The sequence below is a fragment of the Salmo salar genome, chromosome ssa26 (assembly GCF_905237065.1).
Source record: "Salmo salar chromosome ssa26, Ssal_v3.1, whole genome shotgun sequence".
NCBI lineage: Eukaryota > Metazoa > Chordata > Actinopteri > Salmoniformes > Salmonidae > Salmo > Salmo salar.
Window position 1 is genome coordinate 240,749 of NC_059467.1, and position 144,179 is coordinate 384,927.

At 40.8% G+C, this 144,179-nt stretch overlaps 1 protein-coding gene across 2 annotated transcripts; it reads left to right on the top strand.

The window, feature by feature from the left end:
• Positions 1-9,601: 9,601 nt before the first annotated feature.
• Positions 9,602-107,689, top strand: LOC106603686 (HIC ZBTB transcriptional repressor 2). 2 transcript variants are annotated; one of them, XM_045708259.1, is made up of 2 exons: positions 9,602-9,891; positions 99,558-107,689. In XM_045708259.1, exon 2 carries the CDS (start codon positions 99,598-99,600, stop codon positions 101,332-101,334), a length of 1,737 nt encoding a protein of 578 aa, XP_045564215.1. In that variant the 5' UTR covers positions 9,602-9,891; positions 99,558-99,597; the 3' UTR covers positions 101,335-107,689. The 2 variants fall into 2 exon arrangements, with proteins under 2 accessions (XP_045564215.1, XP_045564216.1); XM_045708260.1 differs by lacking the exon at positions 9,602-9,891 and adding an exon at positions 78,982-80,900.
• Positions 107,690-144,179: the final 36,490 nt, after the last annotated feature.

Below are 144,179 nucleotides of genomic sequence, written 5' to 3' on the forward strand. Positions count from 1 at the left end.
TTGTGCGTCTTGCATCTGTTTATTGAAAAGTAAGGATCTTAGCTGTAACGTGACAATTCCCAGGGCTCCAATAGGCTCTCAGGACGCGGGAAAATCATGAAGGTTGACGAGGCAGCCTCAGGCTGAAACAGATTATCATCTTATTCAAGTGTCCCATTAGGTGACAATGGAGTGAGGCGCGTGCGCGATTAGCCCCCGTGGAGTATTTTAATTCGGCTGTTTAGTTTATTGCAGATTCCCGGTCGGAATATTATCGCTTTTCTAAAAATCATTGTCATCCACTGGATGGAACTGGCCATGACCTGACTGCCTTGACCTTTCATACAAGAAGGGAACTCACGTGCGTAAGCCATATGGTCAGTGAGAAAGTCCATATTGCAAATGTACGCTCCCTTACTAGACGTCCGACTACGTCCGATAAATCTGCGGACGGCGTCGGGCCGCTCACAGGGGCCGGATCTTCCAGGAAGTCATCGAACGGAGTCTCTCGGTTTCCGTTTAATAAAATTTTCAAATTTTGGTCATTTCTTTGCAGTTCCGGATAATTCCACGGGAGGGCGAACGGAATGATATTGCAAACGTAACGTATATCACCGACCACGACACGGCTTTTTCTCCTAAACGGAAAAGAATTCGAAGACGAAACTCGGTCAGCGTGGGTTTGGCATAATGGGCAGTTGGCCCCGAACAGGATGGAGTCGAGGCCTTGACGCTTTTCGAGTTAAGGCTATTTTTCTGGGATTGAAAGTCAAACAGGAAAATAGAGTGCTGATTTGACCGCTTCACATCAAACTACATGAGCCTACGGTGTCAGGAGAAAAGGAACCATGCATTTACCAATGTTCATTTCAGAGAAATTGTACAATGGCACATTGGTGATATTCAACAATAGGAGTTATTTTTTCTCAAAAAAGTCACAGATTCAGTTGCAGCGTGTTCAGATGAGTCCGTTAAGGCGGGTTTCGGAGCTCTGTGAGATTTCTGTGATTTTCTGAAACAACACACACTTGTTCAACCCTCTGTAAATAAGTCAGTTCTTAACAGAAAGACCTAAAACTCAATATTCTATAAGAGCCTAACGTTCAGCTTCCTGTGTCAACCAGAAGTGCCTTAACCTCTCTGGGCTAGGCGGGACGAATTCGTCCCACCTACTCAACAGCCAGTTGAATCCTGTGGCGCGTTATTCAAATACCTTAGAAATGCTATTACTTCAATTTCTCAAACATATGACTATTTTACACCATTTTAGAGCAGAGATCCTTAGTAAAAGATAGAGATGGAAAAGAAGTTCAAGAAATGGTCAGACAGGCCACTTCCTGTAAAGGAATCTCTCAGGTTTTGACCTGCTATTTGAGTTCTGTTATACTCACAGACACCATTCAAACAGTTTTAGAAACTTTAGGGTGTTTTCTATCCATATGTAATAAGTATATGCATATTCTAGTTACTGGGTAGGAGTGGTAACCAGATTAAATCGGGTATGTTTTTTATCCAGCCGTGTCAATACTGCCCCCTAGCCCTAACAGGTTTTTAAAGACAAGACTCTCGTTAATCTAACCACACTGTCCGATTTCAAAAAGGCTTTACAGCGAAAGCAAAACATTAGATTATGTCAGCAGAGTACCCAGCCAGAAATAATCAGACACCCATTTTTCAAGCTAGCATATAATGTCACAAAAACCCAGAAGACAGCTAAATGCAGCACTAACCTTTGATGATCTTCATCAGATGACACACCTAGGACATTATGTTATACAATACATGCATGTTTTGTTCAATCAAGTTCATATTTATATTAAAAACAGCTTTTTACATTAGCATGTGACGTTCAGAACTAGCATACCCCCGCAAACTTCCGGGGAATTTACTAACAATTTACTAAATTACTCACGATAAATGTTCACAAAAAGCATAACAATTATTTAAAGAATTATAGATACAGAACTCCTCTATGCACTCGATATGTTCGATTTTAAAATAGCTTTTTGGTGAAAGCACATTTTGCAATATTCTAAATACATAGCCCAGCCATCACGGGCTAGCTATTTAGACACCCGGCAAGTTTAGCCTTCACCAAAATCAGATTTACTATAAGAAAAATGTTATTACCTTTCCTGTTCTTAGTCAGAATGCACTCCCAGGACTTCTACTTCAATAACAAATGTTGGTTTGGTCCAAAATAATCCATCGTTATATCCAAATAGCGGCGTTTTGTTCGTGCGTTCTAGACACTATCCGAAATGGTAAATCAGGGTCGCGCGCATGGCGCATTTCGTGACAAAAAATGTCTAAATATTCCATTACCGTACAATCTTCATCAGATGACACTCCTAGGACATCATGTTACACAATACATGCATTTTTTGTTCGATAAAGTTCATATTTATATATAAAAACAGCAATTTACATCGGCGCGTGACTTTCAGAAAATATTTTCCCTCAAATGCTTCCGGTGAATCAGCGCCACAATTTACAAAATTACTATTCGAAAACATTTTTAAAATGTAATATTGTCATTCAAAGAATTATAGATTAACAACCTCTCCCTCAACGTGATCAAGACAACGGAGATACACTGGGGCCAAGTTTCATGCCTGCAAGGACCTCTAACCAGGTGGTGTCAGAGGAAGGCCCTAACAATTGACAAAGACTCCCTAGGAATAGACTTTTCTTTCTGCTACCACACGGCAAGCGGTACCAGAGTGCAAAGTCTAGGTCCAAAAGGCTTCTTCACAGCTTCTACCCCCAAACCATGACTCCTGACCCCACTCACATTGTTACACTGCTGCTTCTCTCTGTTTATTTCCTATACATAGTCACTTTACCTCTACCTACATGTACATATTACCTCAATTATCTCTGCTTAACCTGTGCCCCAGCACATTGACTCTGTACCGGTAGCCTCGTTACTGTAATTTTATTGTTATTATTTGTTATTTTTCTACTTTCTTATTTTTTTTCAATTTTCATTTGTATTTATTCATTATTTACTTCAGTTTATTTAGTAAATACTTTCTTAACACTTATTTTTTCTTAAAACTGCATTGTTGGTTAAGGGCTTGTAAGTAAGCATTTCACTGTAAGGTTGTATTCGGCGCATGTGAAAAATAACATTTGATTTGATTTGAACTACTGCTCTAGAGTACATATCAGAATATACATTGTTTTAAAAAGGAAATCCTGATACATTTTTAACTTTGTTTGACCAGTGGTTCTGAAAAGTCAAAAAATATTCATAATATAACCAACTTTGAAAGCATTAGTTACAACTACTGTTCAAAAATCACGCATACTGTGCCATTGCCATTAGAATTTTAGAAGCTTACCATGCAATGGGGCAGCTATGTTTTTGGATTCAGAATTTGGTTAGATAGAGGCACCACATTTCACTCACACCACATTTCACTCACAGCTAGAACAGGATTTTAAAAGGATGTGTATATACAGGGACATCACAGAACTCAAGCATCAACCCCACAGAAGCCTTTATCCAATATGGCCGCCAAACAACTCAATGGGTCTTATTGGACAATTTCACATGATCATACCTGTATGAAATATAATTGTATTATTCTCAAAAATATCTTAAAATAGTGATGTAGAATACACAACCAAATGAGCCAGGTGTGCCAGATATATAGAGATGTTAAATTATTCACAGAATTGTGGTACGAATGTGCCCAAAAAGCTGTCCGAATCACTAATTTGTGAAGTTGATATGATTTGCTATATTTCATCTTCAAACATGTACAATGGATGTGAGCTGATTTAACATGATATTAACAGTTAATAGGATAACACTGTATAAAACAGAGAACTAGAAATGTACAATGTAAAATTCCATAAGAATGGCAATACGTTTTGACCTAATGATGAGAGTAGCAAACCATTACACATAGGCCTATAAGGACACAAGGCAAGACCCAAATGTAGACACAGGAGGCAGATGGTAGCGCTCCAATATTTATTATAACAAAGAGAGTAGGCAAAGGCAGGTCAGTGACAGGCCAGAGTTCATAAACCAGGCCAGAGTCCAAACAGTACCAGACGAAAGTCTCGAGGTCAGGCCAGGCAGGGGTCAGAAACCAGATCCGAGTCCAAAAACAGTAGAAGGGGATAGGCAGGCTGGTAGTCAGAACAGGCAGAGTGGTCAGGCAGGCGGGTTCGGAGTAAGGACAGGCAGGGTCGAAAACAGGAGGACTAGAAACAAACAGAGACTGGGAAAAATAGGAGCAAGGAAAACCGCTGGTTGACTTGGAAAACAAGACGAACCTGCACAGAGAGACAGGAAACACAGGGATATATACACCGGGGATAATAACTGACACCTGGAGGGGGTGGAGGCAATCACAAGGACAGGTGAACCAGATGAGGGTGTGATAAGGCCTAGTTAATCTAAATGAAGATCTATTCTTACTATGGGGCCATAGCAGATTGGTCTGTTACTAGAATACTAAAAGTAATATAATTGGCCTCAAACGGCCCAACATTTGTTTTTACTACATTGTAATTGGGCAGGTTTATCGTTCCCATAATGACAACGGCTACAAGGATAACATTGTATATCATTTTAATCAGCCCACTTATATAACTATTTTCATGTGCATATCTATTTTACATGATTGAAGATGAAATATTGCAATTATTGAACATATAATTCCTCTTATCATAGTCTATAAGTGAAATGGGTTTAGCATAGGCTATCTAAAAATGAAGATAGGCCAATTGATAATATTGAGACTGTGATTTTGCAATCCTCTTTGTGTCTGCATGTTTTAGGCCTATCAGCTTCTCAGAGTAGGAGTGCTGATCTCCCCTTTACAATTTTTTAAATTGTGATCTAAAAGGCTAATCTGATCGTGGATCAGCACTCTTAGTTAGGGACCTCAATTGAGAATGGCGCTCAAGACCAAAAATGTAAAAGTAGGCTATAAAAAAGTAGACTAAAAACATTCCAATCCCGATTAAAATGCAACAGCTATTTAGGGTATTGGTTGAATGGCTTGCTGTAGGACCATGTGGAGCATCGCTCTGAGAGGAGCTGCCAGCCTGCCTGCCTTTCTCTCACTTTAAGAAAGCAGAGAGCAGAGACAGTGCCAGGCAGTTTGCTTTGCAGGTCAGTCGTTTAGGCAGTGCGCCGATTGCTTTGAATTTGATGTCTGGATTTGAACTCGGCCTTGTAAGCCTCACAGCTAGCAGTTTTATGCACCGGTTACTTTCACATTGATGTCGGCATAGGCGGCGCGTCCAATAGGCTAAAGGAAGATAAGCTTCCCCTAAAGTAAATGTAATTAAATTTGCCAAAATGAACTATTTGATTACTTGTGCCTATGCATAAATAAATACAATCATTCAAAATACTACACCAGAGAACATGATTTGGCCACAGAGGACATTAGCTTCTTTTAAAAAATGAGCAGTGGATTGTTTTAAACATGCAATTTGAGACGTGCTTGCGGCAAATAACCTACCCAGTGGTGTAAGGTACTTAAGTAAAAATTGTTTAAAGTACCACATAAGTAGGTTTTTTTGGGTATCTGTATTTTACTTTACTATTTATATTTTTGACAACTTTTACTTTTACTTCACTACATTCCTAAGTAAAATAGTGTACTTTTTAATCCATACATGTCACTCAAAAGTACTCGTTAGATTTGAATGCTTAGCAGGACAGGAAAATGGTCCAATTCACACACTTATCAAGAGAACATTCCTGGTCATCCCTACTGCCTCTGATCTAATGTCTGTGTGTTGCCCCTGGCTATCCATAAGTAAATAATATATATATATATATATATATATTGTGCCTTCTGGTATGCTTAATATAAGGAATTTGAAATGAATAATAATTTTACTTTTGATACTTTGATACTTACGTATATTTAAAAACAAATACCTTTAGACTTATACTCAAGTAGTATTTTACTGAGTGACTTTCACTTTTACTTGAGTCATTTCTACTAAGGTATCTTTACTTTTACTCAAGTATGACAATTTGGTAGTTTTTCGACTACTGAGCCCCAGGGGCGAAAATCTGATATCAACTTTGGAGGGGACAATTACATTAAATTTTCTCAAGAGCAATTCCTGAGGGGGACACCAAAAGTAGTGCTGTAACACATAGCCTACATTGTAATATGGTAAATGTATATTGAGGAACCAAAGAAATAAGGTGTTTGCCGTACTCCTAACTACCGGTACCAAAAACTACACAACTAATCACAACAGCAATACCATTGCCTTTAACAAATCTTAGTTCAGTCACCAGTTTAAGTTGAGAGTGGGGGTATCCATGGCATCTTCCAATTATGTTCCTATTTTAAAAGTAAAAAAAATGGAGAACCTTTCATAATGTTGCCAAACAAAGACTCAACAAACTTACCTGAGACTCCCTGTCTCTGCCAGTCTGTCCCTGCATATCTGTCCCCAACTCTGCTGTCTGTGTGCCATCTGTTGCCTGCTCTGCCTAATGACATCATTGTGAAACATTTCCATTAGAATTTCATTTCTTTCTTATGAACATTTTATCAACTAGTCTTTGAGATATTAGGCTACTAGGGTTCTTACTATGCGTTTTGGTGTATTGAAAAATACTCTGATGTCCGTCTTTTATTTTTCTGCCATTTTTCTACCTGGCTGGCTACACACACTGTGTGTAGGTTATTTACAGTAGGAGATGGGCTTCTATCATCTTCAATCATTCTATTTGGGCTTCGATCTAAAAGGTAGCTAGCAAATGTGAAACGGTTAAAATGACAAGAGTTGACAGCTGTATGAGTTCCCCATTTACACAACATATGCTGCAACCTTTTGTAATTTTAATAGTTTGTTTCATATTGGCTGGCTTCCAACAATAGCTGAATTTGCAAAGCTAGCGAGCACCAATTCAGTTTCAGTGGTGTTTGCTATAATCTTTGCTACCCGGGTTAAATAAAGGTGAAATAAAATAAATAAATAAAAGTTCACTTGCGACAATTTAGCTTTTGCAACGAGACCATTAAATATATTTAAGACAATGGTAGAAGAGAGTGTAGTTCTGTTCAGTTTGGATTTCAGTTTATCGTTAACCTTATCACAGGGACTTTCAAGCACTAACTTACATCAGCTGCATGCTGATTCCATCTTTGACGACACCACATAAATGGAATAGGTACTAGCTAGCTTAATAGTTAATATTTGCGTGATAGCGCTGCATATTCAGCTAGTGTGTGTGCGCGATTGACTGGATTAACCTCACGTCAGTTACGTGCATTGAGTGCCTTTCAGACAGTAGATATGACCTCTCTGTTACCTAGCAAGCTAAGGAACTGGCAGTGGATCAAACCATTGTGAGGCAAAGGGTGGGGGGGTTGCAATCTTTTGAAACTTAAAAACACGCTATTAAGTGTCTATAATCAGCACAATTGCTTTCATTGCGTATTATTAATATTATTTAAATTACATAGTTATGTTTCAGTGATATATTGGGGGGGACAAATCATATTTTTCCCAGGATGGGGGGGTCGTGCCCCCCCCGTCCCCCCCGGGATTTCCGCCCCTGCTGAGCCCACCAAGTAGCTAATTATTGCATTGCAGTGGTCAGTGAAAAACAGTTAAATACTGTAGGTCTAGGTCTATCGCAATATTTCAAAATACAATCGTAGGAAAAACAGTTTAGAAAGCAAATGGCTATTGATAAAAAGAGAAGACAAAGAAAACACTCTAAACTGTTTCTAGTTATCAGAATTCTCAACTCCCAGTTGAGAAAACAGTAGCCTATCATATTGGCACCAGAGGAGTCCATCCACCGTATCCCGGTGAATGCAATCATATTCACGGTATTTATCATCATTATCTTCCTCAGTTGTTTTAGGAAACTACTCCGACAGGAGGTCGTGTCCTGTCATCAGTGCTTCGTTCGTGGGACTATATAGTTGGATGCAGTTTTAATGGCAACCGTAGAGTGTCAGGAGAGCTTATTGCCTCCGAGCCATAAAATGGGCTAGGCCTGCATGAAAGGCCCTGTTCACTAGGCTACTCCCAAAATGACATTATTGCGGCACCTTCCAAACTTAAAGTCCTTTAAAGTAGCCAATTTTTTCTTTAGGCTACAATACCTATACAGGTCATAAACCAGGACTAAAATTATGAAATGTCTGCAGCTATTCTAAGCAATCACTTATTTCAAACAGCAATGCCACTTTTGGTTTCAGTGTGGCGCAAGACATGTTTTTTCAGGGTGCTTCAGTAATCTGAAGTGGCCATTTGATGTTTTATTTTTCTTTATTTAAAAAAAAAAAACACTTTCAAATTACAATACAATAACAAACAAAAAACATAGGACATCACTACACATATATATTTCTCTAAAGAAACATAAAATAACATTAAAATAAACAAAATCAAGAAATGTTTAAAGTTTCAAAAGTTAAAGTACCTAAAATAATATAAAATCAGGTCAAGGGTTGCAATTGTATAAAACTATGATAGAGTTGTAGTTATTTTTTTGTTATTGACTAATTCTAGAGATTATATATATATTTTACATATATTGCATTTGGGGACAGATTAAAAATATTTGTTTTTGTGTATGTAAACTTTACCAGAGAGAAATTAACGACTAATTCAGTAGTTTTGTTTTCATTTGAATAATAACATATTACATATACATGGGTCTTATTAACGAAAAAAAAAGATTAAGTCACAGTCATTTGATGGCCATTTGATGTGTGCTATGAGGTGAGGCCAATAGATTACCTCACTTCCGTTCAGAACATCTGGTGTCAGGGATTTCCATTGTTGGCTAAAATATTATGTAAGGGACCCTTTACAGACTAAATACTCAATGCGCACGCTATTAAAAAAAACATGCAAAATCAAGGCAAAGTGTCACAATGTTAGAGTAGGCGTAAACTTTGCCTATTGCAATGGCCATTACTATTATATTGGATTATAGGCCTATTTCGGCCATAGTTATGTTATTCTTGGTTTTGTATAATTGCAGGCTATTCTCTGGGTGCTGAAATTTGTGAGCAGTTTGTGATAAAACATAATTTCATGTGACGTTGGAGCTCCAGTCCGCCCACACTAGTGACGCTCAACTCCATTTTAAATCGTGGAGTTGAGTTTAGTCGGCTATCGTTATGTTGGCCTACTATACGAGCTGATATTATTATTGTCTGCAGGCCTACAATATCTCAATAGTGATAAAGAAATTAAACCACACACTCACCAGAGCGGTCTCCTAATCCCAAGCATTCATTCGCTTTTGTCTTGCTGTGTGAAATTGCCCACAAAGCCTGCCACGTTTCCCCTGAAATTGAAAATAACCTAATTTAAACCAACCATGATGACAATATGCATTGATCTATTGGAGACGTTATAGGCCACTAGTCATGCCCTGTCAATATAACACTATTAACGTCTTAATACACATGTACGTTAATTTGCAATTAGGCCTACAAACTATTGCAAAACACAAAAGTATGAAATTGCTTAATGTAAATTGTCTACGGCCTTAGTGTGAGAAATAGAAGACTTGTATTGCTAATCAAGGTGACTACAAGTCGACAGATGTGATACAAAGAAGCGCTGCACCATGGTGGGTGATATGCCTAGACCAGGTTCACAGTATCTTATCGCATGCATATCGGAAACAATTATTAGGCTACGCCGAGCTGCACTGCGAAGGGGCTTCGTGTTGAAAAATCCGACACTCCGCAAACCGCCATGTAACACCGAAGAGGAAAGAGCCCGATGTTGTCTCCTTTCCTCCGCTCTTATTTGGCTTCTATTCAAATTTGGGTCAGGGGTGAGAAAGCCCAACGTCACAAGCTTGCAACATGGCGTCCCGAAGGCTGTGAGATGAGCAAGAGGATGGTAAATTGAGAACGATTCTACCGATGTAAAAAGGTATCTAAGCGTTATTTATCTTATTATCCGATGCGTGGGATAGCATGCTAGTGCAGGTTTATTTTCTGTTGTGAACGGATTGATTGATTGCGCACAGGGGGATGAATCACAAATGATCTTCGCTGTGGTGGTGGCTTTCTATCGCGTGCCAACAAAAAGGGCTTCGCTTATGGTGCCTATACTGGCTCTACCAGCTTGGCAAGATGTCAGCTCCCTTTTTGTCTGCATGAACATCTTTGAAAACCCGCTGTCGATCACAGCATGCATTTTATAACGTTTTTGGTTTTGTAGATACGATAACATTGTTTATATTTATGTTATTTCGCAATGTTGGTTGCACCCGATGATAGCCTGCCACTGTTTAATGCTTGGGTAAACTAGCTGGCAACCTGAAAGAAAGGAGCGATCTCAATGCAATTAGTTTAGCTTGCGCACTACGATTCTCCCTCATTTTAAAAAACATTTGTCTTTATTTAATAATTAAAGGATTTCGATTGTACATGCCATTTAATAGGCATTGGGTTTCTCATGGGAATGCCTTTTTCATATTTGGACTTCGAGTCTATGTTGATCACAACACATTTTATGGTTGCAATTATTTGATTAAGGTAGGCTTCAGTATACATTCATGGTCACGTTCATTTCCTAAATCTTACAATATCGAATTTGGCCAAAATCGAATTGGGGGCAGATTTTTATTTTGACGAGCTTTCTCATTCCTGTTTACATTGTACATTTTATGTAGGCGCATGCCTTACATGATGCTAAACACAGCATTGTTTACCGTATCTATCTTATAGCGCATTTATAGATACAACATTGCACTTTAATTGATGAACGAGAACACATAGTACTCGCAGTGTTGTCTATATAAATAGGCTACACTAGTGAAGCTTTTATGATGATGTGACGGCTCTACAGCTGCATACATCGACTAGCTTTGTGGCAGTCCGCGAATGTATATCGTTACATTGTAGCCAAGCAGGTTCAGTCGTTTTACCGTAGCCAGGCTTATGTTGCATAATGTGTAACCACCCTTTCAGTCAATTAAGTCATTTGAAAAAATGTAAAAAATAAGTAAACAAAACGGGTTGTTTACTTTTTAAATGTTGTTTAATCATAGCCAATGTATCTAGGCTATGTTACCAGTTCTTCTGAGCTGTTTTTGAGGTGAGTAGGCTAATACGTGTACACCGTGAGCCCTGCCTGCTCAGGTGACTTGTGTTGTTAAAGTACCAAGGGGCACAGAGATAATCAATAGCTGGAATGTCAGCTATTGAGTTCTGGTAGCTGTTTTCATTTTAAGCAAACTAAGATTTTGCCTGTCCCAGGTAGACTATACATGGTGTATAGTTGCAACGAGGTATACATGATGTGATCATCTAAAGCTGCATTTTCTGAACAAGAAAATACAATGTAGCTGATGATGCATCTATTCTACAGGCTTACATGCTGATTCTTCATTGATAGTGAGTGGACAGGAAGTTAGGTCATCTCTCCTGAGTAACATAGGGTTATTACTGTGTAGTTATACAGAGGCCCATGAAGTGGCTTTGGTGGGTGGGTGTTGCGTGCGCAAACTCTTCTTGACCTGCTACTGCTGCTAGTACTTTCTGTTTTACCTTACCTTACCTTACCTTACCTTACCTTACCTTACCTTACCTTACCTTACCACAGACAGACAGACAGACAGACAGACAGACAGACAGACAGACAGACAGACAGACAGACAGACAGACAGACAGACAGACAGACAGACAGACAGACAGAGTGTTCGGTGTACATTGTGGTCATGGTTTACAGTGTGGGGGCTATAAGAAGGGGACTTAGGCTATATGTTCTGCTGACATGTTGGCCTGGGACTTATGGATTGTGCTTAGCTGGTGCGTGCAGCACTGTATTTGTTCCTGGCTGGGTCGTGTGGTTTGTTCAGTGGCTAAACCTCCTCAGGGAAGGGTTGTTGTTTAAGGAGAGGAAACAGTCCTTGGAATGTTGTGCTGATTGCCTGCAGGGTGTGCAGTCTTTGAATGCAGGTGAAGGGGAGAGGAATCTGTTAGTGGGACCATAAGAATCTTTACCCTAACATGCCCTCTGTCCCTTACTGTGGATATATCGCAGCGCTGGTCATGCGGGTCAATACACACACACACACGCACACACACACACACACACACACACACACACACACACACACACACACACACACACACACACACACACACACACACACACACACACACACACACACACACACACACACACACACACACACACACATACACAGGCATTAATGTGTAGCGAATACACTGTAGGTATAACGTATGTGAGTAGGTGATCATCCTTTGTCAACTGATTGCAACACTGCATGGATACGCATCAGCTGTCCATTAAATGCATCTCTACTACCTGAATTATTTCTGACAAACTTAAAGGAATACTACACAAAAAGTATATGTTATACAATTCCTAAGAATTGTGTATGTCAGCAGTCAAGTTTTCAAGATAGAGTGAAAACCACCTCAATTATGTGTTTTGCATCATGTGCTATTTACTGTTCTGTGCTTTGTAATAAGTGCGATAGGGCTGAATCTGGCATTATGGTTTTCAGTCTGAGGGATGGCATTCTGCTGAAGACTGGATTCTGAAGCATCAATGTTTTAACTAAGGATTCAGACACACAGAAATCTGACTGCCGACAAGTACTTAGCACCTCTGCCCAGTGTCAGCAGTTAATTGTTGTTGTTCACAATGGTTTTACATCCGATTTGCTTCATTTAAATCAGAGATGTGCAACTGGCACAAAGTTGGAACCCAGACTGAGTTCCTAAAAAAATATTTAAAAAAAATATTTTTTAAAGATGTAAAAAGTGGCGATGTTAAGCGTTTAACCTGTTAGGGCTAGGGGGCAGTATTTACACGTCCGGATAAAAAACGTACCCGATTTAATCTGGTTATTACTACTGCCCAGAAACTAGAATATGCATATAATTATTGGCTTTGGATAGAAAACACCCTAAAGTTTCTAAAACTGTTTGAATGGTGTCTGTGAGTATAACAGAACTCATATGGCAGGCAAAAACCTGAGAAGATTCTGTACAGGAAGTACCCTCTCTGACCATTCCTTGGGCTTCTTGGCTCTGTTTATTGAAAATTTAGGATCTTTGCTGTAACGTGACACTTCCTACGGCTCCCATAGGCTCTCAGAACCCGGGAAAAAGCTGAATGATGTAATTCCAGCCGCTGGCTGAAAAACTTTAGTGCCTTTGGTAAGTGGTCTGTCAGAGGACAATCAGACTGAGGCTCGTGCACGAGGGGATCCCATGTTTTTATTTTCTCTCTCTTTGAACGTAAACACGCTTTCCCGGTCGGAATATTATCGCTTTTTTATGAGAAAAATGGCATAAAAATTGAAAAAAAAAAAAATGTCTGCTGACATAATCTAATGTTTTGCTTTCGTTGTAAAGCCTTTTTGAAATCGGACAGTGTGGTTAGATTAACGAGAGTCTTGTCTTTAAAATGGTGTAAAATAGTCATATGTTTGAGAAATTGAAGTAATAGCATTTCTAAGGTATTTGAAAAACGCGCCACAGTATTCCCCTGGCTGTTACATAGGTGGGACGAAATCGTCCCACTGGCCTTAGAGAAGTTAACTAACTGGCCCTGGCAGTATGGGCTAATGGAGAGTTAATTCAATTATTTCTTCATCTTGCTAGATAGCTAGCTTGGTAAAGCAATTAGTGTTGTGTGCATTGTGCTGCACTTAACACTCCAGTCGTTTCATATGAAGTGTGTGTGACTATCTGGCTCAGTTAGCAAGTTAACATTAACTAGCTAGAAAACTAAAGAGTAGGTGCACATGATCAAAGTGAACCTAACAAAAAAATCCTTCTTCATGAACAAAACTCCTTAGTGCCTTCAGAAAGTCCTCTTGACTTTTTCCAAATGTTGTGTTACAGCCTGAATTTAAAATTGATTAAATTGAGATGTTGTGTCACTGGCCTACACACAATATCCCACAATGTCAAAGTGGAATTATGTTTTTAGAAATGTTTTACAAATTAATTAAAAATGAAATGTCTTGAGTCAATAAGTATTCAAACAATTTGTTATGGTAAGCCTAAATATATTCAGAGGTAGAAATTAGCTTAACATGTCACATAATAAGTTGCATAGACTCACTCTGTGTTGACTAATAGTGTTTAACATGATTTTTTAATGACTACCTCATCTCTGTGCCCCACTTATAAAAATATCTGTAAGGCCCCTCAGTCGAGTAGTGAATTTCAAACCACGAAGACCAGGGAGGTTTAATGCCTCACAAAGAAGGGAACCTATTGGTAGATACCCCAGTATCTCTACTTGCACATTCATCTTCTGCACATCTACCATTCCAGTGTTTAATTGCTATATTGTAATTACTTCGCCACCATGGCCTATTTATTGCCTTAACTCCCTTATCTTACCTTATTTGCACTCACTGTATATAGACTTTTTGTGTTATTTATTTTCTACTGTATTATTATTATTATTATTGACTGTATGTTTTGTTTATTCCATGTGTAACTCTGTGTTGTTGTATGTGTCGAATTGCTATGCTTTATCTTGGCTAGGTCGCAGTTGCAAATGAGAACTTGTTCTCAACTAGCCTACCTGGTTAACCTGTCTGGGCTAGGGGGCAGTATTTTCATGGCCGGATGAAAATTGAAACAGGTTACTACTCTGGCCCAGAAACTAGAATATGCATAGTATTAGTAGATGTGGATAGAAAACACTCTGAAGTTTCTAAAACTGTTTGAATGGTGTCTGTGAGTATAACAGAACTCATATGGCAGGCAAAAACCTGAGAAAAATCCAAGCAGGAAGTGGAAAGTCTGAGAATTGTAGTTCTTCTTTTGATTCTCTATCGAAGCTACAGTGTCTGTGGGGTGACGTTGCACTTCCTAAGGCTTCCATTGGCTGTCAACAGCCTTCAGAAAGTGGTTTGAGCATTCTCCTGTTAATGGGCAGATAATAGGAGCTCAGTTACTGAGTGGTCTGCCTGGCAACAAAGGGATTGGATATGCGCGGTCACAAGAGTGCGCCGTTCCTTCTTTTTCTTCTTGAATGACTATGCTATTGTCCGGTTGGAATATTATCGCAAATTTATGTTAAAAATACCATAAAGATTGATTTTAAACAGCGTTTGACATGCTTCTAAGTACGGTAATGGAACATTTTGACTTTTCGTGTCTGGTTCCGCGCTCGCTCGGTATGCCTTTGGATAAGTGATCTGTACGCACGAACAAAACGGAGGTATTTGGACATAAATATGGATTATTTCGAACAAAAACAACATTTCTTGTGGAAGTAGCAGTCCTGGGAGTGCATTCTGACGAAGATCAGCAAAGGTAAGAGAATATTTCTAATACTAATTCTGAGTTTAGGTTGCCCCGAACTTGGCGGGTGTCTGAATAGCTCACCATGATGGCTGAGCTATGTACTTAGAATATTGAAAAATGTGCTTTCTCCGTAAAGCTATTTTAAAATCTGACACAGCGGTTGCATCCAGGAGGAGTCTATCTATATTTTTTTTAATAATTGTTATATATTTTGTCAACGTTTATGATATACATTTTCTGAACATCACGCGCCAATGTAAAATGCTGTTTTTGGATATAAATATGAACTTTATCGAACAAAACATACATGTATTGTGTAACTTAATGTCCTAGGAGGGTCATCTGATGAAGATCGTCAAAGGTTAGTGCTTCATTTAGCTGTGTTTTGGATTTTATTGACACATGTCCTTGCTTGGAAAATGGCAGTGTGATTATTTTTGTCTATGTACTCTCCTAACATAATCTAATGTTTTGCTTTCGCTGTAAAGCCTTTTTGAAATCGGACAATGTGGTTACATCAAGGAGAAGTGTATCTTTAAAATGATGTAAAATAGTTGTATGTTTGAGAAAGTTGAATTATGACATTTTGTTGTTTTGGAATTTGCCGCGCTGATATTTCACTGGCTGTGTCCCACAGGTGGGACGCTAGCGTCCCACGTAGCCCATAGAAGTTAAATATAGGTGAAATAAATAAAATTTAAAAAAGTAGATGGGTAAAATAAAAAAAGCAGACATTGAATATCCCTTTGAGCATGATGAAGTTATTCATTACACTTCGGATGGTGTATCAATACACCCAGTCACATCAAAGATACAGGCGTCGTTCCTAACTCAGTTTCCGGAGAGGAAGGAAACTGCTCAGGGATTTCACCATGAGGCCAATGGTGACTTTAAAACAGTTACAGAGTTGAATGGCTGTGATAGGAGAAAACTGAGGATGGATCAACAACATTGTAGTTACTCCACAATACTAACCTAATGTACAGAATAAAAATATTCCAAAATATGCATCCTGTTTGCAACAAGGCACTAAAGCAGGGTTTCCCAAACTCTGACCTCGGGACCCCAAGGGGTGCACATTTTGGTTTTTGCCCTAGCACTACATAGCTAATTCAAATAACCAGCTAATCATCAAGCTTTGATTATTTGAATCAGCTGTGGAGTCCTAGGGCAAAAACCCCTTGGGATCCCGGGGACCGAGTTTGGGAAAAACTGCACTAATGTAATACTGCAAAAAATGTGGGAAAGCAATTCACTTTTTGTCCTGAATACATGTTATGTTTGGAGCAAATCCAATAAAACACATTACTGAGTACCACTCTCCATATTTTCAAGCATAGTGGTGGCTGCATCATGTTATGGGTATGTTTGTAATCGTTGAGGACTGGGGAGTTCATCAGGATAAAAAACAAGCTGAATGGAGCTAAGCACAGGCATAATCCTAGAGGAAAATCTGGTTCAGTCTGCTGGGAGATAGGAGATGAATTCACCTTTCAACCGGACAATAACCTAAAACACAACGCAAAATCTACACTGGAGTTGTTTACCAGGAAGACTGGTAAACTGTTCCTGATTGGCCGAGTTAGATGTAGGCACATGCCTTTTTGAGGCATGAACATTTCTTCCAAACTGATTTTGGGGTCAATCAAACAGTCACATACCCCCACATCTCAGATCTGGGTCACCCCTCTGTGTGTGTGAGATAAAAATGGGAGGGGACACACATATTCTTTATTTTCTCGCTGAACCACGTGGCACATCTGTCTGGGGTTACTGATAAGCGGTGATGAAATGGATGGGGCTCTTTTCTTTGCCTGCTCCACCCCGGGCAAGGCTCTGTTTGTGGTGGGCTTCTCTCTATTTGTGTTCATCGTGGCTGACCATATTGAAAACGGGGGCTTAATTGGAGGGGTGTCACCCGGACCAGCGCAGGGGCACTGTAAATGAAGTGATCCCCCCCAGGAGTAAAACACTGAGGTCACTGCACCTGTTCACTAGTATTTATTCTCCCAAATTCTATACAATTCCTCTTAAGGATTTGGATTTTATGAGGGATTTTATAGCCCGTTTACAATAGCCCTCAAATCAAATCAGATTTCATTGGTCACATACACATATTTAGCAGATGTTATTGTAGGTGTAGCAAAATGCTTGTGTTTCTAGCTCCAACAGTGCAGTAGTATCTAACAATTCACAACAATACACACAAATCTAAAAGTAAAAGAATGGAATTAAGAAATATATAAATATTAGGATGAGCAATGTCAGAGTGGCATTGACTAGAATACAGTTGAATACAGTATATACATATGAAATGAGTAAAACAGTATGTAAACATTATTAAAGTGACCAGTATTCCATTATTAAAGTGACCAGGGGTTCTTCTGAACTGAGGTTCAGGACAAGAAGGAAACTGCTCAGGGATGTCACCATGTGGCCATTGGTGATTTTTAAAACAACTACAGAGTTTAATGGCTGTGATAGGAGAAAACTGAGGATGGATCAACAACATTGTAGTGATTCCACAATAATGACCTAAATGAAAAGAACAACACAATTTGGAATAAGTCAAGGGGAATGAATGCTTTCTGAAAGCACTGTATGTACAGTGCTGTGAAAAAGTATTTGCCCCCTTTCAAATTTTACATATTCTATAATAATAGTGAAGACATCAAAACTATGCAATAACACATATGGAATCATGTAGTAACCAAAAAAGTGTAAAACAAATCAAAATCTATTTTATATTTGAGATTCATCAAATAGCCAACCTTTCCCCGATGACATCTTTCTCTCAACCAGCTTCACCTGGAATGCTTTCCAACCATCTTGAAGGAGTTCCCACACAGAGTTGCACATTTTGGGGAATATTCAGAGGTGGAAACTTTCCGTGGGAATTAACAGGAATATATGGGAATTAACAGAAATATATGCTAATTAATATTAATACCATTTACATGCAGATGTTTTTTGCATTGGATATATTTACCATATCATATGGAGACAGAAACATAAACCTTTTACCTTATCATAAGTAGACATAATTGCAAATGATTAAATCCTTCAAATAGAAAAAAAATGTAGTAATGCATTTAACTTTAATTAAATGAGTTGACTCTTCACATGGGATGATTTCACTGAACAACAAAAGAAAGGGAAAATTAAATGATCCCCAATTATCCATCGCATCTCCCAAAAACTTTTTCTACATACATCTGTAAAATGATAGTCCAGAAACAAAAGCTTTGGTTGTCTTCCTCTCAGGCTTCCATGTCTTCTCCCTGGACCTCCTCAATGGCCACCTCTTGAACATCAGACTCTGAGGCCTCATCTTCACTGTCACTTTCCAACCTTGTTGAAGATTTAATTTTTTTATTTGTTATTTTTTTAACCTTTATTTAACAAGGTAGGCTAGTTGAGAACAAGTTCTCATTTGCAACTGCGACCTGGCCAAGGTAAAGCATAGCAATTCGACACATACAACAACACAGAGTTACACATGGAATAAACAAAACATACAGTAAATAATACAGTAGAAGAAAATAAAATAAAAAGTCTATATACAGTGAGTGCAAATGAGGTAAGTTAAGGCAATAAATAGGCCATGGTGGCAAAGTAATTACAATATAGCAATTAAACACAGGAATGGTAGATGTGCAGAAGATGAATGTGCAAGTAGAGATACTGGGGTGCAAAGGAGCAACATAAATAAATAAATAAATACAGTATGGGGATGAGGTAGGTAGATAGATGGGCTGTTTACAGATAGGCTATGTACAGGTGCAGTGATCTGTGAGCTGCTCTGACAGCTGGTGCTTAAAGCTAGTGAGGGAGATATGAGTCTCCAGCTTCAGTGATTTTTGCAGTTCGTTCCAGTCATTGGCAGCAGAGAACTGGAAGGAAAGACGACCAAAGGAGAAATTGGCTTTGGGGGTGACCAGCGAGATATACCTGCTGGAGCGCGTGCTACGAGTGGGTGCTGCTATGGTGACCAGTGAGCTGAGATAAGGAGGGGCTTTACCTAGCAGAGACTTCTAGATAACCTGTAGCCAGTGGGTTTGGCGACGAGTATGAAGTGAGGGCCAACCAACGAGAGCGTACAGGTTGCAATGGTGGGTAGTGTATGGGGCTTTGGTGACAAAATGGATGGCACTGTGATAGACTGCATGCGGTTTGTTGAGTAGAGTGTTGGAGGCTATTTTATAGATGACATCACCGAAGTCGAGGATTGGTAGGATGGTCAGTTTTACGAGGGTATGTTTGGCAGCATGAGTGAAGGATGCTTTGTTTTGCGATATAGGAAGCCGATTCTAGATTTAATTTTGGATTGGAGATACTTAATGTGAGTCTGGAAGGAGAGTTTACAGTCTAACCAGGCACCCAGGTATTTGTAGTTGTCCACGTATTCTAAGTCAGAGCCGTCCAGAGTAGTGATGCTGGACGGGCGAGCAGATGCGGGCAGTGATCGATTGAATAGCATGCATTTAGTTTTACTTGCGTTTAAGAGCAGTTGGAGGCCACGGAAGTAGAGTTGTATGGCATTGAAGCTCGTCTGGAGGTTAGTTAACACAGTGTCCAAAGAGGGGCCAGAAGTATACAGAATGGTGTCGTCTGCGTAGAGGTGGATCAGAGAATCACCAGCAGCAAGAGCAACATCATTGATGTATACAGAGAAGAGAATCGGTCCGAGAATTGAACCCTGTGGCTCACCCATAGAGACTGCCAGAGTTTGGACAACAGTCCCCTCCGATTTGACACACTGGACTCTATCAGAGAATTAGTTGGTGAACCAGGCGAGGCAATCATTTGAGAAACCAAGGCTGTCAGGTCTGCCAATAAGAATGTGGTGATTGACAGAGTCGAAAGCCTTGGCCAGGTCGATGAATACGGCTGCACAGTAATGTCTGTTATCGATGGCGGTTATGATGTCGTTTAGGACCTTGAGCGTGGCTGAGGTGCACCCATGACCAGCTCTGAAACCAGATTGCATAGCGGAGAAGGTACGGTGGGATTCGAAATGGTCGGTAATCTGTTTGTTAACTTGGCTTTCGATAACCTTAGAAAGACAGGGTATGTTTTTGTGCTGGTCAAGGGCAGACAGGTCTGGAGTGAACCAAGGACTATATCTATTCATAGTTCCAAATTTTTTGAGTGGGGCATGCTTATTTAAGATGGGGAGGAAGGCACTTTTAAAGAATAGCCAGGCATCATCTACTGACGGGATGAGGTCAATGTCATTCCAGGATACCTCGGCCAGGTCGATTAGAAAGGCCTGCTCGCAGAACTGTTTTAGGGAGCGTTTGACAGTGATGAGGGGTGGTCGTTTGGTCGCAGACCCATTACGGACGCAGGCAATGAGGCAGTGATCGCTGAGATCTTGATTGAAAACAGCAGAGGTGTATTTGGAGGGCGAGTTAGTTAGAATGACATCTATGAGGGTGCCCGTGTTTACAGATTTGGTGTTGTACCTGGTAGGTTCATTGATAATTTGTGTGAGATTGAGAGCATCAAGGTTAGATTGAAGGATGGCCGGGGTGTTAAGCATGTCCCAGTTTAGGTCACCTAGTAGCACGAGCTCAGAAGATAGATGGGGGGCAATCAATTCACATATGGTATCGAGGGCACAGCTGGGGGAAGAGGGTGGTCTATAGCAAGTGGCAACAGTTAGAGACTTGTTTCTGGAAAGGTGAGTTTTTAGAAGTAGAAGCTCAAATTGTTTGGGTACAGACTTGGATAGTAATACAGAACTCTGCAGGCTATCTTTGCAGTAGATTGCAACACCGCCCCCTTTGGCAGTTCTATCTTGGCGGAAAATGTTTTAGTTAGCAATGGAGATTTCAGGGTTTTTGGTGGTTTTCCTAAGCCAGGATTCAGACATGGCTAAGACATCCGGGTTGGCAGAGTGTGCTAAAGCAGTGAATAAAACAAACTTAGGGAGTAGGCTTCTAATGTTAACATGCATGAAACCAAGGTTTTTATGGTTACAGAAGTCAACAAATGAGAGCACCTGGGGAGTGGGAGTGGAGCTAGGCACTGCAGGACCTGGATTAAACTCCGCATCACCAGAGGAACAGAGGAGAAGTAGGATAAGGGTACGGCTAAAGGCTATAATACCTGGCCCCGTCTAGCACTTTCGGAACAGAGAGTAAAAGGAGCAGGTTTCTGGGCACGATAGCATAGATTCAAGGCATAGTGTACAGACAAAGGTAAGGCAGGATGTGAGTACATTGGAGGTAAACCTAGGCATTGAGTAATGATGAGAGAGATATAGTCTCTAGAGACGTTTAAACCAGGTGATATCATCGCATATGTAGGAGGTGGAACAACATTGTTGGTTAAGGCATATTGAGCAGGGCTAGAGGCTCTACAGTGAAATAAGACAGTAATCACTAACCAGGACAGTAATGGACGAGGCATATTGATATTAGAGAGAGGCATGCGTAGCCAAGTGAACATATGGGGATGGCTTGTTGTCAGGCTCAAAAAGCCTCAAATTTGCCCGGACGTCCACCAATTTTTCAACTCTTGTTCTGGTCAGGCTGTTGAGTGGTTTGGTGTGTGTTCCCAAACAAGGACCAGTTGCGCTCTGAGGCGGCTGGTATTGGTGAGATTTGGAGGATGATGGAGGCAACAGGGGAAAGAGCCTCAGATCCACAAAGTCCCTTCCAGATATGTTGGCACGACTGCCATATTGCATCTCCATCCCAAAGCTCTTGCTTGGAAGTGTACTTCCCTAGACTACCAAGAACCTTGCCCTCATCCAAGCCAAGGTGGCGAGACACAGTGGTGATGACACCATAGGCCTTGTTGATCTCTGCACCAGACAGGATGCTCTTGCCAGCATACTTGGAGTCCAACATGTACGCTGCGGCGTGTATGGGCTTCAGGCAGAAGTCTTCACGCTTTTTGATGTATTTCGGAACTGCAGTTTCCTCTGCTTGGAGCAACAGTGAAGTGGGCAGGGCAGTACAGATTTCTTCTCTTACATCTGTAAGCAGAGTCTGAACATCTGACAGGATTGCATTGTCTCCCTCAATCCGTGCAATGGCTGCTGCTATAGGTTTCAGGAATTTCATGCTGCTTACCACTCTCTCCCAAAATACATAATCCAGGAGGATCCTCTTGATGGGGCTGTTCATATCGGCAGACTGTGATATGGCCATTTCTTGGCGAGACTCCTTCCTCTCCAGGAGACTGTCAAACATGATGACAACGCCACCCCAATGGGTGTTGATGGGCAGCTTCAATGTTGTGCTCTTATTCTTCTCACCTTGCTTGGTGAGGTAGATTGCTGCTATAACTTGATGACCCTTCACATACCTAAACATTTCCTTGTCTCTCTTGTAGAGTGTATCCATTGTTTTCAGTGCCATGATGTCCTTGAGGAGCAGATTGAATGCATGAGCAGCACAGCCAATGGGTGTGATGTGAGGGTAGGACTCCTCCACTTTAGACCAAGCAGCCTTCATGTTCGCAGCATTGTCTGTCACCAGTGAAAATACCTTCTGTGGTCCAAGGTCATTGATGACTGCCTTCAGCTCATCTGCAGTGTAGAGACAGGTGTGTCTGTTGTCTCTTGTGTCTGTGCTCTTTTAGAATACTGGTTGAGATGTGGAGATGATGTAGTTAATTATTCCTTGCCCACGAACATTCGACCACCCATCAGAGATGTTTCCAATACAGTCTGCTTTCTCTATGATTTGCTTGACCTTCACTTGAACTCTGTTGAACTCTGCATCCAGCAAATTAGTAGATAAAGCAAGTCTGGTTGGAGGGGTGTATGCTGGGTGAAGAACATTCAGAAATCTCTTCCAATTAAGGGCTGGGCGATATAAAGAGGTTTTACGATAACGAGTTTGTGTTTTAAAATGCCTGTATCGCAGGAATCAAGGTTCTGTTATAATGTTGTAATGTTTTACATATGCAGCGTCTCACTGTCTCTTCTCTCTTAGCCAAATGTCGAATCATGTCCCAATTGCGTGCCAACACGTGCACAGAGGTTATCCACCAATCACAACCCTAGACAGCCTTTCACAAATTGTAACCATGGCAGAGAAGTGTAGCGGCGGTAAGAGTTTCACCAAAATGGAAAGTGAGGAAGCCAGCTCAAATCAAATCAAATTGTATTGGTCACATACACATGGTTAGCAGATGTTAATGCGAGTGTAGCGAAATGCTTGCAGCTCAGCCTCTCTTGAGGATGAAATCACCCACAAAAAGGGCAGCAATGTTTTTTCAGTAATATGGAAGTGGTTCGGGTTTAAGAGGTATGATGTTCAGCAAACGAATGTCATGTGCAAAATGTGTCGAAAGACAATTGCTATGAAAAGCAGCAGCACAACCAACCTCTTCCATCACCTGCAACTGAAACATGCGGTGGAAAGAGAGGAATGCATGAGACTGCCCGATTCCCAAAACGTCTGCTAAAAGATAAACTACCATAGCCGCGTCCTTTTCAAATGTAATCCCTTATGACAAGAAAAGTTTGAGGTGGAAGGAGCTAACGGATGCAGTGACCTATTACATAGCGAAAGGTATGGTCCCAATCTTTACAGTAGAAAAGCCAGGCTTTAAAGAGCTGCTAGGTACAGTTGACCACAAATATCAGCTGCCAAGCCGCAAGTATTTCACGGAGGAAGCCCTGCCGCGATTATACACTGCTACCCACAAAACAGTCCCAGAGAAGCTGGCAAGTGTTTCTTATTTTTCCACCACAGCCGATCTATGGTCTAGCAGAACGGCAGAGCCATACCTAAGTTTGACAGTCTACTACATAAATGAAGACTGGGAATTGCAAAATGTGTGCCTCCAGACGTCTTACTTCCCCGATGATCATACGGGTGAAGTAATAGCCCAGGGTCTCAATGACTCTCTGGCATCGTGGAAGATGAGGTGTGCATGACTACTGACAGCGGGAGCAACATGATAAAAGCATTGCACTTGAACAACTGGACCCGCCTGCAGTGCTTTGGGTACAGGCTTCACCTCGCCATCGGTAAGTGTGACATTGGATGAATAAAGTGCCTTCAAAAAAGTTATGTTCAGGCCAGCTGTAGACTAATGTGTTAGTAGTTGTGTCATTCTGCCAATCCAATAGCAAATAACCACAGGCAGTTTTAGTTATAATAACAAATTAACTAAATTAATACATTTTCAATCAAAATGATTACATATTCAAACAGCTAGTGGTCAAACATTCCTAAATAATAGAATAGACGTGTGGGTATGTGGTGTTCATTTGTGTTGTTCATATGTTTTGCACAAATAGGCCTCGAGGCCTTGTATATTTTTTTATTTAATAAAGAACATTCAATTAAGAATGACGTCCTAGCCTTTTTTTAATTTGTTTAGAGTAAAACAAGAAATTGAGATATATATATATATTGTGAATCGTCCAAACCCCTAACAATACACATTCCAATACACATTGCCCGAGGTGAACCAGTTGCATACACAGCTCGAGCAAGACATTAATCAGCATTTCTCTGACTACGTTCCTCCAAGAAAACTACTGATTCCAGGAGGACCAATACTTTATGCACTTGGCCAGATGATTCTGCATCGTTGCTATCGATAAGGTGTCTGATTCATCATTTTCACCTCAAATAGAAGTAGAGGGACTTTTGTCAGAGGTTGCTTGTTGTGAGCACTGAGGGAACTTTATGCACTTGGCCAGATGATTCTGCATCTTTGTTGAAATCTTCACATATGATTTGGCACAGTATTTTCAAATGTACACAGCTTTTCCTCCTACATTAGCTGCAGTGAAATATCTCCACACATCAGATAGTGCCCGTGGCATTATCCTGTAAAGATTAGATTTTTTTATTTTTTATAAACCAAATACAATTCCATGTACAGATAAATAGTTAAGCAGTTAGATTAAACACCTCCTTTGTAATATAGAATGTTTTAAAATGAAACATTTATGGAAACAGGTGAATTAACACTCCTCAGTTAGCAGGCTCAAGCAAGGTAAAACCCACATGGTAGCAAAAACTAACTAGTAGAAATTGTTAACAAGTTAGAGATGATTTATACACACTTTGCTGTAGGCTACTATTTACTAGTTAACCTGTTAGGGCTAGGGGGCAGTATTGACACAGCCGGATAAAAAACGTACCCGATTTAATCTGGTTACTACTCCTGCCCAGTAACTAGAATATGCATATAATTATTGGCTTTGGATAGAAAACACCCTAAAGTTTCTAAAACTGTTTGAATGGTGTCTGTGAGTATAACAGAACTCATATGGCAGGCCAAAACCTGAGAAGATTCCATGCAGGAAGTGGCCTGTCTGAGAAGTAGTGTTTCATCTTGGCTCTTTTTATTGAAAACTGAGGATCTGTGCAATAACGTGACACTTCCTACGGCTTCCATAGGCTCTCAGAGCCCGGGAAAAAGCTGAACGATATCGAGGCAGGCTCTGGCTGAAACACTTTATCGCTTTTGGCAAGTGGCCACTCAGAGTACTATGGGCTTAGGCGCGTGCCCGCGTCGACCGAATGCTTTCTTTTCTTTTGTCTGTTTACCTAAACGCAGATTCCTCTGTCGGAATATTATCGCTTTTTTATGAGAAAAATGGCATAAAAATTGATTTTAAACAGCGGTTGACATGCTTCGAAGTACGGTAATGGAATATTTCGAATTTTTTTGTCACGAATTGCGCCATGCTCGCCACCCTTATTTACCCTTTAGGATAGTGTCTTGAACGCACGAACAAACGCCGCTATTTAGATATAACGATGGATTATTTTGGACCAAACCAACATTTGTTATTGAAGTAGAAGTCCTGGGAGTGCATTCTGACGAAGACAACAAAGGTAATAACATTTTTCTTATAGTAAATCTGACTTTGATGAGTGCTAAACTTGCTGGGTGTCTAAATAGCTAGCCCTGTGATGCCGGGCTATCTACTGAGAATATTGCAAAATGTGCTTTCACCGAAAAGCTATTTTAAAATCGGACATATCGAGTGCATAGAGGAGTTCTGTATCTATAATTCTTAAAATAATTGTTATGCTTTTTGTGAACGTTTATCGTGAGTAATTTAGTAAATTCACCGGCAGTGTTCGGTGGGAATGCTAGTCACATGCTAGTCACATGCTAATGTAAAAAGCTGTTTTTTGATATAAATATGAACTTGATTGAACAAAACATGCATGTATTGTATAACATAATGTCCTAGGGTTGTCATCTGATGAAGATCATCAAAGGTTAGTGCTACATTTAGCTGTGGTTTGGGTTTATGTGACATTATATGCTAGCTTGAAAAATGGGTGTCTGATTATTTCTGGCTGGGTACTCTGCTGACATAATCTAATGTTTTGCTTTCGTTGTAAAGCCTTTTTGAAATCGGACAGTGTGGTTAGGTTAACGAGAGTCTTATCTTTAAAATGGTGTAAAATAGTCATATTTTTGAAAAATTGAAGTAATAGCATTTCTAAAGTATTTGAATAACGCGCCACAGGATTCAACTGGCTGTTGAGTAGGTGGGACGCAAGCGTCCCACCTAGCCCATAGAGGTTAACAAAAAATCATGTATGTCATATAAAATATATTCACCCCACCCAGTATTGTAATCAGAACTTACCAGGATGCATGTAGTCCTTGGCTAGTAGTAGTCCAGTGTAGTAGTGTGGGCTCAATAGCGTCTCATTAGTGTGCAAGATATTGAGAATCAGCTGTACATGTGATGGAAGAGTGCAATGCACATGTGATGGAAGAGTGCACTGCACATGTGATGGAAGAATGCACTGTGCATGCAGAGAGAGGGTTGCAATTCCATTGAATTGGGGATAGTTTAACCAAAATATGCCACAAGACCTAGAATTGCCTTATGTGTATCCCACAAAAAAAGTTTCACTGTTATAAGCTAACTTTTTTGATGAATTTAAGCCAAATTCCCCAAATTCCCGAGCTTAACTTCCCATGGAAAATTTCCGGAAAGTTTACGACCCTTTGCAGCCCTATTCCCACATATGCGGAGCACTTGTTGGCTGCTTTTCCTTCACTCTGCGGTCCAACTCATCCCAAACAATGTCAATTCGGTTGAGGTCGGCTGATTGTGGAGGCCAGGTCATCTGATGCAACACTCCATCACTCTCCTTCTTGCTCAAATAGCCCTTACACAGCCTGGATGTGTGTTGGGCCATTGTCCTGTTGAAAAACAAATAATATTCCCACTAATCGCAAACCAGATGGGATGGTGTATCACTGCAGAATGCAGTGGTAGCCATGCTGGTTACAGACAGTGTCACCAGCAAAGCACCCCCACATCATCACACCTCCTCCTCCATGCTTCACGGTGGGAACCACACATGCGAAGATCATCCGTTCACCTACTCTGCATCTCACAAAGGCACTGTGGTTGGAACCAAAAATCTGAAATTTGGACTCATCAGACCAAAGGACAGATTTCCACCGGTCTAATGTCCATTTCTTGTTTTTCTTGGCCCGAGAAAGTCTCTTCTTCTTATTGGTGTCCTTTATTCGTTTTTTGTTGTTGCAGCAATTTGACCATGAAGGCCTGATTCACGCAGTCTCCTCTGAACAGTTGATGTTGAGATGTGTCTTTTTCTTGAAGTCTGTGAAGCATTTATTTGAGTTGCAATTTTTGAGGCTGGTAACTTATCAACTTATCCTCTACAGCAGAGGTAACTATGGGTCTTCCTTTCCTCTGGCGATCCTCATGAGAGCCAGTTTCATCATAGCGCTTGATGGTTTTTGTGACTGGACTTGAAGAAACTTTAAAATGTCTTGAAACTTTCCGCATTGACTGACCTTTATGTCTTAAAGTAATGATGGACTGTCATTTCTCTTTGCTTATTTGAGCTGTTCTTTCCATAAAATGGACTTGGTCTTTTACCAAATAGGGCTATCTTCTGTATACCAACCCTACCTTGTCAAAACACAACTGATTGGCTTAAACGCATTAAGAAGGAAAGAAATTCCACAAATGAACTTTTAAGAAGGCACACCTGTTAATTGAAAAGCATTCCAGGTGACTGCCTCATGAAACTGGTTGATCATGTGTTTTTATGTATATGTTTATTTATTATTTTTTATTAACCCCTCCACCACCCCTCGTTGGAGAACAAAAATATATATTTTTTTACAGCTTTTCTGCTACATATAACATATATTTTACATATACATTTTACATATACATTTTGCATACACATTTTACATACATGGTACTTTTATAGAAAGCAGTCACATAACAATAATTCATTACAAAACATAAGCTCTTTAATTCCAACCCTTAGCCACTCACAGCCCATCCCACCTATCACCATAGACCACCCTTGTGTGGTTTCCATGTTCCATATACTTTTCAATTGTGCTGTTAAGTTTTACATAATTGTTTAACCTTTCTAATCATATAGCATCCACAGATTGTGAGCTAAAGATGAAAACCTTTCCTACGTGTATTATTATGTTATTTATTGACTGACTATGGCTTTCCAAATCGCCCAACACTGCTATTTGTAAGGTTAATTTGAAGTGCATGTTATGATTTTTTAATCCATTCCTGAACCTGTGACCAGAAACAAGCTACGTAGGGGCAATACCAGAATAAATGATCTATTGATTCTGTCTCTTCGCAGCAAAATCTACAGAGCTGAGATTGTTGTACGCCCCATATATATAGCATTCTGTTATTGGCAAGAATTTTATATAATAATTTAAATTTAAAACTGTAAGTGTTGAATTAAGTGTAGTTTTTTTGTACCAGTTCATAAACCTTGTGCCATGGAATTGTAGTGCTGCAATCAGTTGGTTGTAAGTTTGGATTGAGCAGATATTCCCATATATTTTCGATAGCTGCATATGTGACATAACTCCAAGGTTTCTATTCATAATATCATTAATAAATATAATACATTTTTTGTAAAATAAAAATTAGATAAATGTTTTTTTAAATTAATTAGTATATTTGAGTTGAACCATAACATTTGTTGTAATATTTGTTCTATCTTTTCTGAAATGAGAAGTTGTAATCTGTATAAAGACAAAAATGCATTTTTTTAACAAAGGATGAGCCTTTCTTAATAATCTACTGGAGAACCATTTTGGGTTTAAGTATAACTTATGTATGAGTGAAGGGAGAGGTTTAAAGCTTTAATATTTAATAATTTTAGCCCCCCCAATCTCATATTCATTATATAAATATGAGATTGGCTTAGCATTCCAAATAAAATGATTTGCTCATATGATTTAAAAAACGACTCATCTGGAGTAGGCAGTGCCATTAGTAAGTAAGTATACTGTGATTTTTCCCCATAAATAGACAAGTATTTATCTCTCCATGGTTGCAGAATCTTATCTATTTTTGCTAACTTTCTATTGAAATTGATTGTGGTTAGTTCATTTACATTTTTTGAGATGTGAATACCAAGTATGTCTACTTCACCATCCGCCCATTTTATTGGTAAACTACAAGGTAGTGTAAACACTATATTTTTTTACGATCCAATACGTAATATGGTACACTTTTCATAGTTAGGTTTAAGTCCAAGATCTTCAATGAGACTCTGCAGGGATCCAGATTGTGGACTTAAGAAAAAACTACAGTCATCGGCATACATTGACACTTTTGTTTTTATCCCCTGGATTTCTAACCCCTTGATGTTCTTGTTGGATCTATTTTTAATAGCTAACATTTCAATGGCCATATTAAGTAGATATAGAGACAACGGACAGCCTTGTTTTACTCCTCTTAATAGCTCAATACTTTCTGTGAAGTAACCCATTTTTACTATTTTACATCTGGGGTTGCTGTACATAACTTTGACCCATTGCATAAGAGATTCACCAAAATTAAATTAATCCAGGCATTTATATATAAATTCCAGTCGTACTTTATCAAACGCCTATTCAAAATCTGCTATGACGACCAGGCCTGGTATCTTTGATGTTTCATAACGTTCAATTGTTTCAAGTAATTGTCGTATATTATCTTCAATATATCGTCCATGTAAAAAACCTGTCTGATCAGGATGAACAATTTTGTGTATTTTTCACAATTTTACGTCCAATTCGCTTTATTTTTGTAATACATTACACTTCCGAGTCTCAATCTTGCTGGCATCAATAGTAAAAAAAGTATTAATAGGAGACAGAATGCGATTGGACCACCATCTAATTTAAAAAAAAAAAAAAAATATTTAACCTTTATTTAAACTGGGAGTCACACTGAGATTAAAAATCTATTTTACAAGAGAGTCCTGTACACATTACAATAACCTGTTGGGGATCTTATCCCGATATCGGGATTCATTGTCAAGAGACCACGGCGGGAAATTCAAAAACTGCAAGAATCTAATAATTTCAATTTCTCAAACAATCAACTATTTCTCACAATTTGAAAGATAAACATCTCCTAAATCCAACCACATTGTCCGATTTCAAAGAGGCTTTACGGCGAAAGCATAAAGTTAGGTTATGTTAGGAGAGTACATTGAAAATAGCTGTGTGTAATGTTTTGTCAATTCAAACACAGGCGTCACCATAAGCGGATAACCAGCTAGAATTATACACCAACCTTTGACAATCTTCCTCAGATGACACTCCTAAGACATTATGTTACACAATACATGCATTTTTTGTTCCATCAAGTTGATATTTATATCCAAAAACAGCATTTTACCGAAGCGGTGAAAATCAGATTTTTTTTCTCTCAAATGCTTCCGTGAACAACGTTACAAATCACAAAATTACTATTCGATAACATTGGTAAATTATATTATTGTCATTCAAATATTCATAGTTTAACATTTCGTAAATGCTACTGCAATGCCAGATTTCAAAATAACTTTACTGGGAAATCACAATTTGCAATAAACCGGGTGCTGTGCTAAGAACAATAGGCTAGGCTATACAGGTTAGCACCATATGTAACCATGTAATATCAAAATTACTATTGTCAATATTCCCTTACCTTTGATTATCTTCATCCATTGGCACTTCTAGAAATCCCAGGTCCACTACAAATGTGGTTTCTTTTGACAAAGTTCATAATTGATGTCCAAATAACTCCAAGTTGTTCCATGTTGTTAGCGCTTCGGTAGGCTACTAAAAAGTAGCGGGGGGGAGTCACGGCGAAAAGTAAAAAAATAATCTATTTACATTGTTCAAACATGTCAAACGTTGTTTAGCATCAATCTTTAGAGCCATTTTTAACGTGAAACATCAGTAATGTTTCAACCCGACCTCTCCTGTGTCTTGAAAAACGTCTTTGAAAAATGTATCGCATCACATGATTGCGCAGGTGCAGCCAATAATGAAGTGACGACATCCCAGGGAGGTCAACTTCTCTTCATTGCCATCCGGTCTCTGTTCATCATAGACGCTTCAAACAACTTTATAAAGATCGTTGACATCTAGTGGAAGCCGTAGGAGTTGCGAAATGAATCCTTTCTCACTATGGTATCTATAAAACAATGACACTAAATAGTACAGTCACAAAATTCAATTTTTTTTTTATCTATTTTTCACAGGTTTTTGCCTGCAATATGAGTTTTGTTATACTTACAGACACCATTCAAACTGTTTTAGAAAATTCAGAGTGTTTTCTATCCGAATGTGTTAATAATATGCATATCCTAGCTTCTGAGTTGGTGTAGGAGGCAGTTAAAAATGGGCACATATTTTTTTCAAAATTTCTCAATACTGCCCCCGAGCCTCAACAGGATAAAAACAGAATATTAAAACATACACGTGTATAAAACAATATAATTCAGCACACAATTAACAAAAATAAACATTTAATAAAAGCAATCACATTCAACTACATAGAGGTCCTCAATCAATAATTTAAACTGCCTGAGTGGCACCAGTACATCTAGCTGCAGTGAACTCTGCATATTGTTTCACAAACTGTGGGGCAAAAAAACTAAATGCAGATTTTCCTAAATCTGTGGGGACTGAAGGGATCTCTAGTGTTATCCATTCTTGTGAACGGGTTTGGTAACTAATTATTCTTATCTTAATTAAGGAAGTTACATATGGAGGGAGTTTCTGTAAGATTGCTTTGTAAACATATAAAACAGAATGCAGCTCTCTTCTTACAGACAGAGAGGTCCATCCCACATTTTTATACAGACTACAATGATGAGTCCTAAAATTGTCCCCTGTGATAAAACGTATTGCGGAATGGTAGACTGCGTCCAAGGGTTTTAAAACAGAGGTTGCCGCATGAATGTAAACAATTTCACCAAAATCCAATACAGGGAGAAGCATTGCTTGAACGATCTTTCTCCTATTTTTAATACTAAGGCGTGATTTATTTCGATATAAAAAACAATCTTGGATCTTAGCTTCTTAGTCAGATGTTGTATATGCATTACGAAGGATAACTTGCCATCAATCCAGACACCCAGGTACTTATATTGAGAAACAAGCTCAACTTGAGCTACATTTATAGCGCAAATATGCCGGTTCCCAGGGTCAACATTTTGTGACCTAGGGAACAGCATGAGCTTGTTTTTACTTGAATTTAACACTAATTCAATTCAGAAATCACTTACAGATCTTAAATTAAAGTCATGCTGAAGTTCACGAATGGCCTGCTGCGCTGAGGTGGCACAGAAATACAAAACAGTGTCATCTGCATAGAGATGAATGCTACAAGAATTGACAGTGTTTTCTATTTCATTAATATACAAAGTGAACAATAATGGACCCAAAATCGAACCCTGAGGAACACCTTTTTGAATCTCAAGAAATTCTGATTCAACCCCATCTATCAAGATGACCTGTGTTCTGTTGCTAAGATAATTCTGAAACCATAAAGAGGCTGTATATCCCAGGCCTACTCTTGATAATTTCTTCAGCCAAATAGAATGATCAACAGTGTTGAACGCCTTTGACAGATCAATAAACAAGGCAGCACAGCTCTTATTTAGCATCCAAGGCATTGACAAGATCATTAACAACTAGCGTGGTTGCTGTGGCAGTACTATGCCCAGGCCTAAACCCTGATTGGTTTATATTAAGAATACAATTATCAGATAAAAAGGAATGAAGTTGTACATTAACCAAGGATTCAAGAATTTTAGCTAAACAAGGTATTCTTGAAATGGGCCGATAGTTGTCAAGATCATTTGTATCCCCGCCCTTATGGATTGGCAGCACATATGCAGATTTCCAAGCTTTTGTAATACTTCCTGATAACAATGTTAAATAAAAAATGTGGGTTACTGAGCCAGTAATAAGGGGAGCTGTACACTTAATCTTACATCTAGACGTTCCGCTAGCGGAACACCTGCTCCAATATCCAATGATAGGCGTGGCGCGAATTACAAATTCCTCAAAAATACAAAAACTTCCATTTTTCAAACATATGACTATTTTACACCATTTTAAAGACAAGACTCTCCTTTATCTAACCACACTCTCTGATTTCAAAAAGGCTTTACAGCGAAAGCAAAACATTAGATTATGTCAGCAGAGTACCCAGCCAGAAATAATCAGACACCCATTTTTCAAGCTAGCATATAATGTCACAAAAAACAAAACCACAGCTAAATGCAGCACTAACCTTTGATGATCTTCATCAGATGACACGCCTAGGACATTATGTTATACAATACATGCATGTTTTGTTCAATCAAGTTCACATTTATATCAAAAAACAGCTTTTTACATTAGCATGTGACGTTCCGAACTAGCATTCCCACCGAACACTTCCGGTGAATTTACTAAATTACTCACGATAAACGTTCACAAAAAACATAACAATTATTTTAAGAATTATAGATACAGAACTCCTTTATGCACTCGCTATGTCCGATTTTAAAATAGCTTTTCGGTGAAAGCACATTTTGCAATATTCTGAGTAGATAGCACGCCATCACAGGCTAGCTATTTTGACACCCACCAAGTTTGACCCTCACCAAACTCCGATTTACTATTAGAAAAGTTTGATTACCTTTAACCTCTATGGGACCGGCGGGACGAATTCGTCCCACCTACGTAACAGCCACTGCCAGCCTGTGGCGCGATTTTCAAAATCTTCAAAATCCTATTACTTCAATTTCTCAAACATATGACTATTTTACAGCCATTTAAAGATAAGACTCTCGTTAATCTAACCACACTGTCCGATTTCAAAAAGGCTTTACAACGAAAGCAAAACATTAGATTATGTCAGCAGAGTACCAAGCCAGAAATAATCAGACACCCATTTTTCAAGCCAGCATATAATGTCACCAAAACCCAGAAGACAGCTAAATGCAGCACTCACCTTTGATGATCTTCATCAGATGACAACCCTAGGACATTATGTTATACAATACATGCATGTTTTGTTCAATCAAGTTCATATTTATATCAAAAACCAGCTTTTTACATTAGCATGTGACGTTCAGAACTAGCATACCCCCGCAAACTTACGGGGAATTCGCTAACATTTTACTAAATTACTCACGATAAACGTTCACAAAAAGCATAACAATTATTTTAAGAATTATAGATACAGACCTCCTCTATGCACTCGATATGTCCGATTTTAAAATAGCTTTTGGTGAAAGCACATTTTGCAATATTCTAAGTACATAGCCCAGGCATCACGGGCTCGCTATTTAGACACCCGGCAAGTTTAGCACTCACCATAATCATATTTACTATTATAAAAATGTCATTACCTTTTGTTGTCTTCGTCAGAATGCACACCCAGGACGTCTACTTCAATAACAAATGTTGGTTTGGTCCAAAATAATCCATCGTTATATCCGAATAGCGGCGTTTTGTTCGTGCGTTCCAGACACTATCCGAAATAGTAAAGAAGTGTCGCGCGCTTAGCGCAATTCCTGACAAAAAAATTCAAAGTATTCCATTGCCGTACGTCGAAGCATGTCAACCGCTGTTTAAAATCAATTTTTACGTCATTTTTCTCGTAGAAAAGCGATAATATTCCGACAGGGAATCTCCTTTTCGGCAAACAGAGGAAAAAATCCCAAAGGCGGGGGCGGTCGGGGTCACGCGCATAAGCTAGTGTCTCTTGATGGGCCACTTGAGAAAGGCGATAATGTGTTTCAGCCTGGGGCTGGAATGACGACATTCTCTTTTTTCCCGGGCTATGAGAGCCTATGGAAGACGTGGGAAGTGTCACGTTAGAGCAGAGATCCTTAGTAAATGATAGAGATGGCAAAGAAGTTCCAGAAATGGTCAGACAGGCCACTTCCTGTAAAGGAATCTCTCAGGTTTTGACCTGCCATTTGAGTTCTGTTATACTCACAGACACCATTCAAACAGTTTTAGAAAATTTAGGGTGTTTTCTATCCATATGTAATAAGTATATGCATATTCTAGTTACTGAGTAGGAGTGGTAACCAGATTAAATCGGGTATGTTTTTTATCCAGCCGTGTCAATGCTGCCCCCTAGCCCTAACAGGTTAAAGTTCTTCATCAGAATGCACTCCCAGGACTTCTACTTCAATAACAAATCTTGTTTTGGTTCCAAATAATCCATAGTTATATCCAAATAGCGGCGTTTTGTTCGTGCGTTCAAGACACTATCCAAGGGTGACGAAGGGTTACACGCCCGAAGCGTTTCGTGACAAAAAAATTCTAAATATTCCATTACCGTACTTCGAAGCATGTCAACCGCTGTTTAAAATCAATTTTTATGCTATTTTTCTCGTAAAAAAGCCATAATTTTCCGACTAGGAGTCGTTGTTTTCGTTCAAAGACGAAATAATAAAAACATGGGGTCGCCTCGTGCACGCGCCTCCAGTCTCTGTTCTCTGATCGACCACTATCAAAATGAGCTAATGTTTTTCAGCCAGGGCCTGCAAAGCCACCATTCAGCTTTTTGCCGCCTTCTGAGAGCCTATGGGAGCCGTAGGAAGTGTCACGTAACAGCAGAGATCCCCTGTTTTGGATAGAGATGATCAAGAAGGCCAAGAAATGGTCAGACAGGGTACTTCCTGTACAGAATCTTCTCAGGTTTTGGCCTGCCAAATGAGTTCTGTTATACTCACAGACACCATTCAAACAGTTTTAGAAACTTTGGAGTGTTTTCTATCCAAAGCTAATAATTATATGCATATTCTAGTTTCTGGGCAGAAGTAATAATCAGATTAAATCGGGTACGTTTTTTATCCGGCCGTGAAAAAACTGCCCCCTATCCATAACAGGTTAAGCAGACCAGGATCCAAATGATCAGCCCCTGTGTATTTGTTTTGTCTAATGTTAACCTGTTATGGCTAGGGGGCAGTATTTTCACGGCTGGATAAAAAACGTACCTGATTTAATCTGGTTACTACTCCTGCCCAGTAACTAGAATATGCATATAATTATTGGCTTTGGATAGAAAACACTCCAAAGTTTCTAAAACTGTTTGAATGGTGTCTGTGAGTATAACAGAACTCAAATGGCAGGTCAAAACCTGAGAGATTCTGTACAGGAAGTGGCCTGTCTGACCATTTCTTGAACTTCTTTGCCATCTCTATATTTTACAAAGGATCTCTGCTGTTACGTGACACTTCCTACATCTTCCATCGGCGCTCAGAGCCCGGGAAAAAACAGAATGTCGTCATCCCAGCCCCAGGCTGAAACACATTATCGCCTTTCTCAAGTGGCCGATCAAGGGACTGTGGGCTTAGGCGCGTGACCTGGCCGCCCCCGTCTTTGTGATTTTTCCTCTGTTTGCCGAAAAGGAGATTCCCGGTCGGAATATTATCGCTTTTTTACGAGATAAATTGCATAAAAAATGATTTTAAACAGCGGTTGACATGCTTCGAAGTACGGTAATGGAATATTTAGACATTTTTTGTCACGAATTGCGCCATGCGCTCGACCCTTCTTTACCATTCGGATAGTGTCTGGGACGCACGAACAAAACGCCGCTATTCGGATATAACGATGGATTATTTTGGACCAAACCAACATTTGTTATTGAAGTAGCAGTCCTGGGAGTGCATTCTGACGAAGACAACAAAAGGTAATCAAACTTTTATAATAGTAAATCTGATATTGGTGAGTGCTAAACTTGCCGGGTGTCTAAATAGCTAGCCTGTGATGGCTGGGCTATGTACTTAGAATATTGCAAAATGTGCTTTCACCAAAAAGCTATTTTAAAATCGGACATATCGAGTGCATAGAGGAGTTCTGTATCTATAATTCTTAAAATAATTGTTATGCTTTTTGTGAACGTTTATCGTGAGTAATTTAGTAAATTGTTAGCTTGTTAGCAAATTCCCCGGAAGTTTGCGGGGGGTATGCTAGTTCTGAACGTCACATGCTAATGTAAAAAGCTGTTTTTTGATATAAATATGAACTTGATTGAACAAAACATGCATGTATTGTATAACATAATGTCCTAGGTGTGTCATCTGATGAAGATCATCAAAGGTTAGTGCTGCATTTAGCTGTCTTCTGGGTTTTTGTGACATTATATGCTAGCTTGAAAAATGGGTGTCTGATTATTTCTGGCTTGGTACTCTGCTGACATAATCTAATGTTTTGCTTTCGCTGTAAAGCCTTTTTGAAATCGGAGAGTGTGGTTAGATAAAGGAGAGTCTTGTCTTTAAAATGCTGTGAAATAGTCATATGTTTGAAAAATTGAAGTTTTTGTATTTTTGAGGAATTTGTAATTCGCGCCACGCCTATCATTGGATATTGGAGCAGGTGTTCCGCTAGCGGAACATCTAGATGTAAGAGGTTAACCTCTCTAGGGGAGGTGGGATGAAATCGTCCCACACTATTCAACAGCCAGTGACAATTCAGAGCGCCAAATTTAAAACCACAAAATGTCATAATTCAAAGTTCTCAAACATAGGACTATTTTACACCATTTTATAGATACACTTCTCTTGAATCAAACCACGTTGTCCGATTTCTAAAAGGCTTTAGAGCGAAAGCAAAACATTAGATTATGTTAGGAGAGTACATAGACACAAAAAACACAGCCATTTCCAAGCAACTAGCAAGCATCACAAATACCCAAAACACAGCTAAATGCAGCACTAACCTTTGATGACCTTCATCAGATGACACTCCTAGGACATTATGTTATACAATACATGCATGTTTTGTTCAATCAAGTTCATATTTATATAAAAAAACAGCTTTTAACATTAGCATGTGATGTTCAGAACTAGCATACCCACCGAAAACTTCCGGTGAATTTACTAAATTACTCACGATAAATGTTGACAAAATACATAACAATTATTTAAAGAATTATAGATACAGAACTCCTTTATGCAATCGCTATGTCCGATTTTAAAATAGCTTTTCGGCGAAAGCACATTTTGCAATATTCTGAGTACATAGCTCGGCCATCACGTCTAGCTAATTTGACACCCACCAAGTTTGGGACAACCTAAACTCATAATTACTATTAGAAAAATGTTATTACCTTTGCTGTTCTTCGTCAGAATGCACTCCCAGGTCTTCTACTTCAACAACAAATGTTGTTTTGGTTCCAAATAATCCATAGTTATATTCAAATAGCTCCATTTTGTTCGTGCGTTCAGGTCACTTTCCGGAGGGTGACGCGCGAGCGCATTTTGTGACAAAAAAATTCGAAATATTCCATTACCGTACTTAGAAGCATGTCAAACGCTGTTTAAAATCAATTTTTATGCGATTTTTCTCGTAAAATAGCGATAATATTCCGACCGGGCAACGTTGTATTCATTCAAATGCTGAAAGAAAAAAATTGAGTAGTCTCGTGACTGCGCATCTCAGTCTCACTGTCCCCAGGCTGACCACTAACAAATTCTGCTGCTGTTCTTTGCCCAGAGACAGCAGACACCCCATTCCACTTTCTGGCGGCTTTAGAGAGCCAATGGAAGCCTTAGAAAATGTCACGTTACAGCACAGATGCTGTATTTTCGATAGAGATGCAACAGAATGACAACAAATTGTCAGACAGGGCACTTCCTGTATGGAATCTTCTCAGGTTTTGGCCTTCCATATGAGTTATGTTATACTCACAGACACCATTCAAACAGTTTTAGAAACTTTAGAGTGTTTTTTATCCAAATCTACTAATTATATGCATATTCTAGTTTCTGGGCAGGAGTAGTAAGCAGATTAAATCGGTTACGTTTTTTATCCGGCCGAGAAAATACTGCCCCCTATCCCAAAGAAGTTAATGAAGCATCCAGGACTTCTTTATCAGTGAATTTCCAAAAAGAAAACACCTGACTAGCATTTTCAGGATCATTCAAAAGATTTTCACCATCTACATCTAAACTACTCTTTTCAGGAGCTGGCTTTGAAATTCATTTAAATATAAAGCCTGCAGAGATAAAATGGTGATTAAATGCATTAATGATATACATTTTGTCAGTAATAGGGTCATAATCTACATTTATTTATTGTGGGAGAGAAGAGGAGATACAACCCTTCAGTGATTTAACAGCTTTCCAAAATTCTGCTGGGTTCCCTGTACATTGTGTATTAACATAATAATCAGATTTTGCTTTTTTTAACTGGTTTTATACACATATTTCTAAACCACCTGAAAGACTGCCAGTCTGGGCCCGAGTCTGTGAATCTAGCTTTGGCCCAGGCAGCTTCTCTGTTGTGTATGCCTTCAGATAGCTCTGGACTGAACCAAGGGCAAGACCGATTTTTAATGGGAGCATGTTTATCTAGAATACACCTGACTAGTATGCCTAATACAATTGAAAACATTTGAGAAGTGGTTCAGAGCCAACTCTGGGTCAGGTATAGATGGAATACAATCAATGTCACCAAAATAAAGGTCACAAAAATAGGCTTGTTCATTGAAATGTTACAAATGTAAAGTGTTGATAAAACAAGGTTTGGATCGAGGCATCCGTATATCCCTGACACATGCAATGGGACAGTGGTCACTAATATCCAAAGCAAATACCCCACTCCCAGCATATTTCTCTAGAGTATTTGTAAATATGACGTCAATCAAAGTCGATTTTGTAGGGTCCTTTAAGTTTGGACGAGTGGGTTTGTAATCAGCTGGGTCACATTTAGTACAAAAATTATTTAGACAAACCAGCGTCCTGCATTCCCCATGTAAGATTAAAATCTCCAGCGATCAACACCTCTGTGGTAATAAAAATGGCAATTAAATCAGTGAGGTCGTTTAGTACACACTTCTTGGTGGAAGGTGCATGATAGATTCCTATAATTGTTATTCTTGAGTTTGAAAACAACTGAAGACTTAACGCCAACAATTCAAATGGTTTAGGACTGGAAGTAGCCTTTAACAGAGACACAGAAAGAGGATTCTTTGTGTAAATAGCAACACCACCAACTTTGCCTTTCCTATCAGCGCTTAACACATTGTAACCATCCATAACAACATTAGAGTCCAGGGTTTTATCATTTATCCAGGTCTCAGATACAATAACAATATCAGGGTCTGCTTGAGAGGCACATGATCAATTTTAGGTAATAAACTACAAATATTAAGAAGTAAAAATGTCAAAATATTTCTGCATTTAAAATCATACAGAGTTTCAATACTTTCAGATTGCAGAACAACAGGATACTCAAAGATTGGATTATACCTATTAGGAAAAGAAAACAAAGTAGGAATAGCAATGACATTTCTCCGGTTAGCACCACTAGTCATGTCACCACTTTCAGATACAACATGTGGAACTCTCACAGTGACCAAAGAGTAGATGGTAAAAATTGACTTACATGTAATACTAATATTGTCCTCATATCAATTTAGTTTACCAACAACCTTTCCAAAGTTTGATGACAACAGCCGGGAGCCATTTTCACCCAGGTGAATTCCGTCTTCCACAAAGTAGCCAGGCCTATTGCAGAAGGAGTCAAAATTGTTGACGAAGGACATGCCCAAGTCCTTGGTCAGACACATTAACCACTGGTCTAGACCAAAGATGGCTAAAACACTCCTTCTAATTTCTGAGCATTCTCCAAGAGTTGTAAAAAATTGTCTCTTAGCTTTACAGATTTCACACGCATAAAATCATTAGACCAAATATGCAACACAACTGTTTTCAGAGCAGGAATATGTTTCTTGATGGTGGACATGACTTCTAATAAATCCAATACCCTAGCTCCAGGAAAACAAAGTGTACAGGTATTTCGGACTTCCACCGATCTAACCATGGTGCTTCCCCTAATAATGGTTGATGGCTGCTGTCCATTTCGAGCCGGAGCCCTCAGCCAACCTTAGCCCCACTAGGGGCTCCTCTAACTCGCCTCCCACAAATGATAGGAATAGCAGAGCCCATTGTAGGCCCTGGTGAAGCAGAACCCACCTTAGTCCCCGGCGATACCATCACAATGTGCTAATACCGAAGGAACCTCCGATGCTTCATGAGAAGATGGGTCCGGGACATCTGGCTCCAGAACAGCGAAGCTATTCGATGTCAGCAGCCCATTCATGAAACCCGTCACCACAGAGGGCTCAGAAAGTGGAGGATGCCGCCCTCAACTTCCGTGATGAACGGCAACGTATCTCCCTGTCCAGCCAGCCAGGTCCAGGAGAGGATCATCCTGCGATTCAGCAACAAAGGTCCCGCGGACTCCATTTTCCATCGGTGAGCGATCACTTCTGAGCAGCGGCCAGTCCACCGAAGATAACCTGCCCGAAGGCGAGACTGCAATCAGCCCAGCGTGATGCATGGCCCTCAGAGTGGAGGAAAATGAGAAAATCGCAGGTCTTGGCTTTCCCAGTGGCCTGTGCATATCAGCTATTTGTATTCCCAGCGTAGCGACTTCTTCTCTGTAGCCCTCCGTGAGCAGGCAATTTTCGCACTGAAAGTCAGGGTGTTCGACTTCATCCCGGAACAAGGCAAAGTATATACAGCTCCTGCAGCGTTGATAGCACAACGAGTCCTCCATCTTACTATACAATTAAACAAATAACCTATTTTATGAAAACATTTTTTTTTAAACAACAAACTGAGTGAAGGCAGGTCACTGTTCTGTTGCAGGTCACTGTTCTGATAATGTCATCAATGATGAGCCTGGTTAGGGAGTGTGTTAGGGAGGGTGCATGCGACTGCCTGTTAGCAACCACAGCTAATTGGCCTTCATATAACTCTTACAGAATTTCCACGTGGACAGGGATATTGGAAATTTAATCAAAGCCTATTTGATGACAATTTGTTCTTAACTAAGACAAAATAATTCATAATTTACTTTTTTTTTGCACAACATAGGTACAGCAGATTCCCTCATTTTATAGGACACTTTTAAATGTACTTTTGGAGGCCATTCAATACAATACTCATCATTAAAACAAAAGCAGTTTAGGTCAAAAGAGACTAATAAAGGAAATAGCGGAAGTAATGACGCAGGTAGATGGTAATGGAAACAATGTTAGAATATTTGCCTACATTTACTTTTCCTCAGCCAACAAGACGAGTAACAAACAGCAAAATCACTAGCCTATTTGAATCTACTATCCCCCTATTCTATTGGTCAGCTTGTTGTTCTGGATGAGCCTATTCCAAACTGACTCTGGGACAGTTGTGGGATGATATATCCCAAATTCATACAACCATTAGGCTTAGGCTACATCCAAAAAACATTAAAAACCAATGAGGCTTATGTAACAGATCAGAACGTTTAGCATAAAATGTTGGTCAACTATTATTTCTTCACATTATAAGCGCAGCAATGCGCACAATGTAATTAGTGGGAAACCACCATTGTTGATTTCATCTGACAGAATGTTAGTTAGACATTTTGAAAAAGGGGAGATCTAAATACAGTGAGGGAAAAAAGTATTTGATCTCCTGCTGATTTTGTATGTTTGCCCACTGACAAAAAAATGATCAGTCTATAATTTTAATGGTAGGTTGATTAGAACAGTGAGAGACAAAATAACAACAAAAAAATCCAGAAAAACGCATGTCAAAAATGTTATAAATTAATGAGGGAAATAACTATTTGACCCCTCTGCAAAACATACTTGGTGGCAAAACCCTTGTTGGCAATCACAGAGGTCAGACGTTTCTTGTAGTTGGCCACCAGGTTTGCACACATCTCAGGAGGGATTTTGTACCACTCCTCTTTGCAAATCTTCTCCAAGTCATTAAGATTTCGAGGCTGACGTTTGGCAACTCAAACCTTCAGCTCCCTCCACAGATTTTCTATGGGATTAAGGTCTGGAAACTGGCTAGGCCACTCCAGGACCTTAATGTGCTTCTTCTTGAGCCACTCCTTTGTTGCCTTGGCCATGTGTTTTGGGTCATTGTCATGCTGGAATACCCATGCACGACCCATTTTCAATGCCCTGGCTAAGGGAAGGAGGTTCTCACCCAAGATTTGACGGTACATGGCCCTGTCCATCGTCCCTTTGATGCGGTGAAGTTGTCATGTCCCCTTAGCAGAAAAACACACCCAAAGCATAATGTTTCCACCTCTATGTTTGATGGTGGGGATGGTGTTCTTGGGGCCATAGGAATCATTCCTCCTCCTACAAACACGACGAGTTGAGTTGATGTCAAAGAGCTCCATTTTGGTCTCATCTGACCACAACACTTTCATCCAGTTGTCCTCAATCATTCAGATGTTCATTGGAAAACTTCAGACGGGCATGCATATGTGCTTTCTTGAGCAGGGGGACCTTGTGGGCGCTGCGTGATTTCAGTCCTTCACGGCGTAGTGTGTTACCAATTGTTTTCTTGGTGACTATGGTCCCAGCTGCCTTGAGATCATTGACAAGATCCTCCCGTGTAGTTCTGGGCTGATTCCCCAACGTTCTCATGATCATTGCAACTCCACAAGGTGAGATCTTGCATGGAGCCCCAGGCCGAGGGAGAATGACAGTTCTTTTGTGTTTCTTCCATTTGCGAATAATCGCACCAACTGTTGTCACCTTCTCACCAAGCTGCTTGGCGATGGTCTTGTAGCCCATTCCAGCCTTGTGTAGGTCTACAATCTTGTCCCTGACATCCTTGGAGAGCTCTTTGGTCTTGGCCATGGTGGAGAGTTTGGAAACTGATTGATTGATTGCTTCTGTGGACAGGTGTCTTTTATACAGGTTACACGCTGAGATTAGGAGCACTCCCTTTAAGAGTGTGCTCCTAATCTCAGCTCGTCACCTGTATAAAAGACACCTGGGAGCCAGAAATCTTTCTGATTGAGAGGGGGTCAAATACTTATTTCCCTCATTAAAATGCAAATCGATTTATAACATTTTTGACATGCGTTTTTCTGGATATTTTTGTTGTTATTCTGTCTCTCACTGTTCAAATAAACCTACCATTAAAATTATATATTAATCATTTATTTGTCAGTGGGCAAATGTACAAAATCAGCAGGGGATGAAATACTTTTTTCCCTCACTGTATCCAACAACTAGCATGGGTTACTAATATGACTAGGATTGTGCCTTTGGCTACTGGACAATGAAAGAAATTTGATTTGAAAACCTCTTTATAAAATAGTTGCCTGCTACTTTGGTTGGATTTTGGCTAGGCTACTTTGAAGCAAGATAAGACATGCCTCATAATAAACTACATATACAAAAGTATGTGGACACCCCTTCAAATTAGTGGATTCGGCTATTTCAGCCACACCCGTTGCTGACAGGTGTATAAAATTGATGCCACCTTTCAAAACAAGTCAGTTCGTCACATTACTGCCCTGCTAGAGCTGCCCCGGTTAACTGTAAGTGCTGTTATTGCGAAGTGGAAACGTCTAGGAGCAAAAACGGCTCAGCTGCGAAGTGGTAGGACGCGAAAGATCACAGAACGGGAACAGCAAGTGCTGAAGCGTGTGGTGCGTAAAAATAGTCTGTCCTCAGTTTCAACACTCACTAATGAGTTCCAAACTGCCTCTGGAAGCAAAGTCAGCACAATAACTGTTCGTTGGGAGCTTCATGAAATGGGTTTCCATGGCCGAGCAGCCACACACAAGCCTAAGATCACCTTGCGCAATGCCAAGTGTCGGCTGGAGTGGTGTCAAGCTTGCTGCCATTGCAGTGGAAACACGTTATCTGGAGTGATGAATCACGCTTCACCATGTGGCAGTCTGACTGACAAATCTGGGTTTGGCGGATGCCAGGAGAACGCTACTTGCCCGAATGCATAGTGCCAACTGTAAAGATTTGTGGAGGAGGAATAATGGTCTGGGGCTGATTTTCATGGTTCGGGCTAAGCCCCTTAGTTCCAGTGAAGGGAAATCTTAACGCTACAGCATACAATGGCATTCTAGATGATTCTGTGCCTACGTCTTTGTGGCAACAGTTTGGGGAAGGCCCTTTCCTGTTTCAGCATGACAATGCCCCCGTGCACAAAGCGAGGTCCCTACATAAATGGTTTGTCGAGATTAGTGTGGAAGAACTTGACTGGCCTGCACAGAGCCCTGACCTCAACCCCATCGAACACCTTTGGGATGAATTGGAACGCTGACTGCGAGCCAGGCCTAATCTCCCAACATCAGTGCCCGACCTCACTAATGCTCTTGTGACCGAATGGAAGCAAGTCCCCGCAGGGGTAGACCAACTCAATATTAATTCCCATGATTTATTTATTAGATGTTCGACTAGCAGGTGTCCACATACTTTTGTTCATATAGTGTATATAATAAAACTTTCAGGTTTCAAACAATTAAGTATATGTTTATTTTTACCCCCTTTTTCATGTTATCCAATTGGTAGTTACAGTCTTGTCCCATCGCTGCAACTCCTGTACGGACTCGGGAGAGGCAACGCTTCCTCCGAAACACGACCCCGCCATGCTGCACTACTTCTTGACACACTGCTCGCTTAACCCGGAAGCCAGCCGCACCAATAGTCAGCATGCATGCGCCCGGCCAGTCTCAAGGAGTCGCTAGAGCACAATGGGACAAGGACATCCCGGCCGGCCAAACCCTCCCTTAACCCGGCCAATTGTGCACCACCTCATGGGTCTCCTGGTCGCGGCTGGCTGCGACACAGCCTAGGATATAACCAGGGACCTGTAGTGACGCCTCTAGCACTGTGATACAGTGCCTTAGACCGCTGAGCCACTCAGGAGGCCAAGTATATGTTTTCAAAGTGCATACTGCCTCCAGCTCATTGCAAAGTGGTTTGTAAAGCGCTGAAGACTACCTATTTGCCTATGCAATTTTTTATTTTATTTAATTTTTTATTTATTTCACCTTTATTTAACCAGGTAGGCTAGTTGAAAACAAGTTCTCATTTACAACTGCGACCTGGCCAAGACTAAAGCAAAGCAGTTTGACACATACAACAACACAGAGTTACACTTGGAATAAACAAACATACAGTCAATAATACAGTAGAAAAAGTCTATATACAGTGTGTGCAAATGAGGTAAGAAACGGGAGGTAAGGCAATAAATAGGCCATGGTGGCGACGTAATTACGATATACCAATTAAACACTGGAGTGATTGAACTGCAGAAGATGAATGTGCAAGTAGAGATACTGGGGTGCAAAGGAGCAAGATAAATAAATAAATATAGTATGGGGATGAAATAGTTGGAAGGACTATTTACAGATGGGCTATGTACAGGTGCAGTGATATGTGAGCTGCTCTGACAGCTGGTGCTTAAAGCTAGTGAGGGAAATATGAGTCTCCAGCTTCAGTGATTTTTGCAGTTCATTCCAGTCATTGGCAGCAGTGAACTGGAAGGAAAGGCGGCCAAAAGAGGAATTGGCTTTGGGGGTGACTAGTGAGATATACCTACTGGAGCGCATGCTACGGGAGGGTGCTGCTATGATGACCAGTGAGCTGAGATAAGGCGGGGGCTTTACCTAGCAAAGGCTTATAGATGACCTGGAGCCAGTGGGTTTGGCAACGAGTATGAAGTGAGGGCCAGCCAACGAGAGCGTACAGGCAGGGGCGAAAATCTGATATCAACTTTGGAGGGGACAATTACATTAAATTTTCTCAAGAGCAATTCCTGAGGGGGACACCAAAAGTAGTGCTGTAACACATAGCCTACATTGTAATATGGTAAATGTATATTGAGGAACCAAAGAAATAAGGTGTTTGCCGTACTCCTAACTACCGGTACCCAAAACTACACAACTAATCACATCAGCAATACCATTGCCTTTAACAAATCTTAGTTCAGTCACCAGTTTAAGTTGAGAGTGGGGGTATCCATGGCATTTTCCAATTATGTTCCTATTTTACAAGTAAAAAAATGGAGAACCTTTCATAATGTTGCCAAACAAAGACTCAACAAACTTACCTGAGACTCCCTGTCTCTGCCAGTCTGTCCCTCATATCTGTCCCCAACTCTGCTGTCTGTGTGCCATCTGTTGCCTGCTCTGCCTAATGACATCATTGTGAAACATTTCCATTAGAATTTCATTTCTTTCTTATGAACATTTTATCAACTAGTCTTTGAGATATTAGGGTACTAGGGTTCTTACTTTGCGTTTTGGTGTACTGAAAAATACTCTGATGTCTGTCTTTTATTTTTCTGCCATTTTTCTACCTGGCTGGCTGGCTACACACACACACACACACAGTGTGTAGGTTATTTACAGTAGGAGATGGGCTTCTATCATCTTATCTTTTATCATTCTATTTGGGCTTCGATCTAAAAGGTAGCTAGCAAATGTGAAACGGATTAAAATGACAAGAGTTGACAGCTGTATGAGTTCACCATTTATACAACATATGCTGCAACCTTTTGTAATTTTAATAGTTTGTTTCATATTGGCTGGCTTCCAACAATAGCTGAATTTGCAAAGCTAGCGAGCACCAATTCCGTTTCAGTGGTGTTTGCTATAATCTTTGCTACCCGGGTTAAATAAAGGTGAAATAAAATAAATAAATAAAAGTTCCCTTGCGACAATTTAGCTTTTGTACCGAGACCATTAAATATATTTAAGACAATGGTAGAAGAGAGTGTAGTTCTGTTCAGTTTGGACTTCAGTTTATCGCTAACCTTATCACAGGGACTTTGAAGCACTAATTTACATCATCTGCATGCTGATCTTGGAATACATTGACGATAGCAAAGATTTCACCTTTGACGAGGCCACATAAATGGAATAGGTACTAGCTAGCTTAATAGTTAATATTTGCGCGCTAGCTCTGCATATTCAGCTAGTGTGTGTGCGCGATTGACTGGATTAACCTCACGTCAGTTACGTTCATTGAGTGCCTTTCAGACAGTAGACACGACCCCTCTGTTACCTTGCCAACTAAGGAACTGGCAGTGGATCAAACCATGTTGAGGCAAAGGGTGGGGGGTGTCGCAATCTTTTGAAACTTAAAAACGCGTTATTAAGTGTCTATAATCAGCACAATTGCTTTCATTGCGTATTATTAATATTATTTAAATTACATAGTTATGTTTCAGTGATATATTGGGGGGGACAAATCATATTTTTCCCAGGATGGGGGGGGTCGTGTCCCCCCGTCCCCCCCGGGATTTCCGCCCCTGCGTACAGGTCGCAATGGTGGGTGGTATATGGGGCTTTGGTGACAAAACAGATAGCACTGTGATAGACTGCATCCAATTTGTTGAGTAGAGTGTTGGAGGCTATTTTGTAAATGACATCGCCGAAGTCGAGGATCGGTAGGATGGTCAGTTTTACGAGGGTATGATTGGCAGCATGATTGAAGGATGCTTTGTTGCAAAATAGGAAGCCGATTCTAGATTTCATTTTGGATTGGAGATGCTTAATGTGAGTCTGGAAGGAGAGTTTACAGTCTAACCAGACATCAAGGTATTTGTAGTTGTCCACATATTCTAAGTCAGAACCGTCCAGAGTAGTGATGCTGGACGGGCAGGCTGGTGCAGGCAGCAATCGGTTGAAGAGCATGCATTTAGTTTTACTTGCATTTAAGAGCAGTTGGAGGCAAAAGAAGGAGAGTTGTATGGCATTGAAGCTTGTCTGGAGGTTAGTTAACACTGTGTCCAAAGAAGGGCCAGAGGTATACAGAATGGTGTCGTCTGCATAGAGGTGGATCAGAGAATCACTAGCAGCAAGAGCGACATCATTGATGTATACAGAGAAGAGAGCCGGCCCAAGAATTGAACCCTGTGGCACCCCCATTGAGACTGCCAGAGGTCCAGACAACAGGCCCTCCGATTTGACACACTGAACTCTCAGAGAAGTAGTTGGTGAACCAGGCGAGGCAGTCATTTGAGAAACCAAGGCTGTTTAGTCTGCCGATAAGAATGTGGTGATTGACAGAGTCGAAAGCTTTGGCCAGGCCGATGAATATGGCTGCAAAGTAATGTCTGTTATTGATGGCGGTTATGATATCGTTTAGGACCTTGAGGTACACCCATGACCAGCTCTGAAACCAGATTGCATAGAGGAGAAGGTGCGGTGGGATTGGAAATGGTCGGTAATCTGTTTGTTGACTTGGCCTTCGAAGACCTTAGAAAGGCAGGGTAGGATAGATATAGGTCTGTAGCAGTTTGGGTCAAGAGTGTCCCCCCCTTTGAAGAGGGGGATGATCGCGGAAGCTTTACAATCTTTGGGAATCTCAGACGACACGAAAGAGAGGTTGAACAGGCTAGTAATAGGGGTTGCAACAATTTCGGCAGATCATTTTAGAAAGAGAGAGTCTAGGTTGTCTAGCCCGGCTGATTTATAGGGGTCCAGATTTTGCAGCTCTTTCAGAACATCAGCTATCTGGATTTGGGTGAAGGAGAAATGGGGGAGGCTTGGGCGAGTTGCTGTGGGGGGTGCTGGGCAGTCGATCGGGGTAAGGGTAGCCAGGTGGAAAGCATGGCCAGCCATAGAAAAATGCTTATTGAAATCCTCAATTATAGTGGATTTATCGGTGGTGACAGTGTTTCCTAGCCTCAGTGCAGTGGGCAGCTGGGAGGAGGTGCTCTTATTCTCCATGGACTTTACAGTGTCCCAGAACAGGATATTTTAATGGCAAATGGGAAGCATTTTTCAATTACCAGTTGAGAAATACAAATAGTAGCTCTTTTTAATCAGGACCATTATTATGATTATTTATTTTATTATAATTTTTTTTTTACAGGTGATTGCCTTTAGAATTATTGCTCAATGATTGGGCTTATGTAAGCACATGTATCACTCCAGCAGCAACAAACAGTTGTTTGAACTGTATCAGCTACGTCGACTGGTATTCCAATCAATGAATAGGGAAAAATGCATTTTTTTTGCAATGTGATTTTTCTTTTCTCCCGGACATTTGGCTGGCTTTTCATTTTCGGCCAAATTCCATCTATTACCAGCTAACGGAAACCCTGCTTGACTGGTTGCAAGGCGCTAAAGAGGGTAATGAGTATGGCCCAGTGGGGTCAAGCTCCCTGCCATCCAGGACCTCTATAACAGGCAGTGTCAGAGGAAGTCCAAACATATTTTCAAGAACTCCATCCACTCAAGCCATTGACTGTTCTCTCTGCTACCACACGGCAAGTGGTACCAGTGCAAGGCTGGAACCGACAGGACCCTGAACAGCTTATACAAGGCTTGGGTGGTATATTATATATACTATATCCTGGGGTATTTGAAGTTTTTCAATACATTTTAATATTTGTAGCTATTCTTCAAGTAAATACCAGCAGTCAACTTGTGCAATGCGCTAGGAGATAAAGCAGATCACGTTGTTCATTTCCCCTGTCACATTAGTTTACATTATGAAGCTTAAGTACTTTTCCAGAACAGTTTAGCCAGTCACATGTTTGTTTGTAAATAGCACAATGGAAAAAAGCCAGAGCAGGTGAGTCCAGCTGTGTACGGACATGTTTTATATTAAAAATCAACAGGTTTTTTTCTTAAATCGAGTGGTCAGTGACGTGCAACTGTAGCTTTCCTTCACAGAAAATACATTAGTGCAACACATTCGACAGAAAATAGCTTAATTTTCATCAGATGACAGCAGAAATACAACACTATTTTGCTGGCAGCCACACAAGTAAATGAGCTTACAATGAAAAAGCAAGGTATTTTAAAATTAAAATTATCACGGTTAACAGTATTATCACGGTATTTTAAAAATGTGCTGGAAATGTTCAAAAAGTACTGATACACACACTGAAATCATTTCACCAAGTTTTATATCGAAAACCAACAAACAACAAATAAAATTAGCAGCACTATGCACTTTTTGTGTGCATGAACATTAAAATAATAACATTAACGTTAAAGTTGGCACCATGTGGCCATGAGAGGTAAAAGTTTCCCTAGTGCAGGTTTTAATGAACACAACCTTACCTTAAGTAAGCAAATCAAATGTGCATATAAAATCAACACAAGTAAAGCAATGTGCATGTAAGAACAATGCAACCATATGTAAACAATTCCAATGTGCAGGTGTTGACATTAAAATAACAACACAAAATATGTAAACAAATCCAATGAACAGCACTGATTCTATGTCCGCTCTCTCCTTCATAAAGAAATAAGATGCTGCTGGCCTAACATCCTGTATGTATGCATCTTTGTTTACTTGAGATTGAAATGTAAAAATGTCAGCATCTTTACTTTGTCTGAATTAAGTAGTGATATACTAGGGGAGACAATGTGCCCGCTGGCACTGAACACTCTCGCTGAAGGCACTCTGGTTGCTGGGATGCACAAAAGCTTCCTGGCAACCCTGGCAAGGTGAGGCAGCTCTGATGCATGGCCCCTCCACCACACCAGTAGATCCTCCTCTGCTGGAATGGGTGGCAGAGACAGGTAGACCTTGATCTCTTCTTTCACTCTGTCTTCTGGGGTGGTCGGAATCTGACCTTCTTCACCTTTCTGCTGCCTTGTTGAGGTAATCTTTCTCAGCAACCCAGCCAGGCCTTTCCCCACCGATGCCGCTGTGGGCTTGTTGGTGCTGCTGGTGCTTTGTGGTTCTTCCCTGTCTTGTGGAGCTGCCAGCTTTAAGGCCTCCTGGACACAGCTGTCAGTGTCAACCTTTGCAGCCTCAGGCTCATCTAAAAAGCTCCTTTTGAAGTGGGGGTCAATGAAACAAGCCATGTGCATGACTCTCTTTGCTTTCTCCGTGTATCTGTTGTTAAGGTCTTCTTTGATTTCCCTTTTCATCTCCTTTGTCAGGGATGGCTCCGTATCCTTTTCCACCAGAACATCACTGGTGATGAGGTCCAGGACAGGCTTGATGGCTGACAGTGTCACTCATGTCTCTGAGGCAAGTGCATCTGTAAAGTTGCTCAGAGGTTAAAGGAGCTGGCACAGTTTCTCCATGACACTTATGTCGGCATCCTTGAGCATCAGATGCCATGTTCCTCTTTCTCCAGCCAATGTCGCACAGACTGGCAGCTGTTGGCTGAGGAAATGCTCAAGTATCTTGTGTGTAGATCCCTATCGGGTCTCCACATCATGGATAAGAGCCTTTTGTGGCATGTTGAGAGCAGCTTGCTTTTCTCTCAGTTTTCTCCTTCTCTTCCAGCTCCGTGAGAAGCCTTGGACCAGATCACGGCAGGCCTTGACTGCTGTGTCAACTCTCTGAATTGTCAGAGCCTTTGAGATGGCCAGGTTAAAATGATGGCAAAGTACCCAAGCCACAGATCTGGGAACTCTTCAAAAGCCTTGATTTGTTTGTTGCGTTGTCTGTGGTTATGCAGACCAGGTCTTTCTTGTTGATCCCCCATTCTTCCATCATATTCTCAAAAAACTCTCTGGTGTTGTGAGCCGAGTGACCTTCTGGGAAGAACTGTGTTTCCAGGCAGTTTGATTCCAGTTGCCAGTCTGGGGTGAGATAATGGATAGTAAAGCTGTAGGGTTCGGTTGACCGCCCCCGCTTTCACTGGTCCAGAGGTCAGTACTTGCAACAAACCATGTGCCTTGAACCAAACTTTTTCCAACATCAGCTTTAACCTGGTTGTACAGGTTTGGGATTTCAGTCTTGAAAATAATATTTGCGATGGCACTTTGTAGTGAGGCACGGCAACCTTCACCAGCCTCAGAAAACCAGGCCTCTCAACAATTTGAAATGGAATCATGTCCTTTGCAATGTAATATGAAAAGGCTGCAGTGAGGTCTTGAGCATTTTTTGATGTGGGTGCAAAATCAGCCTGCCTTTTAAATGCTTGCTCGAGTGTCTGTGTCACAACTGTAAATGAGGAGGGACCAGTAGCATCACTGGGTTTGCCTGCTGCACGCCCACTCTGTAAACAAGAGAATAGCATATGTATTATTATTATTATTGGTGTTGTTACATTATAATAGAAATTATTCTCTCTCTCACTCACTTGCATGCACACACGCACGCACGCACGTGCACACACACACACACACACATACACACACACACACACACAGTCTATCTTCTGTGTTGCATTTGAGTATATGCAATGACCCCATGCACAATTTACATAAATACAAATGAGTCTTAAGAAGACAGTGATAGTAATTGCAATGAGCCCAACAATTGACATAAATACAGGAGACTTGTATCGCAGTCTATAGTGTTTCTCCTGTTGGAACACTTTTACAACCGGATTAACCTCCCTAGTCAACAGCCAGTGGAATCGCGTGGCACGAAATACAATTACCTCAAAAATGCTATAACTTCAATTTCTCAAACATATGATTATTTTACACCATTTTAAAGACAAGACTCTCGTTAATCTAACCACATGTCCGATTTCAAAAAGGCTTTACAGCGAAAGCAAAACATTAGATTATGTCAGGAGAGTACCCTGCCAAAAATAATCACACAGCCATTTTCAAAGCAAGCATATATGTCACAAAAACCAAAACCATAGCTAAATGCAGCACTAACCTTTGATGATCTTCATCAGATGACACTCCTAGGACATTATGTTATACAATACATGCATGTTTTGTTCAATCAAGTTCATATTTATATCAAAAAACAGCTTTTTACATTAGCATGTGATGTTTAGAACTAGCATATCCACAGCAAACTTCCAGTGAATTTACTAAATTACTCATGATTAACGTTGACAAAATACATAACAATTATTTTAAGAATTATAGATAAAGAACTCCTTTATGCAATCGCGGTGTCAGATTTTAAAATAGCTTTTCGGCGAAAGCACTTTTTGCAATATTCTGAGTACATAGCCCGGCCATCACGGCGAGCTACTTTGACACCCACCAAGTTTGGCACTCACCAAACTCAGATTTACTATAAGAAAAATTGGATTACCTTTGCTGTTCTTCATCAGAATGCACTCCCAGGACTTCTACTTCAACAACAAATGTTGTTTTGGTTCCAAATAATCCATAGTTATATTCAAATACCTTTTGTTTGTGCGTTCAGGTCACTATCCGAAGGGTGACGCGCGAGCGCATTTCGTGACAAAAAATGTAAAAATATTTCATTACCGTACTTCGAAGCATGTCAAACACTGTTTAAAATTACAAATTCTATGCTATTTTTCTCGTAAAATACCGATAATATTCCAACCGGGCGATGTTGTATTCATTCAAAGGCTGAAAGAATTTTTTTTAGAATTCTCATGAACGCGCTTCTCAGTCTCACTGTTCCCAGGCTGACCACTCACAAACAGAGCTGCTGTACTTCGCCCAGAGACTGCAGACACCCCATTACACTTTCTGGCGCCTTCTGAGAGCCAATGGAAGCCTTAGAAAATGTCATGTTACAGCAGAGATGCTGTATTTTCGATAGAGATGCAACAGAAGGACAACAAATTGTCAGAGAGGGCACTTCCTGTATGGGATCTCAGGTTTTGGCCTGCCATATGAGTTCTGTTATACTCACAGACACCATTCAAACAGTTTTAGAAACTTTAGAGTGTTTCCTATCCAAATCCACTAATTATATGCATATTCTCGTTTCTGGGCAGAAGTAGTAACCAGTTTAAATCGGGTACGTTTTTTATCCGGCCGTGCAAATACTGCCCCCTAGCCCCAACAGGTTAATATATTTAAAAATATATGTTGGCTGGGTGACTAAACTATATAATGTGTTATAGTGTGCAATGGGCAAATAGAGTCTGCAGACTAGAGGTTGACCGATTATGATTTTTCAACGCCGATACCGATTATTGGAGGGCCAAAAACCGTTACCGATTAATCGGCCGATTTTTTTGTATATATTATTTGTAATAATGACACTTACAACAATACTGAATGAACACTTATTTTAACTTAATTCAATACATCAATAAAATCAATTTAGCCTCAAATAAATAATTAAATATGTTCAATTTGGTTTAAATAATGCAAAAACTAAGTGTTGGAGAAGAAAGAAAAAGTGCATTATGTGCCATGTGAGAAAGCTAACGTTTAAGTTTCTTGCTCAGAACATGAGAACATATGAAAGCTGGTGGTTCCTTTTAACACGAGTCTTCAATATTCACAGGTAAGAAGTTTTAGGTTGTAGTTATTATAGGAATTTTAGGACTATTTCTCTCTATATGATTTGTATTTCATATACCTTTGACTATTGGATGTTCTTATAGGCACTTTAGTATTGCCAGTGTAACAGTATAGCTTCCGTCCCTCTCCTCGCTCCTACTTGGGCTCGAACCAGGAACACATCGACAACAGCTACCCTCGAAGCAGCGTTACCCATGTAGAGGAAGGGGAACAACTACTCCAAGTCTCAGAGCGAGTGACGTTTGAAACGCTATTAGCGCGCACCCGCTAACTAGCTAGCCATTTCACATCGGTTACACCAGACTAATCTTGTGAGTTGATAGGCTTGAAGTCATAAACAGCGCAATGCTTGAAGCACAGCGAAGAGCTGCTGGCAAAACGAAAGTGAGGTTTTGAATGAATGCTTACGAGCCTGATGCTGCCTACCACCGCTCAGTCAGACTACTCTATCAAATCATAGACTTGATTATAACATAATAACACACAGAAATACGAGCCTTAGGTCATTAATATGGGTGAATCTGGAAACTATCACGTTTATTCTTTCAGTGAAATACGGAACCGTTCTGTATTTTATCTAACGGGTGGCATCCCTAAATCTAAATATTCCTGTTACATTGCACAACCTTCAATGTTATGTCATAATTACTTAAAATTCTGGAAAATTAGTTTACAACGAGCCTGGCGGCCTAAACTGTTGCATATACCCTGACTCTGCATGCAATGAACGGAAGAGAAGTGACACAATTTCACCTGGTTAATATTGCCTGCTAACCTGGATTTCTTTTAGCTAAATATGCAGGTTTAAAAATATATACTTCTGTGTATTGATTTTAAGAAAGGCATTGATGTTTATGGTTAGGTACAGTCGTGCAACGATTGTGCTTTTTTCGCAAATGCGCTTTTGTTAAATCATCCCCCGTTTGGCGAAGTTGGCTGTCTTTGTTAGGTAAGAAATAGTCTTCACAGTTCGCAACGAGCCAGGCGGCCTAAACTGCTGCATATAGCCTGACTCTGTTGCAGAGGTGACACATTTTCCCTAGTTAAAAGAAATTCATGTTAGCAAGCAATTTTAACTAAATATGCAGGTTTAAAAATAAATACTTCTGTATTGATTTTAAGAAAGACATTGATGTTTATGTTTAGGTACAAGTTGGCGCAACGAGTGTCCTTTTTCGCGATTGCGCACCGCATCGATTATATGCAACGCAGGACAGGCTAGATAAACTAGTAATATCATCAACCATGTGTAGTTAACTAGTGATTATGAATGATTGATTGATTGTTTTTTATAAGATAAGTTTAATGCTAGCTAGCAACTTACCTTGGCTTCTTACTGCATTCGTGTAACAGGCAGGCTCCTCGTGGAGTGCAATGTAAAGCAGGTGGTTAGAGCATTGGACTAGTTAACCGTAAGGTTTGAAGATTAAATCCCCAAGCTGACAAGGTAAAAATCTGTCGTTCTGCCCCTGAACAAGGCAGTTAACCCACCGTTCCTAGGCCGTCATTGAAAGTAAGAATGTGTTAACTGACTTGCCTGGTTCAAAAATATTTATTTAAAAAAAAATATTAAATCGGCAAATCTGTGGCCCAAAATACCGATTACCGATTGTTATGGAAACTTGAAATCGGCCCTAATTAATCGGCCATTCCGATTAATCGGTCGACCTCTACTGCAGACACACGACGCATACAGCAGCAGAACAACATGTAGTGATTTTATTGACAAGCTATTAGCAAGTTAGACAGACAAACAATGACATTTCCCCCATTCCGATTTCACCACATCATGCATTGAGCTAAAAGTTAACTTACCTTGCATTCACTATAAAGTAGTTGGTGGTAGTCACGAAGATGACTCAAGAGTTTTGAAGTGTTGGGCCCTTTCGTAGCATTTTTTTTGCATGTTCTGCACACAGGGTGACCATCTTCGATTAAGTTTCCCTCAGAACTCTTATAAAACCCAAAATACAACCACACTTCAGATTTGATCCTCTTAGAAGGAGGCATGGCAACCTTCACCAGCCTCAGGCAACAGTCTGTCGCTGCCTTCCGCCATGTTTTCACACAATACAAAACCCACGTTGCATGCTGCGTCAGCGTCAGACTGTTGCTAACTTTGGTTGATGCTGGACAGTATTTACCGTGAGTAATCAAACGTGGTTTTAATGAAAGTTAAAATTTGAAACAGTAATACCAACCTTCGGGAATTTTACTGTGGTTTATCGTGAAACCGTTAACTTCTATGAGCTACGTGTCCCGCATAGTGCTGCGGGACACAGCCAGTGAAATATCAGGGCGGCAAATTCAAAAACAACAAAATGTCATAATTCTACTTTCTCAAACATACACTTCTCCTTGATGTAACCACATTGTCCGATTTCAAAAAGGCTTTACAGCGAAAGCAAAACATTAGATTATGTTAGGAGAGTACATAGACAAAAATAATCACACTGCCATTTTCCAAGCAAGGACATGTGTCAATAAAACCCAAAACACAGCTAAATGAAGCATTTTTTTTACATTTTAGTCATTTAGCAGACGCTCTTATCCAGAGCAACTTACAGTAGTGAATGCATACATTTCATTTCATAAATTTTTTTCTGTGCTGGCCCCCCATGGGAATCGAACCCACAACCCTGGTGTTGCAAACACCATGCTCTACCAACTGAGCTACAGGGAAGGCCTGACCTTTGACGATCTTCATCAGATGACACTCCTAGGACATTATATTACACAATACATGTATGTTTTGTTCGATAAAGTTCATATTTATATCCAAAAACAGCATTTTACATTGACGCGTGATGTTCAGAAAATGTATTCCCACCAAAACGTCCGGTGAATGTGCACATCAATTTACAAAAATTCTCATCACAAACGTTGACAAAATATATAACAATTATTTAAAGAATTATAGATAGACTACTCCTGGATGCAACCGCTGTGTCAGATTTTAAAATAGCTTTACGGAGAAAGCACATTTTTCAATATTCTGAGTACATAGTTCAGCCATCACAGCAAGCTATACAGACCCGCGCCAAGTTCAATCTTTATGGTATTTTTAACGTAAAATTGCGCTAATATTCCAACTGGACAATAGCATATTAATTCAAGAAGAAAAAGAAGGAACGGCGCGTTCGCGGGATCGAGCATATCCAATCCCTTTGTTGCCAGGCAATCCACTCAGTAACTGAGCTCCTATACTCTGCCCAGTGACAGGAGAATGCTCAAACCACTTTCTGAAGGCTGTTGACAGCCAATGGAAGCCTTAGGAAGTGCAACGTGACCCCACAGAAACTGTAGTTTTGATAGAGAATCAAAAGAAGAACTACAATTCTGACCTTCCACTTTCTCAGGATTTTTCTCAGGTTTCTGCCTGCCATATGAGTTCTGTTATACTCACAGACACCATTCAAACAGTTTTAGAAACTTCAGAGTGTTTTCTATCCAAATCTACTAATAATATGCATATTCTAGTTTCCTGGCAAGATTAGTAACCAGTTTAATTTGGGTATGTTTTTTCATCCGGCTGTGAAAATATTGCCCCCTACACCCCAACAGGTTAACCGTTTCATCCCTACTGGCTACACTGAGAAAAGTACTGGAGAAAAGTAGCTGCACATCAGTCAGAGCGCAGTCTGCTGATAGATTGCTCATTCTGATGCTGAGCAGAAATTACAATAAGAAGCATTTTAGATCTGTGTTTACAAAACGCAGCAAGATATTTCTAATGCGTTTTATCTGTTTTTCCTGCCTGAAAAACACAGAATTCTGCTTTAACTTGCTATCTAAGTAAGTCTGATAGCCTAGTGGGTAGAGCGTTGAGCCAGCAACTAAAAGGTTGGTGAATCAAATCCCCCAGCTGACAAGGTAAAAATCTGTTGCTCTACCTGTGAACAAGACATTTAACTCACTGTTCCTAGGCTGTCATTGTAAATAAGAATTTGTTCTTAACTTACTTGCCTAGTTAAATAAAAATGTATAAGGTATCATATGTGACCCGTTTCAGGAAACTAGGCGTTTGTTGCTGATCACTACTTCACAAGAGAGCCGTTTGAACCTAGACTTGTATTTTTTATCAAAATGCGTTTTTTTTGGCAGAATTGCCTTCTCGAACGTGTGAACTTTCATGTGCCTTAATAACAAACTTGTATGCAATCTGTAAATATTAATAAAATGGTTAAATTACGAGTGTAGTTGGTTTAGCCACAGAAAAAGCAGGCAACCTTCCCGCTAGCCATGATTGGTTGAGATAATGTGTTGGCTGGACGTGCCGAGAGATGAGTTTGGATTGGTCTGCCATATAGCACACTTCTGTCTATTTCAGCTGGTCAGTATGTGTTGGTAATCCTGTCTAACGCTGCTTTTTTTATGTATCGCGTAGTACAACTGCATAAGTGTTGCTCTCCACTTTCTGGAGGCCAGAGTTCAGTGGAATTTGAGTATGATAGCTAAGGAAATGGAAAAAACACCTGTCTCCAGATTACATCTTCAAACTAAGGGCAACCATGGCATCCATGACAGGAGACGCATCGATCTATGATGTACATGGGTAAGAAAGTGGTTTAATTTCAAGTTAAAGTGTACTGTTAGCTAGCTAACATTAGCTAGCTGGCTTGCTAGCTAACGTTACGTGTATGATCTCATTATTCGTATCTCAGAGCCATTTGCTTGCCTATCTTACATTGAGTTGTGATTATGGTTAATTGTTTCGCTAGCTCGTTACATGTCTTAACAAAAGACTCCACTTTGCAAGTATCCATTTCAATAGAATGTCACTTTGACAACTGTTGATCTGCAGGGTAGTAATGTCATGAGTTGTGAATATGGTTAGTTGTTTAGCTAGCTAGCTACATGTCTTAACAAAAGACTGCACTATGCAAGTAACCGTTTCGGGTGCGTTCGTAAATTCAGTCTGGCCATCTACACCGATTTCAGAGCACTCTCGTCTGAGTGTGCCAGAGCGCAGAATAACTGATGAATTTACAAATACTCAACACCAGTTGAATATGGCCGGTGTCAGCTCAACACCAGTTGAATATGGCCGGTGTCAGTAAACGTCGGCAAAAAAGCATAATGAAATTGTTGCCATTAGCACAGTTACAGTCACCAATGCTCTGGATAACATGAAAACATCCTAAACAGCTCTGCTAGGGCGAGTAAAATGGTCAGGGTGGGGTGTTCTCTCATTATGTGTCTGGAAGTAGCTAGCAAGCTAGCCTAGGGCTGGGCGATATGGCCAAAATATAACATTACGGTATTTAAAAAAAAATTGCGGTATGAAGGTATTTGACAGTATTTTTAGTTTTTGAATAATAAAAGTTCTACATTTGCTTTATGAGTAGTGAGTGATCCTAGGGTGGCAACACATACACATACATACTAAGTGATTTCAATGAGTCTTTCTCTGTTCTGATTGTTTTATACTGTTCAATTCAACTTCAACCAAAACAAATTTCAGCACTTTTATCATTTCTGCATTTCCTGCACTTAACTGCAGTGGTGGAAAAAGTACCCAATTGTTATACTTGGGTAAAAGTAAAGATAAGTTAATAGAAAATGACTCAAGTAAATGTGAAAGTCGCCCAGTAAAATACTACTTGAGTAAAATTCTAAAAGTATTTGGTTTTAAATATCCTTACGTATCAAAAGTAAATGTAAATGATCAAATGTACTTAAGTGTCAATAGTAAAAGTATAAATAATTTAAAATTCCTTATATTAAGCAAATCAGATGGCACCATTTTCTTGTTTTTTTATTTACAACTAGCCAGGGGCACACTCCAACACGCAGACATAATTTACAAACAAAGCACTTGTGTTTAGTGAGTCCACCAGATCAGAGGCAGTAGATGACCAGGGATGTTCTCTTGACAAGTGCGTGACTTGGACCATTTTCCTATCCTGCTAAGCATTCAAAATGTAACGAGTACTTTTAGGTGTCAGGGAAAAGTACAGTATTTTCTTTAGGAATTTAGTGTAGTAAAAGTAAAAGTTGTCAAAAATACAAATAGTAAAGTACAGATACCCAAAAAACGAGTAGTACTTGAAAGTATTTACACCACTGCTCAATTTAGATAATTTCCACACTGCCACGTAGGGCTGTATGATATGAGCAAATAATCTGGGACTTATTTTTGACCAAATGTTGCAATTGCGATTTGACTTGCAAATTAGAGCAAAACTGTTGGAATCATGGAAATAGAATGAATATTCTAATTCTGTAGTTAGAATATAATAGTGGGCACTTTGAATACAGTGTTGTTTGAGATGACAACGAATTAAAATGCCAGGGAGGAGTAATTGTCACATGGTAGGAACTAAATTGTTGATAAGTGTTTCCTAGGAGAACCTATAAGCTATGACTAAATTGCATGTTCTCTCTTATCTACTTCATGTAGCTAACATATTCTTGCTTTCCATATTCCTCTTTGATACTGAAGATACTGTTGCACAAACAACATGCTGATTTAGGTCTACACCAACACTGGTATTATCAGGCTGTATTAGCTTGCTACGTTTGCTCTTACTCAGTACATTTATTAGCTAGCTAGCTATTAGCATGAACGGCTAACAATTAGCGTCTCACAAGATTTAGGGCAACTTGCTAAGAAAAGACAAACTAGCTGTTTGCTGATGTAAGAAACACAAACTAATAGTGTCATTATTGAACGCTAGTGGATTTATATTAAGAAGCAAAGAGAACAGCATTGTTGTCATCAACATTGTTGCATGTGCTGCATTGACCATGCAGACTGAACGCAAGTGTCTCATGGTTGAAGAACATCAAATGCACTCCTTGAGTGAAAGGGGGCGTGGCTAGGTCTGTGTGGAAAGTGGCACGGAGAGAAAGAGCGGAGAGAGATGACTCAAGTAGTGAAGTAAACTATAAAAATTGACATTACACATGGCGTATCACATTTAACAAACCAAACATTCAAATACCGGTATAGAAGGTAAAGTAAAAACCCAAACCGGTCCCTGCATCAATACCGGTATATCATAAAATACGGTATACGGCCTAGCCCTAAGCTAGCCAATGTTAGCCAGTTAGCTTGGGTGCTTGACTGCCATTGTGAGGTCAGAACTTTCGGATCAACCAGTGAACGCTCCGAGAGCGAAACGCTCTGAATTTAAGAACGGACAATCTGACAGCACAGTTGCAGTCACCAACGCTCTGGATAGCATAACAGCCTAACCAGGTCTGTTAGGGCGAGTAATGCTCAGTGAGCTGTTCTCTCATTTGTGTCTGGAAGTAGTAGCTAGCAAGTTAGATTGGGTGCTTGACTGCTTTTTTAATGATTATTATTATTATATGAACAAATCAAATACAAAAACAGAAATATACAAACAAGAGTACATAAACCTAATAGACAGGGGTATTACATATCGAGATACATTTTCAATTTGTCAAAGTTTTATGGTACGTATTTCTTTTTTGTTTTTACAATTACTGATAATTTCAAAATAATATTTCAATTCTATCTTAAACAATGTGAAAAGGGGTTTGTTCTCCACCCACTTAATTTTATGGAAAAAGAATCTGCCATGAAAATAAACAAATTAACAATGAAAGTTAAATCAGGGTCCATATAATTTGGATCAAAATAAAACATAATATCAGAGTCTTTCAAATTAACATAAGAACAGTCCCAAAATAAATGGTCAAGAGTCCCTGGGTCACAACCACAAAATACACATTTGTTATCAAAAGCTATTTTGAATCTGTGTATAATAAAGGGGTGCTTAACTGTTGTTGTTAGGACAGAACGCTCAGATCAACCCTTAAAGAGATGGGTGGGGCTAAAGCTTAAGAGGGTATGAATGATGCTGAATGGGTGTAGACAAAGAAGGGCTCTGCAGTAGTAGTACCAAAACATTCAAAGGCAATTTTTTGAGTTTACAACTTTCAAAGCAAAATTACTTTCCCATTGTTCCTCAAATGCAGTGTATGATATACCATTATGTAGCTCTGAGTCCCTACTTTTATCCAATGTAAAAAACACAATTTGGTGAAGTAGACATACTTGGTATTCACATCTCAAAAAATATAAACTTACCACAATCAATTTCAATAGAAAGTTACCAAAAATAGACAAGTTTCTGCAACCATGGAGAGGTAAATACTTGTCTATTTATGTAAAAATCACATTGATTAACTCTTTGGTCCTATCACAGTTTACTTTCTAATGGCACTGCCTACTCCAGACGACAATTTTTTTTAATCATATGAGCAAAAAAGATTTCATTTTATTTGGAATGCTGAGCCAGACAAAATTAAACGTGCCTATTTATATAATGAATATGAGTTTGGGGGGCTAAAATTATTAAATATTAAAGCTTTAAACCTCTCACTAAAAGCGTCACTCATACTTAAACTCAAAATTGTTCTCCAGTAGATTTTTAAGAAAGCCGCATCCTTTGTTCAAAAATGGCATTTTTGCCTTTATACAGATTACAACTTCTAATTTCCGACTAATTGAAAATGAAATGTTGTTTAAAGTATCGCCCTTTCTTAAACAAGCCATACAAAGCTGGTTACATTTTTAGTTTTATCCTCCAGAAAAGATAGAACAAATAATAAAAAAAATGTATGGTTAAACTCAAATATTCTGATTAATAAAAAAAACTTTCTTTATGGATTTTTTTATTTTTTAAACTATATTTATTAATGAAATTATGAATAGAAACGGAGGAGTTATGTCACATACGCAGCTAGAGCTGGGTGATATGGCCAAAATCTCATATCCCAATATAGGTAATTTCATATCCCAATAACGATACATATCACAATATTAAGCATGTAACAAAATATAAAATATTAATGTATAAAATTTAAAAAGGTAAATAGAAAACATCTCAACTATAATGGAATACAAAATAAATATAGGCCTAATATATATATATAGATATCTATATATATATAGATACCAAATGCAAATTGATATGTGACACGTATTAATGTCAAAATAACATGCAAAACAGGCAAGCCCCCATATATATACATTGGGGAGAACAAGTATTTGATACACTGCCGATTTTGCAGGTTTTCCTACTTACAAAGCATGCAGAGGTCTGTAATTTCTATCATAGGTACACTTCAACTGTGAGAGACGGAATCTAAAACAAAAATCCAGAAAATCCATTGTATGATTTTTAAGTAATTAATTTGCATTTTATTGCATGACATAAGTATTTGATCACCTACCAACCAGTAAGAATTCCGGCTCTCACAGACCTGTTAGTTTTTCTTTAAGAAGCCCTCCTGTTCTCCACTCATTACCTGTATTAACTGCACCTGTTTGAACTCGTTACCTGTATAAAAGACACCTGTCCACACACTCACTCAGACTCCAACCTCTCCACAATGGCCAAGACCAGAGAGCTGTGTAAGGACATCAGGGATAAAATTGTAGACCTGCACAAGGCTGGGATGGGCTACAGGACAACAGGCAAGCAGCTTGGTGAGAAGGCAACAACTGTTGGCGCAATTATTAGAAAATGGAAGAAGTTCAAGATGATGGTCAATCACCCTCGGTCTGGGGCTCCATGCAAGATCTCACCTCGTGGGGCGTCAATGATCATGAGGAAGGTGCGGGATCAGCCCAGAACTACACGGCAGGACCTGGTCAATGACCTGAAGAGAGCTGGGACCACAGTCTCAAAGAAAACCATTAGTAACACACTACGCTGTCATGGATTAAAATCCTGCAGCGCACGCAATGTCCCCCTGCTCAAGCCAGCGCATGTCCAGGCCCGTCTGAAGTTTGCCAATGATCATCTGGATGGTCCAGAGGAGGAATGGGAGAAGGTCATGTGGTCTGATGAGACAAAAATAGAGCTTTTTGGTCTAAACTCCACTCGCCGTGTTTGGAGGAAGAAGGATGAGTACAACCCCAAGAACACCATCCCAACCGTAAAGCATGGAGGTGGAAACATCATTCTTTGGGGATGCTTTTCTGCAAAGGGGACAGGACGACTGCACCGTATTGAGGGTAGGATGGATGGGGCCATGTATCGCGAGATCTTGGCCAACAACCTCCTTCCCTCAGTAAGAGCATTGAAGATGGGTCGTGGCTGGGTCTTCCAGCATGACAACGACCCAAAACACACAGCCAGGGCAACTAAGGAGTGGCTCCGTAAGAAGCATCTCAAGGCCCTGGAGTGGCCTAGCCAGTCTCCAGACCTGAACCCAATAGAAAATCTTTGGAGGGAGCTGAAAGTCCGTATTGCCCAGCGACAGCCCCGAAACCTGAAGGATCTGGAGAAGGTCTATATGGAGGAGTGGGCCAAAATCCCTGCTGCAGTGTGTGCAAACCTGTGGTCAAGAACTACAGGAAACGTATGATCACAATAATTGCAAACAAAGGTTTCTGTACCAAATATTAAGTTCTGCTTTTCTGATGTATCAAATACTTATGTCATGCAATAAAATGCTAATTAATTACTTATAAATCATACAATGTGATTTTCTGGATTTTTGTTTTAGATTCCGTCTCTCACAGTTGAAGTGTACCTATGATAAAAATTACAGACCTCTACATGCTTTGTAAGTAGGAAAACCTGCAAAATCGGCAGTGTATCAAATACTTGTTCTCCCCACTGTATATATATGGGGGCTTGCCTGTTTTGCATGTTATTTTGACATTAATACGTGTCACATATCAATTTGCATTTGGTACCTTGGGTTGAGTGTTAGCACCAACTCACGAAACCCCCATTTCTCGACCATGTAAATTGGGGCCATGTTGTTGCAGATGTAAGTTGTAACGGCAGCTGTTATCTCCTTCCATCTTTGTGATTCTTTGCTATATGGTGTGCCACGGGCAAAAGCCTCTTGCAACGTCTGAGTCGGGGGTTTGTTTTGAGCACTCGACTGTACTTTTTTGGGTCTCATCCGTAGACTCTCTCTGTACTGTTTCACATGGTTCTTCCGTAGGTGGTGAAAGAGGTTAGTGGTGTTTGAGCCTGTTGTCAGGACAGGATGGCGGTATATTTTGCAGAGGACGGTTTTCTGGTCCGTGTCAGACTTTTCATAACCAAACCACGTCCATGCGACCTAAGTAGCCCCTCTTTTAGGTATGAGCTCTGTATCTCCGTGCTCTTTGTCATGTTCACTCTCCTCCATGTTTGTTTGTGTTGCAAATTTCCTTCCACATGGCATGTGTGCTCAATCCAAACTTACAACCAATTGATTGCAGAATTACCACAAAAATGGCATAGGCAAGTGGAAAATGGAGAAGGTAGGGAACTTGTTTGCCTGCCATATATCAAAGACACAAATTGGCTGAAAAAAACTGTCATGAATAGAAAAATATACCAGTTTCATTTGACGACAAAAATGTTGATAGCTGCGCCATACAGGTTGGAAAATAAATGGGAAAAGATTTTCAAAGTACCAATTCCATGGCACAAGATTTATGAAGACGGTACAAAAAAACGACACTTTATTCAACACTTAGAGTTTTTCAATTATTATATAAAATTCTTGCCACTAACAGAACATTATATATTTGGGGCATACAACAGTCTCAGCTCTGTAGATTTTTCTGCGAAGAGACAGAATCAATAGATAATTTATTCTGGTATTTCCCCTATGTAGCTTGTTTCTGGTCACAGGTTCAGGAAAGGTTAAAAAGTCACAACATGTACTTAAAATTAACCTTAATAATAGGAAGTGTTGGGCGATTTGGAAAGCCATAGTCAGTCAATAAATAAAATAATAATACTTGTAGGAAAGGTTTTCATCTTTAGCTCACAATCTGTGGATGCTATATGATTAGAAAGGTTAAAAAAGTATGTAAAACATCACAGCACAATTGAAATATTTATGGCACATGGAAACCAAACGAGGGTGGTCTATGGTGATAGGTGGGATGGGCATGAGAGTGGTTGAGGGTTGGGATTAAAGAGTTTATGTTTGGTAATGTATTATTGTTATGTGACTGCTTTATATAAAAGTAACATGTATGTAAAATTTGTATGCAAAATAGTACACTACCGTTCAAAGGTTTGGGGTCACTTAAAAATGTCCTTGTTTTTGAAAGAAAAGCACCTTTTTTGTCCATTAAAATAACATGAAATTCATCAGAAATACAGTAATACAGTGTAGACATTGTTAATGTTGTAAATGACTGTTGTATGATCACCCTGTCTAGCTCCTTGCCAACTTAGTAGTATTTCTGGGGTGTTATTTCTTACGGTATTTGCCCAGAACTTTTCTTTGTATTATTATCTAGAGCCGGACATAACTTTTGGATAGGGGATTGGCTCGTAATCCATGATCGGATCTTTTATTTCTGATGCTATTCATGAGTGTGCAAATTCTCTCTATCTTGCGGGAATTTGGGACTTCACTCATGTTCTTATGCCAGAACTGGATGACATACATATTGGTAGTTAAATCAAAGTCACTAAGCAAAAAAACAACAACCAAACATCAATAGCCATTACAATGTCAAAACATGATTTCAGTACCATTTGCTTGATTTTTTCAGGACCCATGACTATGATGTATCAACAATAGCTAGCTAACGCTTGCAATGCTAGTCAATATAGGCTGCTACCTAGCTAGCCAGCCTAGCAAGCTCTATTCTAAGAAACTGATGCAACCCTGTGGTCTAACAGCTACCTAGGTGACCAGTGGTGACAGTCCTGTCCCTATAAGATTCAAGGCTTTAATAAGTGCCTTTGTGCATAAATAGCAAATCAAATACTGATTGATAAGCTAGCTAAGTTAGCTAGCAAGATAGCTGTGACAGTTACCAGCGTGCATGCACAAATACATGCCGACACATTGTATCAAAGTCAGGAGGACATGCAGAATGAACTGCCTCTCTGGGACTGGACTGCCCTAGAGGGCTACAAAAATGCTGGTACACAGATTTATAGCTCATACAATTATATTTTGTTCTAGTCAATGACAGTCTATGTTGCAAATTAAATACCCGTGTCAAATGCCTTCAAAAAGTATCCACACCCCTTGACGTTTTCCACATTTTGTTGTGTTACAGACTGAAATTAAAATGGATTCAATTGAGATTGTGTGTCACTGGCCCACTCACAATAATGTCAAAGTGTAATTAAGTTTTTGGACAGTTTTTCAAATTATTTAAATTAAAAGCTGAAATGTCTTGAGTCAATAAGTATTTATGGCATGCCTAAATAAGTTCAGGAGTAAAAATGTGCTTAACAAGTTACATGGACTCACTCTGTGTGCAATAATAGTGTTTAACCCATAAGACTCTAAGCCTTGTCTAAGCCGGGGGAGGGGCGTTCTACTAAGCTATATGGAATTGTTTTTCTAAGGTCATACCAAGGATAATTTTGTTATTTAATTTAGAATATATATATATATATATAATTTTTTTTACATGCATTTAACCCTTTAATTTTTTACTATAAACAGCCTCCATATATATACTGAACAAAAATATAAACGCAACATGTAAAGTGTTTCATGTTTCATGAGCTGAAATAAAAGATCCCAGAAATGTTCCATATGCACAAAAAGCTTATTTTCTCTCAAATGTTGTGCACAAATTTGTTTACATCCCTGTTAGTGAGCATTTCTTCTTTGCCAAGATAATCCATCCACCTGACAGGTGTGGGATATCAAGAAGCTGATTAAACAGCATGATCATTACACAGGTGCACCTTGTGCTGGGGACAATAAAAGGCCACTCTAAAATATGCAGTTTTGTCACACACAACACAATGCCACCAATGTCTTAAGTTTTGAGAGAGCGTGCAATTGGCATGCTGACTGCATGAATGTCCACCAGACATGTTTCCAGATAATTGTTAATTTCTCTACCATAAGCCATCTCCAATGTCTTTTTAGAGGATTTGTCAGTACGTCCAACTGTGCTCACAACCGCAGACCCACGTGTATGGCGTTGTGTGGGCGAGCGGTTTGCTGATGTCAACATTGTGAACAGAGTGCCCCATGGTGGCGGTGGGGTTATGGTATGGGCAAGCAAGCATAAGCTATGGACAGCGAACACAATTGCATTTTATTGATGGTAATTTCAATGCACAGAGATACCATGACGAGGTCCTGAGGCTCAATGTCGTGTCATTAATTCGCCCTTGTCACCTCATGTTTCAGCATGATAATGCACAGGCCCATGTCGCAAGGATCTGTACACAATTCCTGGAAACTGAAAATGTCCCAGTTCTTCCATGGCCTGCATACTCACCAGACATGTCACCCTTTGAGCAAGTTTGGGATGCTCAGGACGGACATGTACAAAAGAGTTTTCCAGTTCCCACAAATATCCAGCAACTTCACACAGCCATTGAAGAGGAGTGGAACAGCATTGAATAGGCCACAATTAACAGCCTGATCAACTCTATGCGAAGGAAATGTGTAGCACTGCATGAGGCAAATGGTGGTCACACCAGATACTGACTAGGTTTTCTGATCCACACCCCTACCTTTTTTTTAAGGTATATGTGACCAACAGATGCATATCTGTTTTCCCAGTCATGTGAAATCTACAGATTATGACCTAATTTATTTATTTCAATTTACAGATTTCCTTATATGAACTGTAACTCAGTAAAATATTTGAAATTGTTGCATGTTGTGTGTATATTTTTGTTCTGTGAATATTTGAAGGGTTTAGTTCCTAACCAACATAAATTAAAATGTCAAACATTTACAGTGGGGGAAAAAAGTATTTGATCCCCTGCCGATTTTGTACGTTTTCCCACTGATAAAGAAAGGATCAGCCTATAATTTTAATGGTAGGTTTATTTGAAAAGTGAGAGACAGAATAATAACAAAAATATCCAGAAAAACGCATGTCAAAAATGTTATAAATTGATTTGCATTTTAATGAGGGAAATAAGTATTTGACCCCCTCTCAATCAGAAAGATTTCTGGCTCCCAGGTGTCTTTTATACAGGTAACGAGCTGAGATTAGGAGCACACTCTTAAAGGGAGTGCTCCTAACCGCAGCTTGTTACCTCTAAAAAAGACACCTGTCCACAGAAGCAATCAATCAATCAGATTCCAAACTCTCCACCATGGCCAAGACCAAAGAGCTCTCCAAGGATGTCAGGGACAAGATTGTAGACCTACACAAGGCTGGAATGGGCTACAAGACCATCACCAAGCAGCTTGGTGAGAAGGTGACAACATTTGGTGCGATTATTCGCAAATGGAAGAAACACAAAAGAACTGTCAATATCCCTCGGCCTGGGGCTCCATGCAAGATCTCACCTCGTGGGGTTGCAATGATCATGAGAACGGTGAGGAATCAGCCCAGAACTACACGGGAGGATCTTGTCAATGATCTCAAGGCAGCTGGGACCATAGTCACCAAGAAAACAATTGGTAACACACTACGCCGTGAAGGACTGAAATCCTGCAGTGCCCGCAAGGTCCCCCTGCACAAGAATACATATACATGCCCGTCTGAAGTTTGCCAATGAACATCTGAATGATTCAGAGGACAACTGGTGAAAGTGTTGTGGTCAGATGAGACCAAAATGGAGCTCTTTGGCATCAACTCAACTCGCCGTGTTTGGAGGAGGAGGAATGCTGCCTATGACCCCAAGAACACCATCTCCACCGTCAAACATGGAGGTGGAAACATTATGCTTTGGGGGTGTTTTTCTGCTAAGGGGACAGGACAACTTCACCGCATCAAAGGGACGATGGATGTACCATCAAATCTTGGGTGAGAACATCTTTCCCTCAGCCAGGGCATTGAAAATGGGTCGTGGATGGGTATTCCAGCATGACAATGACCCACGGCCAAGGCATCAAAGGAGTGGCTCAAGAAGAACCACATTAAGGTCCTGGAGTGGCCTAGCCAGTCTCCAGAACTTAATCCCATTGAATATCTGTGGAGGGAGCTGAAGGTTCGAGTTGCCAAATGTCAGCCTCGAAACCTTAATGACTTGGAGAAGATCTGCAAAGAGGAGTGGGACAAAATCCATCCTGAGATGTGTGCAAACCTGATGGCCAACTACAAGAAGCGTCTGACCTCTGTGATTGCCAACAAGGGTTTTGCTAAGTCATGTTTTGCAGAGGGGTCAAATACTTATTTCCCTCATTAAAATGCAAATTCTTTTATAACATTTTTGACATGCGTTTTTCTGGATTTATTTGTTGTTATTCTGTCTCTCACTGTTCAAATAAACCTACCATTAAAATTATAGACTGATCATTTCTTTGTAAGTGGGCAAACGTACGAAATCAGCAGGGGATTTAATACTTTTTCCCCCCACTGTAACTACTGATTCAAGGGTTTTTCTTTATTTTCTACATTGTAGAATAAAAGTGATGACTTTAAAACTATGAAATAACACATATGGAATCATTTAGTAACAAAAAAGTGTTGAACAAATCATAATTTTTTTTTATTTTAAATTCTTCAAAGGAGCCACCCTTTGCCTTGATGACAGTTTTGCACACCCTTGGCATTCTCTCAACCTGGAATGCTTTTCCAATAGTTTTGAAGAAGTTCCCACATATGCTGAACACTTTTTGGCTGCTTTTCCTTCCCTTTGCAGTCCAACCATCTCAATTGGTCGGGTGATTGTGGTCGGGTGATTGTGGAGGCCAGGTCATCTGATGCAGCACTCCCATCACTCTCCTTCATGGTCAAATTACCCTTACACAGCCTGGTGGTCTGTTGGGTCATTGTCCTGTTGAAAAACAAATGATAGTCCCACTAAACACAAACCAGATGGGATGGTGTATCGCTGCAGAATGTTGTGGTAGCCATGCTGGTTAAGTGTGCCTTGAATTCTAAATAAATCACAGACAGTGTCACCAGCAAAGCACCCCCACACCATCACACCTCCTCCTCCATGCTTCTCGGTGGGAACTACACATGCGGAGATCATCCATTCACCTACTCTGCGTCTCACAAAGACACGGCAGTTTGAACCAAAAATCTCAAATGTGCTCATCAGACCAAAGGACAGATTTCCACCGGTCTAATGTCATTTGCTCGTGTTTCTTGGTCCAAGTAAGTCTCTTCTTCTTATTGGTGTCTTTTAGTAGTGGTTTCTTTGCAGCAATTTCACTATGAAAGCCTTGATCGTGCAGTCTCCTCTGAACAGTTGATGTTGAGATATGTCTGTTAGAGGCAACTCTGGGTCTTCCATTCCCGTGGCGGTCCTCATGAGAGCCAGTTTCACATAGCACTTGATGGTTTTTGCGACTGCACTTAAAAAACTTTAGATATCCCAACAGACTTGCAAAAACTATAGTTTGTTAATTAACAAGAAATTTGTGGAGTGGTTGAAAAACGAGTTTTAATGACTCCAACCTAAGTGTATGTAAACTTCCGACTTGAACTGTATATAAATTACCGTTCAAAGTTTGGGGTCACTTAGAAATGTCCTTGTTTCTGAAAGAAAGGCAATTTTTTTTGTCCATTAACCTGTTATGGCTAGGGGGCAGTATTTTCACGGCCGGATAAAAAACGTACCCGATTTAATCTGATTATTACTCCTGCCCAGAAACTAGAATATGCATATAATTATTAGCTTTGGATAGAAAACACTCCAAAGTTTTTAAAACTGTTTGAATGGTGTCTGTGAGTATAACAGAACTCATTTGGCAGGCCAAAACCTGAGAAGATTCCATGTAGGAAGTGCCCTGTCTGACAATTTCTTGGCCTTCTTGATTATCTCTATCCATTACAGGGGATCTCTGCTGTTACGTGACACTTCCTACGGCTCCCATGGGCTCTCAGAAGGTGGCAAAAAGCTGAATCGTGGCTTTCCAGGCTCTGGCTGAAAAAAGTAGCGCGTTTGGATAGTGGCTGGTCACAGTACTGTGAGACTCAGGCGCGTGCCCGCGTCGACCCCATGCTTTGTTTTTTCTCGTCTGTTTACCTAAACGCAGATTCCCGGTCGGAATATTATCGCTTTTTTACGAGAAAAATTGCATAAAAATTGATTTTAAACAGCGGTTGACATGCTTCGAAGTACGGTAATGTAATATTTAGAAATCTTTTGTCACGAAATGCGCCATGCTCGTGACCCTTATTTACACTTCGGATAGTGTCTTGAACGCACGAACAAAACACCGCTATTTGGATATAACAATTGATTATTTTGAACCAAACCAACATTTGTTATTGAAGTAGCAGTCCTGGGAGTGCATTCTGACGAAGAACACCAAAGGTAATCAAACTTTTCTAGTAGTAAATCTGACTTTGGTCTGGGCTAAACTTGGTGGGTGTCTAAATAGCTAGCCGTGATGGCTGGGCTATCTACTCAGAATATTGCAAAATGTGCTTTCACCGAAAAGCTATTTTAAAATCGGACACCTCGATTGCACAAAGGAGTTCTGTATCCATAATTCTTAAAATAATTGTTATGTTTTTTGTGAACGTTTATCGTGAGTAATTTAGTAAATTCACCGGAGGTTTGCGGGGGTATGCTAGTTCTGAACGTCACATGCTAATGTAAAAAGCTGGTTTTTGATATAAATATGAACTTGATTGAACAAAACATGCATGTATTGTATAACATAATGTCCTAGGTGTGTCATCTGATGAAGATCATCAAAGGTTAGTGCTGCATTTAGCTGTGGTTTTGTTTTTTGTGACATTATATGCTAGCTTGAAAAATGGGTGTCTGATTATTTCTGGCTGGGTACTCTGCTGACATAATCTAATGTTTTGCTTTCGCTGTAAAGCCTTTTTGAAATCGGACAGTGTGGTTAGATAAAGGAGAGTCTTGTCTTTAAAATGCTGTGAAATAGTCATATGTTTGAAAAATTGAAGTTTTTGTATTTTTGAGGAATTTGTAATTCGCGCCACGCCTATCATTGGATATTGGTGCAGGTGTTCCGCTAGCGGAACATCTAGATGTAAGAGGTTATTAAAATAACATCAAATTGATCAGAAATACATTGTAGACATAGTTAATGTTGTAAATGACTATTGTAGCTGGAACTGGCTGATTTTTAATGGAATATCTACATAGGCGTAGAGGCCATTTATCAGCAACCATCACTCCTGTGATGAAATGGCATTTTGTGTTAGCCAATCCAAGTTTATCATTTTAAAAGGCTAATTGATCATTAGATAACCCTTTTGCAATTATGTTAGCACAGCTGAAAACTTGTGTTGCTGATTAAAGAAGCAATAAAACTGGCCTTTAGACTAGTTGAGTATCTGGAGCAACAGCTTTTGTGGGCTCGATTACAGGCTCAAAATTGCCAGAAAAAACGGACTTTCTTCTGAAACTCTTCAGTCTATTCTTGTTCTGAGAAATGATGGCTATTTCCATGCGAGAAATTACCAAGAAACTGAAGATCTCGTACAACGCTGTGTACTACTCCCTTTACAGAACAGAGCAAATTGGCTCTAACCAGAATAGAAAGAGGAGTGGGAGGCCCCGGTGCACAACTGAGCAAGAGGACAAGTATATTAAGTGTCTAGTTTGAGAAACAGATGCCTCACAAGTCCCCAACTGGCAGCTTCATTAACCTGTTATGGCTAGGGGGCAGTATTTTCACGGCTGGATAAAAAACGTACCCGATTTAATCTGATTATTAGTCCTGCCCAGAAACTAGAATATGCATATAATTATTAGCTTTGGATAGAAAACACTCCAAAGTTTCTAAACCTGTTTGAATGGTGTCTGTGAGTATAACAGAACTCATTTGGCAGGCCAAAACGTGAGAAGATTCTGTACAGGAAGTACCCTGTCTGACCATTTCTTGAACTTCTTTGCCATCTCTATCCATTACAAAGGATCTCTGCTCTAACGTGACACTTCCTACGTCTTCCATGGGCGCTCAGAGCCCGGGAAAAAGCTGAATGACGTAATTCAAAGCCCTGGCTGAAACACACGAGCGCTTTTGCTAAGTGGTCTATCAGAGGACAAAGGGCTTAGGCTCGTGCACTGTGCCGCCCCCGTCTTTGTGTTTTTCCCTCTATTTGCCGAAACACAGATTCCCGGTCGGAATATTATTGCTTTTTTACGAGAAAAATTGCATAAACATTTATTTTAAACAGCGGTTGACATGCTTCGAAGTACGGTAATGAAATATTTAGAAATCTTTTGTCACGAAATGCGCCATGCGCGCGACCCTTATTTACCATTCGGATAGTGTCTAGAACGCACGAACAAAACGCCGCTATTTGGATATAACAATGGATTATTTTGGACCAAACCAACATTTGTTATTGAAGTAGAAGTCCTGGGAGTGCATTCTGACGAAGAACAGGAAAGGTAATAACATTTTTGTTACAGTAAATCTGATTTTGGTGAAGGCTAAACTTGCCGGGTGTCTAAATAGCTAGCCCTGTGATGCCGGGCTATCTACTGAGAATATTGTAAAATGTGCTTTCACCCGAAAAGCTATTTTAAAATCGGACATATCGAGTGCATAGAGGAGTTCTGTATCTATAATTCTTAAAATAATTGTTCTGTTTTTTGTGAACGTTTATCGTGAGTAATTTAGTAAATTCACATGAGGTTTGCTAGTTCTGAATGTCACATGCTAATGTAAAAAAGCTGGTTTTTGATAGAAATATGAACTTGATTGAACAAAACATGCATGTATTGTATAACATAATGTCCTAGGGTTGTCATCTGATGAAGATCATCAAAGGTTAGTGCTGCATTTAGCTGTGGTTTTGTTTTTTGTGACATTATATGCTAGCTTGAAAAATGGGTAGTCTGATTATTTCTGTCTGGGTACTCTGCTGACATAATCTAATGTTTTGCTTTCGCTGTAAAGCCTTTTTGAAATCGGACAGTGTGGTTAGATTAACGAGAGTCTTGTCTTTAAAATGCTGTAAAATAGTCATATGTTTGAAAAATGGAAGTTTTCGGATTTTAGAGGAATTTGTATTTCGCGCCACGCCCATCATTGGATATTGGAGCAGGTGTTCCGCTAGCGGAACGTCTAGATGTAAGAGGTTAAGGTGCCCCAAAGCTTTTTACTATCATTCTTTATATCATTTATCTTTGTTTCATAGTGTAGTTTCTTTTTATTTAGTTAAGTCACATGATTTCTTCATTTGCAGTACGTTTGCCAATCAGTTGGGCTGCCAGACTTAATTGCCATACCCTTTGCCTCATCCCTCTCAAACATAACATTTTTCAATTCCTCATCAATCCAAGGGGATTTAACCTTTTTTACAGTCATTTTACAGCTGTTTTTACAGTTCTTATTAGTAACTGGAATAAGTAGTTTCATAAATGCATCAAGTGCAGCGTCTGGTTGCTCGTCCTTACACACCACAGACCAGCAAATATTCTTTACATCATCAACATGTGAATCACTACAAAACACTTGTATGACCTCTTATACACTATATTAGGACCAGCCTTTGGAACTTTGGTTTTCCTAGAAATGGCGATTATATTGTGATCACTACATCCTATGGATTTGGATACTGCTTTAAAGCAAATATCTGCAGCATTAGTAAAAATGTGATAATAGATGTTGATGATTTCATTCCTGTGCTGTTTGTAACTACCCTGGTAGGTTGACTGACAACCTGATCCAGGTTGCAGGCACTGGTTACAGTTTGAAGTTTTAAAAATATACTTGTCTGTTGATATCACATACATTATCAAGCATTTCACAGGCCAGGTCATCTGATGATGCACTCTATTACTTTCCTTGGTCAAATAGACCTTACACAGCCTGGAGGTGTGCTTTGGGTCATTGTCCTGTCTGACCTTTAGAGTCTCTAGTACTGAGATGCAATGCGTTAGACCACTGCGCCACTCAGGAGCCTCACATCTTTGAAGTGCGCCTTGGAATTCAATAAGGTAATAGAATAGGTAAACTTTTCTACTTTGGGGGTAGTAGATTAACATAAACTAGTTGCATCTACAATATCGGCGTTGCATCTACAATGTGTCTGTCTTTACTTGTACTTCGCCATTGTGAGGCCTGTGAGAAGGACCCAATCACGTGACTGGCATTGGTTAAAAAGAATTCAGATCGTTGTGAGAGTCTCACCTTTACACGGAGGGGTCATATTAGTGTGTAGCCCAAACTGTTCGGATGCTACAGACAGAAGTTGGCAGATCGGCTGTACCGACTTCAGACGAGTCCCAAGGCTCTTCTAGGGTCGTAGAGCAAAACGGAGAACACTACCGTGTTTGTGAGCGTCTCATCTTTCCATAGAGGGGTTGTTCATAATAGTTTGTAGGCCAAACCGTTCGGACGCTACAGACAATTTTGTGAGCAGACCGATTTTCAGGATGTCTCATGGTCTGACAAACACTGCTCTAGCTCTGTCTCCTTTCACTGCAGATGCGGAAGGTTGACATAGGTTTATGCGGTGGATTGAGACACATCCAATGCAAAAAAAAAACAGTCACAGTATCTCTAGCTTAAAATAGCAGCTTTTTGTGGGGATTTTTTTTATTATTATGCTAATTAGATTTTCCCTGGCAGCAGGTAGCCTAGTGGTTAGAGCGTTGGGTCAGTAATCAAAATGTTGGTGGATCGAATCCCCGAGCTGAAAAGGTAAGAATCTGTCGTTCTGCCCCTGAACAAAGCAGTAACCCACTGTTCCCCGGTAGGCTGTCATTGTAAATAATATTTTTTCTTAACTGACTTGCCCAGTTAAATAAAGGTAACATTTAAAACTGTAAAAATGGTGTAACTGCCTAGTTTTTCCCTCTGATGGCTACAGGAAAAAAAGCGCGTGATGATGTAGCTTATTCAATTTGTTTTATTCGGTGGGTAATGAGCACATAACATAGCAGTAGTGTTAGTTGACTTGAAGGATTCTCTCCAGCAACATAAAACAGTCTGAGGAGAAAAGTCAAGGGGTGCAATACTGCTGCAATACAAGATGTCACTAAACACACATGAATGTAAATCCAGGTCAACATGAATTCAAACATCATTTCAATAGCTAGCTATGTAGCTATGAAATCCACCTTGGGGAACTCTGTTACACTGGGTCAAAAGACAGGAGCCCTGTACCAAATAACTGGAGTAGAGAAATGTGATTCATGTAGCTAGGTAGCAACCGATGTTGGCTGTGGAAATAAGGGCTCCTTTCTGCTGGTAGTGGCTTGCCTATGCGTTTGCCTACTCCTAGCTGTCTACGACACAGTTGCCTGATGAATGTTAGCCAAGGTCTTAGCTAGCTAGTTAGCTAGCTATCTAGCTAGCTGGCTGGGGTTGTTAATTACTAGCTAGCTAGCTGGGGTTGTTAACTACTAGCTTACTCGCCAGCCATCTAGCTAATGTAAACTCACTCACTTTTGTACATCGCCTTGGTCCGTACAATTGACCTTATTTTAGCGCCCCAAAAATGTAATACTTCCAGATCAACTGTAATGTCAATACCGTTGTAAAGCACAATTTCTCCCCTTTCCAACAGAATTCATGCCGAGACCTCCACGCTGCCCATTTCATCATGATTCAAGAAGGCAATGATCTCCGTCAGATCGTTTTAAAAATGGCGGGTGGGGATGCAAAACTAATGCGTGGTAGTGAGAAGGAGAGATGTGTGGGAAAACTGTTTTTTTCACTCGATCTGTCCAACTTATCATCTTATCGCCTCTAAAAATTTAAATAAAACACTATAAAGTGTTTATATAATGTGTCATTACATACCTATTTGAAGGTTTGTGTCAAATTTGAATCGGGTTTTTAGGGCGGTGCTGAAGTGATCTTCAGTGATGATGCAAAAAAAGACTAGGTATCCCCCCCTTACCCCCGTCGCTGTCCATTTCTTGTTTTTAAATTATGAGAGAAGTGCTACACCTGGTGGAGAGAAATTGTAAGACAGAAATAGTTGCTTTATACGTGCTGTACGTTACGGCATGACACGTCACGATGTAACAGAGGGTCAGTTTTTTCAACTTTTCTCCAATACTATAGAGCCATTACCATGTCGATCAACGCTTGAATAGAAACGTAGTTCACACCCCAGATTTTGAAGTCAACACAGTCGCTACAGTCCCATTAGTTTTCTTTGCAGCCTCGTTTGGATGTTGCGATTGCGCACATTTGTACGGAATGGGGTGAGTTTACGTTAGCTAGCTTCATCAACAAATGGAACTCCCAGACAAACACTAGTTAACTAGCTAGCAACAACCCTAAACTCCTGCTAGCTATAAATACCTTTTATTCATCCCTGCTGGTTAGCTGATATTAGCTAACGTTAACTAAATCAGTAGCTAGCCAAAAGTTAGCTGGCTAGCTAGCTAGCTCTCTACATTCAGATGGAGTGCAAAACATGTAAATGTACAACAAACATTAGATGTTCAGACATTAGACTTACTGTATACATTGTTAGCTTACCTTATCAAACCATGCTGCCTGCTAATTATCTATAAGCTATGTTTCAACTTTATTTTTAAAGATTTTTTTTCATTGAACAGTTTGAAATGATGTGCGTTCTGGCTCATTAATTCACATAGAAGTAGCCCATATCACTGTGGCGAACAATTTACGTTTGAGTCATGCTATGCTATTGTACGGCGTGGATTCGCTAGATGAGCAGGAAAATCTTCGATGAGAGCCCAACCATTTTTTACATTTACATTTTAGTCATTTAGCAGACACTCTTATCCAGAGCGACTTACAGTAGTGAATGCATACATTTTTTTTTGTACTGGCCCCCCCGTGGGAATCAAACACACAACCATGGCATTGCACACACCATGCTGGCATTGCAAACACCATGCTCTACCAACTGAGCCACAGGGAAGCACTCCCCCAGTGTTTCCCAAGGTCAAGTATGCAGACATTTGCCCATCTCCAGTCAGAACAGAACAGAACAGATACTAATAATGACTTTGTACATGTGTGCGTTCCTATCAAAATAGGTGCTTTATTACCTTATCATAATACAGTTTCTGTATATCGTGTAATGTCATTTCTACTGTAGCACACCGTATTTATGGAGCCTAATGTATTTTGTGTGGCTGCCTTTACAACCACGGACACGCAAGGTACTAATTTCATAACCTTTATGGTGTTATACACAATTGTTCTTATGTAGCTACATTCTTCTATTAGTTCTGTAAAACAATGCTAATGGTGTTAGCTTGTGTTATATCTTTTGAAGCTGCCCTGGCATTATCATGATCATTGCATTAGCCTGTGTATTCATTTGGCCTGTTTAGCATACTTCTGCCCCCTTGTGGAGCTCTTCAGTTATCATTCACAAGTGTCATATTGTCAATGCAACGTATTATTTTATGTTACTTCCTTATACTATTGTTTTATTGCTATATACTGATTGTATTTTAATTACTAATAGTTTTTCTTATGTCTGTACTTTCAGATACCACACACACAAACAATATTGAACATAATTTGCCCACATCATAACTGGAACTGGATACCTTTCTTGCTGAAGATTGAAGCCATGTTTTGTATGCTAGCAACATACTGTGAGAGGGATTGGGGAGGATGAGGGAGTGGAGAGGATGATGAGGCAGTGGGGAGGTGGGTGATATATTGTCAATATAATTGCATATTGGAGCTGTATTTGATTTGTATGTAAACTGTATGTCAAATTACAAAACACCTAGTTCAGTAATCATCTCACTTGTTAGCTGGCAGTGAACTATGCGGTCATTGAGGGCAGCAGTGTTGATCAGATGGAAAAATATTTTCTTATACCACTTGGTGGTTTTCCGAGCACATACAGTTGAAGTCAGAAGTTTACATACACCTTAGCCAAATACATTTAAACTCAGTTTTTCACAATTCCTGACATTTAATCCAGTTAGGATCACCACTTTATTTTAAGAATGTGAAATGTCGGAATAATAGTAGAGAGAATGATTTATTTCAGCTTTTATTTCTTTCATCACATTCCCAGTGGGTCAGAAGTTTACATACACTCTATTAGTATTTGGTAGCATTGCCTTTAAATTGTTTAATTAACTTGGGTCAAATGTTTCGGGTAGCCTTCCACAAGCTTCCCACAATACGTTGAGTGAATTTTGGCCCATTCCTCCTGACAGTGCTGGTGTAACTGACTCAGGTTTGTAGGCCTCCTTGCTCGCACACGCTTTTTCAATTCTGCCCACAAGTTCGGCCACTCCAATACGTTTACTTTGTATCCCTTAAGCCATTTTGCCACAACTTTGGAAGTATGCTTGGGGTCATTGTCCATTTGAAAGACTCATTTGCGACCAATCGTTAACTTCCTGACTGCTGTATTGGGATGTTGCTTCAATATATCCACATAATTGTCTTGCCTCATGATGCTATCTATTTTGTGAAGTGCACCAGTTGTGAAGTGCAGCAAAGCACACCCACAACATGATGCTGCCATCCCCGTGCTTCACGGTTGGGATGGTGTTCTTCGGCTTGCAAGCATCCCCCTTTTTCCTCCAAACATAATGAAGGTCATTATGGCCAAACAGTTCTATTTTTGTTTCATCAGACCAGAGAACATTTCTCCAAAAAGTATGATCTTTGTCCCCATGTGCAGTTGCAAACCGTAGTCTGTCTTTTTTATGGCGTTTTTGAAGCAGTGACTTCTTCCTTGCTGAGCGGCCTTTCAGGTTATGTCGATATAGGACTCGTTTTTACTGTGGATATAGATACATTTGTACTTGTTTCCTCTAGCATCTTGACAAGGTCCTTTGCTGTTTTTCTAGGATTGATTTGCAATTTTCGCACCAAAGTACATTCATCTCTAAGAGACAGAACGCGTCTCCTTCCTGAGCGGAATGACGGCTGCATGGTCCCATGGTGGTTATACTTGCGTACTATTGTTTGTACAGATGAACGTGGTACCTTCAGGGTTTGGAAATTTCTCCCAAGGATGAACCAGACCTGTGGAGGTCTACAATTAATTTCTGAGGTCTTGGCTGATTTCTTTTGATTTTCCCATGATGTCAAGCAGAGGCACTGAGTTTGAAGGTAGGCCTTGCAATACATCCACAGGTACACTTCCAAGTGACTCAAATGATGTCAATTAGCCTATCAGAAGCTTCTAAAGCCATGACATAATTTTCTGGAATTTTCCATGCTGTTTAAATTCACAGTCAACTTAGTGTATTTAAACTTCTGACCCACTGGAATTGTGGTACAGTGAATTATAAGTGAAATAATTTGTCTGTAAACAATTGTTAGAAAAATTACTTGTGTCATGCACGAAGTAGATGTCCTAACCAACTTGCGAAAATTCTAGTTTGTTAACAAGAAATTTGTGGAGTGGTTGAAAAACGAGTTTTAATGACTCCAACCTAATTGTGTGTAAACTTCCGACTTCAACTGTACCATAAAGCTGTTAGTCATGTCTGCCATATCCACTGCCCCCACCAGCATCTTCAGAGGGACCTGGGACTTCGTCGGTGGGCAAGGGGTCCTCAGATTCAGGGTTCTCAATATCCACAAATTTGGAGGCAGCTCCACTGTCACTTTCAGAATCGGATTCCTCACTTTCGTATTTAGACTCATTCAGAATTTACAAAAATCTCCAGATTTTTCTGCATTTCCACTATCTACACACAGTACCAGTCAAATGTTTGGACACACCTAATCATCCCAGGTTTTTTCTTAATTTTTACTATTTTCCTCATTGTAGAATAATAGTGAAGACATCAACACAATGAAATAACACATATGGAATCATGTAGTAACCAAAAAAGTGTTAAACAAATATAAATATATTTTATCTTTGAGATTCTTTAAAGTAACCACAGCTTTGATGACAGCTTTGCACACACTTGGCATTCTCTCAACCAGCATGAGGTAGTCACCTGGAATGCAATTCCATTAACAGGTGTGCCTTGCTAAAAATTAATTTGTGGAATTTCTTTCCTTCTTAACCTGTTATGGCTAGGGGGCAGTATTTTCACATCCGGATAAAAAAACATACCCGATTTAATCTGATTATTACTCCTGCCCAGAAACTAGAATATGCATATAATTATTAGCTTTGGATAGAAAACACTCCAAAGTTTCTAAAACTGTTTGAATGGTGTCTGTGAGTATAACAGAACTCATTTGGCAGGCCAAAACCTGAGAAAATTCCATGCAGGAAGTGCCCTGTCTGACAATTTCTTGGCCTTCTTGATTATCTCTATCCATTACAGGGGATCTCTGCTGTTACGTGACACTTCCTACGGCTCCCATGGGCTCTCAGAAGGCGGCAAAAAGCTGAATCGTGCTGCATTTAGCTGTGGTTTGGGTTTATGTGACATTATATGCTAGCTTGAAAAATGGGTGTCTGATTATTTCTGGCTGGGTAGTCTGCTGACATAATCTAATGTTTTGCTTTCATTGTAAAGCCTTTTTGAAATCGGACAGTGTGGTTAGATTAACAAGAGTATGTCTTTAAAATGCTGTAAAATAGTCATATGTTTGAGAAATTGAAGTAACAGCATTTCTAAGGTATTTGAATAACGCGCCACGGGATTCCACTGGCTGTTGAGTAGCCCATAGAGGTTAATGCATTTATAGCCAATCAGTTGTGTTGTGACAAGGTAGGGGGTACACAGAAGATAGCCCTATTTGGTAAAAGACCAAGTCCATATTATGGCAAGAACAGCTCAAATAAGCAAAAAGAAATTACTGTCCATCATTAATTTAAACTCTACAGGATCAGTGTCCCCCCCCCCACGGGACGATTAAGCTAACGTTGGCTAATGTGACAAGTAACATGATTATTTCCCAGGACAGACATATCTGATATGGAGACTGGCTAGGCCACTCCAGGACCTTAATGTGCTTCTTCTTGAGCCACTCCTTTGATGCCTTGGCCGTGTGTTTTGGGTCATTGTCATGCTGGAATACCCATCCACGACCCATTTTCAATGCCCTGGCTGAGGGAAAGATGTTCTCACCCAAGATTTGATGGTACATCCATCGTCCCTTTGATGCGGTGAAGTTGTCCTGTCCCCTTAGCAGAAAAACACCCCCAAAGCATAATGTTTCCACCTCCATGTTTGACGGTGGAGATGGTATTCTTGGGGTCATAGGCAGCATTCCTCCTCCTCCAAACACGGCGAGTTGAGTTGATGTCAAAGAGCTCCATTTTGGTCTCATCTGACCACAACACTTTCACCAGTTGTCCTCTGAGTCTCTGAGATGTTCATTGGCAAACTTCAGACGGGCATGTATATGTATTCTTGAGCAGGGGGACCTTGCGGGCGCTATGGTCCCAGCTGCCTTGAGATCATTGACAAGATCCTCCCGTGTAGTTCTGGGCTGATTCCTCACCGTTCTCATAATCATTGCAACTCCACAAGGTTCTTTTGTGTTTCTTCTATTTGCAAATAATCGTACCAAATGTTGTCACCTTCTCACCAAGCTGCTTGGCGATGGTCTTGTAGCCCATTCCAGCCTTGTGTAGGTCTACAATCTTGTCCCTGACATCCTTGGAGAGCTCTTTGGTCTTGGCCATGGTGGAGAGTTTGGAATCTGATTGACTGATTGCTTCTGTGGACAGGTGTCTTTTATACAGACATTTACATTTACATTTTAGTCATTTAGCAGACGCTCTTATCCAGAGCGACTTACAGTAGTGAATGCATACATTTCATACAATTTCATAAATTTTTTTCTCCCTTTAAGAGTGTGCTCCTAATCTCAGCTCGTTACCTGTATAAAAGACACCTGGGAGCCAGAAATCTTTCTGATTGAGAGGGGGTCAAATACTTATTTCCCTCATTATAATGCAAATCTATTTATAACATTTTTGACATGCGTTTTTCTGGATTTTTTTTGTTATTCTGTCTCTCACTGTTCAAATAAAACTACCATTAAAATTATAGACTGATCCTTTCTTTGTCACTGGGCAAACGTACAAAATCAGCAGGGGATCAAATACTTTTATCCCCCACTGTATATTCAAATAGCTCCGTTTTGTTCGTGCGTTCAGGTCACTATTCGAAGGGTGAGTGCATTTCGTGACAAATAAATTCAAAATATTCCATTACCGTACTTAGAAGCATGTCAAACGCTGTTTAAAATCAATTTTATTGCTATTTTTCTCATAAAACCGGGCAACGTTGTGTTCATTCAAAGGCTGAAAGAAAAAAATGGAGAATTCTCGTGAACACGCATCTCAGTCTCACTGTCCCCAGGCTGACCACTCACAAACAGAGCTGTTGTACTTTGCCAAGAGACAGCAGACACCCCATTCCACTTTCTGGCAGCTTTAGAGAGCCAATGGAAGCCTTAGAAAGTGTCACGTTGCTGTATTTTCGATAGAGATGCAACAGAAGGACAACAAATTGTCAGACAGGGTACTTCCTGTATGGAATGTTCTCAGGTTTTGGCCTTCCATGTGAGTTCTGTTATACTCACAGACACCATTCAAACATTTTTAGAACCTTTAGAGTGTTTTCTATCCAAATCTACTAATTATTTGCATATTCTCATTTCTGGGCAAGAGTAGTAACCAGTTTAAATCGGGTACGTTTTTTATCCGGTCGTGCAAATACTGCCCCCTAGCCCCAACAGGTTAATCTAGTAGGCATTGATTACCTTTCCAATATCCTCTCCCTCGCGGAAATTCTGGAAGAGTAATGTGTTTGATGGTCCGACCGCATTCTGTCCGCTATCAACACTCTTAACTTTTGCTGCCAGCAAAAAAGGACATAAGAAAGTAGTCAAGACGACTAGCTTGATTGAGCCTCCGCCATGTATATTTCACTAGGCCAGGAAATTTAAGTCTCCATATACCCATAATATTCTGAATTTCCGTAAGTGCATGAGGGTGATCATTTGAAGCACAATTTCCTTTACTTACAACTGTATTATAATCTATCACCATAATAATTGAGTCATGTATTGCCTAAAAACTTTTCAAAGAAGCATGGATCATCATTATTTGGACCGTATATGTTAATGAGCCAATTCTGTTTATGGTTCAATAGCATATTTAAAAGGATCCACTTTTCTTGCGGATCTGTTTGAACAGTTTGCACATTCGGATGAAAATTAGTATTAATATCAGCACTCCTTTTGAGTTTCTTTGCCCATACAACTTTGTCTAAAGGTGTAGAATTAATTGCTATGTTATATTCCTTCTCTTTTAGCCAGGTAAAGACTGATCATCTTTTCTAATGATCCCCTAAGCCATTACAACTAACTATACTTATTTCACCACTACCACTATACTTATTTCGCAATACCGGCGGTCACAAGTCATGCTGTCAGTCAAATTTCACCTGACTGTTTAGTCATGGTAATTAGGCTTCTCCAAGCTCCGATGCTGCTGATGGTCATTAGTAGCCTACCAAACTTGCTAACTGCACAGTACTCAGCACCTTGTTGTCCCTCTAATCACTCTGGCATCAATGCATGTGTAATCGAAAATCTAATCAAACACTTCATGAGAGCCCATGAGCTTATGTTGAGCAACATTTCTATAAGCTATGCAATTGCGTGAGAAAACAGAGTGACGTCCTCTATTAAAAAGAGGAGGATCCCATCAGCTTTCTGTAGGCCTGGCCTACTATATTTATTTCTCAATTTTCCTAATATTAAGCACATTGCTTATCTTTACAACAGGAGTATAGCCTACCTGTCCGGCATGAAAATGAACCATGGGAAAAGTGCCGTCCATTCGCTGTTTAAGTGCATAGATGACATCTATTTTTTCCCGTTGCCCCTGTTTCCAGACAGGTGCATGATAATGGTCCATTCTAAATCAAAACAAATTTCACACATATATTATTTAGTTTATGTAAAGACAAGATTCAATTAAGAATAGTCTGATGGGTGACAATATTAGCCTATCACTTGTGAATGATATATTTTCACTTGTGAATGATGCTCAGCGTAAGGCAAGAAACAATGCCTGTTTTGTTTTACTTTTTCGAATCATAGTCGCGCACCTCATGTAAATTAGCCCATAGGTTTATATGTTTTGATAAGATTTGTATCACCACTAAAGTTCCCAAATAATTTCTTAAAATTAAGCACTTTAATCCACTTTACAAGGGGTGTAGAGCCTAAATGGCATAAATAAGCAGCACATGAGTTTCAAGTTTGGGGAAGATAATTTTCGCCATTAAAATGCACCTTTATAATAAAAGCATCACATGCATAATCGCATTTGTGAAATGCTCTGAATTTACGAAATGACAATCTGACAGCACGGTTGCAGTGTGGATAACATAACAGCCTAACCAGCTCTGCTAGGGCGAGTAATGTACAGTGAGCGGTTCTCTCATTTGTGTCTGGAAGTAGCTAGCAAGTTAGTTTGGGTGCTTGGCTACTCTCCTTTGTACAGAACGCTCGTATCTCCCCTTAATGAGATGGGTGGGGCTAAAGCTTAAGAGGGTGTGAACGATGCTGAATGGGCGCTCCAGTAGTAGTACTAAAACATTCAAAGGCTATTTTCTCAAAAGTGAGTTTACAAGTTTATCAACATTCAAAGCAGAATTACTTTCCCATTGTTCCTCAACTGTAGTGTAGGATATACCATTTTCTATCTCAGTCTCTACTTTTATCCAATGTAAAAAACACATTTTAAAATGTTCTACATAAGACCGATTTGAGCCGGTCGGTCACATATTACATGGATTTATTTGACTTTTTAAAATGTAAATGTTCCAAAGGTCTGCATCAGTGGATTGTAGTCTATGTGTGGAAGCCAGGAGAAGCCAAATGTGTTTATTTTAATTTCTGGTCAATTACCGTGAGACCGACAGTTATTTGCTTGACAATCACCGGCTGACTAAATTTCGTGACCGCCACAGCCCTAGCTACGACTAAGGAAACCTCTAATTGTCCTCCAATATTCCACCCGCTAAAACCTCCCCCCATCCCAAGTTGTTTTGTCATTCCAGTTACTGGATAACCATCCCTGTACACATGGATCCTAGGGCCTTTAAGAGATAGTAGCCCCTTTAAAAAGAGTCCATGGTGCCACCTACAGTACAGAACCAGATCCGCATCCAACATCATTTAGAGCGCTTTCGCCTCAGTTTTACTGCATCTAGTTATAAAACAAATATGCAGTACCAGTCAAAAGTTTGGGGACACATATTCATACGAGGGTTTTTCTTTAATTTTACTATTTTCCACATTGTAGATTAATAGTGAAGACATAAACTATGAAATAACACACATGGAATCATGTAGTAACCAAAAAAGTGTTAATCAAATCAAAATATATTTTATATTTTGGATTCTTCAAAGCATCCACCCTTTGCCTTGATGACAGCTTTGCACAATCTTGGTATTCTCTCAACCAGCTTCATGATGAATGCTTTTCCAGCAGTCTTGAAGGAGTTCCCACATATGCTGAGCACTTGTTGGCTGCTTTTCCTTCCCTCTGCGGTCCAACTCATCCCAATCCATTTATATTGGGTTGAGGTCTGGTGATTGTGGAGGCCAGGTCATCTGATGCAGCACTCCATCACTCTCCTTCTTGGTCAAATAGCCCTTACACAGCCTGGATGTGTGTTGGGTCATTGTCCTGTTAAAACTAATGATTGTCCCACAAAGCTCAAACCAGATGGGATGGCGTATCGCTGCAGAATGCTGTGGTAGCCATGCTGGTTAAGTGTGCCTTGAATTCTAAATACATCACAGACAGTGTCACCAGGACAGCACCCTCATGCCAGCACACCTCCACCTCCATGCTTCACAATGAGAACCACACATGCAGAGATCATCCAGATCATCCATCTCACAAAGACACAGCGGTTGGAACCAAAAATCGCAAATTTCGACTCATCAGACCGAAAGGGCAGATTTCCACTGGTCTAATGTTAATTTAAATGTTTTTTTTCTTATAATTTGTAATACAAAAATAAATAAAGGTTACATTTAAAATAATGTCCATTGCTCGTGTTTCTTGGCCCTAGCAAGTCTCTTCTTATTATTGGTGTCCTTTAGTAGTGGTTTGTTTTCAGCAATTCGACCATGAAGGCCTGATACACGCAGTCTCCTCTGAACAGTTTATGTTGAGATGTGTCTGTTACTTGAACTCTGTGAAGCATTTATTTGGGCTGCAATCTGAGGTGCAGTTAATTCTAATGAGCTTATCCTCTGCAGCAGAGATAACTCTGGGTCTTCCTTTCCTGTGACGGTCCTTGTGAGAGGAAGTTTCATCATAACACTTGATGGTTTTTGTGACTGCACTTGAAGAAACTTTCTAAGTTCTTGAAATTTTGCGGATTGACTGACCTTCATGTCTTAAAGTAATGATGGACTGTCGTTTCTCTTTGCTTATTTGAGCTGTTCTTGCCATATTATGGACTTTTACTAAATAGGGCTATCTTCTGTATACCACCCCTTCCTTGTCAAAACACAACTGATTGGCTCAAACGCATTAAGAAGGAAGGAAATTCCACAAATTAACTTTTAACATGGCACACCTGGTAATTGAAATGCATTCCAGGTGACTACCTCATGAACCTGGTTGAGAGAATGCCCCGAGTGTGCAAAGCTGTCATCAAGGCAAAGGGTGGTTAATTTGAAGAATCTCAAATGTAAAATACACTGCTCAAAAAAATAAAGGGAACACTAAAATAACACATCCTAGATCTGAATGAATGAAATAATCTTATTAAATACTTTTTTCTTTACATAGTTGAATGTGCTGACAACAAAATCACACAAAAATAATCAATGGAAATCCAATTTATCAACCCATGGAGGTCTGGATTTGGATTCACACTCAAAATTAAAGTGGAAAACCACACTACAGGCTGATCCAACTTTGATGTAATGTCCTTAAAACAAGTCAAAATGAGGCTCAGTAGTGTGTGTGGCCTCCACATGCCTGTATGACCTCCCTACAACGCCTGGGCATGCTCCTGATGAGGTGGCAGATGGTCTCCTGAGGGATCTCCTCCCAGACCTGGACTAAAGCATCCGCCAACTCCTGGACAGTCTGTGGTGCAACGTGGCATTGGTGGATGGAGCGAGACATGATGTCCCAGATGTGCTCAATTGGATTCAGGTCTGGGGAACGGGCGGGCCAGTCCATAGCATCAATGCCTTCCTCTTGCAGGAACTGCTGACACACTCCAGCCACATGAGGTCTAGCATTGTCTTGCATTAGGAGGAACCCAGGGCCAACCGCACCAGCATATGGTCTCACAAGGGGTCTGAGGATCTCATCTCGGTACCTAATGGCAGTCGGGCTACCTCTGGCGAGCACATGGAGGGCTGTGCGGCCCCCCAAAGAAATGCCACCCCACACCATGACTGACCCACCTCCAAACAGGTCATGTTGGAGGATGTTGCAGGCAGCAGAACGTTCTACACGGCGTCTCCAGACTCTGTCACGTCTGTCACATGTGCTCAGTGTGAACCTGCTTTCATCTGTGAAGAGCACAGGGCACCAGTGGCGAATTTGCCAATCTTGGTGTTCTCTGGCAAATGCCAAACGTCCTGCACGGTGTTGGGCTGTAAGCACAACCCCCACCTGTGGACGTCGGGCCCTCATACCACCCTCATGGAGTCTGTTTCTGACCGTTTGAGCAGACACATGCACATTTGTGGCCTGCTGGAGGTCATTTTGCAGGGCTCTGGCAGTGCTCCTCCTGCTCCTCCTTGCACAAAGGCGGAGGTAGCAGTCCTGCTGCTGGGTTGTTGCCCTCCTACGGCCTCCTCCACGTCTCCTGATGTACTGGCCTGTTTCCTGGTAGCGCCTCCATGCTCTGGACACTACGCTGACAGACACAGCAAACCTTCTTGCCACAGCTCGCATTGATGTGCCATCCTGGATGACCTGCACTACCTGAGCCACTTGTGTGGGTTGTAGACTCCGTCTCATGCTACCACTATAGTGAAAGCACCGCCAGCATTCAAAAGTGACCAAAACATCAGCCAGGAAGCATAGGAACTGAGAAGTGGTCTGTGGTCACCACCTGCAGAACCACTCCTTTATTGGGTGTGTCTTGCTAATTGCCTATAATTTCCACCTGTTGTCTATTCCATTTGCACAACAGCATGTGAAATTTATTGTCAATCAGTGTTGCTTCCTAAGTGGACAGTTTGATTTCACAGAAGTTTGATTGACTTGGAGTTACATTGTGTTGTTTAAGTGTTCCCTTTATTTTTTTGAGCAGTGTATATTTTGATTACTCCATGATTCCATGTGTGTTATTTCATAGTTTTGATGTCATCACTATTATTGTAGAAAATAGTAAAAATAAAGTAAATCCCTTGAATGAGTTGGTATGTCCAAACTTTTGACTGGTACTGTATGTAAATGTGATATTTCAGTTTATGTTTTAATAAATTAGCAAAAATATCTAAAAAGCTGTTTTTGCTTTGTCATTATGGGTTATTGTGTGTAGATTGATGAGGATTTTTTTTTAATCAATTTTATAATAAGGCTGTAAAGTAACAAAGACACTGTATATACATAAAAACTCTTGCATATCTTCATTTATTCCCAGAATTGACAGATAATATGTGTAATAATATAAGCACTTCTACAAGGGATTGTTACCCATAACAATGTCCGGTAGTAGGAATTCTACATTTTCTCAACATATGTGGGATGCATACGCTCACTCACCCCACCCCTGACACACACACATGCACGCACAAGCACAAGCTTAAATTTCCAACAGTTGTTCCGTCCCCGAGCCCAAGTCAAGAGAAGACTTGTTGTGTGAATGCGTATATTTTGGCTGTTTAACCTGTTGGGGGTAGGGGGCAGTATTTACACAAGGCCGGATAAAAAACCTACCCGATTTAATCTGGTTATTACTACTGCCCAGAAACTAGAATATGCATATAATTATTGGCTTTGGATAGAAAACACCCTAAAGTTTCTAAAACTGTTTGAATGGTGTCTGTGAGTATAACAGAACTCATATGGCAGGCAAAAACCTGAGAAGATTCCTTACAGGAAGTGCCCTCTCTGACCATTCCTTGAGCTTCTTGTCTCTGTTTATTGAAGACTGAGGATCTTTGCTGTAACGTGACACTTCCTACGGCTCCCATATGCTCTCAGAGCCCGGGAAAAAGCTGAATGATGTAATTCCAGCCCCTGACTGAAAAACATTATCACCTTTGGCAAGTGGCCGATCAGAGGACAATGGGCTTAGGCGCGTGCACGAGTCGCGCCATGCTTTATTTTCTTTCGTCTTTTTACCTAAACGCAGATTCCCGGTCGGAATATTATCGCTTTTTTACGAGAAAAATGGCATAAAAATAGATTTTAAACAGCGGTTGACATGCTTCGAAGTACGGTAATGGAATATTTACAATTTTTTTGTCACGAAATGCATCGTGCTCGTCACCCTTCTTTACCATTCGGATAGTGTCTTGAACGCACGAACAAAACGCCGCTATTTAGATATAACTATGGATTATTTTGAACCAAACCAACATTTGTTATTGAAGTAGAAGTCCTGGGAGTGCATTCTGACGAAGAACACCAAAGGTAATAACATTTTTCTTATAGTAAATTGGACTTTGGTGAGTGCTAAACTTGCTGGGTGTCTAAATAGCTAGCCCTGTGATGCCGGGCTATCTACTGAGAATATTGCAAAATGTGCTTTCACCGAAAAGCTATTTTAAAATCGGACATATCGAGTGCATAGAGGAGTTCTGTATCTATAATTCTTAAAATAATTGTTATGCTTTTTGTGAACGTTTATCATGAGTAATTTAGTAAATTTTTTGTAAATTCACCGGAAGTTTGCTGTATGCTAGTTCTGAACGTCACATGCTAATGTAAAAAGCTGGTTTTTGATATAAATATGAACTTGATTGAACAAAACATGCATGTATTGTATAACATAATGTCCTAGGGTTGTCATCTGATGAAGATCATCAAAGGTTAGTGCTGCATTTAGCTGTCTTCTGGGTTTATTTGAAATTATATGCTAGCTTGAAAAATGGGTGTCTGATTATTTCTGGCTGGGTACTCTGCTGACATAATCTAATGTTTTGCTTTCGTTGTAAAGCCTTTTTGAAATCGGACAGTGTGGTTAGATTAACGAGAGTCTTGTCTTTAAAATGCTGTAAAATAGTCATATGTTTGAGAAATTGAAGTAATAGCATTTCTAAGGTATTTGAGTAACGCGCCACAGGATTCCACTGGCTGTTACGTAGGTGGGACGATTTCGTCCCACCGACCCTAGAGAGGTTAAGAAGGCATGCCAAATTACCAAATTGAGCAGGAATGTGAAGATTTGATTAACCAATATCTAGTACTAGCTGATGGAGCTCCGATAACCCTCTTCACCCTAACACCCACACACGCTGGTCCCCCATTGAGACCCATCTTCCCAAGACCTCTGTGCAGTCAGACCGTTTGATTATTCTGTGCTGCCAGGGCCACAATAATATGATATGCCCCCTCTCTGATTGTCAGAGTGTGACCTCCTCCCCATGGGTTACTGCAGCCAGTGTTACCAGCACTGCCACTACCTGGGTGGGATACTCCACCGGAACTCCTACCGGCTAGGTACGAGGTCATCAAGGTTCTCATTAGCAGCTTTGAGAAAATCCTTGTATATTATGCTCACCCATCTGGGGGCTTTGGCTTTTGGACCAACCTTGCCAGGCAGGCGGTGCTGCTTTGTGGGTCCTGACCACGTTCACCTTTCTGTCATGGATGCGTAGACTACTTGCAGTAGACCTATAAAACAAACTTCTCCTTAATAGGTAGGTCGCTCAGATCGGTGTCTAGGATATGGGGTTGGCACCGTTCCATCATGATAGGACAAAAATAAACAAACTATATATTTGTATTTTAATCTGAAAATGTAATTCGCGCCGGCGCGTATCGTGACAAAAAAATTCTAAATATTCCATTACCGTACTTCGAAGCATGTCAAACGCTGTTTAAAATCAATTTTTATGCGATTGTTCTCGTAAAATAGCGATAATATTCCAACCGGGAGACGTTGTATCCGTTTTAACACTGAAAGAAGTAAAATGGAGTCGTCACATGCACGCGCGCACCAGTGTCATTGTGCTCAGAACGACCACTTTCCAAAACCCCTACTGTTTTTCGCCCAGGGACTGCAGAGTTATCATTCCACATTGTGGCGCCTTCTGAGAGCCTATGGGAGCCTTAGAAAATGTCACGTTACAGCAGAGATCCTGTATTTTCGATAAAGAGGCTATAGAAGGACAAGAAATGGTCAGACAGGGCACTTCCCATATAGAATCTTCTCAGATTTTGGCCTGCCATATGAGTTCTGTTATACTCACAGACACCATTCAAACAGTTTTAGAAACTTTAGGGTGTTTTCTATCCAAAGCCAATAATTATATGCATGTTCTAGGTTTTGGGCAGGAGTAATAACCAGATTAAATCGGGAACGTTTTTATCCGGCCGTGAAAATACTGCCCCCTATCCTAAACAAGTTAACCTCTATGGGCTAGGTGGGACGCTTGCGTCCCACCTACGTAACAGCCACTTGCAGCCTGTGGCGCGATTTTCAAAACCTTAAAAATCCTATTACTTCAATTTCTCAAACATATGACTATTTTACAGCTATTTAAAGACAAGACTCTCGTTAATCTAACCACACTGTCCGATTTCAAAAAGGCTTTACAACGAAAGCAAAACATTAGATTATGTCAGCAGAGTACCAAGCCAGAAATAATCAGACACCCATTTTTCAAGCCAGCATATAATGTCACCAAAACCCAGAAGACAGCTAAATGCAGCACTCACCTTTGATGATCTTCATCAGATGACAACCCTAGGACATTATGTTATACAATACATGCATGTTTTGTTCAATCAAGTTCATATTTATATCAAAAACCAGCTTTTTACATTAGCATGTGACGTTTAGAACTAGCATACCCCCCGCAAACTTCCGGGGAATTCGCTAACATTTTACCAAATTACTCACGATAAACGTTCACAAAAAGCATAACAATTATTTTAAGAATTATAGATACAGACCTCCTCTATGCACTCGATATGTCCGATTTTAAAATAGCTTTTTGGTGAAAGCACATTTTGCAATATTCTAAGTACATAGCCCAGGCATCACGGGCTCGCTATTTAGACACCCTGCAAGTTTAGCACTCACCATAATCATATTTACTATTATAAAAGTTTGATTACCTTTTGTTGTCTTCGTCAGAATGCACTCCCAGGACTGCTACTTCAATAACAAATGTTGGTTTGGTCCAAAATAATCCATCGTTATATCCGAATAGCGGCGTTTTGTTCGTGCGTTCCAGACACTATCCGAAATGGTAAAGAAGTGTCGCGCGCATGGCGCAATTCGTGACAATAAAATTCTAAATATTACATTACCGTACTTCGAAGCATGTCAACCGCTGTTTAAAATCAATTTTTACGCCATTTTTCTCGTAGAAAAGCGATAATATTCCGACAGGGAATCTCCTTTTTGGCAAACAGAGGAAAAAATCACAAAGGCGGGGGCGGTCGGGTCACGCGCATAAGCCCAGAGTCCCTTGATCGGCCACTTGAGAAAGGCGATAATGTGTTTCAGCCTGGGGCTGGAATGACGACATTCTGTTTTTTCCCGGGCTCTGAGAGCCTATGGAAGACGTGGGAAGTGTCACGTTAGAGCAGAGATCCTTAGTAAAAGATAGAGATGGAAAAGAAGTTCAAGAAATGGTCAGACAGGCCACTTCCTGTAAAGGAATCTCTCAGGTTTCTACCTGCCATTTGAGTTCTGTTATACTCACAGACACCATTCAAACAGTTTTAGAAACTTTAGGGTGTTTTCTATCCATATGTAATAAGTATATGCATATTCTAGTTACTGGGTAGGAGTGGTAACCAGATTAAATCGGGTATGTTTTTTATCCAGCCGTGTCAATACTGCCCCCTAGCCCTAACAGGTTAAAGGATGCAAATGTGTCAATGATTGGGCACTCGTATCGCTGTCCTCTCTGTCCAAAACAATGTATGCATTCAAGTTTAATTTGGTCAACAGTGTCGCCTGGAATCTGTAGTGCTTTAACCATGAATACTTTCACCACTCTCTCTGGATCTTCATCCTCTTTAATTCTGGAAAGCACCAGATTTTTTTTGCATTGATCTAGTCTGTATATCAAATAGGTATTCTCTTAACAACTTGTTCTCTCCTTTAACCTTTCTGGGCCCGGGGGCAGTATTGAGTAGTTTGGTGCCCAAATTAAATTGCCTATTACTCGGGCTCAGAACGTAGGATATGCATATCATTAGCAGATTTGATAGAAAACACTCTGAAGTTTTTAAAACTGTTTGAATGATGTCTGTGCGTATAACAGAACTCATATGGCAGGCAAAAACCTGAGAAAAGAATCCTACCAGGAAGTGGATTGTAGTTTTTCAAGACTGGGCCTATTCAGTATACAGTGACGTAGGGTTCAATTTGCACTTCCTAAGGCTTCCACTAGATGTCAACAGTCTTTAGAAAGTGTTTCAGGCTTTTGCAGTCACGTGAGGGGTAGCGCGTTCACGTGAGGGGTAGCTGTGTTCCATAACGTTTTTCAAGACATTGGAATCGTCCGGTTGGAATATTACTGAAGTTTTACGTTAAAAAGGCCCTAAAGATTGATGCTTTACAATGTTTGACATGTTTCAACGAACATAAATATAACTTTTTGTCTTGACATTTTCGGCGCGCTTCCTAGATTTGGAGTAGCTTACTGAACGCGCAAACAACAAGGAGGTATTTGGACATAAATTATGGACGTTTTCGAACAAAACAACATTTATTGTGGACCTGGGATACCTGGAAGTGCCTTCTGATGAAGATCATCAAAGGTAAGTGAATATTTCTAATGCTATTTATGATTTTAGATGACTCCAAAATGGCGGGTATCTGTATTGCTTGATGTCTTTTTCTGAGCGCCGTACTCAGATTATTGCAAAGTGTGCTTTCCCCGTGAAGCTTTTTTTTAAATCTGTCGTCACAGCGGTTGCATAAAGGAGATGTTCATCTATAATTCTTTGAATAACAGTTTAATATTTTATCAACGTTTATGATGAGTATTTTTGTAAATTGTTGTGCTAATTCACCGGCAGTATTGGAGGCCAAATATTTTCTGAACATCACCCGCCAATGTAAAATGGGGTTTTTGGATATAAATATGAACTTTATCGAACAAAACATACATGTATTGTGTAACATTGAGTCCTAGGAGTGTCATCTGATGAAGATCGTCAAAGGTTGGTGCTCTATTTTAGCTGTATTTCTGGTTTTTGTGAACCTTCTCCTGCTTGGAAAATGGCTGTGTGGTTTTTCTTGTGTTGGCACTGTCCTAACATAATCTAACTTTATGCTTTCGCCGTAAAGCCTTTTTGAAATCGGACAATGTGGTTGGATTAAGGACAGGTGTATCTTTAAAATGGTGTAAAATAGTTGTATGTTTGAGAAATTTGAATTATGACATTTTGTTGTTTTGAATTTGCCGCCCTGATATTTCACTGGCTGTGTCCCGCAGCTAGCGTCCCACGTAGCCCATAGAAGTTAAGTTCATTAACGTCAGTGTCGATTACATTGACTGTACCCTTCAGCTTTATTGTTTATTTTTCCTGTGTCGCGGCTTTCTCATCACTCATTTCAAGGCTTACCTTCATCTTATCTTTAAGGTCTAACTCAAGCATGCCTAAATTATAATTTATAGATTTTAGCAGTTCGGTTTCCACGCTTACTGTACAGGGTGGAGAAAATAGGTAATCCGTGTCAATCGAAAAGTCTTCGTTTTCTTTTAGAGTTCGGTTCTTCATTCTTTCTGTGTTTATTCTCTGCCATATTTTTTTTTACTGCATTGGTAGTGGTCATCTATAAAAATCTCTAGCCTTACAAGTTGTTTTGAGTTATTATCCAGTTTGAATGTTGTTGCCCACGAGTGAGCAGATCAGCGTAAATGTGCTATTATTTGGACATGTTTTGGGGACATAAATGTCTACCCTTTTTCACGAGGCATTCTGCACTGCCATTTTGTTGTTAGTGTACATGGATTTTATAATGTAATATGTTTTTATAATGTACGCCTTAATGGCATCCGAAATTATATCAGGTGTCGGCTTTTTTTTCTGTCCTCTGTCTACATTTGTAATGGTAAAGGTTTTATTTTTTCATTTACGTATTTAATACATTTTGGGTCCAGAAGATGTACTCTGTTCATTCCCCAAATTCTGTTGCTAAGTGTATTTTCTATTGGTGTAATAAAGTAATCTAATCACAGCCGTTTGAGTAGACGCTGCAGGGACCACTGTAGAATGATCACACCCATGTTCTTGTACGCGTCAAAGGGTTAAATCAGAACATGCGTAGAAGCACCTTTAGCCTTTTCTGGTTAAGTCTCTAAGAGATTTCCACGCCTGGATTGTGCAACATTTACCCGATATTCTTTAAAACATTCTTCCAGCTCTGTCAAATTGGTTGTTGATCATTGCTTGACAATCATTTTCATGTCTTGCCGTTTTCAAGTAGATTTAAGTCAAAACTGTAACTTGGCTACTCAGGGACATTCACTGTATTCTTGGTAAGTAACTCCAGTGTAGATTTGGCCTTGTCTTTAAGGTTATTGTCCTGCTGAAAGGTGAATTAATCTCCCAGTGTCTGGTGGAAAGCAAACTCAACCAGGTTTTCCTCTAGGATTTTGCCTGTGCTTAGCTTCATTCCTTTTATTGTTTATCATGAAAAACTCCCCAGTCCTTAAAGATTACAAGCAACACCCATAACAAGATGCAGTCACCACTATGAAAATATGGAGAGTGGTACTCAGTAATGTGTTGTATTAGATTTGCCCTAAACATAACACTTTGTATTCAGGATAAAAAGTTAATTCCTTTGCCACATTTTTTTCAGTATGTGCCTTGTTGCAAACAGGATGCGTTTTGGAATTGTTTTATTCTGTACAGGCTTCCTTCTTTTCTCTCTGTCATTTAGGCTATTATTGTTGAGTAACTACAATGTTGTTGATCCATCCTCAGTTTTCTCCTATTACCGCCATTAAACTCTGTAACTATTTTAAAGGGACCATTCCTCTCCGGCAACTGAGTTATGAAGGACGCCTGTATCTTTGTAGCGACTGGGTCTATTTATACACCATCCAAAGTGTAATTGATAACTTTACCATGCTCAAAGGGATATTCCATGTGTGCTTTTTTTGTTCTGTTTCTTTGGCATTGGAAAACCTCCCTGGTCTTAGGCCTATTTTTGATAACACTAACACGCCTCTCTCTCTCTCTCTCTCTCTCTCTCTCTCTCTCTACTTCAGGTGTTGCTTGTGTAGGAAGAGAGAGAAAAGGAAGGTGGAAATGGAACTGCCAAATCATGCCAAACAAATACTACTGCAACTCAACCAGCAGAGGGCTAAGGGCTTCCTGTGTGACGTCATCATCGTGGTGGAGAACGCTCTGTTCCGAGCCCACAAGAACATCCTAGCAGCCAGCAGTATCTACTTCAAGTCCCTGGTTCTCCACGACAACCTCATCAACCTGGACACAGAGATGGTGAATCCCTCTGTTTTCCGACAAGTCCTGGACTTCATCTACACGGGGAAGCTTCTGTCCTCATTGGACCAGAGTAGTGAGCAGAACTACAGTGCCCTCTTGACCGCAGCCAGCTACCTCCAGCTCCATGACCTCGCCGCGCTGTGCAGGAAGAAGCTCAAGCGAAGCGGTGGCAAGCCTCTGCCGGGTAAACTCTCTACCTCGGGTCCCCTCAGCCGACTGCGCCACAACAACGAGCGCCTCTCATCCTCCACCCTCACCGCCTCCCACAACCACTACATCCTCGCCCCCTCCGACGCAGACCAGCCCGATGACGGCCTCCGGGACAAGCTCTCGGATGATGAGATGTTCATCGGGAGCACCGCTGGGAAGAATGGGACCTGCGGGAGTGGTAGTAATGGAAACCTCAGTAATGGTTTGAGCGGCAGGGAGACAGATCTCGGGCTGGACCTGTCCAAGAAGAGCCCTCCATCGGCAGGCACCACAACAGACGCACTCAGCCCTCACAGCAACTCCCAGGGCTCCCCTCAATCTGCCTCAGTATCCACAACCAACAGTGCCTCACTGGATGATTCCACCACCACTCTGCCCAGTCTGGACACCACCGGCCCAGAGCCCATGGAGCTCATACCCACCCCCAAAGCCCCTGAAGACAGTCAGGCCCATCCAGACGCTCCCCCGCCCCGCAAGAGCTCCCGCCAGGTAGCCCGCAAGAAGGAGTGGCCCAAGAGAGAGGCCTCTGGCCTGAAGGCTGAGGATCATGACCCGCCCCTGGTCAATGGTGTGATCATGGGACCTAAAGAGGGCTGCTCATCCAGTGGCGTAGGCGGGGACAGCAGGTGCAGCTTTCCCTCAGACCAGTCCTTCCAGTGTAAAGAGGAGGAGGAAGTAGGGCAGAATGGGCAGGAGCACAGTGACCAGAGCGGGCATAGTGATGGAGAGAGTGGAGGAGGAGGGCACCACAGCGCCAACTATGTGTACCGGCAGGAAGGGTTTGAGCCAGCATTTGGGGACAACTTGTATGTGTGCATCCCCTGTGGGAAGGGCTTTCCCAGCTCGGAGCAGCTCAATGCCCATGTGGAGACGCACACAGAGGACGAGCTCTACATCAAAGAGGAGGTAGGGGCCTTTGTGAAAGAGGAAGAGGCTGAGGACCTCTCGGCCCCCGTGGCTCCCACCACATTCGGCATCTCCGAGCCACGGCCCTTCAAATGCACCGTATGCAGTAAGAGCTACAAAGACCCGGCGACCCTGAGACAGCACGAGAAGAGCCACTGGCTGACCCGACCCTTCCCATGTAACATCTGTGGGAAGATGTTCACCCAGAGAGGCACTATGACGCGCCACATGCGGAGCCACCTGGGCCTGAAACCGTTTGCATGCGATGAGTGTGGTATGCGCTTCACACGCCAGTACCGGCTGACGGAGCACATGCGTGTCCACTCGGGAGAGAAGCCGTACGAATGCCAGCTGTGCGGTGGAAAGTTCACCCAGCAACGCAACCTCATCAGCCACCTGAGAATGCACACCTCACCCTCCTAAAACACATCAAGCCAAAGAATGCTTTTTCATTTTTTCCCCACCTCACAACCAAACAAATGCACACTCATGCAGAAACACAGGTACACACTCTCTCTCTCACACACACACACACACACACACACACACACACACACACACACACACACACACACACACACACACACACACACACACACACACACACACACACACACACACACACACACACGTAAACATAGATTTCTATACACAACCACCTGGCTTAATGTGTGTAGTGGTTGTCCAGAGTCAGCATGTGGCAGGATGGTCATGGAAAACAACCCCAGCTTGTCCACCACCTCTAGAAGTCTAGACGGGCAGTGTACCTCCCCTTCCGCCCCTCTCTCTGGAGTCACCTATGGTGGGTGTGAGGGCATGGACCGGTGGTTGTCTCTCTTATATCTTGTAAATGTGAATGGGGTACTGCTGTAACCTCAGGCCCACCTCATGCCTCTCAGTCCTAATACACCCTCAACACCTTTACTTGGTAGTATTTAGGCCTTTGACTTTTTCAAACTGATCCCTTCTGGGGGTATTCAGGGTTTCCTCTATACTCCAACCTCATTGGTCAAACAACTACGCCATTCCTCCTTTTAATTTAGACAGGTCTAATATTATTTACTCTGTCAATGATGTACACTACAGGCAATAATTTCAAAGAATGTGTTTTTGTTGTAACCAAACAGCAGCTACTGTATATGTCCAATGCTAATGTGAGTGAACTGGAGATAATGGGGATGTCTGCATTAGGGTGGAGGGATGTTGTTGGTCATATCCATGCTTTACCTAAAAGTTTGATGTCTGAGTTTCCAGATGAGGGGCTCAATTTAATTTACTCCAGATACACACTCACCTTATGGTCTCCACTCTACAGCTGGTCTCTGAGAAAGAGAAAGAGGGGAGGTGGGGTTAGTCATTTTGCCCACGAAAGCTCATCCTGGGATACAAAAAAACTAAATGGAGGTACTTGTTTTACTCAAAGAACTTGTAATGTTTCTGTGAATGTTTAAACTGGAAGGTCTTCGGATGTTTCTTCTTGGGGAAGGGGGATATGGGGTGAGGGTGGGGAAGTTAGTTGAACAGGGAAGAGACGGGAGGGAGGGGGGTCGGTGTAGGCTGAACTTCTCGTTTGGTGGGTACGTTTATGTTTTGTCAGTATAGCTCTCCTCCCCTTACAAAAAAGAAAAGCTTATTTTGATAGGCTTGTGAACTCGCTACCTCTGATTACTCTTACGAACTCTACATTGATTAGTTGAAAGTTACTAAATGTAATTAATTGTATAAAGTGTGTAGATAGTAACTTTTCCCCTAATGCTTTAACCTGCTTTAAGCTGCCCATCTCTCAACACAGGTTTTTCATGCATTTTAGATTTTTACATGTTAACATTATTTTAACTGTCTTTTTTTTTTTTTACTTCTTGTCATAAAGATAGCTTTCCGGGTGCTCTTCTCAATGAACAGGCCCCCACCTCACAATGTACTGTATTTTCTTGCAAATAGTGGTTAGTGAATTTAGATGCACAGTGTTCCAAAGATCTAATGAATGTTAAGGCGAACGGAGCTGACTAACACATTTTGCTAGACAAGTTCATAACCAAAGTTTAAAAAAAAGATGTACTTAAGATATATAGCATACTTAACTATTTCACTTTTGATTTGTCTTTTTACTGTATGAAAAAACAATTTAAGAATTGTATTCTAGGTCCAGACAATTGAAACCCACAGTTGTGTTGGACTATTGACCAATGACTCTTGAGACTCTTGAGTTTCTGTGTGGTTTGCAAGGAAAGCTTGTGCTGATTGGTGGGCTGGTGTTAACATAAACTTTACATGTAAAGTAACTGTAGAGTTTACAATGTTCCCTGAACTTTATTTTTATTTGTAACAAGGGTCCTTCTCATCACTTTATATTCCCTGACCTAAAAGCAGGACTTGATTACATTTTATGTGTTCTGTTCAGACCAAAAAAAGAAGAAAAAATGATAGAAATTATAATAATGACATTTTTTATGTGAAGTTCTAAGTTTGCTTGTTAGTTTATTGAGCCAGACTTGTGAAAGCTTGTATTGGAAGGGAGAGGCAAGGATGCACTGGACAGCTCAATTCTTCTCTCAATTGTATTCACTCATACCGCATGGTTATGAAAATGTAAATTTTAGTCATTTAGCAGTGCTCTTATCCAGAGCGAATTACAGTAGTGAGTGCATACATTTTAGTACTTTTTTTTGTACTCCCAGTTGCCTCCCATATGGGCCATTCTTATTGAATATTTATTTATTAGCATAGTACTACAAATTATAAACACTCTACAAGAGGGATGCATGTCCCTCTACTGTAATCATTCTCCACTGAAACCCAAGCTGTCTGTCTTAGCTTGTCCGGTGTGTCCCGACTCTTATGGTAAATTATGGGGAAGAGAAACCTTCAGTGCAAGTTTTTGGTATAGGCATTCCTCTATTATTTTGGTTTTACCTATCTTTTTTATTTCTATTCCTCCTTCATCCTCATGGTTGGTCTGTGAAATGTTTTGTCATCATACAGGGAGGCTGCTGCAGTCATACAAGCATCGTTATCGTTTCAAGGTAACTGCGTCTTGGACTCTGAGATGTTACTTTAAAAAAAATGTTTTGCTGTTCACGCCGAGGTAAAAGCAGTTACTGCTGAGTGAATGCATGGTACGTGTGTATTTTTAACCCCCACCACCACCACCACCACCCACCCTCCGACCTGAAATCCATCATGTAATGAATTTTTTCCTGTGACCTCTTCTTACTTATTATGGAGTCCACGATGCATTGCCTTCAGACGCTATTGTTCTTGTCAGCACTTAAGCAGTACAGCATAATGTTTGTGATGCTCAAAAGGTCTTTTTGTACAGCAAGATCTCTAGCCATCTCTGCAAATTCTTTGCAGCTGCAGCCGAACTAGCGTTTATTAGTTTGGCGAAAACAAAAAAATATTAACTTAAACTGCGATACTACTACTACTATTACTACTACTACTCAAATACTTCAGGGATTGTTCTGCATCTATGAATGTAGGACTCTCAGCTACATTTGTAAGACATAGTATTGTATCAATTTCTCTGTATTTTACTCATGGGAAAACCAAAACACTAGTTTCATATTTAAAAGATTTTAAAAAATGGGGGGTACTTTTTCAACTAACACAAAGAGCCTTAACAAAAGGCAGGGCAGCTCAATACAAAAGTCGACTTTTTAGTTAGGATCATAATATCTTTCGAAATAGTCGCAAAGTTGTACAAAGAACTAAGACCTAAAAAAAAGCTCATACCCAAATCCACGAACTATTTTTTAAACCAAAGCACATTTGAATGATTATGGAACAGTGTGTGGCAAAAAAAAAATGATACATATGTATTTATCTCATTGTTTACATAAACTTTTACAGTTTTACAGACCTCAGTTGAGGCTCGGCCAGTCAGAGGTGTGGTTGTATGTGTTTTTTGCTTTTTCCACAGAGGTTTTGCTGCCAAAACAAAAGCTTCAGCATCAGCGTCAACCCTGCGGCAGACTACTTCATATTTAAATTGGGGAGGGGGTTGCAGTTTTAGGGGTGCATCGCCCCCCTCTGCCATCTGGCTTTGGGGTGACCTTGTCCCCCTGCCCTATGAACCATCTTCAGAAGATGGGACTGGGGGGATGGGATGGATGGGACAGGGGTTAGGGGGGGGGGGTGTTGCTGTTGCGGAAGGGCTGGGATGACGTTAGAACTCTCTTAGGCTGCGTTTACACAGGGAGCCCAATTCAGTTTTTTTGGCCCAATTATTGGCAAAAGAGCTGATCTGATTGGTCAAAAGACAAATTAGTGGGAAAATTATTAGAATTGGGGTACCTGTGTAAATGCAGCTTTACTGTACCTAGGGACTTTAAAAACATGATTGAAAACTATAGTGACTGGGATTTGTTAATTGCATGTGAGCAGGTCTATTTGCTAGGAAAGATGAATCAATTTTCAATGTTATATTGTATTTGTGTACCTCTGACCGATATTCTATCGATTCCCGAGGTCATTTCATGTTTAATGTGTATCTGAGCTATTCACTGTTCAAGCAGGTAGAAATACTGCCGGTATGAATCGTTTTTCATCATATGATGCAAAACTTGAACGGCGAATAGGTCCGATACACATTAAATGACCCTGTAAATACATAGAACATTTCTCAGAGATGCACAAATATGATATAACATTCCAAATGAGTGAATCTTTCCTTTAACTGTGAATGTTCTTGATGCTTCTGCTTATTTGATGTTTGGAAAGGATGATGATGATTTCTTAGCTGCCTGTGTTCTGCCTATTTGTAAAAGCAACACAATCTTATGGCTGGCCTTGCCTCATACAAAGTTGGTGCAAACACTTATTGACAGTGTTCTTTTTTTAATCAAATGTCTATTGTTGTCAGTGATGAATGTATTTATTTCTCTGGTCCTGCATTTGCCTCCACTAAGACTTTTCTCAGTGTGTGAGACTGAGGTTCAGGCAGGACCCTTTTTGGTTGTATTTTATTTTGAGGATTTCAAGCGGAGAAACAAAAATGAGACAAAACATAGCCATCAACCACAATCTGTGAAGTTGTAGACTTTTTTGGGGTGAACAGATACATTTTTATGTCAAAATGACAACGACGTTCTCTGGCATTTTTGTATCTTCTCTCTCAGCTAAAACAAACAACATGTTTTGGGTGTCAAGAGGAGTTACTCACTGTTTGGCTGGACATAGGGGTTTAAACGATTAACTTTAACCCTCTGTGTACCTCTGTCGATGTCTGTCGGGCATCATGGCTCATCTGTGGGCCATATATTGTATCTCTTCACAAACATCCTCTGCCTGGGTGTTGCCAAGCCACTGCCATTTAGAAAATCTATTCCTCCTCATCAACCTCACCCCTTTCTTTCTCCAAACGATAGAGTCATCTCTATGATGTACATTTTTTTTGTCTTAAACCACTCGCCACTTATCATTTCTCTTGGACTTTTTTATTTGTTTGTGTCTCTGACAATTCTGTAGAGTGAGGGGGTATTAGGGCTGCTTTTTTAAAGCCCCTCGGAAGGTCCAGGCGCGCTCATATCGGTTCACATTAATTGCAGTTTACTCTTTCTCTTACCTCATCATTGTAGTGTTTCTGTGCGTTTCAAAAATATTATATCATTATGCAGTGTTACAAAGCTTTAAGAAACATTATACAAAGTTCTGGGAATTCAAACCATGATGTTTTCCCTACTCAAAGCTTGTCCGAGTTACCTCTCTTTGTATTACTGTAGTTACACCCATGCGATTGTCTAGTTTCACCTTTTTTCTCCCTGTTGTTGTTGTCCCCTGTCTATTCACCAGGTCTGGTCTGTGCTGTGTCTACGGAGTAGCTCCAATTTACTTAATCAAACTCAACCAAAGCTAGTTTTGAAATGGCGTCTGGCACACCACAGTGTGTTCTAAAGCCAAGGTGTATCTTTAACCGCTAAGCTTTACTACCACTCGCTATACCCACAATGTAGCTCACCCTACACCAACCACCCTTTGACCCCATCCTTAGCTTCCATGACTCTGCGGCTAACGAAGCTAGTGATCGTGATTTCTCCCCATATATCTGTGACTCCAGTGTGTTCCACATATTCGACATCAGTATTTACCTCCAGGGACAAAAAAAGTATTACCTCAACTCTGTGTTTACTTGCCATTTACATCTCAGCATTTCTGCAGATGCAAATGTATTTTTTACTCGTTTTTTTTTTTTTTACCGTCCAGTTGTAACCAAAATATCACTTATTTTTGAAATAGTGTTTGTTAGTCTTGTCAAATGACTCCATGTTGATGGAAAGACATTATTAGCTGCTAAACTAGTACTTGAAAACTTGATTAAAGAAGTTGTCCGTGAAGCAGGTATATCAAGCTTCTCTCGGATCCATGAATAGCCGCTGTTCAATAATGTATCAGGATCGAGGGGCTCACAGGTTCTGGAATGGACATGTAGGGTCTTTGACTATGAATAATTGAGGGCTAACATTCCCTCCCCCCTTATACACACACATACACACACTCTTCTACACTTGTTTACACACACACACACACACACGGCCTAATGCCATGACCTCCTCTTGCTAGCGGCAGCACCCAGGCTGAGCCCTTCTCTCCACTCCTCTGAGAGCTCGTATTCAGGTCAGAGCTGTCGCTACGGCGATGGGGCTCGCTAACTCAGTGTCATAAAAGTGTAATACAGCTGACCTCAGCACTCACAACCTTGCAGTCTTAATATACAGTGGTGTGAAAAATAAACTGTTATTTTATGATCTTTTCATTAAAAGCTTGATCGAAAAGCCAACCCTGTTGTTGTCGTCTGTCTTTAACTGTTGTTGTCTGTGGGCTTGTGTGTATGTGTGTGTATGTATTTTTGTGCACGTGTATGCACGCACATATCTGTGAAGTATGGACTAAACAAGTGATGGATATGTCCTATACAGTATATGTAAATCTTTCTGTTTACCTTGAAAATGATCGTTGCCTCAGGGTTTGAGGTTTGTGTGCAGTGGAAGAACCTGTGTGTATGTGTGTGTTCACTAGGAGCCATTTCTGAAAGCCCCATTATTGCTTTTGTCTATCTGACATGGAGAGAATGTTGAAATGACCTACATCTATGACAGTTATGACGTCTCCATGTCAGTTAAGAATAAGTGGCACATAAAGACCTAGTTTGCAATGGAAGCTGCTGCAGTATGTATACCTGGCCTATCTCCGTACACACACACACATTATACTTCCCAGGCAGGGTGTGGCTGTCATAGCTGAGGGCTATTGGCTGGTCTATCAGATAAAGCCAGTGGTAGGTTGATGGAAAAGGTGTGGCACATGCTCTTGACTGCCTGCATGGTGAAAAATAATGTGTATATATGTGTACGCGTATGTATCTCAGGCCATTCACTGAAGTCAAATACTCTCTTCTCTTCTACTCTTTCTGTCCCTTCCAGACTTTCATGTCTTCCTTTCTGGCTTTGGCTCTCACGTCTTTTGTTTCACTCTCTCTATCCCACTTTCCCTTCTTCCTCCCCCTTGTTCTCCTACCTTAATTTTTTCAGCTCTTTCTTTTTTCATCTCTCCTTCATCCTCTTTATTTTTTTTCTTCCCTCTTTTAATAAAAGAGGAGAGGAGGGAGCTGGCACTTTTACGGCTGTTGTATATGTGCCATTTGTAATGTGGTGCCCCTGGAGGTGTCATATGCTAAATAACCCTGAATGGGGTCAGGGAGGAACAATGACTCTGTCAATACCCCTGCACTGTCCTCCCAGCCTCCAGCCCTCTATTTTGCCCCCCCCAGCACCAGCACCAAGCTAACACAATGTGTGTGAAGTGGAATGGGTGTGGGGAGGGGGTGGTCGGGCACTCAAGGCTTATACACAAATTATCCTCTGCATGGCAAGTGTGCGCACGTTTGGATCCCAGGCTTTTCATTTTGAGTCATGTTCCCAATTTTCAAGACGATTTCTGAAAACCGCGAAAAGCACCAAACTCTAAATGTTTTTCATTGAGTTTGGCTGAAGTGCAGGTCTAGGATCAGTATGCCCTACCTCCAATTCTGAACATGACCAATAGAGGCATCTAAAAATAACTGACTCAGTATCAGTGTTTGGGGGAAACAGGGCAACCTAATCTTCAACGTGTCTCACCAGTGTTCCCATTAGGAGGAAGCTGTGGGAATTAGTGGAATTTCCATGCCCTGCCCAGGTGGGTCAGGGCTTGCCTGTGCTCGTCTGGGAAGGCCTACAGAGGAGCTGCCAGACTGGGGAATGTGAGAGAGATGGCTGCCCTGGGTGGATAAGGAGATGGATGGCTGTTCAACACTACACTTATGCTGCTTTTTGACTATAACACCATTGCTACACTAGTGTATACACCCTTGTGTTATACTAGGGAAATTGTGTTTCCATAGCTAGGGCTGATAGTGAGGACCTGTGAAGAGCAGAATCAACAACCTTTGCATAATCAAAACAGTTGCTTTGAGAAAAAGTGTTAAAGTTCACTGTTATGTAAACTTCACTTTTTGGTAGCTGTTCAATAGACAACTTCCCAAGTCAAATAAGCTCTCATTGGTCCTGCATACAGTTACAAATGTTTTGTTGTTGATGATGTTGTGGCTATTGTAATCTCCAGTGGATTTGATATGTTTAGCCCCCCTTGCAATTATGTTCGGCCCTCCCTCAGGTTTGACTCCAAATCCAATATGGCATCTAATATGGCTGCCACATTACCATTAAATGGTGGTTTATTCACCTGTATATGTACAGGTTTTAAATTAGACATTTTTTTCAGATTTCTGGAATCCAATATGCCGACCATATACACTGAAACACCTTTGTATAGCCCGTATAAAAACTCAACAGACTGCTTGGCATGGAAACACCAAGTATTCCAAGTCACAAGCCTTTTTGAGTCTCAATGAGGCAACTGGGAGGCTCCAAAGAAAGGAAAAATAATCCAATCCTGGGCTCTGACACCTTCTCCATAGCTCTACAACTTGCTTCTCTAAGGTTGAGCTCTTAAGTAACCTCCTTATCATTTAGAAGTGAGCTTTGATTCATTGCTAGTACAATATGTCTGCCTGAATCCAACATGACCTTCATTTGTGATGAACATTCTTATCCTGTTCGGGTTGAGCTGGCACATTGCTTCTTCCAGACAATGTCCACTATCCTGGCTGTCTGCCCTGAAGTTGCTGTATATATTGACTTGGTGACAGTTATGGTGTATGGGTAGGATGCAACCACACATGACAAGTGCATAAGGCAGGTGTTCACTACAATGAACCAACACAACTTGACACTCATTGACAATAAATGCCATCAACTTAGTGGGCCTTCACATGTCAGAGGAATTGTACCTCTCCAATGTCAATGCCATCCTGAATCTCCCAGAACTGTCCTTGATAAGCCCACTCAGCCGTCAGTCCTCCCCTCAGGCAGTTACTAGAGACAGAGACACCATGGAACTAGACTGCCACATGTCAGGAGGCCAATTAACATCCAAAATGAAGTCTGGAAGGATCTAAAGGCAGGTCTGTTTGTGATAGCCCTTTCACAGACTCTCCTTCACGACCAGACAAACAACCATTCCACTACTGGAGCATCCCAAGCATAATTCAGGCTGGGATAACATTCCAGTTAGTCAATAGGTGTCTTTTGTATGCAACCTGCATCTGCTGACTTCCTGAAGTAAAAGATCCCAGAAATGTTCCATATGCACAAAATGCGTATTTCTAAATTTTTTGGGGCACAAATTTGTTTACATCCCTGTTAGTGAGCATTTCTCCTTTGCCAAGATAATCCATCCACCTGACAGGTGTGACATATCAATACGCTGATTAAACAGCACCTTGTGCTGGGGACTACAAAAGGCCACTCTAAAATTTGCTGTTTTGTCACACAACGCAATGCCACAGATGTCTGAAGTTTTGAGGGAGCATGCAGTTGGCATGCTGACTGGGTGGGCTATTTACAGATGAGCTGTGTACAGATGCATTGATCGGTAAGCTGCTATGACAGCTGATGCTTAAGTTTAGTGAGGGAGATATAAGACTCTAGCTTCAGTAATTTGTTTAATTCGTTCCAGCCACTGGCAGCAGCGAACTGGAAGGAAAGGCGGCCAAACGAGGAGTTGGCTTTGGGGATGACCAGTGAAATATACCTGCTGGAGCGGGTGCTATGGGTGGGTGCTTCTATGGTGACCAGTGAGCTTACATAAGGCAGGGCTTTACCTAGCAAAACTTATAGATGACCTGGAGCCAGTGGGTTTGGCAATGAATATGAAGCGAGGGCCATGCAACGAGAGCATACAGGTCGCAGTGGTGGGTAGTATATGGGCTTAGTGACAAAACGGATGGCACTGTGATAGACTACATCCAATTTGCTGAGTAGAGTGTTGGAGGCTATTTTGTAAATGACATTGCCGAAGTCAAGGATCGGTTGGATAGTCAGTTTTAGGGTATGTTTGGCAGGATGAGTGAAGGATGCTTTGTTTCGAAATAGGAAGCCGATTCTAGATTTAATTTTGGATTGGAGATGCTTAATGTGAGTCTGGAAGGAGGGTTTACAGTCTAACCAGACACCTAGGTATTTGTAGTTGTCCACATATACTAAGTCAGAACCATCCAGAGTAGTGATGCTGGACGGGCGGGAGGGGTGCGGGCAACGATCGGTTGAAGAGCATGCATTTAGTTTTACTTGCATTTACAGTGGGGGGAAAAAGTATTTGATCCCCTGCTGATTTTGTACATTTGCCCACTTACAAAGAAATTATCAGTCTATAATTTTAATAGTAGGTTTATTTGAACAGTGAGAGATAGAATAACAACAAAAACATCCAGAAAACATACGTCAAAAATGTGATAAAATGATTTGCATTTTAATGAGGGAAATAAGTATTTGACCCCTCTGCAAAACATGACTTAGTACTTGGTGGCAAAACCCTTGTTGGCAATCACAGAGGTCAGACGTTTCTTGTAGTTGGCCACCAGGTTTGCACACATCTCAGGACGGATTTTGTCCCACTCCTCTTTGCAGATCTTCTCCAAGTCATTAAGGTTTCGAGGCTGACGATTGGCAACTCGAACCTTCAACTCCCTCCACAGATTTTCTTTGGGATTAAGGTCTGGAGACTGGCTAGGCCACTCCGGGACCTTAATGTGCTTCTTCTTTTGATACTCCTTTGTTGCCTTAACCGTGTGTTTTGGGTCATTGTCATCCTGGAATACCCATCCACGACCCAATTTCAATGCCCTGGCTGAGGGAAGGAGGTTTTCACCCAAGATTTGACAGTACATGGCCCCGTCCATCGTCCCTTTGATGCAGTGAAGTTGTCCTGTCCCCTTAGCAGAAAAACACCCCCAAAGCATAATGTTTCCACCTCCATGTTTGACGGTGGAGATGGTGTTCTTGGGGTCATAGGCAGCATTCCTCCTCCTCCAAACACGGCGAGTTGAGTTGATGTCAAAGAGCTCCATTTTGGTCTCATCTGACCACAACACTTTCACCCAGTTGTCCTCTGAGTCATTCAGATGTTCATTGGCAGACTTCAGACGGGCCTGTATATGTATTCTTGAGCAGGGGGACCTTGCGGGCGCTGCAGGATTTCAGTCCTTCACGGCGTAGTGTGTTACCAATTGTTTTCTTGGTGACTATGGTCCCAGCTGCCTTGAGATCATTGACAAGATCCTCCCGTGCAGTTCTGGGCTGATTCCTCACAGTTCTCATGATCATTGCAACTCCACGAGGTGAGATCTTGCATGGAGCCCCAGGCCGAGGGAGATTGACAGTTCTTTTGTGTTTCTTCCATTTGTGAATAATCGCACCAACTGTTGTCACCTTCTCACCATGCTGCTTGGCGATGGTCTTGTAGCCCATTCCAGCCTTGTGTAGGTCTACAATCTTGTCCCTGACATCCTTGGAGAGCTCTTTGGTCTTGGCCATGGTGGAGAGTTTGGAATCTGATTGATTGATTGCTTCTGTGGACAGGTGTCTTTTTTAGAGGTAACAAGCTGCGGTTAGGAGCACTCCCTTTAAGAGTGTGCTCCTAATCTCAGCTCGTTACCTATATAAAAGACACCTGGGAGGCAGAAATCTTTCTGATTGAGAGGGGGTCAAATACTTATTTCCCTCATTAAAATGCAAATCATTTTATAACATTTTTGACATGCGTTTTTCTGGATATTTTTGTTATTCTGTCTCTCACTGTTCAAATATACCTACCACTACAATTATAGACTGATCCTTTCTTTGTCAGTGGGCAGATGTACAAAATCAGCAGGGGATCAAATACTTTTTTCCCCCACTGTAAGAGCAGTTGGAGGCCACGGAAGAAGTGTTGTATGGCATTGAAGCTCGTCTGGAGTTTTTTTTAACACAGTGTCCTTAGAAGGTCCAGAATTATACAGAATGGTGTCGTCTGCATAGAGGTGGATCAGAGAATCAACAGCAGCAAGAGCGACATCATTGATGTATACAGAGAAAAAAGGCGGCCCGAGAAATGAACCCTGTGGCACCCCTATAGAGACTGCCAGAGGTCCGGACAACAGGCCCTCCGATTTGACACACTGAACTCTATCTGAGAAGTAGTTGGTGAACCAGGCGAGGCAGTCATTTGAGAAACCAAGGCTGTTGAGTCTGCCGATAAGAATGCGGTGATTGACAGTCGAAAGCCTTGGCCAGGTCGATGAAGACGGCTGCACAGTATTGTCTTTAACTTCCCTGGGCTAGGTGGGATGCTTGCGTCCCACCTAGTCAACAGCTAGTGGAATCGCGTGGCGTGAAATACAATTACCTCAAAAATGCTAGAACTTCAATTTCTCAAACATATGACTATTTTACACCATTTTAAAGACAAGACTCTCGTTAATCTAACCACATTGTCCGATTTCAAAAAGGCTTTACAGCGAAAGCAAAACATTAGATTATGTCAGGAGAGTAGCCTGCCAAAAATAATCACAGCCATTTTCAAAGCAAGCATATATGTCACAAAAACCAAAACCACAGCTAAATGCAGCAGTAACCTTTGATGATCTTCATCAGATGACACTCCTAGGACATTATGTTATACAATACATGCATGTTTTGTTCAATCAAGTTAATATTTATATCAAAAACCAGCTTTTTACATTAGCATGTGATGTTCAGAACTAGTATACCCACCGCAAACTTCCAGTGAATTTACTAAATTAGTCATGATTAACGTTCACAAAATACATAACAATTATTTTAAGAATTATAGATACAGAACTCCTTTATGCAATCGCGGTGTCAGATTTTAAAATAGCTTTTTGGCGAAAGCATATTTTGCAATATTCTGAGTACATAGCCCGGCCATCACGGTTAGCTATTTTGACACCCACCAAGTTTGGCCCTCACCAAACTCAGAATTACTATTAGAAAAATTGGATTACCTTTGCTGTTCTTTGTCAGAATGCACTCCCAGGACTTCTACTTCAACAACAAATGTTGTTTTGGTTCCAAATAATCCATAGTTATATCCAAATACCTCGTGCGTTCAGGTCACTATCCGAAGGGTGACGCACGAGCGCATTTCGTGACAAAGAAATTCAAAATATTCCATTACCGTACTTTGAAGCATGTCAAACTCTGTTTAAAATCAATTTTTATGCTATTTTTCTCGTAAAATAGCGATAATATTCACATTTTTTAGAATTCTCATGAACTCGCATCTCCAGTGTCACGGTCCCCAGGCTGACCACTCACAAATTCTCCTGCTGTTCTTCGCCCAGAGACAGCAGACACCCCATTACACTTTCTGGCGCCTTCTGAGAGCCTATAGAAGCCTTAGAAAATGTCACGTTACAGCAGAGATGCTGTATTTTTGATAGAGATGCAACTGAAGGACAACAAATTGTCAGACAGGGCACTTCCTGTATGGAATCTTCTCAGGTTTTGGCCTGCCATATGAGTTCTGTTATACTCACAGACACCATTCAAACAGTTTTAGAAATGTTAGAGTGTTTTCTATCCAAATCTCCTAATCTCGTTTCTGGGCAAGAGTAGTAACCAGTTTAAATCGGGTATGTTTTTTATCCGGCCGTGCAAATACTGCCCCTTAGCCCCAACAGGTTAATTTATGGCGGTTATGATATTATTTAGGACCTTGAGCGTGGCTGAGGTGCACCCATGACCAGCTCAGAAACCAGATTGCATAGTGGATAAGGTACGGTGGGATTCGTAATGGTCCGTGATCTGTTTGTTAACTTGGCTTTCGAAGACCTTAGAAAGGCAGAATGGGATAGATATAGGTCTGTAACAGTTTGGGTCTAGAGTGTCTCCCCCTTTGAAGAGGGGGATGACCGCGGCAGCTTTCCATACATGAAGCGCACATTTCGGCACTTGCTGTATTACTGATGAGGAAGTCCATATTGCAAATGTACGGTCCCTTACTAGACGTCCGCGAATGTTTGTAAAATCAGAGGACGGTGGCGGGCCGTGCACCGGGGCCGGATCTTCCGGGAAGTCATCGAACGAAGTCTCTCGGACGTTCGGTTTCCGTTTAATAAAATGTTCACATTTTGGTCATTTTTCACCTGTCCCGGAAAATAACAGCAGAGGGCGAATGGATCATATTGTAAATGTACAAAACATCACGATTCACGACGTGGCCTTTTCTACTAAATGGAAAAGACTTCGATGACGAAACTTGGCGAGCATAGGTTTTGCATAATGGGCAGTTGGCCCCGAACAAGATGGAGTCGAGGCCTCAACACTTTTTGAGTTAAGACCATTTTTCTGGGATTAAAGGTCAAAAATGAAAATAAAGCACTAATTTGACCGCTTCACGTCAAAGTACATGAGCCTACGGTGTCAGGAAAAAAGGCCACGTCGTGAATCGTGATGTTTTGCGTTGGATTGTTCACCCACTAATAGGGAACGTGAGCTGGGTTTAGACCGTCGTGAGACAGGTTAGTTTTACCCTACTGATGATGTGTTGTTGCAATAGTAATTCTGTTCAATAGTAATAGTAATTCAATAGTAATTACTATTGCAACAACACATCATCAGTAGGGTAAACTAAAATAGATTTATCTATCGTCATTTAAGAGAAATCGTACAATGTACATTTGGTGATGTTCAACAAAATGATTTTTTTTCCCAGAAAAGTTACAGATCCAGTTGCAGCGTGTTCAGATGAATCCGTTAAGGCGGGATTTGGAGCCCTGCGAGATTTCTGTGATTTTCTGAAATAACACAAACTCATTCAACCCTCTGTAAATAAGTCAGTTCTTAACCTCTTGGGGCTATGTGGGACGCAGGTGCATTTCAAGAGCGGCAAATTTGAAACCAAATAAATGTCAAAATTCAAATTTTTCAAACATACAACTATCTTACACCCTTTGAAAGATAAACATCTCCTTAATCTAACCACGTTGTCCGATTTCAAAAAGGTTTTACGGCGAAAGCATAAAGTTAGATTATGTTAGGAGAGTACATTGACAATAGCTGTGTGTAATGTTTTGTCAATTCAAAGACAGGCGTCACCAAAACCATAAAACCAGCTAAAATGATGCACTAACCTTTGACAATCTCCATCAGATGACACTCCTAGGACATTATGTTAGACAATGCATGCATTTTTAGTTCTATCAAGTTCATATTTATATCCAAAAACAGCGTTTTACTATGGCGTTGATGTTCAGGAAATCGTTTCCCTTCAATAACCGGCAGTCAAGTCAGCACCACAAATTAAATAATTAAAATTAGAAAACATTGGTAAAATATTATATTGTCATTTAAAGAATTATAGATTTACATCTCTTGAACGCAATCGACTTGCCAGATTTAAAAATAACCTTACTGGGAAATCACACTTTGCAATAATCTGAGCACTGCGCCCAGAAAAATACGCTTTGCGATACAGACAAACGGCCATGTTGGAGAGATCTAAAATCGAAAATACTATGTAAATAATCCATTACCTTTGATTCTCTTCATCAGATGTCACTTCCAGGAATCCCAGGTCCATAACGAATGTAGTTTTGTTCAAAAAAGCTCATCATTTATGTCCAAAAAGCTCCGTGTTGTTAGCACATGATCTAAGCCCGCCGGACTTCACTTCATGAACGAGGGGAAAAAAATATATTTACGTTCGTTCAAACATGTCAAACGTTGTATAGCATAAATCATTAGTGCCTTTTTTAACCAGAACATGAATAATATTCAAGGTGGACGAATGCATTCTCTTTTAAAACGTATTGGAACGAGGGAACCCAACATGACCTCGCGCGCCAGAGTCTAATCGGCCATCACCGTTCCAAGGCTCTTGTTCGGTCAGATCTCATAGTAGAAGACTCAAAACACTTTGTAAAGGCTGGTGACATCTAGTGGAAGCAATAGGAAGTGCCAAAACATTAATCAGCCCCTGTGTGTTTCAATGGCATAGGCTTAAAGGTAATTCAACACATCAGGTATCCACTTCCTGTCAGAAAATGTCTCAGGGTTTTGCCTGCCAAATGAGTTCTGTTATACTCACAGACACCATTCAAACAGTTTTAGAAACTTTAGGGTGTTTTCTATCCATATATAATAAGTATATGCATATTATAGTTACTGGGTAGGATTAGTAACCAGATTAAATCGTGTACGTTTTTTTATCCAGCCGTGAAAATACTGCCCCCTAGCCCCAACAGGTTAACGTAAAGACTTAAACCTCAATATTCTATAAGTGCCTAACCTCAGGAGGATATGTGTTCACTTTCAGCTTCCTGTGTCAACCAGAAGTGCCTTAAAATGGTGTCATAAGGGCTGTTTTGAAGGGTTAAAAAGGTCAGATCTTTTCACAACTTCATATGTGTGACTAGGCAACCCTCATGAACTGTAAATCAGTCATTTATCCCATCAGATGTCAAAGAAAAGCTCACACACACACACACACACACACACACACACACACACACACACACACACACACACACACACACACACACACACACACACACACACACACACACACACACACACACACACACAGCAAGGATGGAGTGAAACAGTGCGGTGCTTAAAGACACACAGAGCCTGCAATGGCATTACCATTATCTCTAGGCTGTGCTGAGTTCAACGAGATGCCCCGCTTGACCGTAGCTCACTCGGTCTGAGCGCAGCAACCTTGATAAAAAGTAGGCCCAAAATGAAGCCTGGACCTAAATTTCAAGTGCTTTTGGGTGACAGCGAGAGAACCGTTAGGGTTAGAAGCACAATTCAACCCCAGGAACGTTCCTGAGGTCCTTCCGATCTGTGCAAGCCTAACATTGACCATGTGGCATTAACCCTTAACAGTGAAAAGAAGGTGTTTACATCACACAGTTTGCAAACAGTTCCCCATAGGAATACATTGCCTATTCCCCTTAATTCAACCTGAAGCCTATGTGGGTTATGAATGCCTTATGAACCTGTCTTCAATGACAATCCATCAGGCTACTGTGAGGTCTACCTGTGTCGATTCCAAGCTTCCTGGAGCAACTGGAAGGTGTTTTGATATAACCAACCTGCAGATTGTGAAAATCCCTCTATTCAACCCTGTGTAAATCAGTCAATTCTTAACGTAAAAACTTAACCTGTTGGGGCTAGGGGGCAGTATTTGCACGGCCGGATAAAAAACGTACCCAATTTAAACTGGTTACTACTCTTGCCCAGAAACGAGAATATGCATGTAATTAGTAGATTTGGATGGAAAACACTCTAAAGTTTCTAAAACTGTTTGAATGGTGTCTGTGAGTATAACAGAACTCATATGGAAGGCCAAAACCTGAGAACATTCCATACAGGAAGTACCCTGTCTGACAATTTGTTGTCCTTCTGTTGCATCTCTATCGAAAATACAGCATCTGTGCTGTAACATCAAATTTTCTAAGGCTTCCATTGGCTCTCAGAAGGCGCCAGAAAGTGGAATGACGTCTCTCCAGTCTCTGGGCGAAAAACAGCAGGAGATTTTGTGAGTGGTCAGGCTGAGAAAAGTGACACTGGAGATGCGCGTTCATGAGAATTCAAATTTTTTTTTTCAGCCTTTGGATGAATACAACATCGCCCGGTTGGAATATTATCGCTATTTTACGAGAAAAATTGCATAAAAATTGATTTTAAACAGCGTTTGACATGCTTCGAAGTACGGTAATGAAATATTTTTGCCACGAAATGCGCTCGCTCGTCACCCGTCGGATACTGACCTGAACGCACAAACAAAACGGAGGTATTTGAATATAACTATGGATTATTTGGAACAAAAACAACATTTGTTGTTGAAGTAGAAGTCCTGGGAGTGCATTCTGATGAAGAACAGCAAAGGTAATCCAATTTTTCTAATAGTAATTCTGAGTTTAGGTTGTCCCAAACTTGATGGGTGTCAAATTAGCTAGCCGTGATGGCCGAGCTATGTACTCAGAATATTGCAAAATTTGCTTTCGCCAAAAAGCTATTTTAAAATCTGACACCGCGATTGCATAAAGGAGTTCTGTATCTATAATTCTTAAAATAATTGTTATGTATTTTGTGAACGTTAATCGTGAGTAATTTAGTAAATTCACCGGAAGTTTGCGGTGGGTATACTAGTTCTGAACATCACATGCTAATGTAAAAAGCTGATTTTTGATGTAAATATTAACTTGATTGAACAAAACATACATGTATTGTATAACATGTCCTAGGAGTGTCATCTGATGAAGATCATCAAAGGTTACTGCTGCATTTAGCTGTGGTTTTGGTTTTTGTGACATATATGCTTGCTTTGAAAATGGCTGTGTGATTATTTTTGGCAGGGTACTCTCCTGACATAATCTAATGTTTTGCTTTTGCTGTAAAGCCTTTTTGAAATCGGACAATGTGGTTAGATTAACAAGAGTCTTGTCTTTAAAATGGTGTAAAATAGACATATGTTTGAGAAATTGAAGTTATAGAATTTTTGAGGTATTTGTATTTTGCACCACGCGATCCCACCTTGCCCAGGGAGGTTAAAACTTAGGATTCTGTAAAAGCCTACCCCAATGACAACATGTGTTGATTCTAAGCTTCTGTTGCCAACCGGAAGTGCCTTAAATTGGGGTCACAGCGGCTGTTTTGAAGGGTTAAAAAAGTCACATCTTTCCAAAACTTCATATGTGTGACTAGGTAACCCTCATGAACTGTAAATCAGTCATTTATCCCATCAGATTTCCAAGAAAAACTCACACACACACACAGCTAGGATGGAGTGACACAGTGTGGGGCTTAGAGACACACAGAGTGCGCAATAGTTACCTATGTTCAAACTATCAAAGAACCGTCAGGCCTAGAGCTCTGATTCTTTAGAAACCTGTTCTAGAGCTCAAGTCGATAGTGCACGGTGAGTTATGAGGCTCTAGAAGGTTCTCAGACCGAGAAACAGCCTCATACATTTGCAATATTTTCAATTCATTTTGACCATCACGAAAATGACGACATTTAGAAATGTCCCAAGGCAAGGTGCATTGAAACCACCTCAGCCCATAGAGACGGACTCCAATGTTTCTGTCCGATAGCTCATTCAAGGACCCCGTAGCAACGCCCTGAAAAATAGGATTTTCAGCACCAATTAAGGTTGCTGCTCGGGTTCCAAATGACCTATCGAGCTGAAACTTGGTATTCGGGGTCACCTCAGCTAGGCCTACACATAAAGTCAGAGCTGGACCCGCAGCTAGAACGTAACTACATGTTTTACATTTTTATTATGGTTTAATCTGAAGGCGCTGTGAATTATGGGCCTGCTCTGATATATGTGATAGTTGGCTTCTAAACGAGTTGGAAAAAGTGGGTTTGGTGTCAGAGTGATATCAAATTGACTGATGGAGTCCCACTTCTCTCATGTCACCATCGAGCGATGGAGAGGAACCACAGCATTAGCATCTCGAGTTCATCGGGCCAGTCAATTTTGCATTTCTGCAGTATTTTTGAGCATGTCAAATTTGTGATGTAATGGTCATTTTGGACGTTTTTCAAGAAATCGTTAAAAAACAAGAGTCCCACTTCTCCCTCATCATACATGACAAATAGACCATCTAGGTTGATTCATGGCTAGGGGGCAGTATTGAGAATTTTCTAAAAAATATGTGCCCATCTTTAACTGCCTCCTACAGAAGCTAGGATATGCATATTATTAATAGATTTGGATAGAAAACACTCTGAATTTTCTAAAACTGTTTGAATGGTGTCTGTAAGTATAACAGAACTCATATGGCAGTCAAAACTCTGAGACAAATTCTAACAGGAAGTGGATATCTGATGTGTTGAATTACTTTTAAGCCTATGCCATTGAAACACACAGGGACTTATTAATCATTTAGCACATCCTAGGCCCTAATGATTTATGCTATACAACGTTTAACCTGTTAGGGCTAGGGGGCAGTATTGAAACGGCTGGATAAAAAACATACCCGATTTAATCTGGTTACCACTCCTACCCAGTAACTAGAATATGCATATACTTATTACATATGGATAGAAAACACCCTAAAGTTTCTAAAACTGTTTGAATGGTGTCTGTGAGTAAAACAGAACTCAAATGGCAGGTCAAAACCTGAGAGATTCCTTTACAGGAAGTGGCCTGTCTGACCATTTCTTGAACTTCTTTTCCATCTCTATCATTTACTAAGGATCTCTGCTCTAACGTGACACTTCCCACGTCGTCCATAGGCGCTCAGAGCCCGGGAAAAAACAGAATGTCGTCATTCCAGCCCCAGGCTGAAACACATTATCGCCTTTCTCAAGTGGCCGATCAAGGGACACTGGGCTTATGCGCGTGACCCGACCGCCCCCGCCTTTGGGATTTTTTCCTCTGTTTGCCGAAAAGGAGATTCCCTGTCGGAATATTATCGCTTTTCTACGAGAAAAATGTCGTAAAAATTGATTTTAAACAGCGGTTGACATGCTTCGAAGAACGGTAATGGAATATTTAGAATTTTATTGTCACGAATTGCGCCATGCGCGCGACACTTCTTTACTATTTCGGATAGTGTCTGGAACGCACGAACAAAACGCCGCTATTCGGATATAACGATGGATTATTTTGGACCAAACCAACATTTGTTATTGAAGTAGCAGTCCTGGGTGTGCATTCTGACGAAGACAACAAAAGGTAATCAAACTTTTATAATAGTAAATATGATTATGGTGAGTGCTAAACTTGCCGGGTGTCTAAATAGCGAGCCGGTGATGCCTGGGCTATGTACTTAGAATATTGCAAAATGTGCTTTCACCAAAAAGCTATTTTAAAATCGGACATATCGAGTGCATAGAGGAGGTCTGTATCTATAATTCTTAAAATAATTGTTATGCTTTTTGTGAACGTTTATCGTGAGTAATTTAGTAAAATGTTAGCGAATTCCCCGGAAGTTTGCTAGTTCTGAACGTCACATGCTAATGTAAAAAGCTGGTTTTTGATATAAATATGAACTTGATTGAACAAAACATGCATGTATTGTATAACATAATGTCCTAGGGTTGTCATCTGATGAAGATCATCAAAGGTGAGTGCTGCATTTAGCTGTCTTCTGGGTTTTGGTGACATTATATGCTGGCTTGAAAAATGGGTGTCTGATTATTTCTGGCTTGGTACTCTGCTGACATAATCTAATGTTTTGCTTTCGTTGTAACGCCTTTTTGAAATCGGACAGTGTGGTTAGATTAACCTCTTGGGGCTAGGTGGGACGCTAGCGTGCCACCCGTTGTGCACTCCATCAACAGCAGGTGCATTTCAAGAGCGGCAAATTTGAATCCAAATAAATGTCAAAATTCAAATTTTTCAAATATACAACTATTTTACACCATTTGAAAGATAAACATCTCCTTAATCTAACCACGTTTTACGATTTCAAAAAGGTTTTACGGCGAAAGCATAAATTTAGAGTATGTTAGGACAGTACATTTACAAGAGTTGTGTGTAATGTTTTGTCAAGTCAAAGACAGGGTCACCAAAACCATAAAACCAGCTAAAATGATGCACTAACCTTTTACAATCTCCATCAGATGACACTCCTAGGACATTATGTTAGATAATGCATGCATTTTTAGTTCTATCAAGTTCATATTTATATCCAAAAACAGCGTTTTACTATGGCATTGATGTTGAGGAAATCGTTTCCCTCCAATAACCGGCAGTCAAGTCAGCGTAACAAATTAAATAATTAAAATTAGAAAACATTGGTAAAATATTATATTGTCATTTAAAGAATTATAGATTTACATCTCTTGAACGCAATCAACTTGCCAGATTTAAAAATAACCTTACTGGGAAATCACACTTTGCAATAATCTGAGCACTGCGCCCAGAAAAATACGCGTTGCGATACAGACTAGACGTCATGTTGGGGAGATCTAAAATCGAAAATACTATGTAAATAATCCATTACCTTTGATTCTCTTCATCAGATGTCACTTCCAGGTATCACAGGTCCATAACGAATGTAGTTTTGTTCAAAAAAGCTCATCATTTATGTCCAAAAATCTCCGTCTCGTTAGCACATGATGTAAGCCAGCCGGACTTCTCGTCATGAACGAGGGGAAAAATATATTTCCGTTCGTTCAAACATGTCAAACGTTGTATAGCATAAATCATTAGGGCCTTTTTAACCAGAACATGAATAATATTGAAGGTGGACGAATGCATACTCTTTTATAACGTATTGGAACGAGGGTACCCAACATGAACTCGCGCCAGGTGTCTAATGGGACATCATCGTTCCATGGCTCTTGTTCGGTCAGATCTCCCTCCAGAAGACTCAAAACACTTTGTAAAGGCTGGTGACATCTAGTGGAAGCAATAGGAAGTGCCAAAATATTCCTAAACCCCTGTGTTTTTCAATGGGATAGGTTTAAAGTCAATACAACACATCAGGTATCCACTTCCTGTCAGAAAATGTCTCAGGGTTTTGCCTGCCAAATGAGTTCTGTTATACTCACAGACACCATTCAAACAGTTTTGGAAACTTTAGAGTGTTTTCTATCCATATATAATAAGTATATGCATATTCTAGTTACTGGGTAGGATTAGTAACCAGATTAAATCAGGTACATTTTTTTTATCCAGACGTGCAAATGCTGCCCCCTAGACCCAACAGGTTAACGAGAGTCTTGTCTTTAAATAGCTGTAAAATAGTCATATGTTTGAGAAATTGAAGTAATAGGATTTTTAAGGTTTTGAAAATCGTGCCACAGGCTGCCAGTGGCTGTTACGTAGGTGGGACGCAAGCGTCCCACCTAGCCCATAGAGGTTAACATGTTTGAACGAACGTAAATCTTTTTTTCCCCCTCTTTGGTGAAGACAAGTCCGGCGGGCGATGTTCATGTTTTTGAGTAGCCTACAGGACGCGCTAACACCACGGAGCTTTTTGGACATAAATTATGAGCTTTGTCGAACAAAACTACATTTGTTATGGACCTGTGATTCCTGGAAGTGCCTTCTGATGAAGATAATCAAAGGTAAGGGAATATTTACATAGTATTTTTGATTTCAGATCTCTCCAACATGGCGCCTAGTCTGTATCGCCAAGCCTATTTTTCTGAGCACAGCACCTCGTTTATTGCAAAGTGTGATTTCCCAGTAAAGTTATTTTTAAATCTGGCAATGCGGTTGCGTTCACGAGATGTTAATCTATAATTCTTTGAATGACAATATAATATTTTACCAATGGTTTCGAATAGTAATTATTTAATTTGTTGTGCTGATTGAAAGGCGGTATTGGAGAGAAAATATTTTCTCAACATCAACGCCATTGTAAAATGCTGTTTTTGGATATAAATATGAACTTGATAGAACAAAAAATGCATGTATTGTCTAACATAATGTCCTAGGAGTGTCATCTGATGAAGATTGTCAAAGGTTAGTGCATAATTTTAGATGGTTTTCTGCTTTTGGTGACGCCTGTCTTTGCATTGACAAAACATTATACACAGCTATTTTCAATGTACTGTCCTAACATAATCTAACTTTATGCTTTCGCCGTAAAGCCTTTTTGAAATCGGACAACGTGGTTAGATTAAGGAGATGTTTATCTTTCAAAGGGTGTAAGATAGTTGTATGTTTGAGAAATTTGAATTATGACATCTAATTGTTTTCAAATTTGGCGCCCTTGATATTTCACCTGCTGTTGATAGGGTGTACCAGGGGTGGGAACACTTTTGACTTCCTATGAAATCATATTGCAAATGGACAAAACATATGCCTTATGTACAAGCAAAAAAAATAAAAAATGATGTCAATAAAATATGTCAAAAGTATGTTCATACAGTTCTTATACATGTGTAATTGACAAAAAAATCGAAAGAATTTTGAAAAACGGTCCAAAGCATTTTTTTTCTCACTTTTTCTACATTTGACTCTTGACTCTTGCACTCGCCATCTATTGGATTTTTACGGTGTGACACTTGGCATTTGCAATATGATTTGGATGAAACGGCGTCCAAATGAGTGGTATTGTACATCATGTGTATGATTCGTACAGTGCCAATATGTTCCCATTCATTTTTGTCCATTTGGAGGGGGTCTTCCCTTACAAAATTGAGGGATCTCAAACGATACGAACGAGAGGTTGAACAGGCTAGTAATAGGGGTTGCAACAATTGCAGCAGATAATTTTAGAAAGAGAGGGTCCAGATTGTCTAGCCCAGCTGATTTGTAGGGGTCCAGATTTTGCAGCTCTTTCAGAACATCAGCTATCTGGAGTTGGGTGAAGGATAAATGGGGGATGCTTGGGCAAGTTGCTGTGGGGGGTGCAGAGCTGTTGACCGGGGTAGGGGTAGCCAGGCGGAAAGCATGGCCAGCCGTAGAAAAATGCTTATTGAAATTCTCGATTATCGGAGATTAATCGGTGGTGACAGTGTTTCCTAGCCTCAGTGCAGTGGGCAGCTGGGAGGAGGTGCTCTTATTCTCCATGGACTTTACAGTGTCCCAGAACTTTTTGGAGTGCTACTGGATGCAAATATCTGTTTGAAAAAGCTAGACTTTGCTTTCCTAACTCTGTGTATATTGGTTCCTAACTTCCCTGAAAAGTTGCATATCGCGGGGGCTATTCGATGCTAATGCAATACGCCACAGGATGTTTTTGTGCTGGTCAAGGGCAGTCAAGTCTGGTGTGAATCAAGGGCTATATCTGTTCCAGTTCTACATTTTTTGAATGGGGCATGCGTTTTTAAGATGGTGAGGAAAGCACCTTTAAAGAATATCCAGGCATCCTCTACTGACGGAATGAGGTCAATATCTTTCCAGGATACCAGGCCGATTAGAAAGGCCTAATCGCTGAAGTGTTTTAGGGAGCATTTGACAGTGATGAGTGGAGGTCGTTTGACGGCGGACACCTTATGGCCGCAGGTAATGAGGCAGTGATCGCTGAGATCCTGGTTGAAGACAGCAGAGGTGTATTTAAAGGGCAGGTTGGTCAGGATGATATCTATGAGGGTGCCCGTGTTTACGGAATTAGGTTTGTACATGGTATGTTCCATGATAATTTGTGTGAGAATGAGGGCATCTAGCTTAGAATGTAGGATGGCCGGGGTGTTAAGCATATCCTTGTTTAGGTCACCTAACAGTACAAATTCTGAAGATAAATGGGGGGAAATTCATTCACATATGGTGTCCAGGGCACAGCTGGGGGCTGAGGGGGGTCTATAACGAGCGGCCCACTTTGAGAGACTTATTTCTGGAAAGGTGGATTTTTAAAAGTAGAAGCTCGAACTGTTTGGGCACAGACCTGGATTGCATGACAGAACTCTGCAGGCTATCTCTGCAGTAGATTGCAACTCCACCCCCTTTGGCAGTTCTATCTTGGCAGAAAATGTTGTAGTTGGAGATGCAAATGTCAGAATTTTTGGTGGCCTTCCTAAGCTTGGATTCAGACATGGCTAGGACATCAGGTTTGGCAGAGTGTGCTAAAGCAGTCAATAAAACAAACTTAGGGAGGAGGCTTCTGATGTTAACATGCATGAAACCAAGGCTTTTACGGTTACAGAAGTCAACAAATGATAGCGCCTGGGGAATAGGAGTTGAACTGGGGGCTACATCACCAGAGGAACAGAGGAGGAGTAGGATAAGGGTACGGCTAAAGGCTATAAGAACTGGTTGTCTAGTGCGTTGGGGACAGAGAATAAAAGGAGAATATTTCTGGGCGTGGTAGAATAGATTCAAGGCATAATGTACAGACAAGGGTATGGTAGGATGTGAGTGCAGTGGAGGTAAACCTAGGCCTTGAGTGACGATGTGAGAGGTTTTGTCTCTGGAGGCACCAGTTAACCTCTATGGGCTAGGCGGGACGAATTCGTCCCACCTACGTAACAGCCACTTGAAGCCTGTGGCGCGATTTTCAAAACCTTAAAAATCCTATTACTTCAATTTCTCAAACATATGACTATTTTACAGCTATTTAAAGACAAGACTCTCGTTAATCTAACCACACTGTCCGATTTCAAAAAGGCTTTACAACGAAAGCAAAACATTAGATTATGTCAGCAGAGTACCAAGCCAGAAATAATCAGACACCCATTTTTCAAGCTAGCATATAATGTCACCAAAACCCAGAAGACAGCTAAATGCAGCACTCACCTTTGATGATCTTCATCAGATGACAACCCTAGGACATTATGTTATACAATACATGCATGTTTTGTTCAATCAAGTTCATATTTATATCAAAAACCAGCTTTTTACATTAGCATGTGACGTTCAGAACTAGCATACCCCCCGCAAACTTCCGGGGAATTCGCTAACATTTTACTAAATTACTCACGATAAACGTTCACAAAAAGCATAACAATTATTTTAAGAATTATAGATACAGACCTCCTCTATGCACTCGATATGTCCGATTTTAAAATAGCTTTTTGGTGAAAGCACATTTTGCAATATTCTAAGTACATAGCCCAGGCATCACAGGCTCGCTATTTAGACACCCTGCAAGTTTAGCACTCACCATAATCATATTTTCTATTATAAAAGTTTGATTACCTTTTGTTGTCTTCGTCAGAATGCACTCCCAGGACTGCTACTTCAATAACAAATGTTGGTTTGGTCCAAATTAATCCATCGTTATATCCGAATAGCGGCGTTTTGTTCGTGCGTTCCAGACACTATCCGAAATGGTAAAGAAGGGTCGCCCGCATGGCCCAATTTGTGACAAAAAAATTCTAAATATTCCATTACCGTACTTCGAAGCATGTCAACCGCTGTTTAAAATCAATTTTTACGCCATTTTTCTCGTAGAAAAGCGATAATATTCCGACAGGGAATCTCCTTTTCGGCAAACAGAGGAAAAAATCCCAAAGGCGGGGGCGGTCGGGGTCACGCGCATAAGCTAGTGTCTCTTGATGGGCCACTTGAGAAAGGCGATAATGTGTTTCAGCCTGGGGCTGGAATGACGACATTCTCTTTTTTCCCGGGCTCTGAGAGCCTATGGAAGACGTAGGAAGTGTCACGTTAGAGCAGAGATCCTTAGTAAAAGATAGAGATGGAAAAGAAGTTCAAGAAATGGTCAGACAGGCCACTTCCTGTAAAGGAATCTCTCAGGTTTTGACCTGCCATTTGAGTTCTGTTATACTCACAGACACCATTCAAACAGTTTTAGAAACTTTAGGGTGTTTTCTATCCATATGTAATAAGTATATGCATATTCTAGTTACTGGGTAGGAGTGGTAACCAGATTAAATCGGGTATGTTTTTTATCCAGCCGTGTCAATACTGCCCCCTAGCCCTAACAGGTTAAGCCAGGTGAGGTCTCTGCATGTGTGTGTGGTGGGACAAAAGAGCTATCTAAGGCATTTTGAGCGGGACTGAGGGCTCTACAGTGAAATAAAACAATAAGAACTAGTCAAGACAGCAGTACGTAGACAAGGCATATTGGCATTAGAGAGAGGCATAAAGCAATCACAGGTGTTGATCAGGAGAGCTAAGACAACATTGGGTAAATTGAGATGAATGGGCAGAGCGGGTCATTTAGGTACATACAGGACCTGAGTTCGAGGCTGCGCCCGACAAACAAAATGAGGTACCGTGTTATTGAAACTGTCCAGGGAGCATCAGCTGTGTAGCCGAGTGATCATAGGGTCAGAAAAGCAGTAATAGGTGAGTCAGGGTGCCGTTCGGTAGTTACTGCTACGCTAGACGAGCAGGGGACACAGCATTCAGAAAAGCTAGCTGGCTGCGGCTAGTAGATGGTTTTTTGGCGACATTGTAACAGAATAGCTTGTTGAGACCACATCGGGCGATCACGTCGGCAGTCCAGTTGTGATGGATCGGTGAGGCTTCGTATCAACAATGAAGGGTCCAGGCCAATTGGCAAAGGAGGTATTATAGCCCTAGAATTAGCTGGTATATGGGCCTAGCTCGAGGCTAGCTCAAGGTTAGCTGGTGCTTGCTTCGGGACAGAGGCGTTAGCTAACAGTAGCCACTCGTTTGCAGCTAGCTAGCTGCGATGATCCGGTGTAATGATCCAGAGAGGCAGGAATCCGGTGATATAGTAGAGAGAAGCAGTCCGATATGCTCTGGGTTGATATCGCGCTGTGCAGACTGGCAGGTGTTGTCCGAGCTAAGACTGGCTGATGTCCGGCAAAAAGGCGAAGACCGCTAGTCGTGGCTAAAAAAGACTAGTAGCTAGTTAGCTGGCTAGCTACTAATGGAAGTTCCAATTTTAAGGAATAAAAATAGCAGATCCGTACCACATTGGGTGAGGCGGGTTGTAGGAAAGTATATTTAGTACATAGATAGAAAATGAGATTAAGATATATACGAAAAAGACTGGCTATTTACACGGGATAAGACACAGGATAAGACGAAGACAAATACACACGTCCTACTGCAACGCCATCTTGGATAATGGGCCTAATGAAATTATTTCAATTGACTGATTTACTTCTACAGTATGAACTGTAACTCAGTAAAATCTTTGAAATTGTTGCATGCTGCGTTTATATTTTTTTGTTCAGTATACATTTTGTTCAGTATACACTCTTTTCATTGGCCTATGCCATTGGTTGCATTTAAGACATGGGCCATTCGTTTTATTGATCTCAGTATGTCAATGTCGGAGCATCCTGTCATTTGGGGAATTTGTGTGGTATTAAAAAATATTCTTGTAATGTCTCCAGCCATGTAAAATGACTTAGAATTGCAGGAAATTATGTTAGAAAAGGCATTTCTGGTCTTCAGTGCTGAGACTCAAATGTTATGAAACTCTGGTGGCGTCCCTGCCTCAGAACAGCCTCAATTCAGCCACGGCATTTAACCACGGTAAGGTGACTGAGAATATGGTTGCATACAAACAGTCCATTTATGCCCTCTGTAAGGCAATCAAACAGGCAAAACATCAGTACAGAGAAGAAGTGGAGTCACAATTCAATGGCTCAGATGCGAGACGTATGTGGCAAGGACTCCAGACAATAACGGATTTCAAAGGGAAAACCAGCCACACCGATATCTTGTTCCCGGACAAGCTAAACACCTTCTTCACCCGCTTTGAGGATGACACAGTGCCGCCGACGTGGGCCGCTCCCGAGGACTACTCTTGTTCTCTGTGGCCGACATGAGTGAGACATTTAAGAGTGTTAACCCTCTCAAGGCTGCCAGCCCATATGGCATCCTTAGCCTCGCCCTCAGAGCATGCGCAAACCAGCTGACTGGAGTGTTTACTCAGCCCCCTCCTGTACTCGCTGCTCACCCAGGACTACATGGCCACACACCCCTCCAACTCAATCATCAAGTTAGCAGATGGCACAACAGTGGTAGGCCTGACTATCAACAATGACGAGACAGCCTATAGGGAGGAGGTGAGGGCTCTGGCAGAGTGGTGCCAGGAAAATAACCTCTCCCTGAGCGTCAACAAAATGAAGGAGCTGATTGTGGACTTCAGGAGACAGCAGAGGGAGCACACCCCATATCCACAGTGTGGTGAAGAAGGTGCAGCAATGCCTCTTCAACCTCAGGAGGCTGAAGAAATTTGGCTAAGACCCTCACACATTTTTACAGATGCACCGTTGAGAGCATCCTGTGGGGCGGTATCACCTTCTTGGCATTCTCTCAACCAGCTTCATGAGGTAGCCACCTAGAATGCATTAAAAGTTCATTTCCTTCTTAATGCGTTTGAGCCAATCAGTTGTGTTGTGACAAGGTAGGGGTGGTATACAGAAGATAGCCCTATTTGGTAAAAGACCAAGTCCATATTATGGCAAGAACAGCTCAAATAAGCAAAGAGAAATGACATTCCATCATTACTTTAAGACATGAAGGTCAGTCAATCCGGAAAATTTCAAGAACTTTGATAGTTTTTTCAAGTGCAGTCACAAAAACCACCAAGCGCTATGATGAAACCGCCACAGGAAAGGAAGACCCAGAGTTACCTCTACTACTGTTCATTAGAGTTACCAGCCTTAGAAATTGCAGCCCAAATAAATGCTTCACAGAGTTCAAGTAACAGACACATTTCAACATCAACTGTTCAGAGGAGACTACATTAATAAGGCCTTCATGGTCAAATTGTTGCAAAGAAACCACTACTAAAGGACACCAATAAGAAAAAGACACTTGCTTGGGCCAAGAAACACGAGCAATGGATATTAGACCGGTGAAAATCTGTCCTTTGGCCTGATGAGTCCAAATTTGAGATTTCTGGTTCCATCCCTCGTGTCTTTGTGAGATGCAGAGTAGGTGAATGGATAATCTCCGCATGTGTGGTTCCCAGGAGGATGATTTGTGATGGTGTGCTTTGCTGGTGACACTGTCTGTGATTTATTTAAAATTCAAGCCACACTTAACCAGCATGGCTACCACGGCATTCTGCAGCGATACGCCATCCCATCTGGTGCCAAGAATGTGCAAAGCTGTCATCAAGGCAAAGGGTGGCTACTTTGAAGAACCTCAAATATAAAATATATTTTGATTTGTTAAGCACTTTTTTGGTTACTACATGATTCCTTAGGTGTTATTTTATAGTTTTGATGTCTTCACTATTATTCTACAATGTAGAAAATAGTAAAAGTAAAGGAACACTCGAGTGAGTAGGTGTGTCCAAACTTTTGACTGGTACTATATATACATATGTAGGGTAGTGTAACTGTAGGCTTTGTATAGAAGTGTCTGATAATATTTAAATCCCTTACATTTTCCCAAGTACAGTTTGTTTTTGTGGACAAGAACAGCCTCAATTCGTTGGGGCATGGACTCTACAAGGTGGCGAAAGCGTTCCACAGGATGCTGGCCCATGTTGACTCCAATGCTTCCCACAGTTGTGTCAAGTTGGCTGGATGTCCTTTGAGTGGTGAACCATTCTTGATACACACAGGAAACTATTGAGTGTGAAAAACCCAGCAGGGTTGCAGTTCATGACACAAACGGGTGCACCTGGCACCTACTACCATACGCTGTTCAAGGGCACTTAAATCTTATGTCTTGCCCATTCACCCACTGAATGGCTTACATACACAATCCATGTCTCAATTGTCTCAAGGCTTAAAAATCCTTCTTTAACCTGTCTCCTCCCCTTCATCTTCAGTGATGGAAGTAGATTTAACAAGTGCCATCAATAAGGGATCATGGCTTTCACCTGGATTAATCTAAGTCATGCAAAGAGCATATAATGTTTTGTACACTCAGTGTATAGAGATCGCAAGGTTTTATCTGTCCCATTATGGCGTCTGTGACCACATGGACAGCGCCATTGAGGACATTTCCATTTTGAAGTAGTTCTTCTACTACGAGTTGGTAAACAAACTGAAAGGGTGCATACTGCCACCTGTAATATGTTGTTTGAACAGGTAAAAAGCCAAGGTTGTTTTCTGCCACTTGCAGTTATGGAATGTTTGCTCACGAGTAGACTACCATTCATTGGCTGATTCCTCCTGATGACGCGGATGGAATTATGTGATCATTCCTTAACCCATTGGAAGTCCCACCCGGATGACTACTTCAAAATGGTGAAGGTACTCAATGGCGCTGCCCATGCTAAAACGGGCTTTCGGGCACTAGAGTCCTCTGTACATCTCTATGGTCAACACAGGCTGAGTGGTCAGTAAGATGGTTCACTATTGGTTAACAGACTGAGCTGTCAGTAAGATGGTTCACTATTGGTTAACTAAGGCTGAGTCAGTTTGAGCCAGTTGCCTTTATAACTGAAGGAAAACTACTCGACAGCACCAGTCATTCACAAGTAGATGTTTGATATTCTGCTCTTGAGTACATCTTTTATGTTGTACTCTTCATCAATTATTGATTGCGGCACAAAGATGAAGCACTGCAGGCGGTGTGTTTATCTCCAGCTGGATGATATTTCATTGATTGTGTGTGTGTGTCTGTTGTGGCATTGCACAGTGTTAATTATGTAGCAGTTGAGTCTCCTCATACAGGCCTGATCTTGTGAGATTATTATATAAAAGTTGAGTCCCTCATCAATAAACCAGAGGCATGGATGGGCGGTCACAAAAATTCACTGGGTTCTCAGTCCGGAGCTGAGGGTGGATGATGGCTCAAGGTCTTTCTTCAGGCAGAGGGGGCTACAAGGCCGACACACACATACCCATCTTGGCCAAAGTCACTTTTCTCTCTACACACCACAAACAAGGTCGAAACATACTCCCTCTACACAAAACATATTTAAATACACTTATTTTACACACACAGGCACACGAATGAATTACCAACATGCCTCTTCTGGCTTTACACAACACACAAATAAGGCCTTGTGTTACACATAGAAGTTAGATGAAATGTGACACTTTACACAACACTTTCAACGGGGTATATGTTTACTGAACCCCCAAAGCACCCCCTCTAAGACACAACCAGGTGCAGCTTAACCCCCCCCCCCCCTCGTAGCCCCTTTCATTCAATGCAAAATAAAATACAGTACCTATGTCGCCATCTCTCTCTCTCCCTCTCTCCTCTTTCTTCTTTTGTCATACACTTGTTTTCTGTTGTTGCCTGAGGCCTCTGGCTGAATTGAACCCAGAGTCTGCTGACTCACGGCGCTTGACGGTGAAAGGGAGAGAAAGAGAGGAGGGAGAGAAAAGGCTCAGCAGGTGGTGGGCACCACCACGAATCTTTAGCCTGCAGACTCCTTTCAGTGGGCACAAAACCGCTAGGCTGCCACAGAGAGGCCCTGCTTTCCATCAGAATATTACCCCTTCGTTTCCCCCTTCTTTAAACGCTAAACGGAGAGAACAGGCTTGGGCTGGGATAATGGGATCTTTTCTCTCTCTCTGCCGCCGGGGGTGAAAACGGCAACAATGGAGGCAAAATGATTTAAAGGGAGCTTTTTCACCTGCTCTCCTTCTTCTCCCAAGCTATCTGTGTCTTTCAGAGGATGCTAATGCCAGCTAATTTACCAAAAGGTACTGTATGACATGCACGCTCTCTCTCTCTCTCTCTCACTCTCTCTCTTTCTCTCTCTCACACACACACACTAAATGAAATTGCACAGAAGACATTCTGCTGTTAGTGAAAGACAGTGGAGGCTATAGTTCGTCATCCATCTCAGTAATTGTTGTGGTTATCATCATTAACCTATTTGGATGCTGGCTACAGAAGTGTTTCAGCTGGTAGACTTACACAAATACCACCCTATTCTCTATATAGTGCACTACTTTTGACCAGGACCTAATGCACTATATAGCGGATAGGGTGCCATTTGGGACACAGTGTTTATTTCACTCAATTGAAAAGGCACGGTATTGTTTGCTTCAGGTGTCCAGGACTCACTTGAGTAAGAGATGTTAATACCAATCTGACTTACCTGGGTAAATAAAGGATAAATACAAATAAATAAACTAGATGGTAATTGTCCATGAAATTGTGCGACTTGCTTTGACTCTTTAAAAGTATTTTTGTGGCAGTGGAAGAAGATTAAAATGTTTTACTTGAAGGGCAACTCCACCAATTTTCAACCTCATATTCATTATCTCCAGCACCAAACCAGTGTCTACTTGTGGTTCGAGCATTGGGCCAGTAACCGGAAGGATGCTGGATCGAATCCCCGAGCTGACAAGGTAAAAATATGTTGGTCTGCCCCTGAGCAAGGCAATTAACCCACTGTTCCCTGCACGACTAAGACGTGGATGTTGATTAAGGCAGCCCCCTGTCGTGGAAATATTCGGTCAATCATATTTCACAAATACCGGAGCCTGTGAGCTAAAATAGTATTATTTACCTAATCTGAAATCCACAACAGAAGCTAGCCAGAAGTTAGCCAGTTCACTAGCTAACGTTAGAATTCAGCTAACCACGGTTGGCGGTCATCAGCTATCCCTTAGCTTGAAAAGCTATTGCCAGTTTTGTACAACGTGACTCAGACCAGAGCATACCGGACCTATTTTCTCTCCATATCCCCGGATTTCTACAGCAAGCTCTGGACATTTACACCTGGATCTTGCAGCTAGCTAGCTGCTATCCGAGTGACTATTGGCTAACGTCGGTCCCGGAGCTAACATCAATTATTCCAGAGCTAGCCAGCTGAAGAGTTCCATGAGCCACTCCTGGGCTACAATCACCTATCCGGACCCGTTTTACTGCCGATGCTGAGCCCCATCAGGCCTTCACGACTGGACTACCAAATGTTATCTGCCCGAGGGAGTTATCCAACTGGCCCCTCCGTCGCAACGTAACCTGAACGCCCATCTGCGCCCTACTAATCGTTAGCTGTCTTATCGGCTGCTATCTGAATAGGTCTATCGGAAAATTTTCTTGGGCCACGATAACTATAACTATTTTGCAAATTGGATTGGTCCCCCCTACCATACGGAACCCCACTAATCTACAGACGGAAACGCACAAGGTGGCTAAAAACAGACCTCCCTCCATCTTCTGCCAGCTTGCTACCTGTCTGAATCTCACTGGACCCTTATGATCACTCGGCTAAGCATGCCTCTCCTTAATGTCAATATGCCTTGTCCATTGCTGTTCTGGCTAGTGTTTATTGGCTTATTTCACTGCAGCCCTGCTCATTATACCTTATCTAACCTTTCAGTTCCTCCACCCACACATGCTATGACATCACCTGGTTTCAATGATGTTTCTAGAGACAATATCTCTCTCATCATCACTCAATGCCTAGGTTTACCTCCACTGTATTCACATCCTACCATACCTTTGTCTGTACATTATACCTTGAAGCTATTTTATCGCCCCCAGAAACCTGCTCCTTTTACTCTCTATTCCGGAAGTCATAGACGACCAATTCTCATAGCTTTTAGCCGTACCCTTATCCTACTCCTTCTCTGTTCCTCTGGTGATGTAGAGGTGAATCCAGGCCCTGCAGTGCCTAGCTCCACTCGTATTCCCCAGGCGTTCTCTTTTGATGACTTCTGTAACCGTAATAGCCTTGGTTTCATGCATGTTAACATTAGAAGCCTCCTCCCTAAGTTTGTTTTATTCACTGCTTTAGCACACTCTGCCAACCCGCATGTCCTAGCCGTGTCTGAATCCTGGCTTAGGAAGTCCAACAAAAACTCTGAAATCTTCATCCCTATCTACAACATTTTCAGACAAGATAGAATGGCCAAAGGGGGCGGTGTTGCAATCTACTGCAGAGATAGTCTGCAGAGCCTGCTATAGACCACCCTCTGCCCCCAGCTGTGCTCTGGACACCATATGTGAACTGATTGCACCCATCTATCTTCAGAGCTCGTGCTGCTAGGTGACCTAAACTGGGACATGCTTAACACCCCAGCCATCCTACAATCTAAGCTTGCTGACCTCAATCTCACACAAATTATCAATGAACCTATCAGGTACCACCCCAAAGCCGTAAACACGGGCACCCTCATAGATATCATCCTAACCAACTTGCCCTCTAAATACACCTCTGCTGTTTTCAATCAAGATCTCAGCGATCATTGCCTGCATCCGTAATGGGTCAGCAGTCAAACGACCTCCACTCATCACTGTCAAACGCTCCCTGAAACACTTCAGCGAGCAAGCCTTTCTAATCGACCTGGCCCGGGTATCCTGGAAGGATATTGACCTCATCCCGTCAGTAGAGGATGCCTGGTCATTTTTTTTAAGGGCAGTCAGGTCTGGAGAGAACCAAGGGCTATATTTGTTCCTGGTTCTACATTTCTTGAATGGGGCATGCTTATTTAAGATGGTGAGGCAGGCATTTTAACCAACACAAAACATCCTGTGGTGTTCTGCATTAGCATCAAACAGCCCCCGTGATATGCAACTTTTCAGGGAAGTTAGAAACCAATATACACAGGCAGTTAGAAAAGCCAAGGCTAGCTTTTTCAAGCAGACATTTGCTTCCTGCAACACAAACTCAAAAAAGTTCTGGGACACCGTAAAGTCGATGGAGAATAAGAACACCTCCTCCCAGCTGCGCACTGCACTGAGGATAGGAAACTCTGTCACCACCGATAAATTCACTATAATTGAGAATTTTAAGAAGCATTTTTCTACGGCTGGCCATGCTTTCCACCTGGCTACCCCTACTCCGGTCAACAGCACTGCACCCCCCACAGCAACTCGCCCAATCCTTCCCCATTTCTCCTTCTCCCAAATCCAGTCAGCTGATGTTCTGAAAGAGCTGCAAAATCTGGGCCCCTACAAATCAGCCGGGCTAGACAATCTGGACCCTCTCTTTCTAAAATTATCTGCCGACATTGTTGCAACCCCTATTACTAGCCTGTTCAACCTCTCTTTCGTGTCATCTGAGATTCCCAAAGATTGGAAAGCAGCTGCTGTCATCCCCCTCTTCAAAGGGGAGACACTCTTAACCCAAACTCCTACAAACCTATATCTATCCTACCCTGCCTTTCTAAGGTCTTCGAAAGCCAAGTCAACAAACAGATAACCGACCATTTCGAATCCCACCGCACCTTCTCCTCTATGCAATCTGGTTTCAGAGCTGGTCATGGGTGCACCTCAGCCACGCTCAAGGTCCTAAACAATATTTTAACCGCCATCGATAAGAAACAATACTGTGCTGCCGTATTCATTGACCTGGCCAAGGCTTTCGACTCTGTAAATCACCACATCCTCATCGGCAGACTCTATAGCCTTGGTTTCTCAAATGATTGCCTCGCCTGGTTCACCAACTACTTCTCTGATAGAGTTCAACGTATCAAATCGGAGGGCCTGTTGTCCGGGCCTCTGGTAGTCTCCATGGGGGTGCCACAGGGTTCAATTCTTGGGCCAACTCTTTTCTCTGTATACATCAATGATGTTGCTCTTGCTGCTGGTGAGTCTCTGATCCACCTCTATGCAGACGACACCATTCTGTACACTACTGGCCCTTCTTTGGACACTGTGTTAACAACCCTCCAGACGAGCTTCAATGCCATACAACTCTCCTTCCATGGCCTCCAAATGCTCTTAAATACAAGTAAAACTAAATGCATGCTCTTCAACCGGTCGCTGCCTGCATCTGCCCGCCCGTCCAGCATCACTACTCTGGACGGTTCTGACTTAGAATATGTGGACAACTACAAATACCTAGGTTTCTGGTTAGACTGTAAACTCTCCTTCCAGACTCACATCAAACATCTCCAATCCAAAGTTAAATCTAGAATTGGCTTCCTATTTCGCAACAAAGCATCCTTCACTCATGCTGCCAAACATACCCTCGTAAAACTGAACATCCTACCAATCCTCGACTTCGGCGATGTCATTTACAAAATAGCCTCCAACACCCTACTCAATAAACCGGATGCAGTCTATCACAGTGCCATCCGTTTTGTCACCAAAGCCCTGTATACTACCCACCACTGCGACCTGTATGCTCTCGTTGGCTGGCCCTTGCTTCATACTCATCGCCAAACCCACTATCTCCAGGTCATCTACAAGACCCTGCTAGGTAAAGTCCTCCCTTATCTCCGCTCACTGGTCACCATAGCAGCACCCACATGTAGCACGTGCTCCAGCAGGTATATCACTCTGGTCACCCCCAAAGCCAATTCCTCCTTTGGCCGTCTCTCCTTCCAGTTCTCTGCTGCCAATGACTGGAACGAACTACAAAAATCTCTGAAACTGGAAACACTTATCTCCCTCACTAGCTTTAACCTGTTGGGGCTAGGGGGAAGTATTTTCACGGCTGGATAAAAAACGTACCCGATTTAATCTGGTTACTAATCCTACCCAGTAACTAGAATATGCATATACTTATTATATATGGATGGAAAACACCCTAAAGTTTCTAAAACTGTTTGAATGGTGTCTGTGAGTATAACAGAACTCAAATGGCAGGTCAAAACCTGAGAGATTCCTTTACAGGAAGAGGCCTGTCTGACCATTTCTGGAACTTCTTTGCCATCTCTATCTTTTACAAAGGATCTCTGCTCTAACGTGACACTTCCTACGTCGTCCATGGGCGCTCAGAGCCCGGGAAAAAACAGAATGTCGTCATCCCAGCCCCAGGCTGAAACACATTATCGCCTTTCTCAAGTGGCCGATCAAGGGACTGTGGGCTTAGGCACGTGACCTGGCCGCCCCCGTCTTTGTGATTTTTTCCTCTGTTTGCCGAAAAGGAGATTCCCGGTCGGAATATTATCGCTTTTCTACGAGAAAAATGGCATAAAAATTGATTTTAAACAGCGGTTGACATGCTTCGAAGTACGGTAAAGGAATATTTAGAATTTTTTTGTCACGAAATGCGCCACGCGTGCGACCGTTATTTACCATTTCGGATAGTTTCTGGAACGCACGGACAAAACGACGCTATTCGGATATAACGATGGATTATTTGGGACCAAACCAACATTTGTTATTGAAGTAGAAGTCCTGGGAGTGCATTCTGACGAAGAACAGGAAAGGTAAGACCATTTTTCTTATAGTAAATCTGATTATGGTGAATGCTAAACTTGCTGGGTGTCTAAATAGCTAGCCCTGTGATGCCGGGCTATGTACTTAGAATATTGCAAAATGTGCTTCATCCGAAAAGCTATTTTAAAATCGGACATATCGAGTGCATAGAGGAGGTCTGTATCTATAATTCTTAAAATAATTGTTATGCTTTTTGTGAACGTTTATCGTGAGTAATTTAGTAAAATGTTAGCGAATTCCCCGGAAGTTTGCGGGGTATGCTAGTTCTGAACGTCACATGCTAATGTAAAAAGCTGTTTTTGATATAAATATGAACTTGATTGAACAAAACATGCATGTATTGTATAACATAATGTCCTAGGGTTGTCATCTGATGAAGATCATCAAAGGTTAGTGCTGCATTTAGCTGTCTTCTGGGTTTTTGTGACAGTATATGCTAGCTTGAAAAATGGGTGTCTGATTATTTCTGGCTTGGTACTCTGCTGACATAATCTAATGTTTTGCTTTCGTTGTAAAGCCTTTTTGAAATCGGACAGTGTGGTTAGATTAACGAGAGTCTTGTCTTTAAATAGCTGTAAAATAGTCATATGTTTGAGAAATTGAAGTAATAGGATTTTTAAGGTTTTGAAAATCGCGCCACAGGCTTCAACTGGCTGTTACGTAGGTGGGACGAATTCGTCCCGCCTAGCCCAGAGAGGTTAACCTGTTGAGGACAGACGTTTCGCTAGCAGAACCCCGTTCCGCCTGCGGAACCCCTAGCCAACAGCCAATGGCATCGCACGGCGTGAAATACAAAACCAACTAAAATACCACAATTCAATTTCTCAAACAATCAACTATTTTACACCATTTTAAAGATAAGACTCTCGTTAATCAAACCACATTGTCCGATTTCAAAAAGGCTTTACAGCGAAAGCAAAACATTAGATTATGTTAGGAGAGTACATAGACACAAATAATCACACACCCATTTTCCAAGTAAGCATATATGTCACATAAACCCAAGCCACAGTTAAATGCAGCACTAACCTTTGATGATCTTCATCAGATGACACTCCTAGGACATTATGTTATACAATACATGCATGTTTTGTTCAATCAAGTTCATATTTATATCAAAAACCAGCTTTTTACATTAGCATGTGATGTTCAGAACTAGCATACCCACCGAAAACTTCCGGTGAATTTACTAAATTACTCATGATAAACGTTCACGAAATACATAACAATTATTTAAAGAATTATAGATACAAAACTCCTTTATGCAATCGCGGTGTCCGATTTTAAAATAGCTTTTCGGTGAAAGCACATTTTGCAATATTCTGAGTAGATAGCTCGGTCATCACAGGCTAGCTAATTTGACACCCACCAAGTTTGGGGCTCACTAAACTCAGAATTACTATTAGAAAAATTGGATTACCTTTCCTGTTCTTCGTCAGAATGCACTCCCAGGACTTCTACTTCAACAACAAATGTTGTTTTGGTTCCAAATAATCCATAGTTATATCCAAATACCGCCGTTTTGTTCGTGCGTTCAGGTCACTATCCTAAGGGTGACGCGCGAGCGCATTTCGTGACAAAAAATGTCAAAATATTCCATTACCGTACTTCGAAGCATGTGAAACGTTGTTTAAAATCAATTTTTATGCAATTTTTCTCGTAAAATAGCAATAATATTCCAACCGTGCAACGGTGTATTCATTCAAAGGCTGAAAGAAAAAAATGTAGAAGTCTCGTGACCGCGCATCTCCAGTCTCAATGTCCCCAGGCTGACCACTCACAAACAGAGCTGTTGTACTTTGCCCAGAGACAGCAGACACCCCATTCCACTTTCTGGCGGCTTTAGAGAGCCAATGGGAGCCTTAGAAAGTGTCACATTACAAAACAGATGCTGTAATGTCGAAAGAGATGCAACAGAAGGACAACAAATTGTCAGACAGGGCACTTCCTGTATGGAATCTTCTCAGGCTTTGGCCTGAAATATGAGTTATGTTATACTCACAGACACCATTCAAACAGTGTTAGAAAGTTTAGAGTGTTTTCTATCCAAATCAACTAATTATATGCATTTTCTAGTTTCTGGGCAGGAGTAGTAACCAGATTAAATCGGGTACCTTTTTTCATCCGGCCGTGAAAATACTGCCCCCTATCCCAAAGAAGTTAACCATTCTAAATGTAATACTTTTTCCTGTCGCAAATGTAGTCAATTTCTCAGCTGAAGAAATCAGTGATATTTGATCCCAGGAATCTAATAAGAAGTTGTTTGAGACATGGTCACCTACAGTTGAAGTCGGAAGTTTACATTCACCTTAGCCAAATACATTTTACTCAGTTTTTCACAATTACTGACATTTAATCCTAGTAAAGATTCCCTGTCTTAGGTTCATTTAGGATCATAGCTTTATTTTAAGAATGTGAAATGTCAGAATAATAGTAGAGAGAATGATTTATTTCAGCTTTTATTTCTTTCATCACATTCCCAGTGGGTCAGAAGTTTACATACACTCTATTAGTATTTGGTAGCATTGCCTTTAAATTGTTTAACTTGGGTCAAACGTTTTGAGTAGCCTTCCACAACCTTCCCACAGTAAGTTGGGTGAATTTTGGCCCATTCCTCCTGACAGAGCTGGTGTAACTGAATCAGGTTTGTAGACCTCCTTGCTTGCACATGCTTTTACAGTTGTGCTCACAAATTTTCTATAGGATTGAGGTCAGGGCTTTGTGATGGCCATTCCAATACCTTGACTTTGTTGTCCTTAAGCCATTTTGCCACAACTTTGGAAGTATGTTTGGGGTCATTGTCCATTTGGAAGACTCATTTGTGACCAAGCTTTAACTTCCTGACTGATGTCTTGAGATGTTGCTTCAATATATCCACATAATTTTCTTTCCTCATGATGCCATCTATTTTGTGAAGTGCACCAGTCCCTCATGCAGCAAAGCACCCCCACAACATGATGCTGCCACCCCCATGCTTCACGGTTGGGATGGTGTTCTTCGGCTTGCAAGCCTCCCCCTTTTTCCTCCAAACATATTGATGGTCATTATGGCCAAACAGTTCTGTTTTTGTTTCATCAGACCAGAGGACATTTTGCCAAAAAGTACGATCTTTGTCCCCATGTGCAGTTGCAGACCATAGTTTGGCTTTTATATGGAGGTTTTGGAGCAGTGGCTTCTTCCTTCCTTTCAGGTTATATCAATATAGGACTCGTTTTACTGTGGATATAGATACTTTTGTACCTGTTTCCTCCAGCATCATCACAAAGTCCTTTGCTGTTGTTCTGGGATTTATTACAATTTCCTCACCAAAGTACGTTCATCTCTAGTAGACAGAACGCGTCTCCCTCCTGAGCGATATGATGGCTACGTGGTCCCATGGTGTTTATACTTGCGTACTATTGTTTGTACAGATGAACGTGGTACCTTCAGGTTTTTGGAAATTGCTCCTAAGGATGAACCAGACTTGTGACGGTCTCCAATTATTTTTCTGAGGTCTTGGCTGATTTCTTTTGATTTTCCCATGATGTCAAGCAAAGAGGCACTGAGTTTGAAGGTAGGCCTTGCAATACATCCACAGGTACACCTCCAATTGACTCAAATGATGTCAATTAGCCTATCAGAAGCTTCTATAGCCATGACATCATTTTCTGGAATTTTCCAAGCTGTTTAAAGGCACAGTCAACTGTAAACTTCTGTATGTAAACTGTATGTAAACTTCTGACCCACTGGAATTGTGATACAGTGAAATAATCTGTCTGTAAACAATTGTTGGAAAAATGTCTTGTCATGCACAAGTAGATGTCCTAACCGACTTGCCAAAACTATAGTTTACTAACAAGAAATGTGTGGAGTGGTTGAAAAACGAGTTTTAATGACTCCAACCTAAGTGTATGTTAACTTCCGACTTCAACTCTGTCTCCCTTAGCTCACAACAGATTATACAGTGTTCCATTAAGTGAAATCGACCTCATTTCAAATAAACATTCCCAGAGCCCCTTTCTAGTAATCCTATAAATTTAACCTGTTGCATTAGTTTAGTGAAATACAAAACTATTGTTTAACAAATGTAGAACCTTCAGAAAGTTGGTGCTGTCTTATCAGCTTGATAGTCAATACTTATTTCATTCTTCTTGTATTACTGGACACTGTTCCACGTAATGGGAACAGATTATAATTTCTAGAATACATTCACTTCCTGCTTAAATTCACTGGTGTTACCTAACTATATAACCAAGCAACAGTAATGTTTCTTCATACCTTTACTTCAAACATCCCACTAGCTGCTTGCTTTCAACCGCAGCTAATCTTTTTTTACAAATTAAAGGCTCAATCCCTCTACTCATCATATAAACTCGTATTGAAACCTCAGTCTTTCAAATGTCTAAAACTTCACATCATTAGAGTGCTATAATAAAACACTAATTATATATTACCATTCACATACTGTCAACACTCATTATGTTTACATCAATCCTCCTTATCAATATGACTATATTTTTATCATTAACCCCTGCTTCACACTCATTAAACATCCACCATTCCAA

Excerpts from the sequence above, each read along its gene's own strand:
- LOC106603686 (XM_045708259.1), top strand. The coding sequence starts at position 99,598 with ATGGAACTGCCAAATCATGCCAAACAAATACTACTGCAACTCAACCAG.